Genomic DNA, 144,179 nt, shown 5'->3' with positions numbered 1-144,179 from the left:
CATTACATTCACTAGCAGGAGTGAGAAAAACATCACGGGGTGGTGCGCATTGTATGGGTGTGTGTTACATTACATTCACTAGCAGTAGTGAGAAAAACATCACGGGGTGGTGCGCATTGTATGGGTGTGTGTTACATTACATTCACTAGCAGGAGTGAGAAAAACATCACGGGGGGTGCGCATTGTATGGGTGTGTGTTACATTAGATTCACTAGCAGGAGTGAGAAAAACATCACGGGGTGGTGCACATTTTATGGGTGTGTGTTACATTACATTCACTAGTAGCAGTGAGAAAAACATCACGGTGTGGTGCGCATTGTATGGGTGTGTGTTACATTAGATCCACTAGTAGCAGTGAGAAAAACATCACGGGGTGGTGCGCATTGTATGGGTGTGTGTTACATTAGATCCACTAGTAGCAGTGAGAAAAACATCACGGGGTGGTGCGCATTGTATGGGTGTGTGTTACATTAGATCCACTAGTAGCAGTGAGAAAAACATCACGGGGTGGTGCGCATTGTATGGGTGTGTGTTACATTGCATTCACTAGTAGGAGTGAGAAAAACATCACGGGGGGGTGCGCATTGTATGGGTGTGTGTTACATTAGATTCACTAGTAGGAGTGAGAAAAACATCACGGGGTGGTGCGCATTGTATGGGTGTGTGTTACATTACATTCACTAGTAGGAGTGAGCAAAACATCACGGGGTGGTGCGCATTGTATGGGAGTGTGTTACATTACATTCACTGGTAGGAGTGAGAAAAACATCACGGGGTAGTGCGCATTGTATGGGTTTGTGTTACATTAGATTCACTAGTAGGAGTGAGAAAAACATCACGGGGTGGTGCGCATTGTATGGGTGTGTGTTACATTACATTCACTAGCAGGAGTGAGAAAAACATCACGGGGTGGTGCGCATTGTATGGGTGTGTGTTACATTACATTCACTAGTAGGAGTGAGAAAAACATCACGGGGTGGTGCGCATTGTATGGGTGTGTGTTACATTACATTCACTAGTAGGAGTGAGAAAAACATCACGGGGTGGTGCGCATTGTATGGGTGTGTGTTGCATTACATTCACTAGTAGGAGTGAGAAAAATATCACGGGGTGGTACGCATTGTATGGGTTTGTGTTACATTACATTCACTATCAGTAGTGAGAAAAACATCACGGGGTGGTGCGCATTGTATGGGTGTGTGTTACATTACATTCACTAGCAGGAGTGAGAAAAACATCACGGGGTGGTGCGCATTGTATGGGTGTGTGTTACATTACATTCACTAGTAGGAGTGAGCAAAACATCACGGGGTGGTGCGCATTGTATGGGAGTGTGTTACTTTACATTCACTGGTAGGAGTGAGAAAAACATCACGGGGTGGTGCGTATTGTATGGGTGTGTGTTACATTACATTCACTAGTAGGAGTGAGAAAAACATCACGGGGTGGTGCGCTTTGTATGGGTGTGTGTTACATTACATTCACTAGCAGGAGTGAGAAAAACATCACGGGCTGGTGCGCATTGTATGGGTGTGTGTTACATTACATTCACTATCAGGAGTGAGAAAAACATCACGGGGTGATGCGCATTGTATGGGTGTGTGTTACATTACATTCACTAGCAGGAGTGAGAAAAACATCACGGGGGGTGTGCATTGTATGGGTGTGTGTTACATTACATTCACTAGCAGGAGTGAGAAAAACATCACGGGGTGGTGCGCATTGTATGGGTGTGTGTTACATTACATTCACTAGCAGTAGTGAGAAAAACATCACGGGGTGGTGCGCATTGTATGGGTGTGTGTTACATTACATTCACTAGCAGGAGTGAGAAAAACATCACGGGGGGTGCGCATTGTATGGGTGTGTGTTACATTAGATTCACTAGCAGGAGTGAGAAAAACATCACGGGGTGGTGCGCATTTTATGGGTGTGTGTTACATTACATTCACTAGTAGCAGTGAGAAAAACATCACGGTGTGGTGCGCATTGTATGGGTGTGTGTTACATTAGATCCACTAGTAGCAGTGAGAAAAACATCACGGGGTGGTGCGCATTGTATGGGTGTGTGTTACATTAGATCCACTAGTAGCAGTGAGAAAAACATCACGGGGTGGTGCGCATTGTATGGGTGTGTGTTACATTAGATCCACTAGTAGCAGTGAGAAAAACATCACGGGGTGGTGCGCATTGTATGGGTGTGTGTTACATTGCATTCACTAGTAGGAGTGAGAAAAACATCACGGGGGGGTGCGCATTGTATGGGTGTGTGTTACATTAGATTCACTAGTAGGAGTGAGAAAAACATCACGGGGTGGTGCGCATTGTATGGGTGTGTGTTACATTACATTCACTAGTAGGAGTGAGCAAAACATCACGGGGTGGTGCGCATTGTATGGGAGTGTGTTACATTACATTCACTGGTAGGAGTGAGAAAAACATCACGGGGTAGTGCGCATTGTATGGGTTTGTGTTACATTAGATTCACTAGTAGGAGTGAGAAAAACATCACGGGGTGGTGCGCATTGTATGGGTGTGTGTTACATTACATTCACTAGCAGGAGTGAGAAAAACATCACGGGGTGGTGCGCATTGTATGGGTGTGTGTTACATTACATTCACTAGTAGGAGTGAGAAAAACATCACGGGGTGGTGCGCATTGTATGGGTGTGTGTTACATTACATTCACTAGTAGGAGTGAGAAAAACATCACGGGGTGGTGCGCATTGTATGGGTGTGTGTTGCATTACATTCACTAGTAGGAGTGAGAAAAATATCACGGGGTGGCACGCATTGTATGGGTTTGTGTGACATTACGTTCACTAGCAGGAGTGAGAAAAACATCACGGGGTGGTGCGCATTGTATGGGTGTGTGTTACATTAGATTCACTAGCAGGAGTGAGAAAAACATCACGGGGTGGTGCGCATTGTATGGGTGTGTGTTACATTACATTCACTAATAGGAGTGAGAAAAACATCACGGGGTGGTGCGCATTGTATGGGTGTGTGTTACATTACATTCACTAGTAGGAGTGAGAAAAACATCACGGGGTGGTGCGCATTGTATGGGTGTGTGTTACATTACATTCACTAGTACGAGTGAGAAAAACATCACAGGGTTGTGCGTATTGAATGGGTGTGTGTTACATTACATTCACTAGTAGGAGTGAGAAAAACATCACGGGGTGGTGCGCATTGTATGGGTGTGTGTTACATTACATTCACTAGTAGGAGTGAGAAAAACATCACGGGGTGGTGTGCATTGTATGGGTGTGTGTTACATTACATTCACTAGTAGGAGTGAGAAAAACATCACGGGGTGGTGCGCATTGTATGGGTGTGTGTTACCTTACATTCACTAGTAGGAGTGAGAAAAACATCACGGGGTGGTGCGCATTGTATGGGTGTGTGTTACATTACATTCACTAGTAGGAGTGAGAAAAACATCACGGGGTGGTGCGCATTGTATGGGTGTGTGTTACATTACATTCACTAGTTAGAGTGAGCAAAACATCACGGGGTGGTGCGCATTGTATGGGAGTGTGTTACATTACATTCACTGGTAGGAGTGAGAAAAACATCACGGGGTGGTGCGCATTGTATGGGTGTGTGTTACATTAGATTCACTAGTAGGAGTGAGAAAAACATCACGGGGTGGTGCGCATTGTATGGGTGTGTGTTACATTACATTCACTAGCAGGAGTGAGAAAAACATCACGGGGTGCTGCGCATTGTATGGGTGTGTGTTACACTACATTCACTAGCAGGAGTGAGAAAAACATCACGGGGTGGTACGCATTGTATGGGTGTGTGTTACATTACATTCACTAGCAGGAGTGAGAAAAACATCACGGGGTGGTGCGCATTGTATGGGTGTGTGTTACATTAGATTCACTAGCAGGAGTGAGAAAAACATCACGGGGTGGTGCGCATTGTATGCGTGTGTGTTACATTAGATTCACTAGCAGGAGTGAGAAAAACATCACCGTGTGGTGCGCATTGTATGCGTGTGTGTTACATTAGATTCACTAGCAGGAGTGAGAAAAACATCACGTGGTGGTGCGCATTGTATGGGTGTGTGTTACATTAGATTCACTAGCAGGAGTGAGAAAAACATCACGGGGTGGTGCGCATTGTATGGGTGTGTGTTACATTAGATTCACTAGCAGGAGTGAGAAAAACATCACGGGGTGGTGCGCATTGTATGGGTGTGTGTTACATTAGATTCAATAGCAGGAGTGAGAAAAACATCACGGGGTGGTGCGCATTGTATGGGTGTGTGTTACATTAGATTCACTACTAGGAGTGAGAAAAACATCACGGGGTGGTGCGCATTGTATGGGTGTGTGTTACATTAGATTCACTAGCTGGAGTGAGAAAAACATCACGGGGTGGTGCGCATTGTATGGGTGTGTGTTACATTAGATTCACTAGCAGGAGTGAGAAAAACATCACGGGGTGGTGCGCATTGTATGGGTGTGTGTTACATTAGATTCACTAGCAGGAGTGAGAAAAACATCACGGGGTGGTGCGCATTGTATGGGTGTGTGTTACATTACATTCACTACTAGGAGTGAGAAAAACATCACTGGGTGGTGCGCATTGTATGGGTGTGTGTTACATTAGATTCACTACTAGGAGTGAGAAAAACATCACGGGGTGGTGCGCATTGTATGGGTGTGTGTTACACTACATTCACTAGTAGGAGTGAGAAAAACATCACGGGGTGGTGCGCATTGTATGGGTGTGTGTTACATTACATTCACTAGTAGGAGTGAGAAAAACATCACGGGGTGGTGCGCATTGTATGGGTGTGTGTTACATTACATTCACTAGTAGCAGTGAGAAAAACATCACGGGGTGGTGCGCATTGTATGGGTGTGTGTTACATTACATTCACTAGTAGGAGTGAGAAAAACATCACGGGGTGGTGCGCATTATATGGGTGTCTGTTACATTACATTCACTAGTAGGAGTGAGAAAAACATCACGGGGTGGTGCGCATTATATGGGTGTGTGTTACATTACATTCACTAGTTGGAGTAAGAAAAACATCACGGGGTGGTGCGCACTGTATGGGTGTGTGTTACATTAGATTCACTAGTAGGAGTGGGAAAAACATCACGGGGTCGTGCGCACTGTATTGGTGTGTGTTACATTAGATTCACTAGTAGGAGTGGGAAAAACATCACGGGGTGGTGCGCACTGCATGGGTGTGTGTAACATTAGATTCACTAGTAGGAGTGAGAAAAACATCACGGGGTGGTGGGCACTGTATGGGTGTGTGTTACATTAGATTCACTAGTAGGAGTGAGAAAAACATCACGGGGTGGTGCGCACTGTATGGGTGTGTGTTACATTAGATTCACTAGTAGGAGTGAGAAAAACATCACGGGGTGGTGCGCATTGTATGGGTGTGTGTTACATTAGATTCACTAGTAGGAGTGAGAAAAACATCACGGGGTGGTGCGCATTGTATGGGTGTGTGTTACATTACATTCACTAGTAGCAGTGAGAAAAACATCACGGGGTGGTGCGCATTGTATGGGTGTGTGTTACATTACATTCCCTAGTAGCAGTGTGAAAAACATCACGGGGTGGTGCGCATTGTATGGGTGTGTGTTACATTACATTCCCTAGTAGCAGTGAGAAAAACATCACGGGGTGGTGCGCATTGTATGGGTGTGTGTTACATTAGATCCACTAGTAGCAGTGAGAAAAACATCACGGGGTGGTGCGCATTGTATGGGTGTGTGTTACATTAGATCCACAAGTAGCAGTGAGAAAAACATCACGGGGTGGTGCGCATTGTATGGGTGTGTGTTACATTAGATCCACTAGTAGCAGTGAGAAAAACATCACGGGGTGGTGCGCATTGTATGGGTGTGTGTTACATTAGATCCACTAGTAGGAGTGAGAAAAACATCACGGGGTGGTGCGCATTGTATGGGTGTGTGTTATATTAGATTCACTAGTAGGAGTGAGAAAAACATCACGGGATGGTGCGCATTGTATGGGTGTGTGTTACATTACATTCACTAGTAGGAGTGAGAAAAACATCACGGTGTGGTGCGCATTGTATGGGTGTGTGTTACATCGGATTCACTAGCAGGAGTGAGAAAAACATCACGAGGTGGTGCGCATTGTATGGGTGCGTGTTACATCAGATTCACTAGCAGGAGTGAGAAAAACATCACGGGGTGGTGCGCTTGTATGCGTGTGTGTTACATTACATTCACTAGCAGGAGTGAGAAAAATATCACGGGGTGGTGCGCATTGTATGTGTGTGTGTTACATTAGATTCACTAGCAGGAGTTAGAAAAACATCACGGGCTGGTGCGCATTGTATGGGTGTGTGTTACATTAGATTCACTAGCAGGAGTGAGAAAAACATCACGGGGTGGTGCGCATTGTATGGGTATGTGTTACATTAGATTCACTAGCAGGAGTGAGAAAAACATCACGGGGTGGTGCGCATTGTATGCGTGTGTGTTACATTAGATTCACTAGCAGGAGTGAGAAAAACATCACGGGGTGGTACGCACTGTATGCGTGTGTGTTACATTAGATTCACTACTAGGAGTGAGAAATACATCACGGGGTGGTGCGCATTGTATGGGTGTTTGTTACATTAGATTCACTAGCAGGAGTGAGTAAAACATCACGGGGTGGTGTGCATTGTATGGGTGTGTGTTACATTAGATTCACTAGCAGGAGTGAGAAAAACATCACGGGGTGGTGCGCATTGTATGGGTGTGTGTTACATTAGATTCACTAGCAGGAGTGAGAAAAACATCACGGGGTGGTGCGCATTGTATGGGTGTGTGTTACATTACATTCACTAGCAGGAGTGAGAAAAACATCACGGGGTGGTGCGCATTGTATGGGTGTGTGTTACATTACATTCACTAGTAGGAGTGAGAAAAACACCACGGGGTGGTCCGCATTGTATGGGTGTGTGTTACATTACATTCACTAGTAGGAGTGAGAAAAACATCACGGGGTGGTACGCATTGTATGGGTGTATGTTACATTAGATTCACTCGTAGGAGTTAGAAAAACATCACGGGGTAGTGCGCATTGTATGGGTGTGTGTTACATTAGATTCACTAGTAGGAGTGAGAAAAACATCACGGGGTGGTGCCCTTTGTATGGGTGTGTGTTACATTACATTCACTACTAGGAGTGAGAAAAACATCACGGGGTGGTGTGAATCGGAGGGTCTGAATTAGGATAGGCAGTGAGTGGCAATGTAGGATGGAGAAAAGCACCACGGGGTGGTCAGCATGGGGAGGTCAGGGAACATGCAGTGGCAATGTAGGATAGGTTTCTGAAAAACATCGCGGGGTGGTGCGCATTGCATGGGTGTGTGTTACATTAGATTCACTAGTAGGAGTGAGAAAAACATCACGGGGTGGTGCGCATTGTATGGGTGTGTGTTACATTACATTCACTAATAGGACTGAGAAAAACGTCACGGGGTGGTGCGCATTGTATGGGAGTGTGTTACATTAGATTCACTAGTAGGAGTGAGAAAAACATCACGGGGTGGTGCGCATTGTATGGGTGTGTGTTACATTAGATTCACTAGGAGGAGTGAGAAAAACATCACGGGGTGGTGCGCATTGTATGGGTGTGTGTTACATTACATTCACTAGTAGGAGTGAGAAAAACATCACGGGGTGGTTCGCATTGTATGGGTGTGTGTTACATTAGATTCACTAGTAGGAGTGAGAAAAGCATCACGGGGTGGTGCGCCTTGTATGGGTGTGTGTTACATTACATTCACTAGTAGGAGTGAGAAAAACATCTCGGGGTGGTGCGCATTGTATGGGTGTGTGTTACATTAGATTCACTAGTAGGAGTGAGAAAAACATCACCGGGTGGTGCGCATTGTATGGGTGTGTGTTACATTACATTCACTAGTAGGAGGGAGAAAAACATCACGGGGTGGTGCGCATTGTATGGGTGTGTGTTACATTACATTCACTAGTAGGAGTGAGAAAAACATCACGGGGTGGTGCGCATTGTATGGGTGTGTGTTACATTACATTCACTAGTAGGAGTGAGAAAAACATCACGGGGTGGTGCGCACTCTATTGGTGTGTGTTACATTACATTCACTAGTAGGAGTGAGAAAAACATCACGGGGTGGTGCGCATTGTATGGGTGTGTGTTACATTAGATTCACTAGTAGGAGTGAGAAAAACATCACGGGGTGGTGCGCATTGTATGGGTGTGTGTTACATTACATTCACTAGTAGGAGTGAGAAAAACATCACGGGGTGGTGCGCATTGTATGGGTGTGTGTTACATTACATTCACTAGTAGGAGTGAGAAAAACATCACGGGGTGGTGCGCATTGTATGGGTGTGTGTTACATTACATTCACTAGTAGGAGTGAGAAAAACATCACGGGGTGGTGCGCATTGTATGGGTGTGTGTTACATTAGATTCACTAGTAGGAGTGAGAAAAACATCACGGGGTGGTGCGCATTGTATGGGTGTGTGTTACATTACATTCACTAGTAGGAGTGAGAAAAACATCACGGGGTGGTGCGCATTGTATGGGTGTGTGTTACATTACATTCACTAGTAGGAGTGAGAAAAACATCACGGGGTGGTGCGCACTCTATTGGTGTGTGTTACATTACATTCACTAGTAGGAGTGAGAAAAACATCACGGGGTGGTGCGCATTATATGGGTGTGTGTTACATTACATTCACTAGTTGGAGTGAGAAAAACATCACGGGGTGGTGCGCACTGTATGGGTGTGTGTTACATTAGATTCACTACTAGGAGTGGGAAAAACATCACGGGGTGGTGCGCACTCTATTGGTGTGTGTTACATTAGATTCACTAGTAGGAGTGGGAAAAACATCACGGGGTGGTGCGCACTGCATGGGTGTGTGTTACATTAGATTCACTAGTAGGAGTGAGAAAAACATCACGGTGTGGTGCGCACTGCATGGGTGTGTGTTACATTAGATTCACTAGTATGAGTGAGAAAAACATCATGGGGTGGTGCGCACTCTATGGGTGTGTGTTACATTAGATTCACTAGTAGGAGTGAGAAAAACATCACGGGGTGGTCCGCACTGTATGGGTGTGTGTTACATTAGATTCACTAGTAGGAGTGAGAAAAACATCTCGGGGTGGTGCGCATTGTATGGGTGTGTGTTACATTAGATTCACTAGTAGGAGTGAGAAAAACATCACGGGGTGGTGCGCATTGTATGGGTGTGTGTTACATTACATTCACTAGTAGCAGTGAGAAAAACATCACGGGGTGGTGCGCATTGTATGGGTGTGTGTTACATTACATTCACTAGTAGCAGTGAGAAAAACATCAAGGGGTGGTGCGCATTGCATGGGTGTGTGTTACATTACATTCACTAGTAGCAGTGAGAAAAACATCACGGGGTGGTGCGCATTGTATGGGTGTGTGTTACATTACATTCCCTAGTAGCAGTGAGAAAAACATCACGGGGTGGTGCGCATTGTATGGGTGTGTGTTATATTACATTCCCTAGTAGCAGTGAGAAAAACATCACGGGGTGGTGCGCATTGTATGCGTGTGTGTTACATTAGATCCACTAGTAGGAGTGAGAAAAACATCACGGGGTGGTGCGCATTGTATGGGTGTGTGTTACATTAGATTCACTAGTAGGAGTGAGAAAAACATCACGTGGTGGTGCGCATTGTATGGGTGTGTGTTACATTACATTCACTAGTAGGAGTGAGAAAAACATCACGGGGTGGTGCGCATTGTATGGGTGTGTGTTACATTAGATTCACTAGTAGCAGTGAGAAAAACATCACGGGGTGGTGCGCATTGTATGGGTGTGTGTTACATTACATTCACTAGTTGGAGTGAGAAAAACATCACGGGGTGGTGCGCATTGTATGGGTGTGTGTTACATTACATTCACTAGTAGGAGTGAGAAAAACATCACGGGGTGGTGCGCATTGTATGGGTGTGTGTTACATTACTTTCACTGGTAGGAGTGAGAAAAACATCACGGGGTGGTGCGCATTGTATGGGTGTGTGTTACATTACATTCACTGGTAGGAGTGAGAAAAATATCACGGGGTGGTGCGCATTGTATGGGTGTGTGTTATATTACATTCACTAGTAGGAGTGAGAAAAACATCATGGGTGGTGCGCATTGTATGGGTGTGTGTTACATTACATTCACTAGTAGGAGTGAGGAAAACATCACGGGGTGGTGCGCATTGTATGGGAGTGTGTTACATTACATTCACTGGTAGGAGTGAGAAAAACATCACGGGTTGGTGCGCATTGTATGGGTGTGTGTTACATTGCATTCACTAGTAGGAGTGAGAAAAACATCTCGGGGTGGTGCGCATTGTATGGGTGTGTGTTACATTACATTCACTAGTAGGAGTGAGAAAAGCATTCCGGGGTGGTGCGCATTGTATGGGTGTGTGTTACATTACATTCACTAGTAGGAGTGAGAAAATCATCTCGGGGTGGTGCGCATTGTATGGGTGTGTGTTACATTAGATTCACTAGTAGGAGTGAGAAAAACATCACGGGGTGGTGCGCATTGTATGGGTGTGTGTTACATTACATTCACTAGTAGGAGTGAGAAAAACATCACGGGGTGGTGCGCACTGTATGGGTGTGTGTTACATTAGATTCACTAGTAGGAGTGAGAAAAACATCACGGGGTGGTGCGCATTGTATGGGTGTGTGTTACATTAAATTCCCTATTAGCAGTGTGAAAAGCATCACGGGGTGGTGCACATTGTATGGGTGTGTGTTACATTACATTCCCTAGTAGCAGTGAGAAAAACATCACGGGGTGGTGCGCATTGTATGGGTGTGTGTTACATTAAATTCCCTAGTAGCAGTGAGAAAAACATCACGGGGTGGTGTGCATTGTATGGGTGTGTGTTACATTAGATCCACTAGTAGCAGTGAGAAAAACATCACGGGGTGGTGCGCATTGTATGGGTGTGTGTTACATTAGATCCACTAGTAGCAGTGAGAAAAACATCACGGGGTGGTGCGCATTGTATGGGTGTGTGTTACATTAGATCCACTAGTAGCAGTGAGAAAAACATCACGGGGTGGTGCGCATTGTATGGGTGTGTGTTACATTACATTCACTAGTAGGAGTGAGAAAAGCATTCTGGGGTGGTGCGCATTGTATGGGTGTGTGTTACATTACATTCACTAGTAGGAGTGAGAAAAACATCACGGGGTGGTGCGCATTATATGGGTGTGTGTTACATTACATTCACTAGTTGGAGTGAGAAAAACATCACGGGGTGGTGCGCACTGTATCGGTGTGTGTTACATTAGATTCACTAGTAGCAGTGAGAAAAACATCACGGGGTGGTGCGCATTGTATGGGTGTGTGTTACATTACATTCACTAGTAGGAGTGAGAAAAACATCACGGGGTGGTGCGCATTGTATGGGTGTGTGTTACATTACATTCACTAGTAGGAGTGAGAAAAACATCACGGGGTGGTGCGCATTGTATGGGTGTGTGTTACATTACTTTCACTGGTAGGAGTGAGAAAAACATCACGGGGTGGTGCGCATTGTATGGGTGTGTGTTACATTACCTTCACTGGTAGGAGTGAGAAAAATATCACGGGGTGGTGCGCATTGTATGGGTGTGTGTTATATTACATTCACTAGTAGGAGTGAGAAAAACATCATGGGTGGTGCGCATTGTATGGGTGTGTGTTACATTACATTCACTAGTAGGAGTGAGGAAAACATCACGGGGTGGTGCGCATTGTATGGGAGTGTGTTACATTACATTCACTGGTAGGAGTGAGAAAAACATCACGGGTTGGTGCGCATTTTATGGGTGTGTGTTACATTGCATTCACTAGTAGGAGTGAGAAAAACATCACGGGGTGGTGCGCATTGTATGGGTGTGTGTTACATTACATTCACTAGTAGGAGTGAGAAAAACATCACGGGGTGGTGCGCATTGTATGGGTGTGTGTTACATTACATTCACTAGTAGGAGTGAGAAAAGCATTCCGGGGTGGTGCGCATTGTATGGGTGTGTGTTACATTACATTCACTAGTAGGAGTGGGAAAAACATCTCGGGGTGGTGCGCATTGTATGGGTGTGTGTTACATTAGATTCACTAGTAGGAGTGAGAAAAACATCACCGGGTGGTGCGCATTGTATGGGTGTGTGTTACATTATATTCACTAGTAGGAGTGAGAAAAACATCACGGGTTGGTGCGCACTGTATGGGTGTGTGTTACATTAGATTCACTAGTAGGAGTGAGAAAAACATCACGGCGTGGTGCGCATTGTATGGGTGTGTGTTACATTAGATTGACTAGTAGGAGCGAGAAAAACATCACGGGGTGGTGCGCATTGTATGGGTGTGTGTTACATTACATTCACTAGTAGCAGTGAGAAAAACATCACGGGGTGGTGCGCATTGTATGGGTGTGTTACATTACATTCACTAGTAGGAGTGAGAAAAACATCACGGGGTGGTGGGCATTATATGGGTGTCTGTTACATTACATTCACTAGTAGGAGTGAGAAAAACATCACGGGGTGGTGCGCATTATATGGGTGTGTGTTACATTACATTCACTAGTTGGAGTGAGAAAAACATCACGGGGTGGTGCGCACTGTATGGGTGTGTGTTACATTAGATTCACTAGTAGGAGTGGGAAAAACATCACGGGGTGGTGCGCACTGTATTGGTGTGTGTTACATTAGATTCACTAGTAGGAGTGGGAAAAACATCACGGGGTGGTGCGCACTGCATGGGTGTGTGTTACATTAGATTCACTAGTAGGAGTGAGAAAAACATCACGGGGTGGTGCGCACTGCATGGATGTGTGTTACATTGGATTCACTAGTATGAGTGAGAAAAACATCACGGGGTGGTGCGCACTGCATGGGTGTGTGTTACATTAGATTCACTAGTAGGAGTGAGAAAAACATCACGGGGTGGTGCGCACTGTATGGGTGTGTGTTACATTAGATTCACTAGTAGGAGTGAGAAAAACATCAAGGGGTGGTGCGCATTGTATGGGTGTGTGTTACATTAGATTCACTAGTAGGAGTGACAAAAACATCACGGGGTGGTGCGCATTGTATGGGTGTGTGTTACATTACATTCACTAGTAGCAGTGAGAAAAACATCATGGGGTGGTGCGCATTGTATGGGTGTGTGTTACATTACATTCACTAGTAGCAGTGAAAAAAACATCACGGGGTGGTGCGCATTGTATGGGTGTGTGTTACATTACATTCACTAGTAGCAGTGAGAAAAACATCACGGGGTGGTGCGCATTGTATGGGTGTGTGTTACATTAAATTCCCTAGTAGCAGTGTGAAAAGCATCACGGGGTGGTGCACATTGTATGGGTGTGTGTTACATTACATTCCCTAGTAGCAGTGAGAAAAACATCACGGGGTGGTGTGCATTGTATGGGTGTGTGTTACATTAGATCCACTAGTAGCAGTGAGAAAAACATCACGGGGTGGTGCGCATTGTATGGGTGTGTGTTACATTAGATCCACTAGTAGCAGTGAGAAAAACATCACGGGGTGGTGCGCATTGTATGGGTGTGTGTTACATTAGATCCACTAGTAGCAGTGAGAAAAACATCACGGGGTGGTGCGCATTGTATGGGTGTGTGTTACATTACATTCACTAGTAGGAGTGAGAAAAGCATTCCGGGGTGGTGCGCATTGTATGGGTGTGTGTTACATTACATTCACTAGTAGGAGTGAGAAAAACATCTCGGTGTGGTGCGCATTGTATGGGTGTGTGTTACATTAGATTCACTAGTAGGAGTGAGAAAAACATCACAGGGTGGTGCGCATTGTATGGGTGTGTGTTACATTACATTCACTAGTAGGAGTGAGAAAAACATCACGGGGTGGTGCGCACTGTATGGGTGTGTGTTACATTAGATTCACTAGTAGGAGTGAGAAAAACATCACGGGGTGGTGCGCATTGTATGGGTGTGTGTTACATTTGATTGACTAGTAGGAGTGAGAAAAACATCACGGGGTGGTGCGCATTGTATGGGTGTGTGTTACATTACATTCACTAGTAGGAGTGAGAAAAACATCACGGGGTGGTGCGCATTGTATGGGTGTGTGTTACATTACATTCACTAGTAGGAGTGAGAAAAACATCACGGGGTGGTGCGCATTATATGGGTGTCTGTTACATTACATTCACTAGTAGGAGTGAGAAAAACATCACGGGGTGGTGCGCATTATATGGCTGTGTGTTACATTACATTCACTAGTTGGAGTGAGAAAAACATCACGGGGTGGTGCGCACTGTATGGGTGTGTGTTACATTAGATTCACTAGTAGCAGTGAGAAAAACATCACGGGGTGGTGCGCATTGTATGGGTGTGTGTTACATTACATTCACTAGTAGGAGTGAGAAAAACATCACGGGGTGGTGCGCATTGTATGGGTGTGTGTTACATTACATTCACTAGTAGGAGTGAGAAAAACATCACGGGGTGGTGCGCATTGTATGGGTGAGTGTTACATTACTTTCACTGGTAGGAGTGAGAAAAACATCACGGGGTGGTGCGCATTGTATGGGTGTGTGTTACATTACATTCACTAGTAGGAGTGAGAAAAACATCACGGGGTGGTGCGCATTGTATGGGTGTGTGTTACATTACATTCACTAGTAGGAGTGAGAAAAACATCACGGGGTGGTGCGCATTGTATGGGTGTGTGTTACATTACTTTCACTGGTAGGAGTGAGAAAAACATCACGGGGTGGTGCGCATTGTATGGGTGTGTGTTACATTAGATTCACTAGTAGGAGTGAGAAAAACATCACGGGGTGGTGCGCATTGTATGGGTGTGTGTTACATTACATTCACTAGTAGGAGTGAGAAAAACATCACGGGGTGGTGTGCATTGTATGGGTGTGTGTTACATTAGATTCACTAGTAGCAGTGAGCAAAACATCACGGGGTGGTGTGCATTGTATGGGTTGTGTTACATTACATTCACTAGTAGGAGTGAGAAAAACATCACGGGGTGGTGCGCATTGTATGGGTGTGTGTTACATTACAATCAGTAGTAGGAGTGAGAAAAACATCACGGGGTGGTGCGCATTGTATGGGTGTGTGTTACATTACATTCACTGGTAGGAGTGAGAAAAACATCACGGGGTGGTGCGCATTGTATGGGTGTGTGTTACATTACATTCACTGGTAGGAGTGAGAAAAACATCACGGGGTGGTGCGCATTGTATGGGTGTGTGTTACATTACATTCACTGGTAGGAATGAGAAAAACATCACGGGGTGGTGCGCATTGTATGGGTGTGTGTCACATTACATTCACTAGTAGGAGTGAGCAAAACATCACGGGGTGGTGCGCATTGTATGGGAGTGTGTTACATTACATTCACTGGTAGGAGTGAGAAAAACATCACGGGGTGGTGCGCATTGTATGGGTGTGTGTTACATTAGATTCACTAGTAGGAGTGAGAAAAACATCACGGGGTGGTGCGCATTGTATGGGTGTGTGTAACATTACATTCACTAGCAGGAGTGAGAAAAACATCACGGGGTGGTGCGCATTGTATGGGTGTGTGTTACATTACATTCACTATCAGGAGTGAGAAAAACATCACGGGGTGGTGCGCATTGTATGGGTGTGTGTTACATTACATTCACTAGTAGGAGTGAGAAAAACATCATGGTGTGGTGCGCATTGTATGGGTGTGTGTTGCATTTCATTCACTAGTAGGAGTGAGAAAAACATCACGCTGTGGTACGCATTGTATGGGTGTGTGTTACATTACATTCACTAGCAGGAGTGAGAAATACATCACGGGGTGGTGCGCATTGTATGGGTGTGTGTTACATTAGATTCACTAGCAGGAGTGAGAAAAACATCACGGGGTGGTGCGAATTGTATGGGTGTGTGTTACATTACATTCACTAGTAGGAGTGAGAAAAACATCACGGGGTGGTGCGAATTGTATGGGTGTGTGTTACATTACATTCACTAGTACGAGTGAGAAAAACATCACGGGGTGGTGCGTATTGTATGGGTGTGTGTTACATTACATTCACTAGTAGGAGTGAGAAAAACATCCCGGGGTGGTGCGCATTGTATGGGTGTGTGTTACATTACATTCACTAGTAGGAGTGAGAAAAACATCACGGGGTGGTGCGCATTGTATGGGTGTGTGTTACATTACATTCACTAGTAGGAGTGAGAAAAACATCACGGGGTGGTGCGCATTGTATGGGTGTGTGTTACATTACATTCACTAGTAGGAGTGAGAAAACCATCACGGGGTGGTGCGCATTGTATGGGTGTGTGTTACATTACATTCACTAGTAGGAGTGAGAAAAACATCACGGGGTGGTGTGCCTTGTATGGGTGTGTGTTACATTACATTCACTAGTAGGAGTGAGCAAAACATCACGGGGTGGTGCGCATTGTATGGGAGTGTGTTACATTACATTCACTGGTAGGAGTGAGAAAAACATCACGGGGTGGTGCGCATTGTATGGGTGTGTGTTACATTAGATTCACTAGTAGGAGTGAGAAAAACATCACGGGGTGGTGCGCCTTGTATGGGTGTGTGTTACATTACATTCACTAGCAGGAGTGAGAAAAACATCACGGGGTGGTGCGCATTGTATGGGTGTGTGTTACATTACATTCACTATCAGTAGTGAGAAAAACTTCACGTGGTGGTGCGCATTGTATGGGTGTGTGTTACATTACATTCACTAGCAGGAGTGAGAAAAACAGCACGGGGTGGTGCGCATTGTATGGGTGTGTGTTACACTACATTCACTAGCAGGAGTGAGAAAAACATCACGGGGTGGTACGCATTGTATGGGTGTGTGTTACATTACATTCACTAGCAGGAGTGAGAAAAACATCACGGGGTGGTGCGCATTGTATGGGTGTGTGTTACATTAGATTCACTAGCAGGAGTGAGAAAAACATCACGGGGTGGTGAGCATTGTATGCGTGTGTGTTACATTAGATTCACTAGCAGGAGTGAGAAAAACATCACCGTGTGGTGCGCATTGTATGCGTGTGTGTTACATTAGATTCACTAGCAGGAGTGAGAAGAACATCACGTGGTGGTGCGCATTGTATGGGTGTGTGTTACATTAGATTCACTAGCAGGAGTGAGAAAAACATCACGGGGTGGTGCGCATTGTATGGGTGTGTGTTACATTACATTCACTAGCAGGAGTGAGAAAAACATCACGGGGTGGTGCGCATTGAATGGGTGTGTGTTACATTACATTCACTATCAGTAGTGAGAAAAACATCACGGGGTGGTGCGCATTGTATGGGTTTGTGTTACATTACATTCACTAGCAGGAGTGAGAAAAACATAACGGGGTGGTGCGCATTGTATGGGTGTGTGTTACACTACATTCACTAGCAGGAGTGAGAAAAACATCACGGGGTGGTACGCATTGTATGGGTGTGTGTTACATTACATTCACTAGCAGGAGTGAGAAAAACATCACGGGGTGGTGCGCATTGTATGGGTGTGTGTTACATTAGATTCACTAGCAGGAGTGAGAAAAACATCCCGGGGTGGTGCGCATTGTATGCGTGTGTGTTACATTAGATTCACTAGCAGGAGTGAGAAAAACATCACCGTGTGGTGCGCATTGTATGCGTGTGTGTTACATTAGATTCACTAGCAGGAGTGAGAAGAACATCACGTGGTGGTGCGCATTGTATGGGTGTGTGTTACATTAGATTCACTAGCAGGAGTGAGAAAAACATCACGGGGTGCTGCGCATTGTATGGGTGTGTGTTACATTAGATTCGCTAGCAGGAGTGAGAAAAACATCACGGGGTGGTGCGCATTGTATGGGTGTGTGTTACATTAGATTCACTAGCAGGAGTGAGAAAAACATCACGGGGTGGTGCGCATTGTATGGGTGTGTGTTACATTAGATTCACTACTAGGAGTGAGAAAAACATCACGGGGTGGTGCGCATTGTATGGGTGTGTGTTACATTACATTCACTGGTAGGAGTGAGAAAAACATCACGGGGTGGTGCGCATTGTATGGGTGTGTGTTACATTACATTCACTGGTAGGAGTGAGAAAAACATCACGGGGTGGTGCGCATTGTATGGGTGTGTGTTACATTACATTCACTAGTAGGAATGAGAAAAACATCACGGGGTGGTGCGCATTGTATGGGTGTGTGTCACATTACATTCACTAGTAGGAGTGAGCAAAACATCACGGGGTGGTGCGCATTGTATGGGAGTGTGTTACATTACATTCACTGGTAGGAGTGAGAAAAACATCACGGGGTGGTGCGCATTGTATGGGTGTGTGTTACATTAGATTCACTAGTAGGAGTGAGAAAAACATCACGGGGTGGTGCGCATTGTATGGGTGTGTGTAACATTACATTCACTAGCAGGAGTGAGAAAAACATCACGGGGTGGTGCGCATTGTATGGGTGTGTGTTACATTACATTCACTATCAGGAGTGAGAAAAACATCACGGGGTGGTGCGCATTGTATGGGTGTGTGTTACATTACATTCACTAGTAGGAGTGAGAAAAACATCATGGGGTGGTGCGCATTGTATGGGTGTGTGTTGCATTTCATTCACTAGTAGGAGTGAGAAAAACATCACGCTGTGGTACGCATTGTATGGGTGTGTGTTACATTACATTCACTAGCAGGAGTGAGAAAAACATCACGGGGTGGTGCGCATTGTATGGGTGTGTGTTACATTAGATTCACTAGCAGGAGTGAGAAAAACATCACGGGGTGGTGCGAATTGTATGGGTGTGTGTTACATTACATTCACTAGTAGGAGTGAGAAAAACATCACGGGGTGGTGCGAATTGTATGGGTGTGTGTTACATTACATTCACTAGTACGAGTGAGAAAAACATCACGGGGTGGTGCGTATTGTATGGGTGTGTGTTACATTACATTCACTAGTAGGAGTGAGAAAAACATCCCGGGGTGGTGCGCATTGTATGGGTGTGTGTTACATTACATTCACTAGTAGGAGTGAGAAAAACTTCACGGGGTGGTGCGCATTGTATGGGTGTGTGTTACATTACATTCACTAGTAGGAGTGAGAAAAACATCACGGGGTGGTGCGCATTGTATGGGTGTGTGTTACATTACATTCACTAGTAGGAGTGAGAAAACCATCACGGGGTGGTGCGCATTGTATGGGTGTGTGTTACATTACATTCACTAGTAGGAGTGAGAAAAACATCACGGGGTGGTGTGCCTTGTATGGGTGTGTGTTACATTACATTCACTAGTAGGAGTGAGCAAAACATCACGGGGTGGTGCGCATTGTATGGGAGTGTGTTACATTACATTCACTGGTAGGAGTGAGAAAAACATCACGGGGTGGTGCGCATTGTATGGGTGTGTGTTACATTAGATTCACTAGTAGGAGTGAGAAAAACATCACGGGGTGGTGCGCCTTGTATGGGTGTGTGTTACATTACATTCACTAGCAGGAGTGAGAAAAACATCACGGGGTGGTGCGCATTGTATGGGTGTGTGTTACATTACATTCACTATCAGTAGTGAGAAATACATCACGTGGTGGTGCGCATTGTATTGGTGTGTGTTACATTACATTCACTAGCAGGAGTGAGAAAAACAGCACGGGGTGGTGCGCATTGTATGGGTGTGTGTTACACTACATTCACTAGCAGGAGTGAGAAAAACATCACGGGGTGGTACGCATTGTATGGGTGTGTGTTACATTACATTCACTAGCAGGAGTGAGAAAAACATCACGGGGTGGTGCGCATTGTATGGGTGTGTGTTACATTAGATTCACTAGCAGGAGTGAGAAAAACATCACGGGGTGGTGCGCATTGTATGCGTGTGTGTTACATTAGATTCACTAGCAGGAGTGAGAAAAACATCACCGTGTGGTGCGCATTGTATGCGTGTGTGTTACATTAGATTCACTAGCAGGAGTGAGAAGAACATCACGTGGTGGTGCGCATTGTATGGGTGTGTGTTACATTAGATTCACTAGCAGGAGTGAGAAAAACATCACGGGGTGGTGCGCATTGTATGGGTGTGTGTTACATTACATTCACTAGCAGGAGTGAGAAAAACATCACGGGGTGGTGCGCATTGAATGGGTGTGTGTTACATTACATTCACTATCAGTAGTGAGAAAAACATCACGGGGTGGTGCGCATTGTATGGGTTTGTGTTACATTACATTCACTAGCAGGAGTGAGAAAAACATAACGGGGTGGTGCGCATTGTATGGGTGTGTGTTACACTACATTCACTAGCAGGAGTGAGAAAAACATCACGGGGTGGTACGCATTGTATGGGTGTGTGTTACATTACATTCACTAGCAGGAGTGAGAAAAACATCACGGGGTGGTGCGCATTGTATGGGTGTGTGTTACATTAGATTCACTAGCAGGAGTGAGAAAAACATCACGGGGTGGTGCGCATTGTATGCGTGTGTGTTACATTAGATTCACTAGCAGGAGTGAGAAAAACATCACCGTGTGGTGCGCATTGTATGCGTGTGTGTTACATTAGATTCACTAGCAGGAGTGAGAAGAACATCACGTGGTGGTGCGCATTGTATGGGTGTGTGTTACATTAGATTCACTAGCAGGAGTGAGAAAAACATCACGGGGTGCTGCGCATTGTATGGGTGTGTGTTACATTAGATTCGCTAGCAGGAGTGAGAAAAACATCACGGGGTGGTGCGCATTGTATGGGTGTGTGTTACATTAGATTCACTAGCAGGAGTGAGAAAAACATCACGGGGTGGTGCGCATTGTATGGGTGTGTGTTACATTAGATTCACTACTAGGAGTGAGAAAAACATCACGGGGTGGTGCGCATTGTATGGGTGTGTGTTACATTAGATTCACTAGCTGGAGTGAGAAAAACATCACGGGGTGGTGCGCATTGTATGGGTGTGTGTTACATTAGATTCACTAGTAGGAGTGAGAAAAACATCACGTGGTGGAGCGCAATGTATGGGTGTGTGTTACATTAGATTCACTAGCAGGAGTGAGAAAAACATCACGGGGTGGTGCGCATTGTATGGGTGTGTGTTACATTAGATTCACTAGCAGGAGTGAGAAAAACATCACGGGGTGGTGCGCATTGTATGGGTGTGTGTTACATTAGATTCACTACTAGGAGTGAGAAAAACATCACGGGGTGGTGCGCATTGTATAGGTGTGTGTTACATTAGATTCACTACTAGGAGTGAGAAAAACATCACGGGGTGGTGCGCATTGTATGGGTGTGTGTTACATTACATTCACTAGCAGGAGTGAGAAAAACATCACGGGGTGGTGCGCATTGTATGGGTGTGTGTTACATTACATTCACTAGCAGGAGTGAGAAAAACATCACGGGGTGGTGCGCATTGTATGGGTGTGTGTTACATTACATTCACTAGTAGGAGTGAGCAAAACATCACGGGGTGGTGCGCATTGTATGGGAGTGTGTTACATTACATTCACTGGTAGGAGTGAGAAAAACATCACGGGGTGGTGCGCATTGTATGGGTGTGTGTTACATTACATTCACTGGTAGGAGTGAGAAAAACATCACGGGGTGGTGCGCATTGTATGGGTGTGTGTTACATTACATTCACTGGTAGGAGTGAGAAAAACATCACGGGGTGGTGCGCATTGTATGGGTGTGTGTTACATTACATTCACTAGTAGGAATGAGAAAAACATCACGGGGTGGTGCGCATTGTATGGGTGTGTGTCACATTACATTCACTAGTAGGAGTGAGCAAAACATCACGGGGTGGTGCGCATTGTATGGGAGTGTGTTACATTACATTCACTGGTAGGAGTGAGAAAAACATCACGGGTTGGTGCGCATTGTATGGGTGTGTGTTACATTAGATTCACTAGTAGGAGTGAGAAAAACATCACGGGGTGGGGCGCATTGTATGGGTGTGTGTAACATTACATTCACTAGCAGGAGTGAGAAAAACATCACGGGGTGGTGCGCATTGTATGGGTGTGTGTTACATTACATTCACTATCAGGAGTGAGAAAAACATCACGGGGTGGTGCGCATTGTATGGGTGTGTGTTACATTACATTCACTAGTAGGAGTGAGAAAAACATCATGGGGTGGTGCGCATTGTATGGGTGTGTGTTGCATTTCATTCACTAGTAGGAGTGAGAAAAACATCACGCTGTGGTACGCATTGTATGGGTGTGTGTTACATTACATTCACTAGCAGGAGTGAGAAAAACATCACGGGGTGGTGCGCATTTTATGGGTGTGTGTTACATTAGATTCACTAGCAGGAGTGAGAAAATCATCACGGGGTGGTGCGCATTGTATGGGTGTGTGTTACATTACATTCACTACTAGGAGTGAGAAAAACATCACGGGTTGGTGCGCATTGTATGGGTGTGTGTTACATTACATTCACTAGTAGGAGTGAGAAAAACATCACGGGGTTGTGCGAATTGTATGGGTGTGTGTTACATTACATTCACTAGTACGAGTGAGAAAAACATCACGGGGTGGTGCGTATTGTATGGGTGTGTGTTACATTACATTCACTAGTAGGAGTGAGAAAAACATCCCGGGGTGGTGCGCATTGTATGGGTGTGTGTTACATTACATTCACTAGTAGGAGTGAGAAAAACATCACGGGGTGGTGCGCATTGTATGGGTGTGTGTTACATTACATTCACTAGTAGGAGTGAGAAAAACATCACGGGGTGGTGCGCATTGTATGGGTGTGTGTTACATTACATTCACTAGTAGGAGTGAGAAAACCATCACGGGGTGGTGCGCATTGTATGGGTGTGTGTTACATTACATTCACTAGTAGGAGTGAGAAAAACATCACGGGGTGGTGTGCCTTGTATGGGTGTGTGTTACATTACATTCACTAGTAGGAGTGAGTAAAACATCACGGGGTGGTGCGCATTGTATGGGAGTGTGTTACATTACATTCACTGGTAGGAGTGAGAAAAACATCACGGGGTGGTGCGCATTGTATGGGTGTGTGTTACATTAGATTCACTAGTAGGAGTGAGAAAAACATCACGGGGTGGTGCGCCTTGTATGGGTGTGTGTTACATTACATTCACTAGCAGGAGTGAGAAAAACATCACGGGGTGGTGCGCATTGTATGGGTGTGTGTTACATTACATTCACTATCAGTAGTGAGAAAAACATCACGTGGTGGTGCGCATTGTATGGGTGTGTGTTACATTACATTCACTAGCAGGAGTGAGAAAAACAGCACGGGGTGGTGCGCATTGTATGGGTGTGTGTTACACTACATTCACTAGCAGGAGTGAGAAAAACATCACGGGGTGGTACGCATTGTATGGGTGTGTGTTACAATACATTCACTAGCAGGAGTGAGAAAAACATCACGGGGTGGTGCGCATTGTATGGGTGTGTGTTACATTAGATTCACTAGCAGGAGTGAGAAAAACATCACGGGGTGGTGCGCATTGTATGCGTGTGTGTTACATTAGATTCACTAGCAGGAGTGAGAAAAACATCACCGTGTGGTGCGCATTGTATGCGTGTGTGTTACATTAGATTCACTAGCAGGAGTGAGAAGAACATCACGTGGTGGTGCGCATTGTATGGGTGTGTGTTACATTAGATTCACTAGCAGGAGTGAGAAAAACATCACGGGGTGGTGCGCATTGTATGGGTGTGTGTTACATTACATTCACTAGCAGGAGTGAGAAAAACATCACGGGGTGGTGCGCATTGAATGGGTGTGTGTTACATTACATTCACTATCAGTAGTGAGAAAAACATCACGGGGTGGTGCGCATTGTATGGGTGTGTGTTACATTACATTCACTAGCAGGAGTGAGAAAAACATAACGGGGTGGTGCGCATTGTATGGGTGTGTGTTACACTACATTCACTAGCAGGAGTGAGAAAAACATCACGGGGTGGTACGCATTGTATGGGTGTGTGTTACATTACATTCACTAGCAGGAGTGAGAAAAACATCACGGGGTGGTGCGCATTGTATGGGTGTGTGTTACATTAGATTCACTAGCAGGAGTGAGAAAAACATCACGGGGTGGTGCGCATTGTATGCGTGTGTGTTACATTAGATTCACTAGCAGGAGTGAGAAAAACATCACCGTGTGGTGCGCATTGTATGCGTGTGTGTTACATTAGATTCACTAGCAGGAGTGAGAAGAACATCACGTGGTGGTGCGCATTGTATGGGTGTGTGTTACATTAGATTCACTAGCAGGAGTGAGAAAAACATCACGGGGTGCTGCGCATTGTATGGGTGTGTGTTACATTAGATTCGCTAGCAGGAGTGAGAAAAACATCACGGGGTGGTGCGCATTGTATGGGTGTGTGTTACATTAGATTCACTAGCAGGAGTGAGAAAAACATCACGGGGTGGTGCGCATTGTATGGGTGTGTGTTACATTAGATTCACTACTAGGAGTGAGAAAAACATCACGGGGTGGTGCGCATTGTATGGGTGTGTGTTACATTAGATTAACTAGCTGGAGTGAGAAAAACATCACGGGGTGGTGCGCATTGTATGGGTGTGTGTTACATTAGATTCACTAGTAGGAGTGAGAAAAACATCACGTGGTGGTGCGCATTGTATGGGTGTGTGTTACATTAGATTCTCTAGCAGGAGTGAGAAAAACATCACGGGGTGGTGCGCATTGTATGGGTGTGTGTTACATTAGATTCACTAGCAGGAGTGAGAAAAACATCACGGGGTGGTGCGCATTGTATGGGTGTGTGTTACATTAGATTCACTACTAGGAGTGAGAAAAACATCACGGGGTGGTGCGCATTGTATGGGTGTGTGTTACATTAGATTCACTACTAGGAGTGAGAAAAACATCACGGGGTGGTGCGCATTGTATGGGTGTGTGTTACATTACATTCACTAGCAGGAGTGAGAAAAACATCACGGGGTGGTGCGCATTGTATGGGTGTGTGTTACATTACATTCACTAGCAGGAGTGAGAAAAACATCACGGGGTGGTGCGCATTGTATGGGTGTGTGTTACATTACATTCACTAGTAGGAGTGAGCAAAACATCACGGGGTGGTGCGCATTGTATGGGAGTGTGTTACATTACATTCACTGGTAGGAGTGAGAAAAACATCACGGGGTGGTGCGCATTGTATGGGTGTGTGTTACATTACATTCACTAGTAGGAGTGAGAAAAACATCACGGGGTGGTGCGCTTTGTATGGGTGTGTGTTACATTACATTCACTAGCAGGAGTGAGAAAAACATCACGCTGTGGTACGCATTGTATGGGTGTGTGTTACATTACATTCACTAGCAGGAGTGAGAAAAACATCACGGGGTGGTGCGCATTGTATGGGTGTGTGTTACATTAGATTAACTAGCAGGAGTGAGAAAATCATCACGGGGTGGTGCGCATTGTATGGGTGTGTGTTACATTACATTCACTAGCAGGAGTGAGAAAAACATCACGGGGTGGTGCGCATTGTATGGGTGTGTGTTACATTAGATTCACTAGCAGGAGTGAGAAAATCATCACGGGGTGGTGCGCATTGTATGGGTGTGTGTTACATTACATTCACTACTAGGAGTGAGAAAAACATCACGGGGTGGTGCGCATTGTATGGGTGTGTGTTACATTACATTCACTAGTAGGAGTGAGAAAAACATCACGGGGTGGTGCGCATTGTATGGGTGTGTGTTACATTACATTCACTAGTACGAGTGAGAAAAACATCACGGGGTGGTGCGTATTGTATGGGTGTGTGTTACATTTCATTCACTAGTAGGAGTGAGAAAAACATCACGGGGTGGTGCGCATTGTATGGGTGTGTGTTACATTACATTCACTAGTAGGAGTGAGAAAACATCACGGGGTGGTGCGCATTGTATGGGTGTGTGTTACATTACATTCACTAGTAGGAGTGAGAAAAACATCACGGGGTGGTGCGCATTGTATGGGTGTGTGTTACATTACATACACTAGTAGGAGTGAGAAAAACATCACGGGGTGGTGCGCATTGTATGGTTGTGTGTTACATTACATTCACTAGTAGGAGTGAGAAAAACATCACGGGGTGGTGCGCATTGTATGGGTGTGTGTTACATTACATTCACTAGTAGGAGTGAGCAAAACATCACGGGGTGGTGCACATTGTATGGGTGTGTGTTACATTACATTCACTAGTAGGAGTGAGCAAAACATCACGGGGTGGTGCGCATTGTATGGGAGTGTGTTACATTACATTCACTGGTAGGAGTGAGAAAAACATCACGGGGTGGTGCGCATTGTATGTGTGTGTGTTACATTAGATTCACTAGTAGGAGTGAGAAAAACATCACGGGGTGGTGCGCATTGTATGGGTGTGTGTTACATTACATTCACTAGCAGGAGTGAGAAAAACATCACGGCGTGGTGCGCATTGTATGGGTGTGTGTTACATTACATTCACTATCAGTAGTGAGAAAAACATCACGGGGTGGTGCGCATTGTATGGGTGTGTGTTACATTACATTCACTAGCAGGAGTGAGAAAAACATCACGGGGTGGTGCGCATTGTATGGGTGTGTGTTACACTACATTCACTAGCAGGAGTGATAAAAACATCACGGGGTGGTTCGCATTGTATGGGTGTGTGTTACATTACATTCACTAGCAGGAGTGAGAAAAACATCACGGGGTGGTGCGCATTGTATGGGTGTGTGTTACATTAGATTCACTAGCAGGAGTGAGAAAAACATCACCGTGTGGTGCGCATTGTATGCGTGTGTGTTACATTAGATTCACTAGCAGGAGTGAGAAGAACATCACCGTGTGGTGCGCATTGTATGCGTGTGTGTTACATTAGATTCACTAGCAGGAGTGAGAAGAACATCACGTGGTGGTGCGCATTGTATGGGTGTGTGTTACATTAGATTCACTAGCAGGAGTGAGAAAAACATCACGGGGTGGTGCGCATTGTATGGGTGTGTGTTACATTACATTCACTAGCAGGAGTGAGAAAAACATAACGGGGTGGTTTGCATTGTATGGGTGTGTGTTACATTACATTCACTATCAGTAGTGAGAAAAACATCACGGGGTGGTGCGCATTGTATGGGTGTGTGTTACATTACATTCACTAGCAGGAGTGAGAAAAACATCACGGGGTGGTGCGCATTGTATGGGTGTGTGTTACACTACATTCACTAGCAGGAGTGAGAAAAACATCACGGGGTGGTACGCATTGTATGGGTGTGTGTTACATTACATTCACTAGCAGGAGTGAGAAAAACATCACGGGGTGGTGCGCATTGTATGGGTGTGTGTTACATTAGATTCACTAGCAGGAGTGAGAAAAACATCACGGGGTGGTGCGCATTGTATGCGTGTGTGTTACATTAGATTCACTAGCAGGAGTGAGAAAAACATCACCGTGTGGTGCGCATTGTATGCATGTGTGTTACATTAGATTCACTAGCAGGAGTGAGAAGAACATCACGTGGTGGTGCGCATTGTATGGGTGTGTGTTACATTAGATTCACTAGCAGGAGTGAGAAAAACATCACGGGGTGGTGCGCATTGTATGGGTGTGTGTTACATTAGATTCACTAGTAGGAGTGAGAAAAACATCACGGGGTGGTGCGTATTGTATGGGTGTGTGTAACATTACATTCACTAGCAGGAGTGAGAAAAACATCACGGAATGGTGCGCATTGTATGGGTGTGTGTTACATTACATTCACTATCAGGAGTGAGAAAAACATCACGGGGTGGTGCGCATTGTATGGGTGTGTGTTACATTACATTCACTAGCAGGAGTGAGAAAAACATCATGGGGTGGTGCGCATTGTATGGGTGTGTGTTGCATTACATTCACTAGTAGGAGTGAGAAAAACATCACGCTGTGGTACGCATTGTATGGGTGTGTGTTACATTACATTCACTAGCAGGAGTGAGAAAAACATCACGGTGTGGTGCGCATTGTATGGGTGTGTGTTACATTAGATTCACTAGCAGGAGTGAGAAAATCATCACGGGGTGGTGCGCATTGTATGGGTGTGTGTTACATTACATTCACTACTAGGAGTGAGAAAAACATCACGGGGTGGTGCGCATTGTATGGGTGTGTGTTACATTACATTCACTAGTAGGAGTGAGAAAAACATCACGGGGTGGTGCGCATTGTATGGGTGTGTGTTACATTACATTCACTAGTACGAGTGAGAAAAATATCACGGGGTGGTGCGTATTGTATGGGTGTGTGTTACATTACATTCACTAGTAGGAGTGAGAAAAACATCCCGGGGTGGTGCGCATTGTATGGGTGTGTGTTACATTACATTCACTAGTAGGAGTGAGAAAAACATCACGGGGTGGTGCGCATTGTATGGGTGTGTGTTACATTACATTCACTAGTAGGAGTGAGAAAAACATCACGGGGTGGTGCGCATTGTATGGGTGTGTGTTACATTACATTCACTAGTAGGAGTGAGAAAAACATCACGGGGTGGTGCGCATTGTATGGGTGTGTGTTACATTACATTCACTAGTAGGAGTGAGAAAAACATCACGGGGTGGTGCGCATTGTATGGGTGTGTGTTACATTACATTCACTAGTAGGAGTGAGAAAAACATCACGGGGTGGTGCGCATTGTATGGGAGTGTGTTACATTACATTCACTGGTAGGAGTGAGAAAAACATCACGGGGTGGTGCGCATTGTATGGGTGTGTGTTACATTAGATTCACTAGTAGGAGTGAGAAAAACATCACGGGGTGGTGCGCCTTGTATGGGTGTGTGTTACATTACATTCACTAGCAGGAGTGAGAAAAACATCACGGGGTGGTGCGCATTGTATGGGTGTGTGTTACATTACATTCACTATCAGTAGTGAGAAAAACATCACGGGGTGGTGCGCATTGTATGGGTGTGTGTTACATTACATTCACTAGCAGGAGTGAGAAAAACATCACGGGGTGGTGCGCATTGTATGGGTGTGTGTTACACTACATTCACTAGCAGGAGTGAGAAAAACATCACGGGGTGGTACGCATTGTATGGGTGTGTGTTACATTACATTCACTAGCAGGAGTGAGAAAAACATCACGGGGTGGTGCGCATTGTATGGGTGTGTGTTACATTAGATTCACTAGCAGGAGTGAGAAAAACATCACGGGGTGGTGGGCATTGTATGCGTGTGTGTTACATTAGATTCACTAGCAGGAGTGAGAAAAACATCACCGTGTGGTGCGCATTGTATGCGTGTGTGTTACATTAGATTCACTAGCAGGAGTGAGAAGAACATCACGTGGTGGTGCGCATTGTATGGGTGTGTGTTACATTAGATTCACTAGCAGGAGTGAGAAAAACATCACGGGGTGGTGCGCATTGTATGGGTGTGTGTTACATTACATTCACTAGCAGGAGTGAGAAAAACATCACGGGGTGGTGCGCATTGAATGGGTGTGTGTTACATTACATTCACTATCAGTAGTGAGAAAAACATCACGGGGTGGTGCGCATTGTATGGGTGTGTGTTACATTACATTCACTAGCAGGAGTGAGAAAAACATCACGGGGTGGTGCGCATTGTATGGGTGTGTGTTACACTACATTCACTAGCAGGAGTGAGAAAAACATCACGGGGTGGTACGCATTGTATGGGTGTGTGTTACATTACATTCACTAGCAGGAGTGAGAAAAACATCACGGGGTGGTGCGCATTGTATGGGTGTGGGTTACATTACATTCACTATCAGTAGTGAGAAAAACATCACGGGGTGGTGCGCATTGTATGGGTGTGTGTTACATTACATTCACTAGCAGGAGTGAGAAAAACATCATGGGGTGGTGCGCATTGTATGGGTGTGTGTTGCATTACATTCACTAGTAGGAGTGAGAAAAACATCACGCTGTGGTACGCATTGTATGGGTGTGTGTTACATTACATTCACTAGCAGGAGTGAGAAAAACATCACGGTGTGGTGCGCATTGTATGGGTGTGTGTTACATTAGATTCACTAGCAGGAGTGAGAAAATCATCACGGGGTGGTGCGCATTGTATGGGTGTGTGTTACATTACATTCACTACTAGGAGTGAGAAAAACATCACGGGGTGGTGCGCATTGTATGGGTGTGTGTTACATTACATTCACTAGTAGGAGTGAGAAAAACATCACGGGGTGGTGCGCATTGTATGGGTGTGTGTTACATTACATTCACTAGTACGAGTGAGAAAAATATCACGGGGTGGTGCGTATTGTATGGGTGTGTGTTACATTACATTCACTAGTAGGAGTGAGAAAAACATCCCGGGGTGGTGCGCATTGTATGGGTGTGTGTTACATTACATTCACTAGTAGGAGTGAGAAAAACATCACGGGGTGGTGCGCATTGTATGGGTGTGTGTTACATTACATTCACTAGTAGGAGTGAGAAAAACATCACGGGGTGGTGCGCATTGTATGGGTGTGTGTTACATTACATTCACTAGTAGGAGTGAGAAAAACATCACGGGGTGGTGCGCATTGTATGGGTGTGTGTTACATTACATTCACTAGTAGGAGTGAGAAAAACATCACGGGGTGGTGCGCATTGTATGGGTGTGTGTTACATTACATTCACTAGTAGGAGTGAGCAAAACATCACGGGGTGGTGCGCATTGTATGGGAGTGTGTTACATTACATTCACTGGTAGGAGTGAGAAAAACATCACGGGGTGGTGCGCATTGTATGGGTGTGTGTTACATTAGATTCACTAGTAGGAGTGAGAAAAACATCACGGGGTGGTGCGCCTTGTATGGGTGTGTGTTACATTACATTCACTAGCAGGAGTGAGAAAAACATCACGGGGTGGTGCGCATTGTATGGGTGTGTGTTACATTACATTCACTATCAGTAGTGAGAAAAACATCACGGGGTGGTGCGCATTGTATGGGTGTGTGTTACATTACATTCACTAGCAGGAGTGAGAAAAACATCACGGGGTGGTGCGCATTGTATGGGTGTGTGTTACACTACATTCACTAGCAGGAGTGAGAAAAACATCACGGGGTGGTACGCATTGTATGGGTGTGTGTTACATTACATTCACTAGCAGGAGTGAGAAAAACATCACGGGGTGGTGCGCATTGTATGGGTGTGTGTTACATTAGATTCACTAGCAGGAGTGAGAAAAACATCACGGGGTGGTGCGCATTGTATGCGTGTGTGTTACATTAGATTCACTAGCAGGAGTGAGAAAAACATCACCGTGTGGTGCGCATTGTATGCGTGTGTGTTACATTAGATTCACTAGCAGGAGTGAGAAGAACATCACGTGGTGGTGCGCATTGTATGGGTGTGTGTTACATTAGATTCACTAGCAGGAGTGAGAAAAACATCACGGGGTGGTGCGCATTGTATGGGTGTGTGTTACATTACATTCACTAGCAGGAGTGAGAAAAACATCACGGGGTGGTGCGCATTGAATGGGTGTGTGTTACATTACATTCACTATCAGTAGTGAGAAAAACATCACGGGGTGGTGCGCATTGTATGGGTGTGTGTTACATTACATTCACTAGCAGGAGTGAGAAAAACATCACGGGGTGGTGCGCATTGTATGGGTGTGTGTTACACTACATTCACTAGCAGGAGTGAGAAAAACATCACGGGGTGGTACGCATTGTATGGGTGTGTGTTACATTACATTCACTAGCAGGAGTGAGAAAAACATCACGGGGTGGTGCGCATTGTATGGGTGTGGGTTACATTACATTCACTAGCAGGAGTGAGAAAAACATCACGGGGTGGTGCGCATTGTATGGGTGTGTGTTACACTACATTCACTAGTAGGAGTGAGAAAAACATCACGGGGTGGTGCGCATTGTATGGGTGTGTGTTACATTACATTCACTATCAGTAGTGAGAAAAACATCACGGCGTGGTGCGCATTGTATGGGTGTGTGTTACATTACATTCACTAGCAGGAGTGAGAAAAACATCACGGGGTGGTGCGCATTGTATGGGTGTGTGTTACACTACATTCACTAGCAGGAGTGAGAAAAACATCACGGGGTGGTACGCATTGTATGGGTGTGTGTTACATTACATTCACTAGCAGGAGTGAGAAAAACATCACGGGGTGGTGCGCATTGTATGGGTGTGTGTTACATTAGATTCACTAGCAGGAGTGAGAAAAACATCACGGGGTGGTGCGCATTGTATGCGTGTGTGTTACATTAGATTCACTAGCAGGAGTGAGAAAAACATCACCGTGTGGTGCGCATTGTATGCGTGTGTGTTACATTAGATTCACTAGCAGGAGTGAGAAGAACATCACGTGGTGGTGCGCATTGTATGGGTGTGTGTTACATTAGATTCACTAGAAGGAGTGAGAAAAACATCACGGGGTGGTGCGCATTGTATGGGTGTGTGTTACATTACATTCACTAGCAGGAGTGAGAAAAACATCACGGGGTGGTGCGCATTGAATGGGTGTGTGTTACATTACATTCACTATCAGTAGTGAGAAAAACATCACGGGGTGGTGCCCATTGTATGGGTGTATGTTACATTACATTCACTAGCAGGAGTGAGAAAAACATAACGGGGTGGTGCGCATTGTATGGGTGTGTGTTACACTACATTCACTAGCAGGAGTGAGAAAAACATCACGGGGTGGTACGCATTGTATGGGTGTGTGTTACATTACATTCACTAGCAGGAGTGAGAAAAACATCACGGGGTGGTGCGCATTGTATGGGTGTGTGTTACATTAGATTCACTAGCAGGAGTGAGAAAAACATCACGGGGTGGTGCGCATTGTATGCGTGTGTGTTACATTAGATTCACTAGCAGGAGTGAGAAAAACATCACCGTGTGGTGCGCATTGTATGCGTGTGTGTTACATTAGATTCACTAGCAGGAGTGAGAAGAACATCACGTGGTGGTGCGCATTGTATGGGTGTGTGTTACATTAGATTCACTAGCAGGAGTGAGAAAAACATCACGGGGTGCTGCGCATTGTATGGGTGTGTGTTACATTAGATTCGCTAGCAGGAGTGAGAAAAACATCACGGGGTGGTGCGCATTGTATGGGTGTGTGTTACATTAGATTCACTAGCAGGAGTGAGAAAAACATCACGGGGTGGTGCGCATTGTATGGGTGTGTGTTACATTAGATTCACTACTAGGAGTGAGAAAAACATCACGGGGTGGTGCGCATTGTATGGGTGTGTGTTACATTAGATTCACTAGCTGGAGTGAGAAAAACATCACGGGGTGGTGCGCATTGTATGGGTGTGTGTTACATTAGATTCACTAGTAGGAGTGAGAAAAACATCACGTGGTGGTGCGCATTGTATGGGTGTGTGTTACATTAGATTCACTAGCAGGAGTGAGAAAAACATCACGGGGTGGTGCGCATTGTATGGGTGTGTGTTACATTAGATTCACTAGCAGGAGTGAGAAAAACATCACGGGGTGGTGCGCATTGTATGGGTGTGTGTTACATTAGATTCACTACTAGGAGTGAGAAAAACATCACGGGGTGGTGCGCATTGTATGGGTGTGTGTTACATTAGATTCACTACTAAGAGTGAGAAAAACATCACGGGGTGGTGCGCATTGTATGGGTGTGTGTTACATTACATTCACTAGCAGGAGTGAGAAAAACATCACGGGGTGGTGCGCATTGTATGGGTGTGTGTTACATTACATTCACTATCAGTAGTGAGAAAAACATCACGGGGTGGTGCGCATTGTATGGGTGTGTGTTACATTACATTCACTAGTAGGAGTGAGAAAAACATCACGGGGTGGTGCGCATTGTATGGGTGTTTGTTACACTACATTCACTAGCAGGAGTGAGAAAAACATCACGGGGTGGTACGCATTGTATGGGTGTGTGTTACATTACATTCACTAGCAGGAGTGAGAAAAACATCACGTGGTGGTGCGCATTGTATGGGTGTGTGTTACATTAGATTCACTAGCAGGAGTGAGAAAACATCACGGGGTGGTGCGCATTGTATGCGTGTGTGTTACATTAGATTCAGTAGCAGGAGTGAGAAAAACATCACCGTGTTGTGCGCATTGTATGCGTGCGTGTTACATTAGATTCACTAGCAGGAGTGAGAAGAACATCACGTGGTGGTGCGCATTGTATGGGTGTGTGTTACATTAGATTCACTAGCAGGAGTGAGAAAAACATCACGGGGTGGTGCGCATTGTATGGGTGTGTGTTACATTACATTCACTAGCAGGAGTGAGAAAAACATCACGGGGTGGTGCGCATTGAATGGGTGTGTGTTACATTACATTCACTATCAGTAGTGAGAAAAACATCACGGGGTGGTGCGCATTGTATGGGTGTGTGTTACATTACATTCACTAGCAGGAGTGAGAAAAACATCACGGGGTGGTGCGCATTGTATGGGTGTGTGTTACACTACATTCACTAGCAGGAGTGAGAAAAACATCACGGGGTGGTACGCATTGTATGGGTGTGTGTTACATTACATTCACTAGCAGGAGTGAGAAAAACATCACGGGGTGGTGCGCATTGTATGGGTGTGTGTTACATTAGATTCACTAGCTGGAGTGAGAAAAACATCACGGGGTGGTGCGCATTGTATGGGTGTGTGTTACATTAGATTCACTAGTAGGAGTGAGAAAAACATCACGTGGTGGTGCGCATTGTATGGGTGTGTGTTACATTAGATTCACTAGCAGGAGTGAGAAAAACATCACGGGCTGGTGGGCATTGTATGGGTGTGTGTTACATTAGATTCACTAGCAGGAGTGAGAAAAACATCACGGGGTGGTGCGCATTGTATGGGTGTGTGTTACATTAGATTCACTACTAGGAGTGAGAAAAACATCACGGGGTGGTGCGCATTGTATGGGTGTGTGTTACATTAGATTCACTACTAGGAGTGAGAAAAACATCACGGGGTGGTGCGCATTGTATGGGTGTGTGTTACATTACATTCACTAGCAGGAGTGAGAAAAACATCACGGGGTGGTGCGCATTGTATGGGTGTGTGTTACATTACATTCACTATCAGTAGTGAGAAAAACATCACGGGGTGGTGCGCATTGTATGGGTGTGTGTTACATTACATTCACTAGCAGGAGTGAGAAAAACATCACGGGGTGGTGCGCATTGTATGGGTGTGTGTTACATTACATTCACTAGTAGGAGTGAGCAAAACATCACGGGGTGGTGCGCATTGTATGGGAGTGTGTTACATTACATTCACTGGTAGGAGTGAGAAAAACATTACGGGGTGGAGCGCATTATATGGGTGTGTGTTACATTACATTCACTAGTAGGAGTGAGAAAAACATCACGGGGTGGTGCGCTTTGTATGGGTGTGTGTTACATTACATTCACTAGCAGGAGTGAGAAAAACATCACGCTGTGGTACGCATTGTATGGGTGTGTGTTACATTACATTCACTAGCAGGAGTGAGAAAAACATCACGGGGTGGTGCGCATTGTATGGGTGTGTGTTACATTAGATTAACTAGCAGGAGTGAGAAAATCATCACGGGGTGGTGCGCATTGTATGGGTGTGTGTTACATTACATTCACTAGCAGGAGTGAGAAAAACATCACGGGGTGGTGCGCATTGTATGGGTGTGTGTTACATTAGATTCACTAGCAGGAGTGAGAAAATCATCACGGGGTGGTGCGCATTGTATGGGTGTGTGTTACATTACATTCACTACTAGGAGTGAGAAAAACATCACGGGGTGGTGCGCATTGTATGGGTGTGTGTTACATTACATTCACTAGTAGGAGTGAGAAAAACATCACGGGGTGGTGTGCATTGTATGGGTGTGTGTTACATTACATTCACTAGTACGAGTGAGAAAAACATCACGGGGTGGTGCGTATTGTATGGGTGTGTGTTACATTTCATTCACTAGTAGGAGTGAGAAAAACATCACGGGGTGGTGCGCATTGTATGGGTGTGTGTTACATTACATTCACTAGTAGGAGTGAGAAAAACATCACGGGGTGGTGCGCATTGTATGGGTGTGTGTTACATTACATTCACTAGTAGGAGTGAGAAAAACATCACGGGGTGGTGCGCATTGTATGGGTGTGTGTTACATTACATTCACTAGTAGGAGTGAGAAAAACATCACGGGGTGGTGCGCATTGTATGGGTGTGTGTTACATTACATTCACTAGTAGGAGTGAGAAAAACATCACGGGGTGGTGCGCATTGTATGGGTGTGTGTTACATTACATTCACTAGTAGGAGTGAGCAAAACATCACGGGGTGGTGCGCATTGTATGGGTGTGTGTTACATTACATTCACTAGTAGGAGTGAGAAAAACATCACGGGGTGGTGCGCATTGTATGGGTGTGTGTTACATTACATTCACTATCAGTAGTGAGAAAAACATCACGGGGTGGTGCGCATTGTATGGGTGTGTGTTACATTACATTCACGAGCAGGAGTGAGAAAAACATCACGGGGTGGTGCGCATTGTATGGGTGTGTGTTACACTACATTCACTAGCAGGAGTGAGAAAAACATCACGGGGTGGTTCGCATTGTATGGGTGTGTGTTACATTACATTCACTAGCAGGAGTGAGAAATACATCACGGGGTGGTGCGCATTGTATGGGTGTGTGTTACATTAGATTCACTAGCAGGAGTGAGAAAATCATCACGGGGTGGTGCGCATTGTATGCGTGTGTGTTACATTAGATTCACTAGCAGGAGTGAGAAAAACATCACCGTGTGGTGCGCATTGTATGCGTGTGTGTTACATTAGATTCACTAGCAGGAGTGAGAAGAACATCACGTGGTGGTGCGCATTGTATGGGTGTGTGTTACATTAGATTCACTAGCAGGAGTGAGAAAAACATCACGGGGTGGTGCGCATTGTATGGGTGTGTGTTACATTACATTCACTAGCAGGAGTGAGAAAAACATCACGGGGTGGTTTGCATTGTATGGGTGTGTGTTACATTACATTCACTATCAGTAGTGAGAAAAACATCACGGGGTGGTGCGCATTGTATGGGTGTGTGTTACATTACATTCACTAGCAGGAGTGAGAAAAACATCACGGGGTGGTGCGCATTGTATGGGTGTGTGTTACACTACATTCACTAGCAGGAGTGAGAAAAACATCACGGGGTGGTACGCATTGTATGGGTGTGTGTTACATTACATTCACTAGGAGGAGTGAGAAAAACATCACGGGGTGGTGCGCATTGTATGGGTGTGTGTTACATTAGATTCACTAGCAGGAGTGAGAAAAACATCACGGGGTGGTGCGCATTGTATGCGTGTGTGTTACATTAGATTCACTAGCAGGAGTGAGAAAAACATCACCGTGTGGTGCGCATTGTATGCGTGTGTGTTACATTAGATTCACTAGCAGGAGTGAGAAGAACATCACGTGGTGGTGCGCATTGTATGGGTGTGTGTTACATTAGATTCACTAGCAGAAGTGAGAAAAACATCACGGGGTGCTGCGCATTGTATGGGTGTGTGTTACATTAGATTCACTAGCAGGAGTGAGAAAAACATCACGGGGTGGTGCGCATTGTATGGGTGTGTGTTACATTACATTCACTAGCAGGAGTGAGAAAAACATCACGGGGTGGTGCGCATTGTATGGGTGTGTGTTACATTAGATTCACTACTAGGAGTGAGAAAAACATCACGGGGTGGTGCGCATTGTATGGGTGTGTGTTACATTAGATTCACTAGCTGGAGTGAGAAAAACATCACGGGGTGGTGCGCATTGTATGGGTGTGTGTTACATTAGATTCACTAGCAGGAGTGAGAAAAACATCACTGGGTGGTGCGCATTGTATGGGTGTGTGTTACATTAGATTCACTAGCAGGAGTGAGAAAAACATCACGGGGTGGTGCGCATTGTATGGGTGTGTGTTACATTAGATTCACTAGCAGGAGTGAGAAAAACATCACGGGGTGGTGCGCATTGTATGGGTGTGTGTTACATTAGATTCACTACTAGGAGTGAGAAAAACATCACGGGGTGGTGCGCATTGTATGGGTGTGTGTTACATTACATTCACTAGCAGGAGTGAGAAAAACATCACGGGGTGGTGCGCATTGTATGGGTGTGTGTTACATTACATTCACTAGCAGGAGTGAGAAAAACATCACGGGGTGGTGCGCATTGTATGGGTGTGTGTTACATTACATTCACTAGCAGGAGTGAGAAAAACATCACGGGGTGGTGCGCATTGTATGGGTGTGTGTTACATTACATTCACTAGCAGGAGTGAGCAAAACATCACGGGGTGGTGCGCATTGTATGGGAGTGTGTTACAATACATTCACTGGTAGGAGTGAGAAAAACATCACGGGGTGGTGCGCATTGTATGGGTGTGTGTTACATTACATTCACTAGTAGGAGTGAGAAAAACATAACGGGGTGCTGCGCTTTGTATGGGTGTGTGTTACTTTACATTCACTAGCAGGAGTGAGAAAAATATCACGGGCTGGTGCGCATTTTATGGGTGTGTGTTACATTACAATCACTAGAAGGAGTGAGAAAAACATCACGGGGGGTGCGCATTGTATGGGTGTGTGTTACATTACATTCACTATCAGGAGTGAGAAAAACATCACGGGGTGGTGCGCATTGTATGGGTGTGTGTTACATTACATTCACTAGTAGGAGTGAGAAAAACATCTCGGGGTGGTGCGCATTGTATGGGTGTGTGTTGCATTACATTCACTAGTAGGAGTGAGAAAAACATCACGGGGTGGTACGCATTGTATGGGTGTGTGTTACATTACATTCACTAGCAGGAGTGAGAAAAACATCACGGGGTGGTGCGCATTGTATGGGTGTGTGTTACATTAGATTCACTAGCAGGAGTGAGAAAAACATCACGGGGTGGTGCGCATTGTATGGGTGTGTGTTACATTACATTCACTACTAGGAGTGAGAAAAACATCACGGGGTGGTGCGCATTGTATGGGTGTGTGTTACATTACATTCACTAGTAGGAGTGAGAAAAACATCACGGGGTGGTGCGCATTGTATGGGTGTGTGTTACATTACATTCACTAGTAGGAGTGAGAAAAACATCACGGGGTGGTGCGTATTGTATGGGTGTGTGTTACATTACATTCACTAGTAGGAGTGAGAAAAACATCACGGGGTGGTGCACATTGTATGGGTGTGTGTTACATTACATTCACTAGTAGGAGTGAGAAAAACATCACGGGGTGGTGCGCATTGTATGGGTGTGTGTTACATTACATTCACTAGTAGGAGTGAGAAAAACATCACGGGGTGGTGCGCATTGTATGGGTGTGTGTTACATTACATTCACTAGTAGGAGTGAGAAAAACATCACGGTGTGGTGCCCATTGTATGGGTGTGTGTTACATTACATTCACTAGTAGGAGTGAGAAAAACATCACGGGGTGGTGCGCATTGTATGGGTGTGTGTTACATTACATTCACTAGTAGGAGTGAGCAAAACATCACGGGGTGGTGCGCATTGTATGGGAGTGTGTTACATTACATTCACTGGTAGGAGTGAGAAAACATCACGGGGTGGTGCGCATTGTATGGGTGTGTGTTACATTAGATTCACTAGTAGGAGTGAGAAAAACATCACGGGGTGGTGCGCATTGTATGGGTGTGTGTTACATTAGATTCGCTAGCAGGAGTGAGAAAAACATCACGGGGTGGTGCGCATTTTATGGGTGTGTGTTACATTAGATTCACTAGCAGGAGTGAGAAAAACATCACGGGGTGGTACGCATTGTATGGGTGTGTGTTACATTAGATTCACTACTAGGAGTGAGAAAAACATCACGGGGTGGTGCGCATTGTATGGGTGTGTGTTACATTAGATTCACTAGCAGGAGTGAGAAAAACATCACGGGGGGTGCGCATTGTATGGGTGTGTGTTACATTACATTCACTAGCAGAAGTGAGAAAAACATCACGGGGTGGTGCGCATTGTATGGGTGTGTGTTACATTACATTCACTAGCAGGAGTGAGAAAAACATCACGGGGGGTGCGCATGGTATGGGTGTGTGTTACATTACATTCACTAGCAGGAGTGAGAAAAACATCACGGGGTGGTGCGCATTGTATGGGTGTGTGTTACATTACATTCACTAGCAGGAGTGAGAAAAACATCACGGGGTGGTGCGCATTGTATGGGTGTGTGTTACATTAGATTCACTAGCAGGAGTGAGAAAAACATCACGGGGTGGTGCGCATTTTATGGGTGTGTGTTACATTACATTCACTAGTAGCAGTGAGAAAAACATCACGGGGTGGTGCGCATTGTATGGGTGTGTGTTACATTAGATCCACTAGTAGCAGTGAGAAAAACATCACGGGGTGGTGCGCATTGTATGGGTGTGTGTTACATTAGATCCACTAGTAGCAGTGAGAAAAACATCACGGGGTGGTGCGCATTGTATGGGTGTGTGTTATATTAGATCCACTAGTAGCAGTGAGAAAAACATCACGGGGTGGTGCGCATTGTATGGGTGTGTGTTACATTACATTCACTAGTAGGAGTGAGAAAAACATCACGGGGTGGTGCGCATTGTATGGGTGTGTGTTATATTAGATTCACTAGTAGGAGTGAGAAAAACATCACGGGGTGGTGCGCATTGTATTGGTGTGTGTTACATTACATTCACTAGTAGGAGTGAGAAAAACATCACGGGGTGGTGTGCATTGTATGGGTGTGTGTTATATTAGATTCACTAGTAGCAGTGAGAAAAACATCACGGGGTGGTGTGCATTGTATGGGTTGTGTTACATTACATTCACTAGTAGGAGTGGGAAAAACATCACGGGGTGGTGCGCATTGTATGGGTGTGTGTTACATTACAATCAGTAGTAGGAGTGAGAAAAACATCACGGGGTGGTGCGCATTGTATGGGTGTGTGTTACATTACATTCACTGGTAGGAGTGAGAAAAACATCACGGGGTGGTGCGCATTGTATGGGTGTGTGTTACATTACATTCACTGGTAGGAGTGAGAAAAACATCACGGGGTGGTGCGCATTGTATGGGTGTGTGTTACATTACATTCACTAGTAGGAGTGAGAAAAACATCACGGGGTGGTGCGCATTGTATGGGTGTGTGTTACATTACATTCACTAGTAGGAGTGAGCAAAACATCACGGGGTGGTGCGCATTGTATAGGAGTGTGTTACATTACATTCACTGGTAGGAGTGAGAAAAACATCACGGGGTGGTGCGCATTGTATGGGTGTGTGTTACATTAGATTCACTAGTAGGAGTGAGAAAAACATCACGGGGTGGTGCGCATTGTATGGGTGTGTGTTACATTACATTCACGAGCAGGAGTGAGAAAAACATCACGGGGTGGTGCGCATTGTATGGGTGTGTGTTACATTACATTCACTAGTAGGAGTGAGAAAAACATCACGGGTTGGTGCGCATTGTATGGCTGTGTGTTGCATTACATTCACTACTAGGAGTGAGAAAAACATCACGGGGTGGTACGCATTGTATGGGTGTGTGTTACATTACATTCACTAGCAGGAGTGAGAAAAACATCACGGGGTGGTGCGCATTGTATGGGTGTGTGTTACATTAGATTCACTAGCAGGAGTGAGAAAAACATCACGGGGTGGTGCGCATTGTATGGGTGTGTGTTACATTACATTCACTAGTAGGAGTGAGAAAAACATCACGGGGTGGTGCGCATTGTATGGGTGTGTGTTACATTACATTCACTAGTACGAGTGAGAAAAACATCACGGGGTGGTGCGCATTGTATGGGTGTGTGTTACATTACATTCACTAGTAGGAGTGAGAAAAACATCACGGGGTGGTGCGCATTGTATGGTTGTGTGTTACATTACATTCACTAGTAGGAGTGAGAAAAACATCACGGGGTGGTGCGCATTGTATGGGTGTGTGTTACATTACATTCACTAGTAGGAGTGAGAAAAACATCACGGGGTGGTGCGCATTGTATGGGTGTGTGTTACATTACATTCACTAGTAGGAGTGAGAAAAACATCACGGGGTGGTGCGCATTGTATGGGTGTGTGTTACATTACATTCACTAGTAGGAGTGAGCAAAACATCACGGGGTGGTGCGCATTGTATGGGAGTGTGTTACATGACATTCACTGGTAGGAGTGAGAAAAACATCACGGGGTGGTGCGCTTGTATGCGTGTGTGTTACATTAGAATAACTAGCAGGAGTGAGAAAAACATCACGGGGTGGTGCGCATTGTATGGGTGTGTGTTACATTAGATTCACTAGCAGGAGTGAGAAAAATATCACGGGGTGGTGCGCATTGTATGGGTGTGTGTTACATTAGATTCACTAGCAGGAGTGAGAAACACATCACGGGGTGGTGCGCATTGTATGGGTATGTGTTACATTAGATTCACTAGCAGGACTGAGAAAAACATCACGGGGTGGTGCGCATTGTATGCGTGTGTGTTACATTAGATTCACTAGCAGGAGTGAGAAAAACATCACGGGGTGGTACGCATTGTATGCGTGTGTGTTACATTAGATTCACTAGCAGGAGTGAGAAATACATCACGGGGTGGTGCGCATTGTATGGGTGTGTGTTACATTAGATTCACTAGCAGGAGTGAGAAATACATCACGGGGTGGTGCGCATTGTATGGGTGTGTGTTACATTAGATTCTCTAGCAGGAGTGAGAAAAACATCACGGGGTGGTGCGCATTGTATGGGTGTGTGTTATATTAGATTCACTAGCAGGAGTGAGAAAAACATCACGGGGTGGTGCGCATTGTATGGGTGTGTGTTACATTACATTCACTAGCAGGAGTGAGAAAAACATCACGGGGTGGTGCGCATTGTATGGGTGTGTGTTACATTATATTCACTAGCAGGAGTGAGAAAAACATCACGGGGTGGTGCGCATTGTATGGGTGTGTGTTACATTACATTCACTAGCAGGAGTGAGAAAAACATCACGGGGTGGTGCGCATTGTATGGGTGTGTGTTACATTAGATTCATTAGCAGGAGTGAGAAAAACATCACGGGGTGGTGCGCATTGTATGCCTGTGTGTTACATTAGATTCACTAGCAGAAGTGAGAAAAACATCACGGGGTGGTGCGCATTGTATGCGTGTGTGTTACATTAGATTCCCTAGGAGGAGTGAGAAAAACATCACGGGGTGGTGCACATTGTATTGGTGTGTGTTACATTAGATTCACTAGTAGGAGTGAGAAAAACATCACGGGGTGGTGCGCATTGTATGCGTGTGTGTTACATTAGATTCCCTAGGAGGAGTGAGAAAAACATCACGGGGTGGTGCACATTGTATTGGTGTGTGTTACATTAGATTCATTAGCAGGAGTGAGAAAAACATCACGGGGTGGTGCGCATTGTATGCCTGTGTGTTACATTAGATTCACTAGCAGGAGTGAGAAAAACATCACGGGGTGGTGCGCATTGTATGGGTGTGTGTTACATTAGATTCACTACTAGGAGTGAGAAAAACATCACGGGGTGGTGCGCATTGTATGGGTGTGTGTTACATTACATTCACTAGCAGGAGTGAGAAAAACATCACGGGGTGGTGCGCATTGTATGGGTGTGTGTTACATTACATTCACTAGCAGGAGTGAGAAAAACATCACGGGGTGGTGCGCATTGTATGGGTGTGTGTTACATTACATTCACTGGTAGGAGTGAGAAAAACATCACGGGGTGGTGCGCATTGTATGGGTGTGTGTTACATTACATTCACTAGCAGGAGTGAGCAAAACATCACGGGGTGGTGCGCATTGTATGGCAGTGTGTTACAATACATTCACTGGTAGGAGTGAGAAAAACATCACGGGGTGGTGCGCATTGTATGGGTGTGTGTTACATTACATTCACTAGTAGGAGTGAGAAAAACATAACGGGGTGGTGCGCTTTGTATGGGTGTGTGTTACATTACATTCACTAGCAGGAGTGAGAAAAATATCACGGGCTGGTGCGCATTTTATGGGTGTGTGTTACATTACAATCACTAGCAGGAGTGAGAAAAACATCACGGGGGGTGCGCATTGTATGGGTGTGTGTTACATTACATTCACTATCAGGAGTGAGAAAAACATCACGGGGTGGTGCGCATTGTATGGGTGTGTGTTACATTACATTCACTAGTAGGAGTGAGAAAAACATCTCGGGGTGGTGCGCATTGTATGGGTGTGTGTTGCATTACATTCACTAGTAGGAGTGAGAAAAACATCACGGGGTGGTACGCATTGTATGGGTGTGTGTTACATTACATTCACTAGCAGGAGTGAGAAAAACATCACGGGGTGGTGCGCATTGTATGGGTGTGTTTTACATTAGATTCACTAGCAGGAGTGAGAAAAACATCACGGGGTGGTGCGCATTGTATGGGTGTGTGTTACATTACATTCACTACTAGGAGTGAGAAAAACATCACGGGGTGGTGCGCATTGTATGGGTGTGTGTTACATTACATTCACTAGTAGGAGTGAGAAAAACATCACGGGGTGGTGCGCATTGTATGGGTGTGTGTTACATTACATTCACTAGTAGGAGTGAGAAAAACATCACGGGGTGGTGCACATTGTATGGGTGTGTGTTACATTACATTTACTAGTAGGAGTGAGAAAAACATCACGGGGTGGTGCACATTGTATGGGTGTGTGTTACATTACATTCACTAGTAGGAGTGAGAAAAACATCACGGGGTGGTGCGCATTGTATGGGTGTGTGTTACATTACATTCACTAGTAGGAGTGAGAAAAACATCACGGGGTGGTGCGCATTGTATGGGTGTGTGTTACATTACATTCACTAGTAGGAGTGAGAAAAACATCACGGGGTGGTGCCCATTGTATGGGTGTGTGTTACATTACATTCACTAGTAGGAGTGAGAAAAACATCACGGGGTGGTGCGCATTGTATGGGTGTGTGTTACATTACATTCACTAGTAGGAGTGAGCAAAACATCACGGGGTGGTGCGCATTGTATGGGAGTGTGTTACATTACATTCACTGGTAGGAGTGAGAAAACATCACGGGGTGGTGCGCATTGTATGGGTGTGTGTTACATTAGATTCACTAGTAGGAGTGAGAAAAACATCACGGGGTGGTGCGCATTGTATGGGTGTGTGTTACATTAGATTCACTAGTAGGAGTGAGAAAAACATCACGGGGTGGTGCGCATTGTATGGGTGTGTGTTACATTAGATTCGCTAGCAGGAGTGAGAAAAACATCACGGGGTGGTGCGCATTTTATGGGTGTGTGTTACATTAGATTCACTAGCAGGAGTGAGAAAAACATCACGGGGTGGTACGCATTGTATGGGTGTGTGTTACATTAGATTCACTACTAGGAGTGAGAAAAACATCACGGGGTGGTGCGCATTGTATGGGTGTGTGTTACATTAGATTCACTAGCAGGAGTGAGAAAAACATCACGGGGGGTGCGCATTGTATGGGTGTGTGTTACATTACATTCACTAGCAGGAGTGAGAAAAACATCACGGGGTGGTGCGCATTGTATGGGTGTGTGTTACATTACATTCACTAGCAGGAGTGAGAAAAACATCACGGGGGGTGCGCATGGTATGGGTGTGTGTTACATTACATTCACTAGCAGGAGTGAGAAAAACATCACGGGGTGGTGCGCATTGTATGGGTGTGTGTTACATTACATTCACTAGCAGGAGTGAGAAAAACATCACGGGGTGGTGCGCATTGTATGGGTGTGTGTTAAATTAGATTCACTAGCAGGAGTGAGAAAAACATCACGGGGTGGTGCGCACTTTATGGGTGTGTGTTACATTACATTCACTAGTAGCAGTGAGAAAAACATCACGGGGTGGTGCGCATTGTATGGGTGTGTGTTACATTAGATCCACTAGTAGCAGTGAGAAAAACATCACGGGGTGGTGCGCATTGTATGGGTGTGTGTTACATTAGATCCACTAGTAGCAGTGAGAAAAACATCACGGGGTGGTGCGCATTGTATGGGTGTGTGTTATATTAGATCCACTAGTAGCAGTGAGAAAAACATCACGGGGTGGTGCGCATTGTATGGGTGTGTGTTACATTACATTCACTAGTAGGAGTGAGAAAAACATCACGGGGTGGTGCGCATTGTATGGGTGTGTGTTATATTAGATTCACTAGTAGGAGTGAGAAAAACATCACGGGGTGGTGCGCATTGTATTGGTGTGTGTTACATTACATTCACTAGTAGGAGTGAGAAAAACATCACGGGGTGGTGTGCATTGTATGGGTGTGTGTTATATTAGATTCACTAGTAGCAGTGAGAAAAACATCACGGGGTGGTGTGCATTGTATGGGTTGTGTTACATTACATTCACTAGTAGGAGTGGGAAAAACATCACGGGGTGGTGCGCATTGTATGGGTGTGTGTTACATTACAATCAGTAGTAGGAGTGAGAAAAACATCACGGGGTGGTGCGCATTGTATGGGTGTGTGTTACATTACATTCACTGGTAGGAGTGAGAAAAACATCACGGGGTGGTGCGCATTGTATGGGTGTGTGTTACATTACATTCACTGGTAGGAGTGAGAAAAACATCACGGGGTGGTGCGCATTGTATGGTTGTGTGTTACATTACATTCACTAGTAGGAGTGAGAAAAACATCACGGGGTGGTGCGCATTGTATGGGTGTGTGTTACATTACATTCACTAGTAGGAGTGAGCAAAACATCACGGGGTGGTGCGCATTGTATAGGAGTGTGTTACATTACATTCACTGGTAGGAGTGAGAAAAACATCACGGGGTGGTGCGCATTGTATGGGTGTGTGTTACATTAGATTCACTAGTAGGAGTGAGAAAAACATCACGGGGTGGTGCGCATTGTATGGGTGTGTGTTACATTACATTCACGAGCAGGAGTGAGAAAAACATCACGGGGTGGTGCGCATTGTATGGGTGTGTGTTACATTACATTCACTAGTAGGAGTGAGAAAAACATCACGGGTTGGTGCGCATTGTATGGCTGTGTGTTGCATTACATTCACTACTAGGAGTGAGAAAAACATCACGGGGTGGTACGCATTGTATGGGTGTGTGTTACATTACATTCACTAGCAGGAGTGAGAAAAACATCACGGGGTGGTGCGCATTGTATGGGTGTGTGTTACATTAGATTCACTAGCAGGAGTGAGAAAAACATCACGGGGTGGTGCGCATTGTATGGGTGTGTGTTACATTACATTCACTAGTAGGAGTGAGAAAAACATCACGGGGTGGTACGCATTGTATGCGTGTGTGTTACATTAGATTCACTAGCAGGAGTGAGAAATACATCACGGGGTGGTGCGCATTGTATGGGTGTGTGTTACATTAGATTCACTAGCAGGAGTGAGAAATACATCACGGGGTGGTGCGCATTGTATGGGTGTGTGTTACATTAGATTCTCTAGGAGGAGTGAGAAAAACATCACGGGGTGGTGCGCATTGTATGGGTGTGTGTTATATTAGATTCACTAGCAGGAGTGAGAAAAACATCACGGGGTGGTGCGCATTGTATGGGTGTGTGTTACATTACATTCACTAGCAGGAGTGAGAAAAACATCACGGGGTGGTGCGCATTGTATGGGTGTGTGTTACATTATATTCACTAGCAGGAGTGAGAAAAACATCACGGGGTGGTGCGCATTGTATGGGTGTGTGTTACATTACATTCACTAGCAGGAGTGAGAAAAACATCACGGGGTGGTGCGCATTGTATGGGTGTGTGTTACATTAGATTCATTAGCAGGAGTGAGAAAAACATCACGGGGTGGTGCGCATTGTATGCCTGTGTGTTACATTAGATTCACTAGCAGAAGTGAGAAAAACATCACGGGGTGGTGCGCATTGTATGCGTGTGTGTTACATTAGATTCCCTAGGAGGAGTGAGAAAAACATCACGGGGTGGTGCACATTGTATTGGTGTGTGTTACATTAGATTCACTAGTAGGAGTGAGAAAAACATCACGGGGTGGTGCGCATTGTATGCGTGTGTGTTACATTAGATTCCCTAGGAGGAGTGAGAAAAACATCACGGGGTGGTGCACATTGTATTGGTGTGTGTTACATTAGATTCATTAGCAGGAGTGAGAAAAACATCACGGGGTGGTGCGCATTGTATGCCTGTGTGTTACATTAGATTCACTAGCAGGAGTGAGAAAAACATCACGGGGTGGTGCGCATTGTATGGGTGTGTGTTACATTAGATTCACTACTAGGAGTGAGAAAAACATCACGGGGTGGTGCGCATTGTATGGGTGTGTGTTACATTACATTCACTAGCAGGAGTGAGAAAAACATCACGGGGTGGTGCGCATTGTATGGGTGTGTGTTACATTACATTCACTAGCAGGAGTGAGAAAAACATCACGGGGTGGTGCGCATTGTATGGGTGTGTGTTACATTACATTCACTAGCAGGAGTGAGAAAAACATCACGGGGTGGTGCGCATTGTATGGGTGTGTGTTACATTACATTCACTAGCAGGAGTGAGCAAAACATCACGGGGTGGTGCGCATTGTATGGGAGTGTGTTACAATACATTCACTGGTAGGAGTGAGAAAAACATCACGGGGTGGTGCGCATTGTATGGGTGTGTGTTACATTACATTCACTAGTAGGAGTGAGAAAAACATAACGGGGTGGTGCGCTTTGTATGGGTGTGTGTTACATTACATTCACTAGCAGGAGTGAGAAAAATATCACGGGCTGGTGCGCATTTTATGGGTGTGTGTTACATTACAATCACTAGCAGGAGTGAGAAAAACATCACGGGGGGTGCGCATTGTATGGGTGTGTGTTACATTACATTCACTATCAGGAGTGAGAAAAACAACACGGGGTGGTGCGCATTGTATGGGTGTGTGTTACATTACATTCACTAGTAGGAGTGAGAAAAACATCTCGGGGTGGTGCGCATTGTATGGGTGTGTGTTGCATTACATTCACTAGTAGGAGTGAGAAAAACATCACGGGGTGGTACGCATTGTATGGGTGTGTGTTACATTACATTCACTAGCAGGAGTGAGAAAAACATCACGGGGTGGTGCGCATTGTATGGGTGTGTGTTACATTAGATTCACTAGCAGGAGTGAGAAAAACATCACGGGGTGGTGCGCATTGTATGGGTGTGTGTTACATTACATTCACTACTAGGAGTGAGAAAAACATCACGGGGTGGTGCGCATTGTATGGGTGTGTGTTACATTACATTCACTAGTAGGAGTGAGAAAAACATCACGGGGTGGTGCGCATTGTATGGGTGTGTGTTACATTACATTCACTAGTAGGAGTGAGAAAAACATCACGGGGTGGTGCACATTGTATGGGTGTGTGTTACATTACATTCACTAGTAGGAGTGAGAAAAACATCACGGGGTGGTGCGCATTGTATGGGTGTGTGTTACATTACATTCACTAGTAGGAGTGAGAAAAACATCACGGGGTGGTGCGCATTGTATGGGTGTGTGTTACATTACATTCACTAGTAGGAGTGAGAAAAACATCACGGGGTGGTGCGCATTGTATGGGTGTGTGTTACATTACATTCACTAGTAGGAGTGAGAAAAACATCACGGGGTGGTGCCCATTGTATGGGTGTGTGTTACATTACATTCACTAGTAGGAGTGAGAAAAACATCACGGGGTGGTGCGCATTGTATGGGTGTGTGTTACATTACATTCACTAGTAGGAGTGAGCAAAACATCACGGGGTGGTGCGCATTGTATGGGAGTGTGTTACATTACATTCACTGGTAGGAGTGAGAAAACATCACGGGGTGGTGCGCATTGTATGGGTGTGTGTTACATTAGATTCACTAGTAGGAGTGAGAAAAACATCACGGGGTGGTGCGCATTGTATGGGTGTGTGTTACATTAGATTCACTAGTAGGAGTGAGAAAAACATCACGGGGTGGTGCGCATTGTATGGGTGTGTGTTACATTAGATTCGCTAGCAGGAGTGAGAAAAACATCACGGGGTGGTGCGCATTTTATGGGTGTGTGTTACATTAGATTCACTAGCAGGAGTGAGAAAAACATCACGGGGTGGTACGCATTGTATGGGTGTGTGTTACATTAGATTCACTACTAGGAGTGAGAAAAACATCACGGGGTGGTGCGCATTGTATGGGTGTGTGTTACATTAGATTCACTAGCAGGAGTGAGAAAAACATCACGGGGGGTGCGCATTGTATGGGTGTGTGTTACATTACATTCACTAGCAGGAGTGAGAAAAACATCACGGGGTGGTGCGCATTGTATGGGTGTGTGTTACATTACATTCACTAGCAGGAGTGAGAAAAACATCACGGGGGGTGCGCATGGTATGGGTGTGTGTTACATTACATTCACTAGCAGGAGTGAGAAAAACATCACGGGGTGGTGCGCATTGTATGGGTGTGTGTTACATTACATTCACTAGCAGGAGTGAGAAAAACATCACGGGGTGGTGCGCATTGTATGGGTGTGTGTTACATTAGATTCACTAGCAGGAGTGAGAAAAACATCACGGGGTGGTGCGCATTTTATGGGTGTGTGTTACATTACATTCACTAGTAGCAGTGAGAAAAACATCACGGGGTGGTCCGCATTGTATGGGTGTGTGTTACATTAGATCCACTAGTAGCAGTGAGAAAAATATCACGGGGTGGTGCGCATTGTATGGGTGTGTGTTACATTAGATCCACTAGTAGCAGTGAGAAAAACATCACGGGGTGGTGCGCATTGTATGGGTGTGTGTTATATTAGATCCACTAGTAGCAGTGAGAAAAACATCACGGGGTGGTGCGCATTGTATGGGTGTGTGTTACATTACATTCACTAGTAGGAGTGAGAAAAACATCACGGGGTGGTGCGCATTGTATGGGTGTGTGTTATATTAGATTCACTAGTAGGAGTGAGAAAAACATCACGGGGTGGTGCGCATTGTATTGGTGTGTGTTACATTACATTCACTAGTAGGAGTGAGAAAAACATCACGGGGTGGTGTGCATTGTATGGGTGTGTGTTATATTAGATTCACTAGTAGCAGTGAAAAAAACATCACGGGGTGGTGTGCATTGTATGGGTTGTGTTACATTACATTCACTAGTAGGAGTGGGAAAAACATCACGGGGTGGTGCGCATTGTATGGGTGTGTGTTACATTACAATCAGTAGTAGGAGTGAGAAAAACATCACGGGGTGGTGCGCATTGTATGGGTGTGTGTTACATTACATTCACTGGTAGGAGTGAGAAAAACATCACGGGGTGGTGCGCATTGTATGGGTGTGTGTTACATTACATTCACTGGTAGGAATGAGAAAAACATCACGGGGTGGTGCGCATTGTATGGGTGTGTGTTACATTACATTCACTAGTAGGAGTGAGAAAAACATCACGGGGTGGTGCGCATTGTATGGGTGTGTGTTACATTACATTCACTAGTAGGAGTGAGCAAAACATCACGGGGTGGTGCGCATTGTATAGGAGTGTGTTACATTACATTCACTGGTAGGAGTGAGAAAAACATCACGGGGTGGTGCGCATTGTATGGGTGTGTGTTACATTAGATTCACTAGTAGGAGTGAGAAAAACATCACGGGGTGGTGCGCATTGTATGGGTGTGTGTTACATTACATTCACGAGCAGGAGTGAGAAAAACATCACGGGGTGGTGCGCATTGTATGGGTGTGTGTTACATTACATTCACTAGTAGGAGTGAGAAAAACATCACGGGTTGGTGCGCATTGTATGGCTGTGTGTTGCATTACATTCACTACTAGGAGTGAGAAAAACATCACGGGGTGGTACGCATTGTATGGGTGTGTGTTACATTACATTCACTAGCAGGAGTGAGAAAAACATCACGGGGTGGTGCGCATTGTATGGGTGTGTGTTACATTAGATTCACTAGCAGGAGTGAGAAAAACATCACGGGGTGGTGCGCATTGTATGGGTGTGTGTTACATTACATTCACTAGTAGGAGTGAGAAAAACATCACGGGGTGGTGCGCATTGTATGGTTGTGTGTTACATTACATTCACTAGTAGGAGTGAGAAAAACATCACGGGGTGGTGCGCATTGTATGGGTGTGTGTTACATTACATTCACTAGTACGAGTGAGAAAAACATCACGGGGTGGTGCGCATTGTATGGGTGTGTGTTACATTACATTCACTAGTAGGAGTGAGAAAAACATCAAGGGGTGGTGCGCATTGTATGGTTGTGTGTTACATTACATTCACTAGTAGGAGTGAGAAAAACATCACGGGGTGGTGCGCATTGTATGGGTGTGTGTTACATTACATTCACTAGTAGGAGTGAGAAAAACATCACGGGGTGGTGCGCATTGTATGGGTGTGTGTTACATTACATTCACTAGTAGGAGTGAGAAAAACATCACGGGGTGGTGCGCATTGTATGGGTGTGTGTTACATTACATTCACTAGTAGGAGTGAGCAAAACATCGCGGGGAGGTGCGCATTGTATGGGAGTGTGTTACATGACATTCACTGGTAGGAGTGAGAAAAACATCACGGGGTGGTGCGCTTGTATGCGTGTGTGTTACATTAGATTAACTAGCAGGAGTGAGAAAAACATCACGGGGTGGTGCGCATTGTATGGGTGTGTGTTATATTAGATTCACTAGCAGGAGTGAGAAAAATATCACGGGGTGGTCCGCATTGTATGGGTGTGTGTTACATTAGATTCACTAGCAGGAGTGAGAAACACAACACGGGGTGGTGCGCATTGTATGGGTATGTGTTACATTAGATTCACTAGCAGGACTGAGAAAAACATCACGGGGTGGTGCGCATTGTATGCGTGTGTGTTACATTAGATTCACTAGCAGGAGTGAGAAAAACATCACGGGGTGGTACGCATTGTATGCGTGTGTGTTACATTAGATTCACTAGCAGGAGTGAGAAATACATCACGGGGTGGTGCGCATTGTATGGGTGTGTGTTACATTAGATTCACTAGCAGGAGTGAGAAATACATCACGGGGTGGTGCGCATTGTATGGGTGTGTGTTACATTAGATTCTCTAGCAGGAGTGAGAAAAACATCACGGGGTGGTGCGCATTGTATGGGTGTGTGTTATATTAGATTCACTAGCAGGAGTGAGAAAAACATCACGGGGTGGTGCGCATTGTATGGGTGTGTGTTACATTACATTCACTAGCAGGAGTGAGAAAAACATCACGGGGTGGTGCGCATTGTATGGGTGTGTGTTACATTATATTCACTAGCAGGAGTGAGAAAAACATCACGGGGTGGTGCGCATTGTATGGGTGTGTGTTACATTACATTCACTAGCAGGAGTGAGAAAAACATCACGGGGTGGTGCGCATTGTATGGGTGTGTGTTACATTAGATTCATTAGCAGGAGTGAGAAAAACATCACGGGGTGGTGCGCATTGTATGCCTGTGTGTTACATTAGATTCACTAGCAGGAGTGAGAAAAACATCACGGGGTGGTGCGCATTGTATGCGTGTGTGTTACATTAGATTCCCTAGGAGGAGTGAGAAAAACATCACGGGGTGGTGCACATTGTAATGGTGTGTGTTACATTAGATTCACTAGTAGGAGTGAGAAAAACATCACGGGGTGGTGCGCATTGTATGGGTGTGTGTTACATTAGCTTCACTAGCAGGAGTGAGAAAAACATCACGGGGTGGTGCGCATTGTATGGGTGTGTGTTACATTAGATTCACTACTAGGAGTGAGAAAAACATCACGGGGTGGTGCGCATTGTATGGGTGTGTGTTACATTAGATTCAATACTAGGAGTGAGAAAAACATCACGGGGTGGTGCGCATTGTATGGGTGTGTGTTACATTAGATTCACTAGCAGGAGTGAGAAAAACATCACGGGATGATGCGCATTGTATGGGTGTGTGTTACATTACATTCACTAGTAGGAGTGAGAAAAACATCTCGGGGAGGTGCGCATTGTATGGGTGTGTGTTACATTAGATTCACTAGTAGGAGTGAGAAAAACATCACGGGGTGGTGCGCATTGTATGGGTGTGTGTTACATTACATTCACTATTAGGAGTGAGAAAAACATCACAGGCTGGTGCGCATTGTATGGGTGTGTGTTGCATTAGATTCACTAGTAGGAGTGAGAAAAACATCACGGGGTGGTTCGCATTGTATGGGTGTGTGTTACATTAGATTCACTAGCAGGAGTGAGAAAAACATCACGGGGTGGTGCGCATTGTATGGGTGTGTGTAACATTACATTCACTAGTAGGAGTGAGAAAAACATCACGGGGTGGTGCGCATTGTATGGGTGTGTGTTACATTAGATTCTCTCGTAGGAGTGAGAAAAACATCACGGGGTGGTGCGCATTGTATGGGTGTGTGTTACATTACATGCACTAGTAGGAGTGAGAAAAACATCACGGGGTGGTGCGCATTGTACGGGTGTGTGTTACATTAGATTCACTAGCAGGAGTGAGAAAAACATCACGTTGTGGTGCGCATTGTATGGGTATGTGTTACATTAGATTCACTAGCAGGAGTGAGAAAAACATCACGGGGTGGTGCGCATTGTATGCGTGTGTGTTACATTAGATTCACTAGCAGGAGTGAGAAAAACATCACGGCGTAGTGCGCATTGTATGGGTGTGTGTTACATTAGATTCACTAGTAGGAGTGAGAAAAACATCACGGGGTGGTGCGCATTGTATGGGTGTGTGTTACATTACATTCACTAGTAGGAGTGAGAAAAACATCATGTGGTGGTGGGCATTGTATGGGTGTGTGTTACATTACATTCACTAGCAGGAGTGAGAAAAACATCACGCGGTGGGGCGCATTGTATGGGTGTGTGTTACATTACATTCACTAGCAGGTGTGAGAAAAACATCACGGGGTTGTGCGCATTGTATGGGTGTGTGTTACATTACATTCACTAGCAGGAGTGAGAAAAACATCACGGGGTGGTGCGCTTGTATGCGTGTGTGTTACATTAGATTCACTAGCAGGAGTGAGAAAAACATCACGGGGTGGTGCGCATTGTATGGTTGTGTGTTACATTAGATTCACTAGCAGGCGTGAGAAAAACATCACGGGGTGGTGCGCATTTTATGGGTGTGTGTTACATTAGATTCACTAGCAGGAGTGAGAAAAACATCACAGGGTGGTGCGCATTGTATGTGTATGTGTTACATTAGATTCACTAGCAGGAGTGAGAAAAACATCACGGGGTGGTGCGCATTGTATGCGTGTGTGTTACATTAGATTCACTAGCAGGAGTGAGAAAAACATCACAGGGTGGTGCGCATTGTATGTGTGTGTGTTACATTAGATTCACTAGTAGGAGTGAGAAAAACATCACGGGGTGGTGCGCATTGTATGGGTGTGTGTTACATTAGATTCACTAGCAGGAGTGAGAAAAACATCTCGGGGTGGTGCGCATTGTATGGGTGTGTGTTACATTAGATTCACTAGCAGGAGTGAGAAAAACATCACGGGGTGGTGCGCATTGTATGGGTGTGTGTTACATTAGATTCACTAGCAGGAGTGAGAAAAACATCACGGGGTGGTGCGCATTGTATGGGTGTGTGTTACATTACATTCACTAGCAGGAGTGAGAAAAACATCACGGGGTGGTGCGCATTGTATGGGTGTGTGTTACATTAGATTCACTAGCAGGAGTGAGAAAAACATCACGGGGTGGTGCGCATTGTTTGGGTGTGTGTTACATTAGATTCACTAGCAAGAGTGAGAAAAACATCACGGGGTGGTGCGCATTGTATGGGTGTGTGTTACATTAGATTCTCTAGCAGGAGTGAGAAAAACATCACGGGGTGGTGCGCATTGTATGGGTGTGTGTTACATTAGATTCACTAGCAGGAGTGAGAAAAACATCACGGGGTGGTGCGCATTGTATGGGTGTGTGTTACATTAGATTCACTACTAGGAGTGAGAAAAACATCATGGGGTGGTGCGCATTGTATGGGTGTGTGTTACATTAGATTCACTAGCAGGAGTGAGAAAAACATCACGGGGTGGTGCACATTGTATGGGTGTGTGTTACATTACATTCACTCGTAGGAGTGAGAAAAACATCCTGGGATGGTGCGCATTGTATGGGTGTGTGTTACATTACATTCACTAGTAGGAGTGAGAAAAACATCACGCGGTGGTGTGCATTGTATGGGTTTGTGTTACATTACATTCACTAGTAGGAGTGAGAAAAACATCACGGGGTAGTGCGAATTGTATGGGTGTGTGTTACATTACATTCACTAGTAGGAGTGAGAAAAACATCACGGGGTGGTGCGCATTGTATGGGTGTGTGTTACATTACATTCACTAGTAGGAGTGAGCAAAACATCACGGGGTGGTGCGCATTGTATGTGTGTGTGTTACATTACATTCACTAGTAGGAGTGAGAAAAACATCACGGGGTGGTGCGCATTGTATGGGTGTGTGTTACATTACATTCACTAGCAGGAGTGAGAAAAACATAACGGGGTGGTGCGCATTGTATGCGTGTGTGTTACATCAGATTCACTAGCAGGAGTGAGAAAAACATCATGGGGTGGTGCGCTTGTATGAGTGTGTGTTACATTAGATTCACTAGCAGGAGTGAGAAAAACATCACGGGGTGGTGCGCATTGTATGGGTGTGTGTTACATTAGATTCACTAGCTGGAGTGAGAAAAACATCACGGGGTGCTGCGCATTTTATGGGTATGTGTTACATTAGATTCACAAGCAGGAGTGAGAAAAACATCACGAGGTGGTGCACATTGTATGCGTGTGTGTTACATTAGATTCACTAGCAGGAGTGAGAAAAACATCACGGGGTGGTACGCATTGTATGCGTGTGTATTACATTAGATTCACTAGCAGGAGTGAGAAAAACATCACCGGGTGGTGCGCATTGTATGGGTGTGTGTTACATTTGATTCCCTCGCAGGAGTGAGAAAAACATCACGCGGTGGTGCGCATTGTATGGGTGTGTGTTACAGTAGATTCACTAGCAGGAGTGAGAAAAACATCACGGGGTGGTGCGCACTGTATGGGTGTGTGTTACATTACATTCACTAGCAGGAGTGAGAAAAACATCACGGGGTGGTGCGCATTGTATGGGTGTGTGTTACATTAGATTCACTAGCAGGAGTGAGAAAAACATCACGGGGTGGTGTGCATTGTATGGGTATGTGTTAAATTAGATTCACTAGTAGGAGTGAGAAAAACATCACGGGGTGGTGCGCATTGTACGGGTGTGTGTTACATTAGATTCACTAGCAGGAGTGAGAAAAACATCACGTTGTGGTGCGCATTGTATGGGTATGTGTTACATTAGATTCACTAGCAGGAGTGAGAAAAACATCACGGGGTGGTGCGCATTGTATGCGTGTGTGTTACATTAGATTCACTAGCAGGAGTGAGAAAAACATCACGGGGTAGTGCGCATTGTATGGGTGTGTGTTACATTAGATTCACTAGTAGGAGTGAGAAAAACATCACGGGGTGGTGCGCATTGTATGGGTGTGTGTTACATTACATTCACTAGTAGGAGTGAGAAAAACATCATGTGGTGGTGGGCATTGTATGGGTGTGTGTTACATTACATTCACTAGCAGGAGTGAGAAAAACATCACGCGGTGGGGCGCATTGTATGGGTGTGTGTTACATTACATTCACTAGCAGGTGTGAGAAAAACATCACGGGGTGGTGCGCATTGTATGGGTGTGTGTTACATTACATTCACTAGCAGGAGTGAGAAAAACATCACGGGGTGGTGCGCTTGTATGCGTGTGTGTTACATTAGATTCACTAGCAGGAGTGAGAAAAACATCACGGGGTGGTGCGCATTGTATGGTTGTGTGTTACATTAGATTCACTAGCAGGCGTGAGAAAAACATCACGGGGTGGTGCGCATTTTATGGGTGTGTGTTACATTAGATTCACTAGCAGGAGTGAGAAAAACATCACGGGGTGGTGCGCATTGTATGTGTATGTGTTACATTAGATTCACTAGCAGGAGTGAGAAAAACATCACGGGGTGGTGCGCATTGTATGCGTGTGTGTTACATTAGATTCACTAGTAGGAGTGAGAAAAACATCACGCGGTGGTGTGCATTGTATGGGTTTGTGTTACATTACATTCACTAGTAGGAGTGAGAAAAACATCACGGGGTGGTGCGAATTGTATGGGTGTGTGTTACATTAGATTCACTAGCAGGAGTGAGAAAAACATCTCGGGGTGGTGCGCATTGTATGGGTGTGTGTTACATTAGATTCACTAGCAGGAGTGAGAAAAACATCACGGGGTGGTGCGCATTGTATGTGTGTGTGTTACATTACATTCACTAGCAGGAGTGAGAAAAACATAACGGGGTGGTGCGCATTGTATGCGTGTGTGTTACATCAGATTCACTAGCAGGAGTGAGAAAAACATCATGGGGTGGTGCGCTTGTATGAGTGTGTGTTACATTAGATTCACTAGCAGGAGTGAGAAAAACATCACGGGGTGGTGCGCATTGTATGGGTGTGTGTTACATTAGATTCACTAGCTGGAGTGAGAAAAACATCACGGGGTGCTGCGCATTTTATGGGTATGTGTTACATTAGATTCACAAGCAGGAGTGAGAAAAACATCACGAGGTGGTGCACATTGTATGCGTGTGTGTTACATTAGATTCACTAGCAGGAGTGAGAAAAACATCACGGGGTGGTACGCATTGTATGCGTGTGTATTACATTAGATACACTAGCAGGAGTGAGAAAAACATCACCGGGTGGTGCGCATTGTATGGGTGTGTGTTACATTTGATTCCCTCGCAGGAGTGAGAAAAACATCACGCGGTGGTGCGCATTGTATGGGTGTGTGTTACAGTAGATTCACTAGCAGGAGTGAGAAAAACATCACGGGGTGGTGCGCACTGTATGGGTGTGTGTTACATTACATTCACTAGCAGGAGTGAGAAAAACATCACGGGGTGGTGCGCATTGTATGGGTGTGTGTTACATTAGATTCACTAGCAGGAGTGAGAAAAACATCACGGGGTGGTGTGCATTGTATGGGTATGTGTTAAATTAGATTCACTAGTAGGAGTGAGAAAAACATCACGGGGTGGTGCGCATTGTACGGGTGTGTGTTACATTAGATTCACTAGCAGGAGTGAGAAAAACATCACGTTGTGGTGCGCATTGTATGGGTATGTGTTACATTAGATTCACTAGCAGGAGTGAGAAAAACATCACGGGGTGGTGCGCATTGTATGCGTGTGTGTTACATTAGATTCACTAGCAGGAGTTAGAAAAACATCACGGGGTAGTGCGCATTGTATGGGTGTGTGTTACATTAGATTCACTAGTAGGAGTGAGAAAAACATCACGGGGTGGTGCGCATTGTATGGGTGTGTGTTACATTACATTCACTAGTAGGAGTGAGAAAAACATCATGTGGTGGTGGGCATTGTATGGGTGTGTGTTACATTACATTCACTAGCAGGAGTGAGAAAAACATCACGCGGTGGGGCGCATTGTATGGGTGTGTGTTACATTACATTCACTAGCAGGAGTGAGAAAAACATCACGGGGTGGTGCGCTTGTATGCGTGTGTGTTACATTAGATTCACTAGCAGGAGTGAGAAAAACATCACGGGGTGGTGCGCATTGTATGGTTGTGTGTTACATTAGATTCACTAGCAGGTGTGAGAAAAACATCACGGGGTGGTGCGCATTTTATGGGTGTGTGTTACATTAGATTCACTAGCAGGAGTGAGAAAAACATCACGGGGTGGTGCGCATTGTATGTGTATGTGTTACATTAGATTCACTAGCAGGAGTGAGAAAAACATCACGGGGTGGTGCGCATTGTATGCGTGTGTGTTACATTAGATTCACTAGTAGGAGTGAGAAAAACATCACGCGGTGGTGTGCATTGTATGGGTTTGTGTTACATTACATTCACTAGTAGGAGTGAGAAAAACATCACGGGGTGGTGCGAATTGTATGGGTGTGTGTTACATTAGATTCACTAGCAGGAGTGAGAAAAACATCTCGGGGTGGTGCGCATTGTATGGGTGTGTGTTACATTAGATTCACTAGCAGGAGTGAGAAAAACATCACGGGGTGGTGCGCATTGTATGTGTGTGTGTTACATTACATTCACTAGTAGGAGTGAGAAAAACATCACGGGGTGGTGCGCATTGTATGGGTGTGTGTTACATTACATTCACTAGCAGGAGTGAGAAAAACATCACGGGGTGGTGCGCATTGTATGCGTGTGTGTTACATCAGATTCACTAGCAGGAGTGAGAAAAACATCATGGGGTGGTGCGCTTGTATGAGTGTGTGTTACATTAGATTCACTAGCAGGAGTGAGAAAAACATCACGGGGTGGTGCGCATTGTATGGGTGTGTGTTACATTAGATTCACTAGCAGGAGTGAGAAAAACATCACGGGGTGGGGCGCATTGTATGGGTGTGTGTTACATTAGATTCACTAGCTGGAGTGAGAAAAACATCACGGGGTGCTGCGCATTTTATGGGTATGTGTTACATTAGATTCACAAGCAGGAGTGAGAAAAACATCACGAGGTGGTGCACATTGTATGCGTGTGTGTTACATTAGATTCACTAGCAGGAGTGAGAAAAACATCACGGGGTGGTACGCATTGTATGCGTGTGTATTACATTAGATTCACTAGCAGGAGTGAGAAAAACATCACCGGGTGGTGCGCATTGTATTGGTGTGTGTTACATTTGATTCCCTCGCAGGAGTGAGAAAAACATCACGCGGTGGTGCGCATTGTATGGGTGTGTGTTACAGTAGATTCACTAGCAGGAGTGAGAAAAACATCACGGGGTGGTGCGCACTGTATGGGTGTGTGTTACATTACATTCACTAGCAGGAGTGAGAAAAACATCACGGGGTGGTGCGCATTGTATGGGTGTGTGTTACATTAGATTCACTAGCAGGAGTGAGAAAAACATCACGGGGTGGTGTGCATTGTATGGGTATGTGTTAAATTAGATTCACTAGTAGGAGTGAGAAAAACATCACGGGGTGGTGCGCATTGTACGGGTGTGTGTTACATTAGATTCACTAGCAGGAGTGAGAAAAACATCACGTTGTGGTGCGCATTGTATGGGTATGTGTTACATTAGATTCACTAGCAGGAGTGAGAAAAACATCACGGGGTGGTGTGCATTGTATGCGTGTGTGTTACATTAGATTCAATAGCAGGAGTGAGAAAAACATCACGGGGTAGTGCGCATTGTATGGGTGTGTGTTACATTAGATTCACTAGTAGGAGTGAGAAAAACATCACGGGGTGGTGCGCATTGTATGGGTGTGTGTTACATTACATTCACTAGTAGGAGTGAGAAAAACATCACGGGGTGGTGCGCATTGTATGGGTGTGTGTTACATTACATTCACTAGCAGGAGTGAGAAAAACATCACGCGGTGGGGCGCATTGTATGGGTGTGTGTCACATTACATTCACTAGCAGGTGTGAGAAAAACATCACGGGGTAGTGCGCATTGTATGGGTGTGTGTTACATTAGATTCACTAGTAGGAGTGAGAAAAACATCACGGGGTGGTGCGCATTGTATGGGTGTGTGTTACATTAGATTCAATAGCAGGAGTGAGAAAAACATCACGGGGTAGTGCGCATTGTATGGGTGTGTGTTACATTAGATTCACTAGTAGGAGTGAGAAAAACATCACGGGGTGGTGCGCATTGTATGGTTGTGTGTTACATTAGATTCACTAGCAGGCGTGAGAAAAACATCACGGGGTGGTGCGCATTTTATGGGTGTGTGTTACATTAGATTCACTAGCAGGAGTGAGAAAAACATCACGGGGTGGTGCGCATTGTATGTGTATGTGTTACATTAGATTCACTAGCAGGAGTGAGAAAAACATCACGGGGTGGTGCGCATTGTATGCGTGTGTGTTACATTAGATTCACTAGTAGGAGTGAGAAAAACATCACGCGGTGGTGTGCATTGTATCGGTTTGTGTTACATTACATTCACTAGTAGGAGTGAGAAAAACATCACGGGGTGGTGCGAATTGTATGGGTGTGTGTTACATTAGATTCACTAGCAGGAGTGAGAAAAACATCTCGGGGTGGTGCGCATTGTATGGGTGTGTGTTACATTAGATTCACTAGCAGGAGTGAGAAAAACATCACGGGGTGGTGCGCATTGTATGTGTGTGTGTTACATTACATTCACTAGCAGGAGTGAGAAAAACATAACGGGGTGGTGCGCATTGTATGCGTGTGTGTTACATCAGATTCACTAGCAGGAGTGAGAAAAACATCATGGGGTGGTGCGCTTGTATGAGTGTGTGTTACATTAGATTCACTAGCAGGAGTGAGAAAAACATCACGGGGTGGTGCGCATTGTATGGGTGTGTGTTACATTAGATTCACTAGCTGGAGTGAGAAAAACATCACGGGGTGCTGCGCATTTTATGGGTATGTGTTACATTAGATTCACAAGCAGGAGTGAGAAAAACATCACGAGGTGGTGCACATTGTATGCGTGTGTGTTACATTAGATTCACTAGCAGGAGTGAGAAAAACATCACGGGGTGGTACGCATTGTATGCGTGTGTATTACATTAGATACACTAGCAGGAGTGAGAAAAACATCACCGGGTGGTGCGCATTGTATGGGTGTGTGTTACATTTGATTCCCTCGCAGGAGTGAGAAAAACATCACGCGGTGGTGCGCATTGTATGGGTGTGTGTTACAGTAGATTCACTAGCAGGAGTGAGAAAAACATCACGGGGTGGTGCGCACTGTATGGGTGTGTGTTACATTACATTCACTAGCAGGAGTGAGAAAAACATCACGGGGTGGTGCGCATTGTATGGGTGTGTGTTACATTAGATTCACTAGCAGGAGTGAGAAAAACATCACGGGGTGGTGTGCATTGTATGGGTATGTGTTAAATTAGATTCACTAGTAGGAGTGAGAAAAACATCACGGGGTGGTGCGCATTGTACGGGTGTGTGTTACATTAGATTCACTAGCAGGAGTGAGAAAAACATCACGTTGTGGTGCGCATTGTATGGGTATGTGTTACATTAGATTCACTAGCAGGAGTGAGAAAAACATCACGGGGTGGTGCGCATTGTATGCGTGTGTGTTACATTAGATTCACTAGCAGGAGTTAGAAAAACATCACGGGGTAGTGCGCATTGTATGGGTGTGTGTTACATTAGATTCACTAGTAGGAGTGAGAAAAACATCACGGGGTGGTGCGCATTGTATGGGTGTGTGTTACATTACATTCACTAGTAGGAGTGAGAAAAACATCATGTGGTGGTGGGCATTGTATGGGTGTGTGTTACATTACATTCACTAGCAGGAGTGAGAAAAACATCACGCGGTGGGGCGCATTGTATGGGTGTGTGTTACATTACATTCACTAGCAGGAGTGAGAAAAACATCACGGGGTGGTGCGCTTGTATGCGTGTGTGTTACATTAGATTCACTAGCAGGAGTGAGAAAAACATCACGGGGTGGTGCGCATTGTATGGTTGTGTGTTACATTAGATTCACTAGCAGTTGTGAGAAAAACATCACGGGGTGGTGCGCATTTTATGGGTGTGTGTTACATTAGATTCACTAGCAGGAGTGAGAAAAACATCACGGGGTGGTGCGCATTGTATGTGTATGTGTTACATTAGATTCACTAGCAGGAGTGAGAAAAACATCACGGGGTGGTGCGCATTGTATGCGTGTGTGTTACATTAGATTCACTAGTAGGAGTGAGAAAAACATCACGCGGTGGTGTGCATTGTATGGGTTTGTGTTACATTACATTCACTAGTAGGAGTGAGAAAAACATCACGGGGTGGTGCGAATTGTATGGGTGTGTGTTACATTAGATTCACTAGCAGGAGTGAGAAAAACATCTCGGGGTGGTGCGCATTGTATGGGTGTGTGTTACATTAGATTCACTAGCAGGAGTGAGAAAAACATCACGGGGTGGTGCGCATTGTATGTGTGTGTGTTACATTACATTCACTAGTAGGAGTGAGAAAAACATCACGGGGTGGTGCGCATTGTATGGGTGTGTGTTACATTACATTCACTAGCAGGAGTGAGAAAAACATCACGGGGTGGTGCGCATTGTATGCGTGTGTGTTACATCAGATTCACTAGCAGGAGTGAGAAAAACATCATGGGGTGGTGCGCTTGTATGAGTGTGTGTTACATTAGATTCACTAGCAGGAGTGAGAAAAACATCACGGGGTGGTGCGCATTGTATGGGTGTGTGTTACATTAGATTCACTAGCAGGAGTGAGAAAAACATCACGGGGTGGGGCGCATTGTATGGGTGTGTGTTACATTAGATTCACTAGCTGGAGTGAGAAAAACATCACGGGGTGCTGCGCATTTTATGGGTATGTGTTACATTAGATTCACAAGCAGGAGTGAGAAAAACATCACGAGGTGGTGCACATTGTATGCGTGTGTGTTACATTAGATTCACTAGCAGGAGTGAGAAAAACATCACGGGGTGGTACGCATTGTATGCGTGTGTATTACATTAGATTCACTAGCAGGAGTGAGAAAAACATCACCGGGTGGTGCGCATTGTATTGGTGTGTGTTACATTTGATTCCCTCGCAGGAGTGAGAAAAACATCACGCGGTGGTGCGCATTGTATGGGTGTGTGTTACAGTAGATTCACTAGCAGGAGTGAGAAAAACATCACGGGGTGGTGCGCACTGTATGGGTGTGTGTTACATTACATTCACTAGCAGGAGTGAGAAAAACATCACGGGGTGGTGCGCATTGTATGGGTGTGTGTTACATTAGATTCACTAGCAGGAGTGAGAAAAACATCACGGGGTGGTGTGCATTGTATGGGTATGTGTTAAATTAGATTCACTAGTAGGAGTGAGAAAAACATCACGGGGTGGTGCGCATTGTACGGGTGTGTGTTACATTAGATTCACTAGCAGGAGTGAGAAAAACATCACGTTGTGGTGCGCATTGTATGGGTATGTGTTACATTAGATTCACTAGCAGGAGTGAGAAAAACATCACGGGGTGGTGTGCATTGTATGCGTGTGTGTTACATTAGATTCAATAGCAGGAGTGAGAAAAACATCACGGGGTAGTGCGCATTGTATGGGTGTGTGTTACATTAGATTCACTAGTAGGAGTGAGAAAAACATCACGGGGTGGTGCGCATTGTATGGGTGTGTGTTACATTACATTCACTAGTAGGAGTGAGAAAAACATCATGTGGTGGTGGGCATTGTATGGGTGTGTGTTACATTACATTCACTAGCAGGAGTGAGAAAAACATCACCGGGTGGTGCGCATTGTATGGGTGTGTGTCACATTACATTCACTAGCAGGTGTGAGAAAAACATCACGGGGTGGTGCGCATTGTATGGGTGTGTGTTACATTACATTCACTAGCAGGAGTGAGAAAAACATCACGGGGTGGTGCGCTTGTATGCGTGTGTGTTACATTAGATTCACTAGCAGGAGTGAGAAAAACATCACGGGGTGGTGCGCATTGTATGGTTGTGTGTTACATTAGATTCACTAGCAGGCGTGAGAAAAACATCACGGGGTGGTGCGCATTTTATGGGTGTGTGTTACATTAGATTCACTAGCAGGAGTGAGAAAAACATCACGGGGTGGTGCGCATTGTATGTGTATGTGTTACATTAGATTCACTAGCAGGAGTGAGAAAAACATCACGGGGTGGTGCGCATTGTATGCGTGTGTGTTACATTAGATTCACTAGCAGGAGTGAGAAAAACATCACAGGGTGGTGCGCATTGTATGTGTGTGTGTTACATTAGATTCACTAGTAGGAGTGAGAAAAACATCACGGGGTGGTGCGCATTGTATGGGTGTGTGTTACATTAGATTCACTAGCAGGAGTGAGAAAAACATCTCGGGGTGGTGCGCATTGTATGGGTGTGTGTTACATTAGATTCACTAGCAGGAGTGAGAAAAACATCACGGGGTGGTGCGCATTGTATGGGTGTGTGTTACATTAGATTCACTAGCAGGAGTGAGAAAAACATCACGGGGTGGTGCGCATTGTATGGGTGTGTGTTACATTACATTCACTAGCAGGAGTGAGAAAAACATCACGGGGTGGTGCGCATTGTATGGGTGTGTGTTACATTAGATTCACTAGCAGGAGTGAGAAAAACATCACGGGGTGGTGCGCATTGTTTGGGTGTGTGTTACATTAGATTCACTAGCAAGAGTGAGAAAAACATCACGGGGTGGTGCGCATTGTATGGGTGTGTGTTACATTAGATTCTCTAGCAGGAGTGAGAAAAACATCACGGGGTGGTGCGCATTGTATGGGTGTGTGTTACATTAGATTCACTAGCAGGAGTGAGAAAAACATCACGGGGTGGTGCGCATTGTATGGGTGTGTGTTACATCAGATTCACTACTAGGAGTGAGAAAAACATCATGGGGTGGTGCGCATTGTATGGGTGTGTGTTACATTAGATTCACTAGCAGGAGTGAGAAAAACATCACGGGGTGGTGCGCATTGTATGGGTGTGTGTTACATTACATTCACTCGTAGGAGTGAGAAAAACATCCTGGGATGGTGCCCATTGTATGGGTGTGTGTTACATTACATTCACTAGTAGGAGTGAGAAAAACATCACGCGGTGGTGTGCATTGTATGGGTCTGTGTTACATTACATTCACTAGTAGGAGTGAGAAAAACATCACGGGGTGGTGCGAATTGTATGGGTGTGTGTTACATTACATTCACTAGTAGGAGTGAGAAAAACATCACGGGGTGGTGCGAATTGTATGGGTGTGTGTTACATTACATTCACTAGCAGGAGTGAGCAAAACATCACGGGGTGGTGCGCATTGTATGTGTGTGTGTTACATTACATTCACTAGTAGGAGTGAGAAAAACATCACGGGGTGGTGCGCATTGTATGGGTGTGTGTTACATTACATTCACTAGCAGGAGTGAGAAAAACATCACGGGGTGGTGCGCATTGTATGCGTGTGTGTTACATCAGATTCACTAGCAGGAGTGAGAAAAACATCATGGGGTGGTGCGCTTGTATGAGTGTGTGTTACATTAGATTCACTAGCAGGAGTGAGAAAAACATCACGGGGTGGTGCGCATTGTATGGGTGTGTGTTACATTAGATTCACTAGCAGGAGTGAGAAAAACATCACGGGGTGGTGCGCATTGTATGGGTGTGTGTTACATTAGATTCACTAGCTGGAGTGAGAAAAACATCACGGGGTGCTGCGCATTTTATGGGTATGTGTTACATTAGATTCACAAGCAGGAGTGAGAAAAACATCACGAGGTGGTGCACATTGTATGCGTGTGTGTTACATTAGATTCACTAGCAGGAGTGAGAAAAACATCACGGGGTGGTACGCATTGTATGCGTGTGTATTACATTAGATTCACTAGCACGAGTGAGAAAAACATCACCGGGTGGTGCGCATTGTATGGGTGTGTGTTACATTTGATTCCCTCGCAGGAGTGAGAAAAACATCACGCGGTGGTGCGCATTGTATGGGTGTGTGTTACAGTAGATTCACTAGCAGGAGTGAGAAAAACATCACGGGGTGGTGCGCACTGTATGGGTGTCTGTTACATTACATTCACTAGCAGGAGTGAGAAAAACATCACGGGGTGGTGCGCATTGTATGGGTGTGTGTTACATTAGATTCACTAGCAGGAGTGAGAAAAACATCACGGGGTGGTGCGCATTGTATGGGTATGTGTTAAATTAGATTCACTAGCAGGAGTGAGAAAAACATCACGGGGTGGTACGCATTGTATGCGTGTGTGTTACATTAGATTCACTAGCAGGAGTGAGAAAAACATCACGGGTGGTGCGCATTGTATGAGTGTGTGTTACATTAGATTCCCTAGCAGGAGTGAGAAAAACATCACGGGGTGGTGCGCATTGTATGGGTGTGTGTTACATTAGATTCACTAGCAGGAGTGAGAAAAACATCACGGGGTGGTACGCATTGTATGCGTGTGTGTTACATTAGATTCACTAGCAGGAGTGAGAAAAACATCACGGGTGGTGCGCATTGTATGAGTGTGTGTTACATTAGATTCCCTAGCAGGAGTGAGAAAAACATCACGGGGTGGTGCGCATTGTATGGGTGTGTGTTACATTAGATTCACTAGCAGGAGTGAGAAAAACATCTCGGGGTGGTGCGCATTGTATGGGTGTGTGTTACATTAGATTCACTAGCAGGAGTGAGAAAAACATCACGGGGTGGTGCGCATTGTATGGGTGTGTGTTACATTAGATTCACTAGCAGGAGTGAGAAAAACATCACGGGGTGGTGCGCATTGTATGGGTGTGTGTTACATTAGATTCACTACCAGGAGTGAGAAAAACATCACGGGGTGGTGCGCATTGTATGTGTGTGTGTTACATTAGATTCACTAGCAGGAGTGAAAAAAACATCACGGGGTGGTGCGCATTGTATGGGTGTGTGTTACATTAGATTCACTAGCAGGAGTGAGAAAAACATCACGGGGTGGTGCGCATTGTATGGGTGTGTGTTACATTAGATTCACTAGCAGGAGTGAGAAAAACATCACGGGGGGGTGCGCATTGTATGGGTGTGTGTTACATTACATTCACTCGTAGGAGTGAGAAAAACATCCTGGGATGGTGCGCATTTTATGGGTGTGTGTTACATTACATTCACTAGTAGGAGTGAGAAAAACATCTCGGGGTGGTGCGCATTGTATGGGTGTGTGTTCCATTAGATTCACTAGTAGGAGTGAGAAAAACATCACGGGGTGGTGCGCATTGTATGGGTGTGTGTTACATTACATTCACTAGTAGGAGTGAGAAAAACATCACGGGGTGGTGCGCATTATATGGGTGTGTGTTACATTACATTCACTACTAGGAGTGAGAAAAACATCACGGGGTGGTGCGCATTGTATGGGTGTGTGTTACTTTACATTCACTAGTAGGAGTGAGAAAAACATCACGCGGTGGTGCGCATTGTATGGGTGTGTGTTACATTACATTCACTAGTAGGAGTGAGAAAAACATCACGGGGTGGTGCGCATTGTATGGGTGTGTGTTACATTACATTCACTAGTAGGAGTGAGAAAAACATCACGGGGTGATGCGCATTGTATGGGTGTGTGTTACATTACATTCACTAGTGGGAGTGAGAAAAACATCACGCGGTGGTGTGCATTGTATGGGTTTGTGTTACATTACATTCACTAGTAGGAGTGAGAAAAACATCACGGGGTGGTGCGCATTGTATGGGTGTGTGTTACATTACATTCACTAGTAGGAGTGAGAAAAACATCACGGGGTGGTGCGCATTGTATGGGTGTGTGTTACATTACATTCACTAGTAGGAGTGAGCAAAACATCACGGGGTGGTGCGCATTGTATGTGTGTGTGTTACATTACATTCACTAGTAGGAGTGAGCAAAACATCACGGGGTGGTGCGCATTGTATGGGTTTGTGTTACATTAGATTCACTAGCAGGAGTGAGAAAAACATCACGGGGTGGTGCGCATTGAATGGGTGTGTGTTACATTAGATTCACTAGCAGGAGTGACAAAAACATCACGGGGTGGTGCGCATTGTATGGGTGTGTGTTACATTACATTCACTAGCAGGAGTGAGAAAAACATCACGGGGTGGTGCGCATTGTATGGGTGTGTGTTACATTACATTCACTAGCAGGAGTGAGAAAAACATCACGGGGTGGTGCGCATTGTATGGGTGTGTGTTACATTACATTCACTAGCAGGAGTGAGAAAAACATCACGTTGTGGTGCGCATTGTATGCGTGTGTGTTACATCAGATTCACTAGCAGGAGTGAGAAAAACATCATGGGGTGGTGCGCTTGTATGAGTGTGTGTTACATTAGATTCACTAGCAGGAGTGAGAAAAACATCACGGTGTGGTGCGCATTGTATGGGTGTGTGTTACATTAGATTCACTAGCAGGAGTGAGAAAAACATCACGGGGTGGTGCGCATTGTATGGGTGTGTGTTACATTAGATTCACTAGCTGGAGTGAGAAAAACATCACGGGGTGGTGCGCATTTTATGGGTATGTGTTACATTAGATTCACAAGCAGGAGTGAGAAAAACATCACGGGGTGGTGCACATTGTATGCGTGTGTGTTACATTAGATTCACTAGCAGGAGTGAGAAAAACATCACAGGGTGGTGCACATTGTATGCGTGTGGGTTACATTAGATTCACTAGCAGGAGTGAGAAAAACATCACAGGGTGGTACGCATTGTATGCGTGTGTATTACATTAGATTCACTAGCAGGAGTGAGAAAAACATCACCGGGTGGTGCGCATTGTATGGGTGTGTGTTACATTAGATTCCCTCGCAGGTGTGAGAAAAACATCACGCGGTGGTGCGCATTGTATGGGTGTGTGTTACAGTAGATTCACTAGCAGGAGTGAGAAAAACATCACGGGGTGGTGCGCACTGTATGGGTGTGTGTTACATTAGATTCACTAGCAGGAGTGAGAAAAACATCACGGGGTGGTGCGCATTGTATGGGTGTGTGTTACATTAGATTCACTAGCAGGAGTGAGAAAAACATCACGGGGTGGTGCGCATTGTATGGGTATGTGTTAAATTAGATACACTAGCAGGAGTGAGAAAAACATCACGGGGTGGTGCGCATTGTATGCGTGTGTGTTACATTAGATTCACTAGCAGGAGTGAGAAAAACATCACGGGGTGGTGCGCATTGTATGAGTGTGTGTTACATTAGATTCCCTAGCAGGAGTGAGAAAAACTTCACGGGGTGGTGCGCATTGTATGGGTGTGTGTTACATTAGATTCACTAGCAGGAGTGAGAAAAACATCTCGGGGTGGTGCGCATTGTATGGGTGTGTGTTACATTAGATTCACTAGCAGGAGTGAGAAAAACATCACGGGGTGGTGCGCATTGTATGGGTGTGTGTTACATTAGATTCACTAGCAGGAGTGAGAAAAACATCACGGGGTGGTGCGCATTGTATGGGTGTGTGTTACATTAGATTCGCTAGCAGGAGTGAGAAAAACATCACGGGGTGGTGCGCATTGTATGTGTGTGTGTTACATTAGATTCACTAGCAGGAGTGAGAAAAACATCACGGGGTGGTGCGCATTGTATGGGTGTGTGTTACATTAGATTCACTAGCAGGAGTGAGAAAAACATCACGGGGTGGTGCGCATTGTATGGGTGTGTGTTACATTAGATTCACTAGCAGGAGTGAGAAAAACATCACGGGGGGGTGCGCATTGTATGGGTGTGTGTTACATTACATTCACTCGTAGGAGTGAGAAAAACATCCTGGGATGGTGCGCATTTTATGGGTGTGTGTTACATTACATTCACTAGTAGGAGTGAGAAAAACATCACGGAGTGGTGCGCATTGTATGGGTGTGTGTTACATTACATTCACTACTAGGAGTGAGAAAAACATCACGGGGTGGTGCGCATTGTATGGGTGTGTGTTACATTACATTCACTAGTAGGAGTGAGAAAAACATCAGCGGTGGTGCGCATTGTATGGGTGTGTGTTACATTACATTCACTAGTAGGAGTGAGAAAAACATCACGGGGTGGTGCGCATTGTATGGGTGTGTGTTACATTACATTCACTAGTAGGAGTGAGAAAAACATCACGGGGTGATGCGCATTGTATGGGTGTGTGTTACATTACATTCACTAGTAGGAGTGAGCAAAACATCACGGGGTGGTGCGCATTGTATGTGTGTGTGTTACATTACATTCACTAGTAGGAGTGAGCAAAACATCATGGGGTGGTGCACATTGTATGGGTGTGTGTTACATTAGATTCACTAGCAGGAGTGAGAAAAACATCACGGGGTGGTGCGCACTGAATGGGTGTGTGTTACATTAGATTCACTAGCAGGAGTGAGAAAAACATCACGGGGTGGTGCGCATTGTATGGGTGTGTGTTACATTACATTCACTAGCAGGAGTGAGAAAAACATCACGGGGTGGTGCGCATTGTATGGGTGTGTGTTACATTAGATTCCCTAGCAGGAGTGAGAAAAACATCACGGGGTGGTGCGCATTGTATGGGTGTGTGTTACATTACATTCACTAGCAGGAGTGAGAAAAACATCACGGGGTGGTGCGCATTGTATGCCTGTGTGTTACATTAGATTCACTAGCAGGAGTGAGAAAAACATCACGGGGTGGTGCGCATTGTATGCGTGTGTGTTACATTAGATTCACTAGCAGGAGTGAGAAAAACATCACGGGGTGGTGCGCATTGTATGAGTGTGTGTTACTTTAGATTCATTAGCAGGAGTGAGAAAAACATCACGGGGTGGTGCGCATTGTATGGGTGTGTGTTACATTAGATACACTAGCAGGAGTGAGAAAAACATCTCGGGGTGGTGCGCATTGTATCGGTGTGTGTTACATTAGATTCACTAGCAGGAATGAGAAAAACATCACGGGGTGGTGCGCATTGTATGTGTGTGTTACATTAGATTCACTACTAGGAGTGAGAAAAACATCACGGGGTGGTGCGCATTGTATGGGTGTGTGTTACATTAGATTCACTCGTAGGAGTGAGAAAAACATCATGGGATGGTGCGCATTGTATGGGTGTGTGTTACATTACATTCACTAGTAGGAGTGAGAAAAACATCTCGGGGAGGTGCGCATTGTATGGGTGTGTGTTACATTAGATTCAGTAGTAGGAGTGAGAAAAAAATCACGGGGTGGTGCGCTTTGTATGGGTGTGTGTTACATTACATTCACTAGTAGGAGTGAGAAAAACATCACGGGGTGGTGCGCATTGTATGGGTGTGTGTTACATTAGATTCACTAGTAGGAGTGAGAAAAACATCACGGGGTGGTGCGCAATGTATGGGTGTGTGTTACATTAGATTCACTAGTAGGAGTGAGAAAAACATCACGGGGTGGTGCGCATTGTATGGGTGTGTGTAACATTACATTCACTAGTAGGAGTGAGAAAAACATCACGGGGTGGTGCGCATTGTATGGGTGTGTGTTACATTACATTCACTCGTAGGAGTGAGAAAAACATCACGGGGTGGTGCGCATTGTATGGGTGTGTGTTACATTACATTCACTACTAGGAGTGAGAAAAACATCACGGGGTGGTGCGCATTGTATGGGTGTGTGTTACATTACATTCACTAGTAGGAGTGAGAAAAACATCATGCGGTGGTGCGCATTGTATGGGTGTGTGTTACATTACATTCACTAGTAGGAGTGAGAAAAACATCACGGTGTGGTGCGCATTATATGGGTGTGTGTTACATTACATTCACTAGTAGGAGTGAGAAAAACATCACGGGGTGATGCGCATTGTATGGGTGTGTGTTACATTACATTCACTAGTAGGAGTGAGCAAAACATCACGGGGTGGTGCGCATTGTATGTGTGTGTGTTACATTACATTCACAAGTAGGAGTGAGCAAAACATCAGGGGTGGTGCGCATTGTATGGGTGTGTGTTACATTAGATTCACTAGCAGGAGTGAGAAAAACATCACGGGGTGGTGCGCATTGAATGGGTGTGTGTTACATTAGATTCACTACCAGGAGTGAGAAAAACATCACGGGGTGGTGCGCATTGTATGGGTGTGTGTTACATTACATTCACTAGCAGGAGTGAGAAAAACATCACGGGGTGGTGCGCATTGTATGGGTGTGTGTTACATTACATTCACTAGCAGGAGTGAGAAAAACATCACGGGGTGGTGCGCATTGTATGCGTGTGTGTTACATCAGATTCACTAGCAGGAGTGAGAAAAACATCACGCGGTGGTGCGCTTGTATGCGTGTGTGTTACATTAGATTCACTAGCAGGAGTGAGAAAAAGATCACGGGGTAGTGCGCATTGTATGGGTGTGTGTTACATTAGATTCACTAGCAGGAGTGAGAAAAACATCACGGGGTGGTGCGCATTGTATGGGTGTGTGTTACATTAGATTCACTAGCAGGAGTGAGAAAAACATCACGGGGGGGTGCGCATTGTATGGGTGTGTGTTACATTACATTCACTCGTAGGAGTGAGAAAAACATCCTGGGATGGTGCGCATTTTATGGGTGTGTGTTACATTACATTCACTAGTAGGAGTGAGAAAAACATCTCGGGGTGGTGCGCATTGTATGGGTGTGTGTTCCATTAGATTCACTAGTAGGAGTGAGAAAAACATCACGGGGTGGTTCGCATTGTATGGGTGAGTGTTACATTACATTCACTAGTAGGAGTGAGAAAAACATCACGGGGTGGTGCGCATTGTATGGGTGTGTGTTACATTACATTCACTACTAGGAGTGAGAAAAACATCACGGGGTGGTGCGCATTGTATGGGTGTGTGTTACATTACATTCACTAGTAGGAGTGAGAAAAACATCACGCGGTGGTGCGCATTGTATGGGTGTGTGTTACATTACATTCACTAGTAGGAATGAGAAAAACATCACGGGGTGGTGCGCATTGTATGGGTGTGTGTTACATTACATTCACTAGTAGGAGTGAGAAAAACATCACGGGGTGGTGCGCATTGTATGGGTGTGTGTTACATTACATTCACTAGTAGGAGTGAGCAAAACATCACGGGGTGGTGCGCATTGTATGTGTGTGTGTTACATTACATTCACTAGTAGGAATGAGCAAAACATCACGGGGTGGTGCGCATTGTATGGGTGTGTGTTACATTAGATTCACTAGCAGGAGTGAGAAAAACATCCCGGGGTGGTGCGCATTGAATGGGTGTGTGTTACATTAGATTCACTAGCAGGAGTGAGAAAAACATCACGGGGTGGTGCGCATTGTATGGGTGTGTGTTACATTACATTCACTAGCAGGAGTGAGAAAAACATCACGGGGTGGTGCGCATTGTATGTGTGTGTGTTACATTAGATTCCCTAGCAGGAGTGAGAAAAACATCACGGGGTGGTGCGCATTGTATGGGTGTGTGTTACATTACATTCACTAGCAGGAGTGAGAAAAACATCACGGGGTGGTGCGCATTGTATGCCTGTGTGTTACATTAGATTCACTAGCAGGAGTGAGAAAAACATCACGGGGTGGTGCGCATTGTATGCGTGTGTGTTACATTAGATTCACTAGCACGAGTGAGAAAAACATCACGGGGTGGTGCGCATTGTATGAGTGTGTGTTACATTAGATTCATTAGCAGGAGTGAGAAAAACATCACGGGGTGGTGCGCATTGTATGGGTGTGTGTTACATTAGATACAATAGCAGGAGTGAGAAAAACATCTCGGGGTGGTGCGCATTGTATCGGTGTGTGTTACATTAGATTCACTAGCAGGAGTGAGAAAAACATCACGGGGTGGTGCGCATTGTATGTGTGTGTTACATTAGATTCACTACTAGGAGTGAGAAAAACATCACGGGGTGGTGCGCATTGTATGGGTGTGTGTTACATTAGATTCACTCGTAGGAGTGAGAAAAACATCACGGGATGGTGCGCATTGTATTGGTGTGTGTTACATTACATGCACTAGTAGGAGTGAGAAAAACATCTCGGGGAGGTGCGCATTTTATGGGTGTGTGTTACATTAGATTCACTAGTAGGAGTGAGAAAAACATCACGGAGTGGTGCGCTTTGTATGGGTGTGTGTTACATTACATTCACTAGTAGGAGTGAGAAAAACATCATGGGGTGGTGCGCATTGTATGGGTGTGTGTTACATTAGATTCACTAGTAGGAGTGAGAAAAACATCACGGGGTGGTGCGCAATGTATGGGTGTGTGTTACATTAGATTCACTAGTAGGAGTGAGAAAAACATCACGGGGTGGTGGCATTGTATGGGTGTGTGTAACATTACATTCACTAGTAGGAGTGAGAAAAACATCACGGGGTGGTGCGCATTGTATGGGTGTGTGTTACATTACATTCACTCGTAGGAGTGAGAAAAACATCACGGGGTGGTGCGCATTGTATGGGTGTGTGTTACATTACATTCACTACTAGGAGTGAGAAAAACATCACGGGGTGGTGCGCATTGTATGGGTGTGTGTTACATTACATTCACTAGTAGGAGTGAGAAAAACATCACGCGGTGGTGCGCATTGTATGGGTGTGTGTTACATTACATTCACTAGTAGGAGTGAGAAAAACATCACGGTGTGGTGCGCATTATATGGGTGTGTGTTACATTACATTCACTAGTAGGAGTGAGAAAAACATCACGGGGTGATGCGCATTGTATGGGTGTGTGTTACATTACATTCACTAGTAGGAGTGAGCAAAACATCACGGGGTGGTGCGCATTGTATGTGTGTGTGTTACATTACATTCACTAGTAGGAGTGAGCAAAACATCACGGGGTGTTGCGCATTGTATGGGTGTGTGTTACATTACATTCACTAGCAGGAGTGAGAAAAACATCACGGGGTGGTGCGCATTGAATGGGTGTGTGTTACATTAGATTCACTAGCAGGAGTGAGAAAAACATCACGGTGTGGTGCGCATTGTATGGGTGTGTGTTACATTACATTCACTAGCAGGATGAGAAAAACATCACGGGGTGGTGCGCATTGTATGGGTGTGTGTTACATTACATTCACTAGCAGGAGTGAGAAAAACATCACGGGGTGGTGCGCATTGTATGGGTGTGTGTTACATTACATTCACTAGCAGGAGTGAGAAAAACATCACGGGGTGGTGCGCATTGTATGCGTGTGTGTTACATCAGATTCACTAGCAGGAGTGAGAAAAACATCACGCGGTGGTGCGCTTGTATGCGTGTGTGTTACATTAGATTCACTAGCAGGAGTGAGAAAAACATCACGGGGTAGTGCGCATTGTATGGGTGTGTGTTACATTAGATTCACTAGCAGGAGTGAGAAAAACATCACGGGGTGGTGCGCATTGTATGGGTGTGTGTTACATTACATTCACTAGCAGGAGTGAGAAAAACATCACGGGGTGGTGCGCATTGTATGCGTGTGTGTTACATCAGATTCACTAGCAGGAGTGAGAAAAACATCACGCGGTGGTGCGCTTGTATGCGTGTGTGTTACATTAGATTCACTAGCAGGAGTGAGAAAAACATCACGGGGTAGTGCGCATTGTATGGGTGTGTGTTACATTAGATTCACTAGCAGGAGTGAGAAAAACATCACGGGGTGGTGCGCATTGTATGGGTGTGTGTTACATTAGATTCACTAGCAGGAGTGAGAAAAACATCACGGGTGGGTGCGCATTGTATGGGTGTGTGTTACATTACATTCACTCGTAGGAGTGAGAAAAACATCCTGGGATGGTGCGCATTTTATGGGTGTGTGTTACATTACATTCACTAGTAGGAGTGAGAAAAACATCTCGGGGTGGTGCGCATTGTATGGGTGTGTGTTCCATTAGATTCACTAGTAGGAGTGAGAAAAACATCACGGGGTGGTGCGCATTGTATGGGTGTGTGTTACATTACATTCACTAGTAGGAGTGAGAAAAACATCACGGGGTGGTGCGCATTGTATGGGTGTGTGTTACATTACATTCACTACTAGGAGTGAGAAAAACATCACGGGGTGGTGCGCATTGTATGGGTGTGTGTTACATTACATTCACTAGTAGGAGTGAGAAAAACATCACGCGGTGGTGCGCATTGTATGGGTGTGTGTTACATTACATTCACTAGTAGGAGTGAGAAAAACATCACGGGGTGGTGCGCATTGTATGGGTGTGTGTTACATTACATTCACTAGTAGGAGTGAGAAAAACATCACGGGGTGGTGCGCATTGTATGGGTGTGTGTTACATTACATTCACTAGTAGGAGTGAGCAAAACATCACGGGGTGGTGCGCATTGTATGTGTGTGTGTTACAGTACATTCACTAGTAGGAATGAGCAAAACATCACGGGGTGGTGCGCATTGTATGGGTGTGTGTTACATTAGATTCACTAGCAGGAGTGAGAAAAACATCCCGGGGTGGTGCGCATTGAATGGGTGTGTGTTACATTAGATTCACTAGCAGGAGTGAGAAAAACATCACGGGGTGGTGCGCATTGTATGGGTGTGTGTTACATTACATTCACTAGCAGGAGTGAGAAAAACATCACGGGGTGGTGCGCATTGTATGTGTGTGTGTTACATTAGATTCCCTAGCAGGAGTGAGAAAAACATCACGGGGTGGTGCGCATTGTATGGGTGTGTGTTACATTACATTCACTAGCAGGAGTGAGAAAAACATCACGGGGTGGTGCGCATTGTATGCCTGTGTGTTACATTAGATTCACTAGCAGGAGTGAGAAAAACATCACGGGGTGGTGCGCATTGTATGCGTGTGTGTTACATTAGATTCACTAGGACGAGTGAGAAAAACATCACGGGGTGGTGCGCATTGTATGAGTGTGTGTTACATTAGATTCATTAGCAGGCGTGAGAAAAACATCACGGGGTGGTGCGCATTGTATGGGTGTGTGTTACATTAGATACACTAGCAGGAGTGAGAAAAACATCTCGGTGTGGTGCGCATTGTATCGGTGTGTGTTACATTAGATTCACTAGCAGGAGTGAGAAAAACATCACGGGGTGGTGCGCATTGTATGGGTGTGTGTTACATTACATTCACTAGTAGGACTGAGAAAAACATCTCGGGGTGGTGCGCATTGTATGAGTGTGTGTTACATTAGATTCATTAGCAGGCGTGAGAAAAACATCACGGGGTGGTGCGCATTGTATGGGTGTGTGTTACATTAGATACACTAGCAGGAGTGAGAAAAACATCTCGGGGTGGTGCGCATTGTATCGGTGTGTGTTACATTAGATTCACTAGCAGGAGTGAGAAAAACATCACGGGGTGGTGCGCATTGTATGGGTGTGTGTTACATTAGATTCACTAGCAGGAGTGAGAAAAACATCACGGGGGGGTGCGCATTGTATGGGTGTGTGTTACATTACATTCACTCGTAGGAGTGAGAAAAACATCCTGGGATGGTGCGCATTGTATGGGTGTGTGTTACATTACATGCACTAGTAGGAGTGAGAAAAACATCACGGGGTGGTGCGCTTTGTATGGGTGTGTGTTACATTACATTCACTAGTAGGAGTGAGAAAAACATCATGGGGTGGTGCGCATTGTATGGGTGTGTGTTACATTAGATTCACTAGTAGGAGTGAGAAAAACATCACGGGGTGGTGCGCAATGTATGGGTGTGTGTTACATTAGATTCACTAGTAGGAGTGAGAAAAACATCACGGGGTGGTGCGCATTGTATGGGTGTGTGTAACATTACATTCACTAGTAGGAGTGAGAAAAACATCACGGGGTGGTGTGCATTGTATGGGTGTGTGTTACATTACATTCACTCGTAGGAGTGAGAAAAACATCACGGGGTGGTGCGCATTGTATGGGTGTGTGTTACATTACATTCACTACTAGGAGTGAGAAAAACATCACGGGGTGGTGCGCATTGTATGGGTGTGTGTTACATTACATTCACTAGTAGGAGTGAGAAAAACATCACGCGGTGGTGCGCATTGTATGGGTGTGTGTTACATTACATTCACTAGTAGGAGTGAGAAAAATATCACGGTGTGGTGCGCATTATATGGGTGTGTGTTACATTACATTCACTAGTAGGAGTGAGAAAAACATCACGGGGTGATGCGCATTGTATGGGTGTGTGTTACATTACATTCACTAGTAGGAGTGAGCAAAACATCACGGGGTGGTGCGCATTGTATGTGTGTGTGTTACATTACATTCACTAGTAGGAGTGAGCAAAACATCACGGGGTGGTGCGCATTGTATGGGTGTGTGTTACATTAGATTCACTAGCAGGAGTGAGAAAAACGTTACGGGGTGGTGCGCATTGAATGGGTGTGTGTTACATTAGATTCACTAGCAGGAGTGAGAAAAACATCACGGTGTGGTGCGCATTGTATGGGTGTGTGTTACATTACATTCACTAGCAGGATGAGAAAAACATCACGGGGTGGTGCGCATTGTATGGGTGTGTGTTACATTACATTCACTAGCAGGAGTGAGAAAAACATCACGGGGTGGTGCGCATTGTATGGGTGTGTGTTACATTACATTCACTAGCAGGAGTGAGAAAAACATCACGGGGTGGTGCGCATTGTATGGGTGTGTGTTACATCAGATTCACTAGCAGGAGTGAGAAAAACATCACGCAGTGGTGCGCTTGTATGCGTTTGTGTTACATTAGATTCACTAGCAGGAGTGAGAAAATCATCACGGTGTGGTGCGCATTGTATGGGTGTGTGTTACATCAGATTCACTAGCAGGAGTGAGAAAAACATCACGCAGTGGTGCGCTTGTATGCGTGTGTGTTACATTAGATTCACTAGCAGGAGTGAGAAAATCATCACGGTGTGGTGCGCATTGTATGGGTGTGTGTTACATTAGATTCACTAGCAGGAGTGAGAAAAACATCACGGGGTGGTGCGCATTGTATGGGTATGTGTTACATTAGATTCACAAGCAGGAGTGAGAAAATCATCACGGTGTGGTGCGCATTGTATGGGTGTGTGTTACATTAGATTCACTAGCAGGAGTGAGAAAAACATCACGGGGTGGTGCGCATTGTATGGGTATGTGTTACATTAGATTCACAAGCAGGAGTGAGAAAAACATCACGGGGTGGTGCACATTGTATGCGTGTGTGTTACATTAGATTCACTAGCAGGAGTGAGAAAAACATCACGGGGTGGTACGCATTGTATGCGTGTGTATTACATTAGATTCACTAGCAGGAGTGAGAAAAACATCACGGGGTGTTGCGCATTGTATGGGTGTGTGTTATATTAGATTCACTAACAGGAGTGAGAAAAACATCACGGGGTGGTGCGCATTGTATGGGTGTGTGTTACATTAGATTCACTAGCAGGAGTGAGAAAAACATCACGGGGTGGTGCGCATTGTATGGGTGTGTGTTACATTACATTCACTAGTAGGAGTGAGAAAAACATCACGCGGTGGTGCGCATTGTATGGGTGTGTGTTACATTACATTCACTAGTAGGAGTGAGAAAAACATCACGGGGTGGTGCGCATTGTATGGGTGTGTGTTACATTACATTCACTAGTAGGAGTGAGAAAAACATCACGGGGTGATGCGCATTGTATGGGTGTGTGTTACATTACATTCACTAATAGGAGTGAGCAAAACATCACGGGGTGGTGCGCATTGTATGTGTGTGTGTTACATTACATTCACTAGTAGGAGTGAGCAAAACATCACGGGGTGGTGCGCATTGTATGGGTGTGTGTTACATTAGATTCACTAGCAGGAGTGAGAAAAACATCACGGGGTGGTGCGCATTGAATGGGTGTGTGTTACATTAGATTCACTAGCAGGAGTGAGAAAAACATCACGGGGTGGTGCGCATTGTATGGGTGTGTGTTACATTACATTCACTAGCAGGAGTGAGAAAAACATCACGGGGTGGTGCGCATTGTATGGGTGTGTGTTACATTACATTCACTAGTAGGAGTGAGAAAAACATCACGCGGTGGTGCGCATTGTATGGGTGTGTGTTACATCAGATTCACTAGCAGGAGTGAGAAAAACATCACGCAGTGGTGCGCTTGTATGCGTGTGTGTTACATTAGATTCACTAGCAGGAGTGAGAAAATCATCACGGTGTGGTGCGCATTGTATGGGTGTGTGTTACATTAGATTCACTAGCAGGAGTGAGAAAAACATCACGGGGTGGTGCGCATTGTATGGGTATGTGTTACATTAGATTCACAAGCAGGAGTGAGAAAATCATCACGGTGTGGTGCGCATTGTATGGGTGTGTGTTACATTAGATTCACTAGCAGGAGTGAGAAAAACATCACGGGGTGGTGCGCATTGTATGGGTATGTGTTACATTAGATTCACAAGCAGGAGTGAGAAAAACATCACGGGGTGGTGCACATTGTATGCATGTGTGTTACATTAGATTCACTAGCAGGAGTGAGAAAAACATCACGGGGTGGTACGCATTGTATGCGTGTGTATTACATTAGATTCACTAGCAGGAGTGACAAAAACATCACGGGGTGTTGCGCATTGTATGGGTGTGTGTTATATTAGATTCACTAACAGGAGTGAGAAAAACATCACGGGGTGGTGCGCATTGTATGGGTGTGTGTTACATTAGATTCACTAGCAGGAGTGAGAAAAACATCACGGGGTGGTGCGCATTGTATGGGTGTGTGTTACATTACATTCACTAGTAGGAGTGAGAAAAACATCACGCGGTGGTGCGCATTGTATGGGTGTGTGTTACATTACATTCACTAGTAGGAGTGAGAAAAACATCACGGGGTGGTGCGCATTGTATGGGTGTGTGTTACATTACATTCACTAGTAGGAGTGAGAAAAACATCACGGGGTGATGCGCATTGTATGGGTGTGTGTTACATTACATTCACTAATAGGAGTGAGCAAAACATCACGGGGTGGTGCGCATTGTATGTGTGTGTGTTACATTACATTCACTAGTAGGAGTGAGCAAAACATCACGGGGTGGTGCGCATTGTATGGGTGTGTGTTACATTAGATTCACTAGCAGGAGTGAGAAAAACATCACGGGGTGGTGCGCATTGAATGGGTGTGTGTTACATTAGATTCACTAGCAGGAGTGAGAAAAACATCACGGGGTGGTGCGCATTGTATGGGTGTGTGTTACATTACATTCACTAGCAGGAGTGAGAAAAACATCACGGGGTGGTGCGCATTGTATGGGTGTGTGTTACATTAGATTCCCTAGCAGGAGTGAGAAAAACATCACGGGGTGGTGCGCATTGTATGGGTGTGTGTTACATTACATTCACTAGCAGGAGTGAGAAAAACATCACGGGGTGGTGCGCATTGTATGCCTGTGTGTTACATTAGATTCACTAGCAGGAGTGAGAAAAACATCACGGGGTGGTGCGCATTGTATGCGTGTGTGTTACATTAGATTCACTAGCAGGAGTGAGAAAAACATCACGGGGTGGTGCGCATTGTATGAGTGTGTGTTACATTAGATTCATTAGCAGGAGTGAGAAAAACATCACGGGGTGGTGCGCATTGTATGGGTGTGTGTTACATTAGATACACTAGCAGGAGTGAGAAAAACATCTCGGGGTGGTGCGCATTGTATCGGTGTGTGTTACATTAGATTCACTAGCAGGAGTGAGAAAAACATCACGGGGTGGTGCGCATTGTATGTGTGTGTTACATTAGATTCACTACTAGGAGTGAGAAAAACATCACGGGGTGGTGCGCATTGTATGAGTGTGTGTTACATTAGATTCACTCGTAGGAGTGAGAAAAACATCACGGGATGGTGCGCATTGTATGGGTGTGTGTTACATTACATTCAATAGTAGGAGTGAGAAAAACATCTCGGGGAGGTGCGCATTGTATGGGTGTGTGTTACATTAGATTCACTAGTAGGAGTGAGAAAAACATCACGGGGTGGTGCGCTTTGTATGGGTGTGTGTTACATTACATTCACTAGTAGGAGTGAGAAAAACATCACGGGGTGGTGCGCATTGTATGGGTGTGTGTTACATTAGATTCACTAGTAGGAGTGATAAAAACATCACGGGGTGGTGCGCAATGTATGGGTGTGTGTTACATTAGATTCACTAGTAGGAGTGAGAAAAACATCACGGGGTGGTGCGCATTGTATGGGTGTGTGTAACATTACATTCACTAGTAGGAGTGAGAAAAACATCATGGGGTGGTGCGCATTGTATGGGTGTGTGTTACATTACATTCACTCGTAGGAGTGAGAAAAACATCACGGGGTGGTGCGCATTGTATGGGTGTGTGTTACATTACATTCACTACTAGGAGTGAGAAAAACATCACGGGGTGGTGCGCATTGTATGGGTGTGTGTTACATTACATTCACTAGTAGGAGTGAGAAAAACATCACGCGGTGGTGCGCATTGTATGGGTGTGTGTTACATTACATTCACTAGTAGGAGTGAGAAAAACATCACGGTGTGGTGCGCATTATATGGGTGTGTGTTACATTACATTCACAAGTAGGAGTGAGAAAAACATCACGGGGTGATGCGCATTGTATGGGTGTGTGTTACATTACATTCACTAGTAGGAGTGAGCAAAACATCACGGGGTGGTGCGCATTGTATGTGTGTGTGTTACATTACATTCACTAGTAGGAGTGAGCAAAACATCACGGGGTGGTGCGCATTGTATGGGTGTGTGTTATATTAGATTCACTAGCAGGAGTGAGAAAAACATCACGGGGTGGTGCGCATTGAATGGGTGTGTGTTACATTAGATTCACTAGCAGGAGTGAGAAAAACATAACGGGGTGGTGCGCATTGTATGGGTGTGTGTTACATTACATTCACTAGCAGGATGAGAAAAACATCACGGGGTGGTGCGCATTGTATGGGTGTGTGTTACATTACATTCACTAGCAGGAGTGAGAAAAACATCACGGGGTGGTGCGCATTGTATGGGTGTGTGTTACATTAGATTCACTAGCAGGAGTGAGAAAAACATCACGGGGTGGTGTGCATTGTATGGGTGTGTGTTACATTAGATTCACTAGCAGGAGTGAGAAAAACATCACGGGGTGGTGCGCATTGTATGGGTGTGTGTTACATTAGATTCACTAGGAGGAGTGAGAAAAACATCACGGGGTGGTGCGCATTGTATGGGTGTGTGTTACATTAGATTCACTAGCAGGAGTGAGAAAAACATCCTGGGATGGTGCGCATTGTATGGGTGTGTGTTACATTACATTCACTAGTAGGAGTGAGAAAAACATCTCGGGGTGGTGCGCATTGTATGGGTGTGTGTTACATTACATTCACTAGTAGGAGTGAGAAAAACTTCACGGGGTGGTGCGCATTGTATGGGTGTGTGTTACATTACATTCACTAGTAGGAGTGAGAAAAACATCACGGGGTGGTGCGTATTGTATGGGTGTGTGTTACATTAGATTAACTAGTAGGAGTGAGAAAAACATCACGGGGTGGTGCGCATTGTATGGGTGTGTGTTACATTACATTCACTAGTAGGAGTGAGAAAAACATCATGGGGTGGTGCGCATTGTATGGGTGTGTGTTACATTACATTCACTAGCAGGAGTGAGAAAAACATCACGCGGTGGGGCGCATTGTATGGGTGTGTGTTACATTACATTCACTAGAGGAGTGAGAAAAACATCACGGGGTGGTGCGCATTGTATGGGCGTGTGTTACATTACATTCACTAGCAGGAGTGAGAAAAACATCACGGGGTGGTGCGCTTGTATGCGTGTGTGTTACATTAGATTCACTAGCAGGAGTGAGAAAAACATCACGGGGTGGTGCGCATTGTATGGGTATGTGTTACATTAGATTCACAAGCAGGAGTGAGAAAATCATCACGGTGTGGTGCGCATTGTATGGGTGTGTGTTACATTAGATTCACTAGCAGGAGTGAGAAAAACATCACGGGGTGGTGCGCATTGTATGGGTATGTGTTACATTAGATTCACAAGCAGGAGTGAGAAAAACATCACGGGGTGGTGCACATTGTATGCGTGTGTGTTACATTAGATTCACTAGCAGGAGTGAGAAAAACATCACGGGGTGGTACGCATTGTATGCGTGTGTATTACATTAGATTCACTAGCAGGAGTGAGAAAAACATCACGGGGTGGTGCGCATTGTATGCGTGTGGGTTACATTAGATTCACTAGCAGGAGTGAGAAAAACATCACGGGGTGGTGCGCATTGTATGGGTATGTGTTACATTAGATTCACAAGCAGGAGTGAGAAAAACATCACGGGGTGGTGCACATTGTATGCGTGTGTGTTACATTAGATTCACTAGCAGGAGTGAGAAAAACATCACGGGGTGGTACGCATTGTATGCGTGTGTGTTACATTAGATTCACTAGCAGGAGTGAGAAAAACATCACGGGGTGGTGCGCATTGTATGGGTATGTGTTACATTAGATTCACAAGCAGGAGTGAGAAAATCATCACGGTGTGGTGCGCATTGTATGGGTGTGTGTTATATTAGATTCACTAACAGGAGTGAGAAAAACATCCCGGGGTTGTGCGCATTGTATGGGTGTGTGTTACATTAGATTCACTAGCAGGAGTGAGAAAAACATCACGGGGTGGTGCGCATTGTATGGGTGTGTGTTACATTACATTCACTAGCAGGAGGGAGAAAAACATCACGGGGTGGTGCGCATTGTATGGGTGTGTGTTACATTAGATTCACTAGCAGGAGTGAGAAAAACATCACGGGGTGGTGCGCATTGTATGGGTGTGTGTTACATTAGATTCACTAGAAGGAGTGAGAAAAACATCACGGGGTGGTGCGCATTGTATGGGTGTGTGTTACATTACATTCACTAGCAGGAGTGAGAAAAACATCACGGAGTGGTGCGCATTGTATGGGTGTGTGTTACATTAGATTCACTAGCAGGAGTGAGAAAAACATCACGGGGTGGTGCTCATTGTATGGGTGTGTGTTACATTACATTCACTACTAGGAGTGAGAAAAACATCACGGGGTGGTGCGCATTGTATGGGTGTGTGTTACATTACATTCACTAGTAGGAGTGAGAAAAACATCACGGGGTGGTGCGCATTGTATGGGTGTGTGTTACATTACATTCACTAGTACGAGTGAGAAAAACATCACGGGGTGGTGCGTATTGTATGGGTGTGTGTTACATTACATTCACTAGTAGGAGTGAGAAAAACATCACGGGGTGGTGCGCATTGTATGGGTGTGTGTTACATTACATTCACTAGTAGGAGTGAGAAAAACATCACGGGGTGGTGCGCATTGTATGCGTGTGTGTTACATTAGATTCACTAGCAGGAGTGAGAAAAACATCACCGTGTGGTGCGCATTGTATGCGTGTGTGTTACATTAGATTCACTAGCAGGAGTGAGAAAAACATCACGTGGTGGTGCGCATTGTATGGGTGTGTGTTACATTAGATTCACTAGCAGGAGTGAGAAAAACATCACGGGGTGGTGCGCATTGTATGGGTGTGTGTTACATTAGATTCGCTAGCAGGAGTGAGAAAAACATCACGGGTTGGTGCGCATTGTATGGGTGTGTGTTACATTAGATTCAATAGCAGGAGTGAGAAAAACATCACGGGTTGGTGCGCATTGTATGGCTGTGTGTTACATTAGATTCACTACTAGGAGTGAGAAAAACATCACGGGGTGGTGCGCATTGTATGGGTGTGTGTTACATTAGATCCACTAGTAGCAGTGAAAAAAACATCACGGGGTGGTGCGCATTGTATGGGTGTGTGTTACATTACATTCACTATCAGGAGTGAGAAAAACATCACGGGGTGGTGCGCATTGTATGGGTGTGTGTTACATTAGATTCACTAGCTGGAGTGAGAAAAACATCACGGCGTGGTGCGCATGGTATGGGTGTGTGTTACATTACATTCACTAGCAGGAGTGAGAAAAACATCACGGGGTGGTGCGTATTGTATGGGTGTGTGTTACATTACATTCACTAGCAGGAGTGAGAAAAACATCACGGGGTGGTGCGCATTGTAATGGTGTGTGTTACTTTAGATTCACTAGCAGGAGTGAGAAAAACATCATGGGGTGGTGCGCATTTTATGGGTGTGTGTTACATTACATTCACTAGTAGCAGTGAGAAAAACATCACGGGGTGGTGCGCATTGTATGGGTGTGTGTTATATTAGATCCACTAGTAGCAGTGAGAAAAACATCACGGGGTGGTGCGCATTGTATGGGTGTGTGTTACATTACATTCACTAGTAGGAGTGAGAAAAACATCACGGGGTGGTGCGCATTGTATGGGTGTGTGTTACATTAGATTCACTAGTAGGAGTGAGAAAAACATCACGGGGTGGTGCGCATTGTATGGGTGTGTGTTACATTACATTCACTAGTAGGAGTGAGAAAAACATCACGGGGTGGTGTGCATTGTATGGGTGTGTGTTACATTAGATTCACTAGTAGCAGTGAGCAAAACATCACGGGGTGGTGCGCATTGTATGGGAGTGTGTTACATTACATTCACTGGTAGGAGTGAGAAAAACATCACGGGGTGGTGCGCATTGTATGGGTGTGTGTTACATTAGATTCACTAGTAGGAGTGAGAAAAACATCACGGGCTGGTGCGCATTGTATGGGTGTGTGTTACATTACATTCACTAGCAGGAGTGAGAAAAACATCATGGGGTGGTGCGCATTGTATGGGTTTGTGTTACATTACATTCACTATCAGGAGTGAGAAAAATATCACGGGGTGGTGCGCATTGTATGGGTGTGTGTTACATTACATTCACTACTAGGAGTGAGAAAAACATCACGGGGTGGTGCGCATTGTATGGGTGTGTGTTGCATTACATTCACTAGTAGGAGTGAGAAAAACATCAAGGGGTGGTACGCATTGTATGGGTGTGTGTTACATTACATTCACTAGCAGGAGTGAGAAAAACATCACGGGGTGGTGCGCATTGTATGGGTGTGTGTTACATTACATTCACTAGTAGGAGTGAGCAAAACATCACGGGGTGGTGCGCATTGTATGGGAGTGTGTTACATTACATTCATTGGTAGGAGTGAGAAAAACATCACGGGGTGGTGCGCATTGTATGGGTGTGTTTTACATTACATTCACTAGTAGGAGTGAGAAAAACATCACGGGGTGGTGCGCATTGTATGGGTGTGTGTTACATTACATTCACTAGTACGAGTGAGAAAAACATCACGGGGTGGTGCGTATTGTATGGGTGTGTGTTACATTACATTCACTATTAGGAGTGAGAAAAACATCACGGGGTGGTGCGCATTGTATGGGTGTGTGTTACATTACATTCACTAGTAGGAGTGAGAAAAACCTCACGGGGTGGTGCGCATTGTATGGGTGTGTGTTACATTACATTCACTAGTAGGAGTGAGAAAAACATCACGGGGTGGTGCGCATTGTATGGGGGTGTGTTACATTACATTCACTAGTAGGAGTGAGAAAAACATCACGGGGTGGTGCGCAATGTATGGGTGTGTGTTACATTACATTCACTAGCAGGAGTGAGAAAAACATCACGGGGTGGTGCGCATTGTATGGGTGTGTGTTACATTACATTCACTAGCAGGAGTGAGCAAAACTTCACGGGGTGGTGCGCATTGTATGGGAGTGTGTTACATTACATTCACTGGTAGGAGTGAGAAAAACATCACGGGGTGGTGCGCATTGTATGGGTGTGTGTTACATTAGATTCACTAGTTGGAGTGAGAAAAACATCACGGGGTGGTGCGCACTGTATGGGTGTGTGTTACATTAGATTCACTAGTAGCAGTGAGAAAAACATCACGGGGTGGTGCGCATTGTATGGGTGTGTGTTACATTACATTCACTAGTAGGAGTGAGAAAAACATCACGGGGTGGTGCGCATTGTATGGGTGTGTGTTACATTACATTCACTAGTAGGAGTGAGAAAAACATCACGGGGTGGTGCGCATTGTATGGGTGTGTGTTACATTACTTTCACTGGTAGGAGTGAGAAAAACATCACGGGGTGGTGCGCATTGTATGGGTGTGTGTTACATTACCTTCACTGGTAGGAGTGAGAAAAACATCATGGGGTGTTGCGCATTGTATGGGTGTGTGTTACATTACATTCACTAGTAGCAGTGAGAAAAACATCACGGGGTGGTGCGCATTGTATGGGTGTGTGTTACATTACATTCACTAGTAGGAGTGAGAAAAACATCACGGGGTGGTACGCAATGTATGGGTGTGTGTTACATTACATTCACTAGCAGGAGTGAGAAAAACATCACGGGGTGGTGCGCATTGTATGGGTGTGTGTTACATTAGATTCACTAGCAGGAGTGAGAAAAACATCACGGGGTGGTGCGCATTGTATGCGTGTGTGTTACATTAGATTCACTAGCAGGAGTGAGAAAAACATCACGTGGTGGTGCGCATTGTATGGGTGTGTGTTACATTAGATTCACTAGCAGGAGTGAGAAAAACATCACGGGGTGGTGCGCATTGTATGGGTGTGTGTTACATTAGATTCGCTAGCAGGACTGAGAAAAACATCACGGGGTGGTGCGCATTGTATGGGTGTGTGTTACATTAGATTCACTAGTAGGAGTGAGAAAAACATCACGGGTTGGTGCGCATTGTATGGGTGTGTGTTACATTGCATTCACTAGTAGGAGTGAGAAAAACATCACGGGGTGGTGTGCATTGTATGGGTGTGTGTTACATTACATTCACTAGTAGGAGTGAGAAAAACATCACGGGGTGGTGCGCATTGTATGGGTGTGTGTTACATTACATTCACTAGTAGGAGTGAGAAAAGCATTCCGGGGTGGTGCGCATTGTATGGGTTTGTGTTACATTACATTCACTAGTAGGAGTGAGAAAAACATCTCGGGGTGGTGCGCATTGTATGGGTGTGTGTTACATTAGATTCACTAGTAGGAGTGAGAAAAACATCACGGGGTGGTGCGCATTGTATGGGTGTGTGTTACATTACATTCACTAGTAGGAGTGAGAAAAACATCACGGGGTGGTGCGCACTGTATGGGTGTGTGTTACATTAGATTCACTAATAGGAGTGAGAAAAACATCACGGGGTGGTGCGCATTGTATGGGTGTGTGTTACATTACATTCACTAGTAGGAGTGAGAAAAACATCACGGGGTGGTGCGCATTATATGGGTGTCTGTTACATTACATTCACTAGTAGGAGTGAGAAAAACATCACGGGGTGGTGCGCATTATATGGGTGTGTGTTACATTACATTCACTAGTTGGAGTGAGAAAAACATCACGGGGTGGTGCGCACTGTATGGGTGTGTGTTACATTAGATTCACTAGTAGCAGTGAGAAAAACATCACGGGGTGGTGCGCATTGTATGGGTGTGTGTTACATTACATTCACTAGTAGGAGTGAGAAAAACATCACGGGGTGGTGCGCATTGTATGGGTGTGTGTTACATTACATTCACTAGTAGGAGTGAGAAAAACATCACGGGGTGGTGCGCATTGTATGGGTGTGTGTTACATTACTTTCACTGGTAGGAGTGAGAAAAACATCACGGGGTGGTGCGCATTGTATGGGTGTGTGTTACATTACCTTCACTGGTAGGAGTGAGAAAAACATCATGGGGTGTTGCGCATTGTATGGGTGTGTGTTACATTACATTCACTAGTAGCAGTGAGAAAAACATCACGGGGTGGTGCGCATTGTATGGGTGTGTGTTACATTACATTCACTAGTAGCAGTGAGAAAAACATCACGGGGTGGTGCGCATTGTATGGGTGTGTGTTACATTACATTCCCTAGTAGCAGTGTGAAAAGCATCACGGGGTGGTGCACATTGTATGGGTGTGTGTTACATTACATTCCCTAGTAGCAGTGAGAAAAACATCACGGGGTGGTGCGCATTGTATGGGTGTGTGTTACATTAGATTCACTAGCAGGAGTGAGAAAAACATCACGGGGTGGTGCGCATTGTATGGGTGTGTGTTACATTAGATCCACTAGTAGCAGTGAGAAAAACATCACGGGGTGGTGCGCATTGTATGGGTGTGTGTTACATTAGATCCACTAGTAGCAGTGAGAAAAACATCACGGGGTGGTGCGCATTGTATGGGTGTGTGTTACATTAGATCCACTAGTAGCAGTGAGAAAAACATCACGGGGTGGTGCGCATTGTATGGGTGTGTGTTACATTAGATCCACTAGTAGGAGTGAGAAAAACATCACGGGGTGGTGCGCATTGTATGGGTGTGTGTTACATTAGATTCACTAGTAGGAGTGAGAAAAACATCACGGGATGGTGCGCATTGTATGGGTGTGTGTTACATTACATTCACTAGTAGGAGTGAGAAAAACATCACGGGGTGGTGCGCATTGTATGGGTGAGTGTTACATTAGATTCACTAGTAGCAGTGAGAAAAACATCACGGGGTGGTGCGCATTGTATGGGTGTGTGTTACATTACATTCACTAGTAGGAGTGAGCAAAACATCACGGGGTGGTGCGCATTGTATGGGAGTGTGTTACATTACATTCACTGGTAGGAGTGAGAAAAACATCACGGGGTGGTGCGCATTGTATGGGTGTGTGTTACATTACCTTCACTGGTAGGAGTGAGAAAAACATCACGGGGTGGTGCGCATTCTATGGGTGTGTGTTACATTACATTCACTAGTAGGAGTGAGAAAAACATCACGGGGTGGTGCGCATTGTATGGGTGTGTGTCACATTACATTCACTAGTAGGAGTGAGCAAAACATCACGGGGTGGTGCGCATTGTATGGGAGTGTGTTACATTACATTCACTGGTAGGAGTGAGAAAAACATCACGGGGTGGTGCGCATTGTATGGGTGTGTGTTACATTACATTCACTAGTAGGAGTGAGAAAAACATCACGGGGTGGTGCGCTTTGTATGGGTGTGTGTTACATTAAATTCACTAGCAGGAGTGAGAAAAACATCATGGGCTGGTGCGCATTGTATGGGTGTGTGTTACATTACATTCACTATCAGGAGTGAGAAAAACATCACGGGGTGGTGCGCATTGTATGGGTGTGTGTTACATTACATTCACTAGCAGGAGTGAGAAAAACATCACGGGGTGGTGCGCATTGTATGGGTGTGTGTTACATTACATTCACTAGCAGGAGTGAGAAAAACATCACGGGGTGGTGCGCATTGTATGGGTGTGTGTTACATTAGATTCACTAGCAGGAGTGAGAAAAACATCACGGGGTGGTGCGCATTTTATGGGTGTTTGTTACATTATATTCACTAGTAGCAGTGAGAAAAACATCACGGGGTGGTGCGCATTGTATGGGTGTGTGTTACATTAGATCCTCTAGTAGCAGTGAGAAAAACATCACGGGGTGGTGCGCATTGTATGGGTGTGTGTTACATTAGATTCACTAGCAGGAGTGAGAAAAACATCACGGGGTGGTGCGCATTTTATGGGTGTTTGTTACATTATATTCACTAGTAGCAGTGAGAAAAACATCACGGGGTGGTGCGCATTGTATGGGTGTGTGTTACATTAGATCCTCTAGTAGCAGTGAGAAAAACATCACGGGGTGGTGCGCATTGTATGGGTGTGTGTTACATTAGATCCACTAGTAGCAGTGAGAAAATCATCACGGGGTGGTGCGCATTGCATGGGTGTGTGTTACATTAGATCCACTAGTAGCAGTGAGAAAAACATCACGGGGTGGTGCGCATTGTATGGGTGTGTGTTACATTAGATTCACTAGTAGGAGTGAGAAAAACATCACGGGGTGGTGCGCATTGTATGGGTGTGTGTTACATTACATTCACTATAGGAGTGAGAAAAACATCACGGGGTGGTGCGCATTTTATGGGTGTTTGTTACATTATATTCACTAGTAGCAGTGAGAAAAACATCACGGGGTGGTGCGCATTGTATGGGTGTGTGTTACATTAGATCCTCTAGTAGCAGTGAGAAAAACATCACGGGGTGGTGCGCATTGTATGGGTGTGTGTTACATTAGATCCACTAGTAGCAGTGAGAAAATCATCACGGGGTGGTGCGCATTGCATGGGTGTGTGTTACATTAGATCCACTAGTAGCAGTGAGAAAAACATCACGGGGTGGTGCGCATTGTATGGGTGTGTGTTACATTACATTCACTAGTAGGAGTGAGAAAAACATCACGGGGTGGTGCGCATTGTATGGGTGTGTGTTACATTACATTCACTATAGGAGTGAGAAAAACATCACGGGGTGGTGTGCATTGTATGGGTGTGTGTTACATTAGATTCACTAGTAGCAGTGAGCAAAACATCACGGGGTGGTGTGCATTGTATGGGTTGTGTTACATTACATTCACTAGTAGGAGTGAGAAAAACATCACGGGGTGGTGCGCATTGTATGGGTGTGTGTTACATTACAATCAGTAGTAGGAGTGAGAAAAACATCACGGGGTGGTGCGCATTGTATGGGTGTGTGTTACATTACATTCACTGGTAGGAGTGAGAAAAACATCACGGGGTGGTGCGCATTGTATGGGTGTGTGTTACATTACATTCACTGGTAGGAGTGAGAAAAACATCACGGGGTGGTGCGCATTGTATGGGTGTGTGTTACATTACATTCACTAGTAGGAATGAGAAAAACATCACGGGGTGGTGCGCATTGTATGGGTGTGTGTCACATTACATTCACTAGTAGGAGTGAGCAAAACATCACGGGGTGGTGCGCATTGTATGGGAGTGTGTTACATTACATTCACTGGTAGGAGTGAGAAAAACATCATGGGGTGGTGCGCATTGTATGGGTGTGTGTTACATTAGATTCACTAGTAGGAGTGAGAAAAACATCACGGGGTGGTGCGCATTGTATGGGTGTGTGTTACATTACTTTCACTGGTAGGAGTGAGAAAAACATCACGGGGTGGTGCGCATTGTATGGGTGTGTGTTACATTACCTTCACTGGTAGGAGTGAGAAAAACATCATGGGGTGTTGCGCATTGTATGGGTGTGTGTTACATTACATTCACTAGTAGCAGTGAGAAAAACATCACGGGGTGGTGCGCATTGTATGGGTGTGTGTTACATTACATTCACTAGTAGCAGTGAGAAAAACATCACGGGGTGGTGCGCATTGTATGGGTGTGTGTTACATTACATTCCCTAGTAGCAGTGTGAAAAGCATCACGGGGTGGTGCACATTGTATGGGTGTGTGTTACATTACATTCCCTAGTAGCAGTGAGAAAAACATCACGGGGTGGTGCGCATTGTATGGCTGTGTGTTACATTAGATCCACTAGTAGCAGTGAGAAAAACATCACGGGGTGGTGCGCATTGTATGGGTGTGTGTTACATTAGATCCACTAGTAGCAGTGAGAAAAACATCACGGGGTGGTGCGCATTGTATGGGTGTGTGTTACATTAGATCCACTAGTAGGAGTGAGAAAAACATCACGGGCATGGTGCGCATTGTATGGGTGTGTGTTACATTAGATTCACTAGTAGGAGTGAGAAAAACATCACGGGATGGTGCGCATTGTATGGGTGTGTGTTACATTACATTCACTAGTAGGAGTGAGAAAAACATCACGGGGTGGTGCGCATTGTATGGGTGAGTGTTACATTAGATTCACTAGTAGCAGTGAGAAAAACATCACGGGGTGGTGCGCATTGTATGGGTGTGTGTTACATTACATTCACTAGTAGGAGTGAGCAAAACATCACGGGGTGGTGCGCATTGTATGGGAGTGTGTTACATTACATTCACTGGTAGGAGTGAGAAAAACATCACGGGGTGGTGCGCATTGTATGGGTGTGTGTTACATTACCTTCACTGGTAGGAGTGAGAAAAACATCACGGGGTGGTGCGCATTCTATGGGTGTGTGTTACATTACATTCACTAGTAGGAGTGAGAAAAACATCACGGGGTGGTGCGCATTGTATGGGTGTGTGTCACATTACATTCACTAGTAGGAGTGAGCAAAACATCACGGGGTGGTGCGCATTGTATGGGAGTGTGTTACATTACATTCACTGGTAGGAGTGAGAAAAACATCACGGGGTGGTGCGCATTGTATGGGTGTGTGTTACATTACATTCACTAGTAGGAGTGAGAAAAACATCACGGGGTGGTGCGCTTTGTATGGGTGTGTGTTACATTAAATTCACTAGCAGGAGTGAGAAAAACATCATGGGCTGGTGCGCATTGTATGGGTGTGTGTTACATTACATTCACTATCAGGAGTGAGAAAAACATCACGGGGTGGTGCGCATTGTATGGGTGTGTGTTACATTACATTCACTAGCAGGAGTGAGAAAAACATCACGGGGTGGTGCGCATTGTATGGGTGTGTGTTACATTACATTCACTAGCAGGAGTGAGAAAAACATCACGGGGTGGTGCGCATTGTATGGGTGTGTGTTACATTAGATTCACTAGCAGGAGTGAGAAAAACATCACGGGGTGGTGCGCATTTTATGGGTGTTTGTTACATTATATTCACTAGTAGCAGTGAGAAAAACATCACGGGGTGGTGCGCATTGTATGGGTGTGTGTTACATTAGATCCTCTAGTAGCAGTGAGAAAAACATCACGGGGTGGTGCGCATTGTATGGGTGTGTGTTACATTAGATCCACTTGTAGCAGTGAGAAAAACATCACGGGGTGGTGCGCATTGCATGGGTGTGTGTTACATTAGATCCACTAGTAGCAGTGAGAAAAACATCACGGGGTGGTGCGCATTGTATGGGTGTGTGTTACATTACATTCACTAGTAGGAGTGAGAAAAACATCACGGGGTGGTGCGCATTGTATGGGTGTGTGTTACATTAGATTCACTAGTAGGAGTGAGAAAAACATCACGGGGTGGTGCGCATTGTATGGGTGTGTGTTACATTACATTCACTATAGGAGTGAGAAAAACATCACGGGGTGGTGTGCATTGTCTGGGTGTGTGTTACATTAGATTCACTAGTAGCAGTGAGCAAAACATCACGGGGTGGTGTGCATTGTATGGGTTGTGTTACATTACATTCACTAGTAGGAGTGAGAAAAACATCACGGGGTGGTGCGCATTGTATGGGTGTGTGTTACATTACAATCAGTAGTAGGAGTGAGAAAAACATCACGGGGTGGTGCGCATTGTATGGGTGTGTGTTACATTACATTCACTGGTAGGAGTGAGAAAAACATCACGGGGTGGTGCGCATTGTATGGGTGTGTGTTACATTACATTCACTGGTAGGAGTGAGAAAAACATCACGGGGTGGTGCGCATTGTATGGGTGTGTGTTACATTACATTCACTAGTAGGAATGAGAAAAACATCACGGGGTGGTGCGCATTGTATGGGTGTGTGTCACATTACATTCACTAGTAGGAGTGAGCAAAACATCACGGGGTGGTGCGCATTGTATGGGAGTGTGTTACATTACATTCACTGGTAGGAGTGAGAAAAACATCATGGGGTGGTGCGCATTGTATGGGTGTGTGTTACATTAGATTCACTAGTAGGAGTGAGAAAAACATCACGGGGTGGTGCGCATTGTATGGGTGTGTGTAACATTACATTCACTAGCAGGAGTGAGAAAAACATCACGGGGTGGTGCGCATTGTATGGGTGTGTGTTACATTACATTCACTATCAGGAGTGAGAAAAACATCACGGGGTGGTGCGCAATATGGGTGTGTGTTACATTACATTCACTAGTAGGAGTGAGAAAAACATCATGGGGTGGTGCGCATTGTATGGGTGTGTGTTGCATTACATTCACTAGTAGGAGTGAGAAAAACATCACGCTGTGGTACGCATTGTATGGGTGTGTGTTACATTACATTCACTAGCAGGAGTGAGAAAAACATCACGGGGTGGTGCGCATTGTATGGGTGTGTGTTACATTAGATTCACTAGCAGGAGTGAGAAAATCATCACGGGGTGGTGCGCATTGTACGGGTGTGTGTTACATTACATTCACTACTAGGAGTGAGAAAAACATCACAGGGTGGTGCGCATTGTATGGGTGTGTGTTACATTACATTCACTAGTAGGAGTGAGAAAAACATCACGGGGTGGTGCGCATTGTATGGGTGTGTGTTACATTACATTCACTAGTACGAGTGAGAAAAACATCACGGGGTGGTGCGCATTGTATGGGTGAGTGTTACATTAGATTCACTAGTAGCAGTGAGAAAAACATCACGGGGTGGTGCGCATTGTATGGGTGTGTGTTACATTACATTCACTAGTAGGAGTGAGCAAAACATCACGGGGTGGTGCGCATTGTATGGGAGTGTGTTACATTACATTCACTGGTAGGAGTGAGAAAAACATCACGGGGTGGTGCGCATTGTATGGGTGTGTGTTACATTACCTTCACTGGTAGGAGTGAGAAAAACATCACGGGGTGGTGCGCATTCTATGGGTGTGTGTTACATTACATTCACTAGTAGGAGTGAGAAAAACATCACGGGGTGGTGCGCATTGTATGGGTGTGTGTCACATTACATTCACTAGTAGGAGTGAGCAAAACATCACGGGGTGGTGCGCATTGTATGGGAGTGTGTTACATTACATTCACTGGTAGGAGTGAGAAAAACATCACGGGGTGGTGCGCATTGTATGGGTGTGTGTTACATTACATTCACTAGTAGGAGTGAGAAAAACATCACGGGGTGGTGCGCTTTGTATGGGTGTGTGTTACATTAAATTCACTAGCAGGAGTGAGAAAAACATCATGGGCTGGTGCGCATTGTATGGGTGTGTGTTACATTACATTCACTATCAGGAGTGAGAAAAACATCACGGGGTGGTGCGCATTGTATGGGTGTGTGTTACATTACATTCACTAGCAGGAGTGAGAAAAACATCACGGGGTGGTGCGCATTGTATGGGTGTGTGTTACATTACATTCACTAGCAGGAGTGAGAAAAACATCACGGGGTGGTGCGCATTGTATGGGTGTGTGTTACATTAGATTCACTAGCAGGAGTGAGAAAAACATCACGGGGTGATGCGCATTTTATGGGTGTTTGTTACATTATATTCACTAGTAGCAGTGAGAAAAACATCACGGGGTGGTGCGCATTGTATGGGTGTGTGTTACATTAGATCCTCTAGTAGCAGTGAGAAAAACATCACGGGGTGGTGCGCATTGTATGGGTGTGTGTTACATTAGATCCACTAGTAGCAGTGAGAAAAACATCACGGGGTGGTGCGCATTGCATGGGTGTGTGTTACATTAGATCCACTAGTAGCAGTGAGAAAAACATCACGGGGTGGTGCGCATTGTATGGGTGTGTGTTACATTACATTCACTAGTAGGAGTGAGAAAAACATCACGGGGTGGTGCGCCTTGTATGGGTGTGTGTTACATTAGATTCACTAGTAGGAGTGAGAAAAACATCACGGGGTGGTGCGCATTGTATGGGTGTGTGTTACATTACATTCACTATAGGAGTGAGAAAAACATCACGGGGTGGTGTGCATTGTATGGGTGTGTGTTACATTAGATTCACTAGTAGCAGTGAGCAAAACATCACGGGGTGGTGTGCATTGTATGGGTTGTGTTACATTACATTCACTAGTAGGAGTGAGAAAAACATCACGGGGTGGTGCGCATTGTATGGGTGTGTGTTACATTACAATCAGTAGTAGGAGTGAGAAAAACATCACGGGGTGGTGCGCATTGTATGGGTGTGTGTTACATTACATTCACTGGTAGGAGTGAGAAAAACATCACGGGGTGGTGCGCATTGTATGGGTGTGTGTTACATTACATTCACTGGTAGGAGTGAGAAAAACATCACGGGGTGGTGCGCATTGTATGGGTGTGTGTTACATTACATTCACTAGTAGGAATGAGAAAAACATCACGGGGTGGTGCGCATTGTATGGGTGTGTGTCACATTACATTCACTAGTAGGAGTGAGCAAAACATCACGGGGTGGTGCGCATTGTATGGGAGTGTGTTACATTACATTCACTGGTAGGAGTGAGAAAAACATCATGGGGTGGTGCGCATTGTATGGGTGTGTGTTACATTAGATTCACTAGTAGGAGTGAGAAAAACATCACGGGGTGGTGCGCATTGTATGGGTGTGTGTAACATTACATTTACTAGCAGGAGTGAGAAAAACATCACGGGGTGGTGCGCATTGTATGGGTGTGTGTTACATTACATTCACTATCAGGAGTGAGAAAAACATCACGGGGTGGTGCGCAATATGGGTGTGTGTTACATTACATTCACTAGTAGGAGTGAGAAAAACATCATGGGGTGGTGCGCATTGTATGGGTGTGTGTTGCATTACATTCACTAGTAGGAGTGAGAAAAACATCACGCTGTGGTACGCATTGTATGGGTGTGTGTTACATTACATTCACTAGCAGGAGTGAGAAAAACATCACGGGGTGGTGCGCATTGTATGGGTGTGTGTTACATTAGATTCACTAGCAGGAGTGAGAAAATCATCACGGGGTGGTGCGCATTGTACGGGTGTGTGTTACATTACATTCACTACTAGGAGTGAGAAAAACATCACAGGGTGGTGCGCATTGTATGGGTGTGTGTTACATTACATTCACTAGTAGGAGTGAGAAAAACATCACGGGGTGGTGCGCATTGTATGGGTGTGTGTTACATTACATTCACTAGTACGAGTGAGAAAAACATCACGGGGTGGTGCGTATTGTATGGGTGTGTGTTACATTACATTCACTAGTAGGAGTGAGAAAAACATCACGGGGTGGTGCGCATTGTATGGGTGTGTGTTACATTACATTCACTAGTACGAGTGAGAAAAACATCCCGGGGTGGTGCGCATTGTATGGGTGTGTGTTACATTACATTTACTAGTAGGAGTGAGAAAAACATCACGGGGTGGTGCGCATTGTATGGGTGTGTGTTACATTACATTCACTAGTAGGAGTGAGAAAAACATCACGGGGTGGTGCGCATTGTATGGGTGTGTGTTACATTACATTCACTAGTAGGAGTGAGAAAAACATCACGGGGTGGTGCGCATTGTATGGGTGTGTGTTACATTACATTCACTAGTAGGAGTGAGAAAAACATCACGGGGTGGTGCGCCTTGTATGGGTGTGTGTTACATTACATTCACTAGTAGGAGTGAGCAAAACATCACGGGGTGGTGCGCATTGTATGGGAGTGTCTTACATTACATTCACTGGTAGGAGTGAGAAAAACATCACGGGGTGGTGCGCATTGTATGGGTGTGTGTTACATTAGATTCACTAGTAGGAGTGAGAAAAACATCACGGGGTGGTGCGCCTTGTATGGGTGTGTGTTACATTACATTCACTAGCAGGAGTGAGAAAAACATCACCGTGTGGTGCGCATTGTATGCGTGTGTGTTACATTAGATTCACTAGCAGGAGTGAGAAGAACATCACGTGGTGGTGCGCATTGTATGGGTGTGTGTTACATTAGATTCACTAGCAGGAGTGAGAAAAACATCACGGGGTGGTGCGCATTGTATGGGTGTGTGTTTCATTACATTCACTATCAGTAGTGAGAAAAACATCACGGGGTGGTGCGCATTGTATGGGTGTGTGTTACATTACATTCACTAGCAGGAGTGAGAAAAACATCACGGGGTGGTGCGCATTGTATGGGTGTGTGTTACACTACATTCACAAGCAGGAGTGAGAAAATCATCACGGGGTGGTACGCATTGTATGGGTGTGTGTTACATTACATTCACTAGCAGGAGTGAGAAAAACATCACGGGGTGGTGCGCATTGTATGGGTGTGGGTTACATTACATTCACTAGCAGGAGTGAGAAAAACATCACGGGGTGGTGCGCATTGTATGGGTGTCTGTTACACTACATTCACTAGTAGGAGTGAGAAAAACATCACGGGGTGGTGCGCATTGTATGGGTGTGTGTTACATTACATTCACTAGTAGGAATGAGAAAAACATCACGGGGTGGTGCGCATTGTATGGGTGTGTGTCACATTACATTCACTAGTAGGAGTGAGCAAAACATCACGGGGTGGTGCGCATTGTATGGGAGTGTGTTACATTACATTCACTGGTAGGAGTGAGAAAAACATCATGGGGTGGTGCGCATTGTATGGGTGTGTGTTACATTAGATTCACTAGTAGGAGTGAGAAAAACATCACGGGGTGGTGCGCATTGTATGGGTGTGTGTAACATTACATTCACTAGCAGGAGTGAGAAAAACATCACGGGGTGGTGCGCATTGTATGGGTGTGTGTTACATTACATTCACTATCAGGAGTGAGAAAAACATCACAGGGTGGTGCGCATTGTATGGGTGTGTGTTACATTACATTCACTACTAGGAGTGAGAAAAACATCACAGGGTGGTGCGCATTGTATGGGTGTGTGTTACATTACATTCACTAGTAGGAGTGAGAAAAACATCACGGGGTGGTGCGCATTGTATGGGTGTGTGTTACATTACATTCACTAGTACGAGTGAGAAAAACATCACGGGGTGGTGCGTATTGTATGGGTGTGTGTTACATTACATTCACTAGTAGGAGTGAGAAAAACATCACGGGGTGGTGCGCATTGTATGGGTGTGTGTTACATTACATTCACTAGTACGAGTGAGAAAAACATCCCGGGGTGGTGCGCATTGTATGGGTGTGTGTTACATTACATTTACTAGTAGGAGTGAGAAAAACATCACGGGGTGGTGCGCATTGTATGGGTGTGTGTTACATTACATTCACTAGTAGGAGTGAGAAAAACATCACGGGGTGGTGCGCATTGTATGGGTGTGTGTTACATTACATTCACTAGTAGGAGTGAGAAAAACATCACGGGGTGGTGCGCATTGTATGGGTGTGTGTTACATTACATTCACTAGTAGGAGTGAGAAAAACATCACGGGGTGGTGCGCCTTGTATGGGTGTGTGTTACATTACATTCACTAGTAGGAGTGAGCAAAACATCACGGGGTGGTGCGCATTGTATGGGAGTGTCTTACATTACATTCACTGGTAGGAGTGAGAAAAACATCACGGGGTGGTGCGCATTGTATGGGTGTGTGTTACATTAGATTCACTAGTAGGAGTGAGAAAAACATCACGGGGTGGTGCGCCTTGTATGGGTGTGTGTTACATTACATTCACTAGCAGGAGTGAGAAAAACATCACGGGGTGGTGCGCATTGTATGGGTGTGTGTTACATTACATTCACTATCAGTAGTGAGAAAAACATCACGGGGTGGTGCGCATTGTATGGGTGTGTGTTACATTACATTCACTAGCAGGAGTGAGAAAAACATCACGGGGTGGTGCGCATTGTATGGGTGTGTGTTACACTACATTCACTAGCAGGAGTGAGAAAAACATCACGGGGTGGTACGCATTGTATGGGTGTGTGTTACATTACATTCACTAGCAGGAGTGAGAAAAACATCACGGGGTGGTGCGCATTGTATGGGTGTGTGTTACATTAGATTCACTAGCAGGAGTGAGAAAAACATCACGGGGTGGTGCGCATTGTATGCGTGTGTGTTACATTAGATTCACTAGCAGGAGTGAGAAAAACATCACCGTGTGGTGCGCATTGTATGCGTGTGTGTTACATTAGATTCACTAGCAGGAGTGAGAAGAACATCACGTGGTGGTGCGCATTGTATGGGTGTGTGTTACATTAGATTCACATGCAGGAGTGAGAAAAACATCACGGGGTGGTGCGCATTGTATGGGTGTGTGTTACATTACATTCACTATCAGTAGTGAGAAAAACATCACGGGGTGGTGCGCATTGTATGGGTGTGTGTTACATTACATTCACTAGCAGGAGTGAGAAAAACATCACGGGGTGGTGCGCATTGTATGGGTGTGTGTTACACTACATTCACTAGCAGGAGTGAGAAAATCATCACGGGGTGGTACGCATTGTATGGGTGTGTGTTACATTAGATTCACTAGCAGGAGTGAGAAAAACATCACGGGGTGGTGCGCATTGTATGCGTGTGTGTTACATTAGATTCACTAGCAGGAGTGAGAAAAACATCACCGTGTGGTGCGCATTGTATGCGTGTGTGTTACATTAGATTCACTAGCAGGAGTGAGAAGAACATCACGTGGTGGTGCGCATTGTATGGGTGTGTGTTACATTAGATTCACTAGCAGGAGTGAGAAAAACATCACGGGGTGGTGCGCATTGTATGGGTGTGTGTTACATTACATTCACTAGCAGGAGTGAGAAAAACATCACGGGGTGGTGCGCATTGAATGGGTGTGTGTTACATTACATTCACTATCAGTAGTGAGAAAAACATCACGGGGTGGTGCGCATTGTATGGGTGTGTGTTACATTACATTCACTAGCAGGAGTGAGAAAAACATAACGGGGTGGTGCGCATTGTATGGGTGTGTGTTACACTACATTCACTAGCAGGAGTGAGAAAAACATCACGGGGTGGTACGCATTGTATGGGTGTGTGTTACATTACATTCACTAGCAGGAGTGAGAAAAACATCACGGGGTGGTGCGCATTGTATGGGTGTGTGTTACATTAGATTCACTAGCAGGAGTGAGAAAAACATCACGGGGTGGTGCGCATTGTATGCGTGTGTGTTACATTAGATTCACTAGCAGGAGTGAGAAAAATATCACCGTGTGGTGCGCATTGTATGGGTGTGTGTTACATTAGATTCACTAGCAGGAGTGAGAAGAACATCACGTGGTGGTGCGCATTGTATGGGTGTGTGTTACATTAGATTCACAAGCAGGAGTGAGAAAAACATCACGGGGTGCTGCGCATTGTATGGGTGTGTGTTACATTAGATTCGCTAGCAGGAGTGAGAAAAACATCACGGGGTGGTGCGCATTGTATGCGTGTGTGTTACATTAGATTCACTAGCAGGAGTGAGAAAAACATCACGGGGTGGTGCGCTTTGTATGGGTGTGTGTTACATTACATTCACTAGCAGGAGTGAGAAAAACATCACGCTGTGGTACGCATTGTATGGGTGTGTGTTACATTACATTCACTATCAGGAGTGAGAAAAACATCACGGGGTGGTGCGCATTGTATGGGTGTGTGTTACATTAGATTCACTAGTAGGAGTGAGAAAAACATCACGTGGTGGTGCGCAATGTATGGGTGTGTGTTACATTAGATTCACTAGCAGGAGTGAGAAAAACATCACGGGGTGGTGCGCATTGTATGGGTGTGTGTTACATTAGATTCACTAGCAGGAGTGAGAAAAACATCACGGGGTGGTGCGCATTGTATGGGTGTGTGTTACATTAGATTCACTACTAGGAGTGAGAAAAACATCACGGGGTGGTGCGCATTGTATGGGTGTGTGTTACATTAGATTCACTAGCAGGAGTGAGAAAAACATCACGGGGTGGTGCGCATTGTATGCGTGTGTGTTACATTAGATTCACTAGCAGGAGTGAGAAAAACATCACCGTGTGGTGCGCATTGTATGCGTGTGTGTTACATTAGATTCACTAGCAGGAGTGAGAAGAACATCACGTGGTGGTGCGCATTGTATGGGTGTGTGTTACATTAGATTCACTAGCAGGAGTGAGAAAAACATCACGGGGTGGTGCGCATTGTATGGGTGTGTGTTACATTACATTCACTATCAGTAGTGAGAAAAACATCACGGGGTGGTGCGCATTGTATGGGTGTGTGTTACATTACATTCACTAGCAGGAGTGAGAAAAACATCACGGGGTGGTGCGCATTGTATGGGTGTGTGTTACACTACATTCACTAGCAGGAGTGAGAAAATCATCACGGGGTGGTACGCATTGTATGGGTGTGTGTTACATTACATTCACTAGGAGGAGTGAGAAAAACATCACGGGGTGGTGCGCATTGTATGGGTGTGGGTTACATTACATTCACTAGCAGGAGTGAGAAAAACATCACGGGGTGGTGCGCATTGTATGGGTGTCTGTTACACTACATTCACTAGTAGGAGTGAGAAAAACATCACGGGGTGGTGCGCATTGTATGGGTGTGTGTTACATTACATTCACTATCAGTAGTGAGAAAAACATCACGGGGTGGTGCGCATTGTATGGGTGTGTGTTACATTACATTCACTAGCAGGAGTGAGAAAAACATCACGGGGTGGTGGGCATTGTATGGGTGTGTGTTACACTACATTCACTAGCAGGAGTGAGAAAAACATCACGGGGTGGTACGCATTGTATGGGTGTGTGTTACATTACATTCACTAGCAGGAGTGAGAAAAACATCACGGGGTGGTGCGCATTGTATGGGTGTGTGTTACATTAGATTCACTAGCAGGAGTGAGAAAAACATCACGGGGTGGTGCGCATTGTATGCGTGTGTGTTACATTAGATTCACTAGCAGGAGTGAGAAAAACATCACCGTGTGGTGCGCATTGTATGCGTGTGTGTTACATTAGATTCACTAGCAGGAGTGAGAAGAACATCACGTGGTGGTGCGCATTGTATGGGTGTGTGTTACATTAGATTCACTAGCAGGAGTGAGAAAAACATCACGGGGTGGTGCGCATTTTATGGGTGTGTGTTACATTACATTCACTAGTAGGAGTGAGAAAAACATCACGGGGTGGTGCGCATTGAATGGGTGTGTGTTACATTACATTCACTATCAGTAGTGAGAAAAACATCACGGGGTGGTGCGCATTGTATGGGTGTGTGTTACATTACATTCACTAGCAGGAGTGAGAAAAACATAACGGGGTGGTGCGCATTGTATGGGTGTGTGTTACACTACATTCACTAGCAGGAGTGAGAAAAACATCACGGGGTGGTACGCATTGTATGGGTGTGTGTTACATTACATTCACTAGCAGGAGTGAGAAAAACATCACGGGGTGGTGCGCATTGTATGGGTGTGTGTTACATTAGATCCACTAGCAGGAGTGAGAAAAACATCACGGGGTGGTGCGCATTGTATGCGTGTGTGTTACATTAGATTCACTAGCAGGAGTGAGAAAAACATCACCGTGTGGTGCGCATTGTATGGGTGTGTGTTACATTAGATTCACTAGCAGGAGTGAGAAGAACATCACGTGGTGGTGCGCATTGTATGGGTGTGTGTTACATTAGATTCACTAGCAGGAGTGAGAAAAACATCACGCTGTGGTACGCATTGTATGGGTGTGTGTTACATTACATTCACTATCAGGAGTGAGAAAAACATCACGGGGTGGTGCGCATTGTATGGGTGTGTGTTACATTAGATTCACTACTAGGAGTGAGAAAAACATCACGGGGTGGTGCGCATTGTATGGGTGTGTGTTACATTACATTCACTAGCAGGAGTGAGAAAAACATCACGGGGTGGTGCGCATTGTATGGGTGTGTGTTACATTACATTCACTATCAGTAGTGAGAAAAACATCACGGGGTGGTGCGCATTGTATGGGTGTGTGTTACATTACATTCACTAGCAGGAGTGAGAAAAACATCACGGGGTGGTGCGCATTGTATGGGTGTGTGTTACATTACATTCACTAGTAGGAGTGAGCAAAACATCACGGGGTGGTGCGCATTGTATGGGAGTGTGTTACATTACATTCACTGGTAGGAGTGAGAAAAACATCACGGGGTGGTGCGCATTGTATGGGTGTGTGTTACATTACATTCACTAGTAGGAGTGAGAAAAACATCACGGGGTGGTGCGCTTTGTATGGGTGTGTGTTACATTACATTCACTAGCAGGAGTGAGAAAAACATCACGCTGTGGTACGCATTGTATGGGTGTGTGTTACATTACATTCACTATCAGGAGTGAGAAAAACATCACGGGGTGGTGCGCATTGTATGGGTGTGTGTTACATTACATTCACTAGTAGGAGTGAGAAAAACATCATGGGGTGGTGCGCATTGTATGGGTGTGTGTTGCATTACATTCACTAGTAGGAGTGAGAAAAACATCACGCTGTGGTACGCATTGTATGGGTGTGTGTTACATTACATTCACTAGCAGGAGTGAGAAAAACATCACGGGGTGGTGCGCATTGTATGGGTGTGTGTTACATTAGATTCACTAGCAGGAGTGAGAAAATCATCACGGGGTGGTGCGCATTGTATGGGTGTGTGTTACATTACATTCACTACTAGGAGTGAGAAAAACATCACAGGGTGGTGCGCATTGTATGGGTGTGTGTTACATTACATTTACTAGTAGGAGTGAGAAAAACATCACGGGGTGGTGCGCATTGTATGGGTGTGTGTTACATTACATTCACTAGTACGAGTGAGAAAAACATCACGGGGTGGTGCGTATTGTATGGGTGTGTGTTACATTACATTCACTAGTAGGAGTGAGAAAAACATCACGGGGTGGTGCGCATTGTATGGGTGTGTGTTACATTACATTCACTAGTACGAGTGAGAAAAACATCCCGGGGTGGTGCGCATTGTATGGGTGTGTGTTACATTACATTTACTAGTAGGAGTGAGAAAAACATCACGGGGTGGTGCGCATTGTATGGGTGTGTGTTACATTACATTCACTAGTAGGAGTGAGAAAAACATCACGGGGTGGTGCGCATTGTATGGGTGTGTGTTACATTACATTCACTAGTAGGAGTGAGAAAAACATCACGGGGTGGTGCGCATTGTATGGGTGTGTGTTACATTACATTCACTAGTAGGAGTGAGAAAAACATCACGGGGTGGTGCGCCTTGTATGGGTGTGTGTTACATTACATTCACTAGTAGGAGTGAGCAAAACATCACGGGGTGGTGCGCATTGTATGGGAGTGTCTTACATTACATTCACTGGTAGGAGTGAGAAAAACATCACGGGGTGGTGCGCATTGTATGGGTGTGTGTTACATTAGATTCACTAGTAGGAGTGAGAAAAACATCACGGGGTGGTGCGCCTTGTATGGGTGTGTGTTACATTACATTCACTAGCAGGAGTGAGAAAAACATCACGGGGTGGTGCGCATTGTATGGGTGTGTGTTACATTACATTCACTATCAGTAGTGAGAAAAACATCACGGGGTGGTGCGCATTGTATGGGTGTGTGTTACATTACATTCACTAGCAGGAGTGAGAAAAACATCACGGGGTGGTGCGCATTGTATGGGTGTGTGTTACACTACATTCACTAGCAGGAGTGAGAAAAACATCACGGGGTGGTACGCATTGTATGGGTGTGTGTTACATTACATTCACTAGCAGGAGTGAGAAAAACATCACGGGGTGGTGCGCATTGTATGGGTGTGTGTTACATTAGATTCACTAGCAGGAGTGAGAAAAACATCACGGGGTGGTGCGCATTGTATGCGTGTGTGTTACATTAGATTCACTAGCAGGAGTGAGAAAAACATCACCGTGTGGTGCGCATTGTATGCGTGTGTGTTACATTAGATTCACTAGCAGGAGTGAGAAGAACATCACGTGGTGGTGCGCATTGTATGGGTGTGTGTTACATTAGATTCACTAGCAGGAGTGAGAAAAACATCACGGGGTGGTGCGCATTGTATGGGTGTGTGTTTCATTACATTCACTATCAGTAGTGAGAAAAACATCACGGGGTGGTGCGCATTGTATGGGTGTGTGTTACATTAGATTCACTAGCAGGAGTGAGAAAAACATCACGGGGTGGTGCGCATTGTATGGGTGTGTGTTACACTACATTCACAAGCAGGCGTGAGAAAATCATCACGGGGTGGTACGCATTGTATGGGTGTGTGTTACATTACATTCACTAGCAGGAGTGAGAAAAACATCACGGGGTGGTGCGCATTGTATGGGTGTGGGTTACATTACATTCACTAGCAGGAGTGAGAAAAACATCACGGGGTGGTGCGCATTGTATGGGTGTCTGTTACACTACATTCACTAGTAGGAGTGAGAAAAACATCACGGGGTGGTGCGCATTGTATGGGTGTGTGTTACATTACATTCACTATCAGTAGTGAGAAAAACATCACGGGGTGGTGCGCATTGTATGGGTGTGTGTTACATTACATTCACTAGCAGGAGTGAGAAAAACATCACGGGGTGGTGCGCATTGTATGGGTGTGTGTTACACTACATTCACTAGCAGGAGTGAGAAAAACATCACGGGGTGGTACGCATTGTATGGGTGTGTGTTACATTACATTCACTAGCAGGAGTGAGAAAAACATCACGGGGTGGTGCGCATTGTATGGGTGTGTGTTACATTAGATTCACTAGCAGGAGTGAGAAAAACATCACGGGGTGGTGCGCATTGTATGCGTGTGTGTTACATTAGATTCACTAGCAGGAGTGAGAAAAACATCACCGTGTGGTGCGCATTGTATGCGTGTGTGTTACATTAGATTCACTAGCAGGAGTGAGAAAAACATCACGGGGTGGTGCGCATTGTATGGGTGTGTGTTACATTACATTCACTAGTAGGAGTGAGCAAAACATCACGGGGTGGTGCGCATTGTATGGGAGTGTGTTACATTACATTCACTGGTAGGAGTGAGAAAAACATCACGGGGTGGTGCGCATTGTATGGGTGTGTGTTACATTACATTCACTAGTAGGAGTGAGAAAAACATCACGGGGTGGTGCGCTTTGTATGGGTGTGTGTTACATTACATTCACTAGCAGGTGTGAGAAAAACATCACGCTGTGGTACGCATTGTATGGGTGTGTGTTACACTACATTCACTATCAGGAGTGAGAAAAACATCACGGGGTGGTGCGCATTGTATGGGTGTGTGTTACATTACATTCACTAGTAGGAGTGAGAAAAACATCATGGGGTGGTGCGCATTGTATGGGTGTGTGTTGCATTACATTCACTAGTAGGAGTGAGAAAAACATCACGCTGTGGTACGCATTGTATGGGTGTGTGTTACATTACATTCACTAGCAGGAGTGAGAAAAACATCACGGGGTGGTGCGCATTGTATGGGTGTGTGTTACATTAGATTCACTAGCAGGAGTGAGAAAATCATCACGGGGTGGTGCGCATTGTATGGGTGTGTGTTACATTACATTCACTACTAGGAGTGAGAAAAACATCACTGGGTGGTGCGCATTGTATGGGTGTGTGTTACATTACATTCACTAGTAGGAGTGAGAAAAACATCACGGGGTGGTGCGCATTGTATGGGTGTGTGTTACATTACATTCACTAGTACGAGTGAGAAAAACATCACGGGGTGGTGCGTATTGTATGGGTGAGTGTTACATTACATTCACTAGTAGGAGTGAGAAAAACATCACGGGGTGGTGCGCATTGTATGGGTGTGTGTTACATTACATTCACTAGTACGAGTGAGAAAAACATCCCGGGGTGGTGCACATTGTATGGGTGTGTGTTACATTACATTTACTAGTAGGAGTGAGAAAAACATCACGGGGTGGTGCGCATTGTATGGGTGTGTGTTACATTACATTCACTAGTAGGAGTGAGAAAAACATCACGGGGTGGTGCGCATTGTATGGGTGTGTGTTACATTACATTCACTAGTAGGAGTGAGAAAAACATCACGGGGTGGTGCGCATTGTATGGGTGTGTGTTACATTACATTCACTAGTAGGAGTGAGAAAAACATCACGGGGTGGTGCGCCTTGTATGGGTGTGTGTTACATTACATTCACTAGTAGGAGTGAGCAAAACATCACGGGGTGGTGCGCATTGTATGGGAGTGTCTTACATTACATTCACTGGTAGGAGTGAGAAAAACATCACGGGGTGGTGCGCATTGTATGGGTGTGTGTTACATTAGATTCACTAGTAGGAGTGAGAAAAACATCACGGGGTGGTGCGCCTTGTATGGGTGTGTGTTACATTACATTCACTAGCAGGAGTGAGAAAAACATCACGGGGTGGTGCGCATTGTATGGGTGTGTGTTACATTACATTCACTATCAGTAGTGAGAAAAACATCACGGGGTGGTGCGCATTGTATGGGTGTGTGTTCCATTACATTCACTAGCAGGAGTGAGAAAAACATCACGGGGTGGTGCGCATTGTATGGGTGTGTGTTACACTACATTCACTAGCAGGAGTGAGAAAAACATCACGGGGTGGTACGCATTGTATGGGTGTGTGTTACATTACATTCACTAGCAGGAGTGAGAAAAACATCACGGGGTGGTGCGCATTGTATGGGTGTGTGTTACATTAGATTCACTAGCAGGAGTGAGAAAAACATCACGGGGTGGTGCGCATTGTATGCGTGTGTGTTACATTAGATTCACTAGCAGGAGTGAGAAAAACATCACCGTGTGGTGCGCATTGTATGCGTGTGTGTTACATTAGATTCACTAGCAGGAGTGAGAAGAACATCACGTGGTGGTGCGCATTGTATGGGGGTGTGTTACATTAGATTCACTAGCAGGAGTGAGAAAAACATCACGGGGTGGTGCGCATTGTATGGGTGTGTGTTACATTACATTCACTATCAGTAGTGAGAAAAACATCACGGGGTGGTGCGCATTGTATGGGTGTGTGTTACATTACATTCACTAGCAGGAGTGAGAAAAACATCACGGGGTGGTGCGCATTGTATGGGTGTGTGTTACACTACATTCACTAGAAGGAGTGAGAAAATCATCACGGGGTGGTACGCATTGTATGGGTGTGTGTTACATTACATTCACTAGCAGGAGTGAGAAAAACATCACGGGGTGGTGCGCATTGTATGGGTGTGGGTTACATTACATTCACTAGCAGGAGTGAGAAAAACATCACGGGGTGGTGCGCATTGTATGGGTGTCTGTTACACTACATTCACTAGTAGGAGTGAGAAAAACATCACGGGGTGGTGCGCATTGTATGGGTGTGTGTTACATTACATTCACTATCAGTAGTGAGAAAAACATCACGGGGTGGTGCGCATTGTATGGGTGTGTGTTACATTACATTCACTAGCAGGAGTGAGAAAAACATCACGGGGTGGTGCGCATTTTATGGGTGTGTGTTACACTACATTCACTAGCAGGAGTGAGAAAAACATCACGGGGTGGTACGCATTGTATGGGTGTGTGTTACATTACATTCACTAGCAGGAGTGAGAAAAACATCACGGGGTGGTGCGCATTGTATGGGTGTGTGTTACATTAGATTCACTAGCAGGAGTGAGAAAAACATCACGGGGTGGTGCGCATTGTATGCGTGTGTGTTACATTAGATTCACTAGCAGGAGTGAGAAAAACATCACCGTGTGGTGCGCATTGTATGCGTGTGTGTTACATTAGATTCACTAGCAGGAGTGAGAAGAACATCAAGTGGTGGTGCGCATTGTATGGGTGTGTGTTACATTAGATTCACTAGCAGGAGTGAGAAAAACATCACGGGGTGGTGCGCATTGTATGGGTTGTGTTACATTACATTCACTAGCAGGAGTGAGAAAAACATCACGGGGTGGTGCGCATTGAATGGGTGTGTGTTACATTACATTCACTATCAGTAGTGAGAAAAACATCACGGGGTGGTGCGCATTGTATGGGTGTGTGTTACATTACATTCACTAGCAGGAGTGAGAAAAACATAACGGGGTGGTGCGCATTGTATGGGTGTGTGTTACACTACATTCACTAGCAGGAGTGAGAAAAACATCACGGGGTGGTACGCATTGTATGGGTGTGTGTTACATTACATTCACTAGCAGGAGTGAGAAAAACATCACGGGGTGGTGCGCATTGTATGGGTGTGTGTTACATTAGATTCACTAGCAGGAGTGAGAAAAACATCACGGGGTGGTGCGCATTGTATGCGTGTGTGTTACATTAGATTCACTAGCAGGAGTGAGAAAAACATCACCGTGTGGTGCGCATTGTATGCGTGTGTGTTACATTAGATTCACTAGCAGGAGTGAGAAGAACATCACGTGGTGGTGCGCATTGTATGGGTGTGTGTTACATTAGATTCACTAGCAGGAGTGAGAAAAACATCACGCGGTGCTGCGCATTGTATGGGTGTGTGTTACATTAGATTCGCTAGCAGGAGTGAGAAAAACATCACGGGGTGGTGCGCATTGTATGGGTGTGTGTTACATTAGATTCACTAGCAGGAGTGAGAAAAACATCACGGGGTGGTGCGCATTGTATGGGTGTGTGTTACATTAGATTCACTACTAGGAGTGAGAAAAACATCACGGGGTGGTGCGCATTGTATGGGTGTGTGTTACATTAGATTCACTAGCTGGAGTGAGAAAAACATCACGGGGTGGTGCGCATTGTATGGGTGTGTGTTACATTAGATTCACTAGTAGGAGTGAGAAAAACATCACGTGGTGGTGCGCATTGTATGGGTGTGTGTTACATTAGATTCACTAGCAGGAGTGAGAAAAACATCACGGGGTGGTGCGCATTGTATGGGTGTGTGTTACATTAGATTCACTAGCAGGAGTGAGAAAAACATCACGGGGTGGTGCGCATTGTATGGGTGTGTGTTACATTAGATTCACTACTAGGAGTGAGAAAAACATCACGGGGTGGTGCGCATTGTATGGGTGTGTGTTACATTAGATTCACTACTAGGAGTGAGAAAAACATCACGGGGTGGTGCGCATTGTATGGGTGTGTGTTACATTACATTCACTAGCAGGAGTGAGAAAAACATCACGGGGTGGTGCGCATTGTATGGGTGTGTGTTACATTACATTCACTATCAGTAGTGAGAAAAACATCACGGGGTGGTGCGCATTGTATGGGTGTGTGTTACATTACATTCACTAGCAGGAGTGAGAAAAACATCACGGGGTGGTGCGCATTGTATGGGTGTGTGTTACATTACATTCACTAGTAGGAGTGAGCAAAACATCACTGGGTGGTGCGCATTGTATGGGAGTGTGTTACATTACATTCACTGGTAGGAGTGAGAAAAACATCACGGGGTGGTGCGCATTGTATGGGTGTGTGTTACATTACATTCACTAGTAGGAGTGAGAAAAACATCACGGGGTGGTGCGCTTTGTATGGGTGTGTGTTACATTACATTCACTAGCAGGAGTGAGAAAAACATCACGCTGTGGTACGCATTGTATGGGTGTGTGTTACATTACATTCACTAGCAGGAGTGAGAAAAACATCACGGGGTGGTGCGCATTGTATGGGTGTGTGTTACATTTGATTAACTAGCAGGAGTGAGAAAATCATCACGGGGTGGTGCGCATTGTATGGGTGTGTGTTACATTACATTCACTAGCAGGAGTGAGAAAAACATCACGGGGTGGTGCGCATTGTATGGGTGTGTGTTACACTAGATTCACTAGCAGGAGTGAGAAAATCATCACGGGGTGGTGCGCATTGTATGGGTGTGTGTTACATTACATTCACTACTAGGAGTGAGAAAAACATCACGGGGTGGTGCGCATTGTATGGGTGTGTGTTACATTACATTCACTAGTAGGAGTGAGAAAAACATCACGGGGTGGTGCGCATTGTATGGGTGTGTGTTACATTACATTCACTAGTACGAGTGAGAAAAACATCACGGGGTGGTGCGTATTGTATGGGTGTGTGTTACATTTCATTCACTAGTAGGAGTGAGAAAAACATCACGGGGTGGTGCGCATTGTATGGGTGTGTGTTACATTACATTCACTAGTAGGAGTGAGAAAAACATCACGGGGTGGTGCGCATTGTATGGGTGTGTGTTACATTACATTCACTAGTAGGAGTGAGAAAAACATCACGGGGTGGTGCGCATTGTATGGGTGTGTGTTACATTACATTCACTAGTAGGAGTGAGAAAAACATCACGGGGTGGTGCGCATTGTATGGGTGTGTGTTACATTACATTCACTAGTAGGAGTGAGAAAAACATCACGGGGTGGTGCGCATTGTATGGGTGTGTGTTACATTACATTCACTAGTAGGAGTGAGAAAAACATCACGGGGTGGTGCGCATTGTATGGGTGTGTGTTACATTACATTCACTAGTAGGAGTGAGCAAAACATCACGGGGTGGTGCGCATTGTATGGGAGTGTGTTACATTACATTCACTGGTAGGAGTGAGAAAAACATCATGGGGTGGTGCGCATTGTATGGGTGTGTGTTACATTACATTCACTGGTAGGAGTGAGAAAAACATCACGGGGTGGTGCGCATTGTATGGGTGTGTGTTACATTACATTCACTAGCAGGAGTGAGAAAAACATCACGGGGTGGTGCGCATTGTATGGGTGTGTGTTACATTACATTCACTATCAGTAGTGAGAAAAACATCACGGGGTGGTGCGCATTGTATGGGTGTGTGTTACATTACATTCACTAGCAGGAGTGAGAAAAACATCACGGGGTGGTGCGCATTGTATGGGTGTGTGTTACACTACATTCACTAACAGGAGTGAGAAAAACATCACGGGGTGGTTCGCATTGTATGGGTGTGTGTTACATTACATTCACTAGCAGGAGTGAGAAAAACATCACGGGGTGGTGCGCATTGTATGGGTGTGTGTTACATTAGATTCACTAGCAGGAGTGAGAAAAACATCACGGGGTGGTGCGCATTGTATGGGTGTGTGTTACATTAGATTCACTAGCAGGAGTGAGAAAAACATCACCGTGTGGTGCGCATTGTATGCGTGTGTGTTACATTAGATTCACTAGCAGGAGTGAGAATAACATCACGTGGTGGTGCGCATTGTATGGGTGTGTGTTACATTAGATTCACTAGCAGGAGTGAGAAAAACATCACGGGGTGGTGCGCATTGTATGGGTGTGTGTTACATTAGATTCACTAGTAGGAGTGAGAAAAACATCACGGGGTGGTGCGCATTGTATGGGTGTGTGTTGCATTACATTCACTAGTAGGAGTGAGAAAAACATCACGCTGTGGTACGCATTGTATGGGTGTGTTTTACATTAGATTCACTAGCAGGAGTGAGAAAAACATCACGGGGTGGTGCGCATTGTATGGGTGTGTGTTACATTTGATTCACTAGCATGAGTGAGAAAATCATCACGGGGTGGTGCGCATTGTATGGGTGTGTGTTACATTACATTCACTACTAGGAGTGAGAAAAACATCACGGGGTGGTGCGCATTGTATGGGTGTGTGTTACATTACATTCACTAGTAGGAGTGAGAAAAACATCACCGGGTGGTGCGCATTGTATGGGTGTGTGTTACATTACATTCACTAGCAGGAGTGAGAAAAACATCACGGGGTGGTGCGCATTGTATGGGTGTGTGTTACATTAGATTCACTAGCAGGAGTGAGAAAAACATCACGGGGTGGTGCGCATTGTATGGGTGTGTGTTACATTAGATTCACTAGCAGGAGTGAGAAAAACATCACCGTGTGGTGCGCATTGTATGCGTGTGTGTTACATTAGATTCACTAGCAGGAGTGAGAAGAACATCACGTGGTGGTGCGCATTGTATGGGTGTGTGTTACATTAGATTCACTAGCAGGAGTGAGAAAAACATCACGGGGTGGTGCGCATTGTATGGGTGTGTGTTACATTAGATTCACTAGTAGGAATGAGAAAAACATCACGGGGTGGTGCGCATTGTATGGGTGTGTGTAACATTACATTCACTAGCAGGAGTGAGAAAAACATCACGGGGTGGTGCGCATTGTATGGGTGTGTGTTACATTACATTCACTATCAGGAGTGAGAAAAACATCACGGGGTGGTGCGCATTGTATGGGTGTGTGTTACATTACATTCACTAGTAGGAGTGAGAAAAACATCATGGGGTGGTGTGCATTGTATGGGTGTGTGTTGCATTACATTCACTAGTAGGAGTGAGAAAAACATCACGCTGTGGTACGCATTGTATGGGTGTGTGTTACATTACATTCACTAGCAGGAGTGAGAAAAACATCACGGGGTGGTGCGCATTGTATGGGTGTGTGTTACATTAGATTCACTAGCAGGAGTGAGAAAATCATCACGGGGTGGTGCGCATTGTATGGGTGTGTGTTACATTGCATTCACTACTAGGAGTGAGAAAAACATCACGGGGTGGTGCGCATTGTATGGGTGTGTGTTACATTACATTCACTAGTAGGAGTGAGAAAAACATCACGGGGTGGTGCGCATTGTATGGGTGTGTTTTACATTACATTCACTAGTACGAGTGAGAAAAACATCACGGGGTGGTGCGTATTGTATGGGTGTGTGTTACATTACATTCACTAGTAGGAGTGAGAAAAACATCCCGGGGTGGTGCGCATTGTATGGGTGTGTGTTACATTACATTCACTAGTAGGAGTGAGAAAAACATCACGGGGTGGTGCGCATTGTATGGGTGTGTGTTACATTACATTCACTAGTAGGAGTGAGAAAAACATCACGGGGTGGTGCGCATTGTATGGGTGTGTGTTACATTACATTCACTAGTAGGAGTGAGAAAAACATCACGGGGTGGTGCGCATTGTATGGGTGTGTGTTACATTACATTCACTAGTAGGAGTGAGAAAAACATCACGGGGTGGTGCGCATTGTATGGGTGTGTGTTACATTACATTCACTAGTAGGAGTGAGCAAAACATCACGGGGTGGTGCGCATTGTATGGGAGTGTGTTACATTACATTCACTGGTAGGAGTGAGAAAAACATCACGGGGTGGTGCGCATTGTATGGGTGTGTGTTACATTAGATTCACTAGTAGGAGTGAGAAAAACATCACGGGGTGGTGCGCCTTGTATGGGTGTGTGTTACATTACATTCACTAGCAGGAGTGAGAAAAACATCACGGGGTGGTGCGCATTGTATGGGTGTGTGTTACATTACATTCACTATCAGTAGTGAGAAAAACATCACGGGGTGGTGCGCATTGTATGGGTGTGTGTTACATTACATTCACTAGTAGGAGTGAGAAAAACATCATGGGGTGGTGTGCATTGTATGGGTGTGTGTTGCATTACATTCACTAGTAGGAGTGAGAAAAACATCACGCTGTGGTACGCATTGTATGGGTGTGTGTTACATTACATTCACTAGCAGGAGTGAGAAAAACATCACGGGGTGGTGCGCATTGTATGGGTGTGTGTTACATTAGATTCACTAGCAGGAGTGAGAAAATCATCACGGGGTGGTGCGCATTGTATGGGTGTGTGTTACATTGCATTCACTACTAGGAGTGAGAAAAACATCACGGGGTGGTGCGCATTGTATGGGTGTGTGTTACATTACATTCACTAGTAGGAGTGAGAAAAACATCACGGGGTGGTGCGCATTGTATGGGTGTGTTTTACATTACATTCACTAGTACGAGTGAGAAAAACATCACGGGGTGGTGCGTATTGTATGGGTGTGTGTTACATTACATTCACTAGTAGGAGTGAGAAAAACATCCCGGGGTGGTGCGCATTGTATGGGTGTGTGTTACATTACATTCACTAGTAGGAGTGAGAAAAACATCACGGGGTGGTGCGCATTGTATGGGTGTGTGTTACATTACATTCACTAGTAGGAGTGAGAAAAACATCACGGGGTGGTGCGCATTGTATGGGTGTGTGTTACATTACATTCACTAGTAGGAGTGAGAAAAACATCACGGGGTGGTGCGCATTGTATGGGTGTGTGTTACATTACATTCACTAGTAGGAGTGAGAAAAACATCACGGGGTGGTGCGCATTGTATGGGTGTGTGTTACATTACATTCACTAGTAGGAGTGAGCAAAACATCACGGGGTGGTGCGCATTGTATGGGAGTGTGTTACATTACATTCACTGGTAGGAGTGAGAAAAACATCACGGGGTGGTGCGCATTGTATGGGTGTGTGTTACATTAGATTCACTAGTAGGAGTGAGAAAAACATCACGGGGTGGTGCGCCTTGTATGGGTGTGTGTTACATTACATTCACTAGCAGGAGTGAGAAAAACATCACGGGGTGGTGCGCATTGTATGGGTGTGTGTTACATTACATTCACTATCAGTAGTGAGAAAAACATCAGGGGTGGTGCGCATTGTATGGGTGTGTGTTACATTACATTCACTAGTAGGAGTGAGAAAAACATCACGGGGTGGTGCGCATTGTATGGGTGTGTGTTACACTACATTCACTAGCAGGAGTGAGAAAAACATCACGGGGTGGTACGCATTGTATGGGTGTGTGTTACATTACATTCACTAGCAGGAGTGAGAAAAACATCACGGGGTGGTGCGCATTGTATGGGTGTGTGTTACATTAGATTCACTAGCAGGAGTGAGAAAAACATCACGGGGTGGTGCGCATTGTTTGCGTGTGTGTTACATTAGATTCACTAGCAGGAGTGAGAAAAACATCACCGTGTGGTGCGCATTGTATGCGTGTGTGTTACATTAGATTCACTAGCAGGAGTGAGAAGAACATCACGTGGTGGTGCGCATTGTATGGGTGTGTGTTACATTAGATTCACTAGCAGGAGTGAGAAAAACATCACGGGGTGGTGCGCATTGTATGGGTGTGTGTTACATTACATTCACTATCAGGAGTGAGAAAAACATCACGGGGTGGTGCGCATTGAATGGGTGTGTGTTACATTACATTCACTATCAGTAGTGAGAAAAACATCACGGGGTGGTGCGCATTGTATGGGTGTGTGTTACATTACATTCACTAGCAGGAGTGAGAAAAATATCACGGGGTGGTGCGCATTGTATGGGTGTGTGTTACACTACATTCACTAGCAGGAGTGAGAAAAACATCACGGGGTGGTACGCATTGTATGGGTGTGTGTTACATTACATTCACTAGCAGGAGTGAGAAAAACATCACGGGGTGGTGCGCATTGTATGGGTGTGGGTTACATTACATTCACTAGCAGGAGTGAGAAAAACATCACGGGGTGGTGCGCATTGTATGGGTGTGTGTTACACTACATTCACTAGTAGGAGTGAGAAAAACATCACGGGGTGGTGCGCATTGTATGGGTGTGTGTTACATTACATTCACTATCAGTAGTGAGAAAAACATCACGGGGTGGTGCGCATTGTATGGGTGTGTGTTACATTACATTCACTAGCAGGAGTGAGAAAAACATCACGGGGTGGTGCGCATTGTATGGGTGTGTGTTACACTACATTCACTAGCAGGAGTGAGAAAAACATCACGGGGTGGTACGCATTGTATGGGTGTGTGTTACATTACATTCACTAGCAGGAGTGAGAAAAACATCACGGGGTGGTGCTCATTGTATGGGTGTGTGTTACATTAGATTCACTAGCAGGAGTGAGAAAAACATCACGGGGTGGTGCGCATTGTATGCGTGTGTGTTACATTAGATTCACTAGCAGGAGTGAGAAAAACATCACCGTGTGGTGAGCATTGTATGCGTGTGTGTTACATTAGATTCACTAGCAGGAGTGAGAAGAACATCACGTGGTGGTGCGCATTGTATGGGTGTGTGTTACATTAGATTCACTAGCAGGAGTGAGAAAAACATCACGTGGTGGTGCGCATTGTATGGGTGTGTGTTACATTACATTCACTAGCAGGAGTGAGAAAAACATCACGGGGTGGTGCGCATTGAATGGGTGTGTGTTACATTACTTTCACTATCAGTAGTGAGAAAAACATCACGGGGTGGTGCGCATTGTATGGGTGTATGTTACATTACATTCACTAGCAGGAGTGAGAAAAACATAACGGGGTGGTGCGCATTGTATGGGTGTGTGTTACACTACATTCACTAGCAGGAGTGAGAAAAACATCAAGGGGTGGTACGCATTGTATGGGTGTGTGTTACATTACATTCACTAGCAGGAGTGAGAAAAACATCACGGGGTGGTGCGCATTGTATGGGTGTGTGTTACATTAGATTCACTAGCAGGAGTGAGAAAAACATCACGGGGTGGTGCGCATTGTATGGGTGTGTGTTACATTAGATTCACTAGCAGGAGTGAGAAAAACATCACCGTGTGGTGCGCATTGTATGCGTGTGTGTTACATTAGATTCACTAGCAGGAGTGAGAAGAACATCACGTGGTGGTGCGCATTGTATGGGTGTGTGTTACATTAGATTCACTAGCAGGAGTGAGAAAAACATCACGGGGTGCTGCGCATTGTATGGGTGTGTGTTACATTAGATTCGCTAGCAGGAGTGAGAAAAACATCACGGGGTGGTGCGCATTGTATGGGTGTGTGTTACATTAGATTCACTAGCAGGAGTGAGAAAAACATCACGGGGTGGTACGCATTGTATGGGTGTGTGTTACATTAGATTCACTACTAGGAGTGAGAAAAACATTACGGGGTGGTGCGCATTGTATGCGTGTGTGTTACATTAGATTCACTAGCTGGAGTGAGAAAAACATCACGGGGTGGTGCGCATTGTATGGGTGTGTGTTACATTAGATTCACTAGCAGGAGTGAGAAAAACATCACGGGGTGGTGCGCATTGTATGGGTGTGTGTTACATTAGATTCACTAGCAGGAGTGAGAAAAACATCACGGGGTGGTGCGCATTGTATGGGTGTGTGTTACATTAGATTCACTACTAGGAGTGAGAAAAACATCACGGGGTGGTGCGCATTGTATGGGTGTGTGTTACATTAGATTCACTACTAGGAGTGAGAAAAACATCACGGGGTGGTGCGCATTGTATGGGTGTGTGTTACATTACATTCACTAGCAGGAGTGAGAAAAACATCACGGGGTGGTGCGCATTGTATGGGTGTGTGTTACATTACATTCACTATCAGTAGTGAGAAAAACATCACGGGGTGGTGCGCATTGTATGGGTGTGTGTTACATTACATTCACTAGCAGGAGTGAGAAAAACATCACGGGGTGGTGCGCATTGTATGGGTGTGTGTTACATTACATTCACTAGTAGGAGTGAGCAAAACATCACGGGGTGGTGCGCATTGTATGGGAGTGTGTTACATTACATTCACTGGTAGGAGTGAGAAAAACATCACGGGGTGGTGCGCATTGTATGGGTGTGTGTTACATTACATTCACTAGTAGGAGTGAGAAAAACATCACGGGGTGGTGCGCTTTGTATGGGTGTGTGTTACATTACATTCACTAGCAGGAGTGAGAAAAACATCACGCTGTGGTACGCATTGTATGGGTGTGTGTTACATTACATTCACTAGCAGGAGTGAGAAAAACATCACGGGGTGGTGCGCATTGTATGGGTGTGTGTTACATTAGATTAACTAGCAGGAGTGAGAAAATCATCACGGGGTGGTGCGCATTGTATGGGTGTGTGTTACATTACATTCACTAGCAGGAGTGAGAAAAACATCACGGGGTGGTGCGCATTGTATGGGTGTGTGTTACATTAGATTCACTAGCAGGAGTGAGAAAATCATCACGGGGTGGTGCGCATTGTATGGGTGTGTGTTACATTACATTCACTACTAGGAGTGAGAAAAACATCACGGGGTGGTGCGCATTGTATGGGTGTGTGTTACATTACATTCACTAGTAGGAGTGAGAAAAACATCACGGGGTGGTGCGCATTGTATGGGTGTGTGTTACATTACATTCACTAGTACGAGTGAGAAAAACATCACGGGGTGGTGCGTATTGTATGGGTGTGTGTTACATTTCATTCACTAGTAGGAGTGAGAAAAACATCACGGGGTGGTGCGCATTGTATGGGTGTGTGTTACATTACATTCACTAGTAGGAGTGAGAAAAACATCACGGGGTGGTGCGCATTGTATGGGTGTGTGTTACATTACATTCACTAGTAGGAATGAGAAAAACATCACGGGGTGGTGCGCATTGTATGGGTGTGTGTTACATTACATTCACTAGTAGGAGTGAGAAAAACATCACGGGGTGGTGCGCATTGTATGGGTGTGTGTTACATTACATTCACTAGTAGGAGTGAGAAAAACATCACGGGGTGGTGCGCATTGTATGGGTGTGTGTTACATTACATTCACTAGTAGGAGTGAGCAAAACATCACGGGGTGGTGCGCATTGTATGGGTGTGTGTTACATTACATTCACTCGTAGGAGTGAGCAAAACATCACGGGGTGGTGCGCATTGTATGGGAGTGTGTTACATTACATTCACTGGTAGGAGTGAGAAAAACATCACGGGGTGGTGCGCATTGTATGGGTGTGTGTTACATTAGATTCACTACTAGGAGTGAGAAAAACATCACGGGGTGGTGCGCATTGTATGGGTGTGTGTTACATTACATTCACTAGCAGGAGTGAGAAAAACATCACGGGGTGGTGCGCATTGTATGGGTGTGTGTTACATTACATTCACTATCAGTAGTGAGAAAAACATCACGGGGTGGTGCGCATTGTATGGGTGTGTGTTACATTACATTCACTAGCAGGAGTGAGAAAAACATCACGGGGTGGTGCGCATTGTATGGGTGTGTGTTACACTACATTCACTAGCAGGAGTGAGAAAAACATCACGGGGTGGTTCGCATTGTATGGGTGTGTGTTACATTACATTCACTAGCAGGAGTGAGAAAAACATCACGGGGTGGTGCGCATTGTATGGGTGTGTGTTACATTAGATTCACTAGCAGGAGTGAGAAAAACATCACGGGTTGGTGCGCATTGTATGCGTGTGTGTTACATTAGATTCACTAGCAGGAGTGAGAAAAACATCACCGTGTGGTGCGCATTGTATGCGTGTGTGTTACATTAGATTCACTAGCAGGAGTGAGAAGAACATCACGTGGTGGTGCGCATTGTATGGGTGTGTGTTACATTAGATTCACTAGCAGGAGTGAGAAAAACATCACGGGGTGGTGCGCATTGTATGGGTGTGTGTTACATTACATTCACTAGTAGGAGTGAGAAAAACATCACGGGGTGGTGCGCATTGTATGGGTGTGTGTTACATTACATTCACTAGTACGAGTGAGAAAAACATCACGGGGTGGTGCGTATTGTATGGGTGTGTGTTACATTTCATTCACTAGTAGGAGTGAGAAAAACATCACGGGGTGGTGCGCATTGTATGGGTGTGTGTTACATTACATTCACTAGTAGGAGTGAGAAAAACATCACGGGGTGGTGCGCATTGTATGGGTGTGTGTTACATTACATTCACTAGTAGGAATGAGAAAAACATCACGGGGTGGTGCGCATTGTATGGGTGTGTGTTACATTACATTCACTAGTAGGAGTGAGAAAAACATCACGGGGTGGTGCGCATTGTATGGGTGTGTGTTACATTACATTCACTAGTAGGAGTGAGAAAAACATCACGGGGTGGTGCGCATTGTATGGGTGTGTGTTACATTACATTCACTAGTAGGAGTGAGCAAAACATCACGGGGTGGTGCGCATTGTATGGGTGTGTGTTACATTACATTCACTCGTAGGAGTGAGCAAAACATCACGGGGTGGTGCGCATTGTATGGGAGTGTGTTACATTACATTCACTGGTAGGAGTGAGAAAAACATCACGGGGTGGTGCGCATTGTATGGGTGTGTGTTACATTAGATTCACTACTAGGAGTGAGAAAAACATCACGGGGTGGTGCGCATTGTATGGGTGTGTGTTACATTACATTCACTAGCAGGAGTGAGAAAAACATCACGGGGTGGTGCGCATTGTATGGGTGTGTGTTACATTACATTCACTATCAGTAGTGAGAAAAACATCACGGGGTGGTGCGCATTGTATGGGTGTGTGTTACATTACATTCACTAGCAGGAGTGAGAAAAACATCACGGGGTGGTGCGCATTGTATGGGTGTGTGTTACACTACATTCACTAGCAGGAGTGAGAAAAACATCACGGGGTGGTTCGCATTGTATGGGTGTGTGTTACATTACATTCACTAGCAGGAGTGAGAAAAACATCACGGGGTGGTGCGCATTGTATGGGTGTGTGTTACATTAGATTCACTAGCAGGAGTGAGAAAAACATCACGGGTTGGTGCGCATTGTATGCGTGTGTGTTACATTAGATTCACTAGCAGGAGTGAGAAAAACATCACCGTGTGGTGCGCATTGTATGCGTGTGTGTTACATTAGATTCACTAGCAGGAGTGAGAAGAACATCACGTGGTGGTGCGCATTGTATGGGTGTGTGTTACATTAGATTCACTAGCAGGAGTGAGAAAAACATCACGGGGTGGTGCGCATTGTATGGGTGTGTGTTACATTACATTCACTAGTAGGAGTGAGAAAAACATCACGGGGTGGTGCGCATTGTATGGGTGTGTGTTACATTACATTCACTAGTAGGAGTGAGAAAAACATCACGGGGTGGTGCGCATTGTATGGGTGTGTGTTACATTACATTCACTAGTAGGAGTGAGAAAAACATCACGGGGTGGTGCGCATTGTATGGGTGTGTGTTACATTACATTCACTAGTAGGAGTGAGAAAAACATCACGGGGTGGTGCGCATTGTATGGGTGTGTGTTACATTACATTCACTAGTAGGAGTGAGAAAAACATCACGGGGTGGTGCGCATTGTATGGGTGTGTGTTACATTACATTCACTAGTAGGAGTGAGAAAAACATCACGGGGTGGTGCGCATTGTATGGGTGTGTGTTACATTACATTCACTAGTAGGAGTGAGCAAAACATCACGGGGTGGTGCGCATTGTATGGGTGTGTGTTACATTACATTCACTCGTAGGAGTGAGCAAAACATCACGGGGTGGTGCGCATTGTATGGGAGTGTGTTACATTACATTCACTGGTAGGAGTGAGAAAAACATCACGGGGTGGTGCGCATTGTATGGGTGTGTGTTACATTAGATTCACTACTAGGAGTGAGAAAAACATCACGGGGTGGTGCGCATTGTATGGGTGTGTGTTACATTACATTCACTAGCAGGAGTGAGAAAAACATCACGGGGTGGTGCGCATTGTATGGGTGTGTGTTACATTACATTCACTATCAGTAGTGAGAAAAACATCACGGGGTGGTGCGCATTGTATGGGTGTGTGTTACATTACATTCACTAGCAGGAGTGAGAAAAACATCACGGGGTGGTGCGCATCGTATGGGTGTGTGTTACACTACATTCACTAGCAGGAGTGAGAAAAACATCACGGGGTGGTTCGCATTGTATGGGTGTGTGTTACATTACATTCACTAGCAGGAGTGAGAAAAACATCACGGGGTGGTGCGCATTGTATGGGTGTGTGTTACATTAGATTCACTAGCAGGAGTGAGAAAAACATCACGGGGTGGTGCGCATTGTATGCGTGTGTGTTACATTAGATTCACTAGCAGGAGTGAGAAAAACATCACCGTGTGGTGCGCATTGTATGCGTGTGTGTTACATTAGATTCACTAGCAGGAGTGAGAAGAACATCACGTGGTGGTGCGCATTGTATGGGTGTGTGTTACATTAGATTCACTAGCAGGAGTGAGAAAAACATCACGGGGTGGTGCGCATTGTATGGGTGTGTGTTACACTACATTCACTAGCAGGAGTGAGAAAAACATCACGGGGTGGTACGCATTGTATGGGTGTGTGTTACATTACATTCACTAGCAGGAGTGAGAAAAACATCACGGGGTGGTGCGCATTGTATGGGTGTGTGTTACATTAGATTCACTAGCAGGAGTGAGAAAAACATCACGGGGTGGTGCGCATTGTATGGGTGTGTGTTACATTAGATTCACTAGCAGGAGTGAGAAAAACATCACGGGGTGGTGCGCATTGTATGGGTGTGTGTTACATTAGATTCACTACTAGGAGTGAGAAAAACATCACGGGGTGGTGCGCATTGTATGGGTGTGTGTTACATTAGATTCACTACTAGGAGTGAGAAAAACATCACGGGGTGGTGCGCATTGTATGGGTGTGTGTTACATTACATTCACTAGCAGGAGTGAGAAAAACATCACGGGGTGGTGCGCATTGTATGGGTGTGTGTTACAATACATTCACTATCAGTAGTGAGAAAAACATCACGGGGTGGTGCGCATTGTATGGGTGTGTGTTACATTACATTCACTTGCAGGAGTGAGAAAAACATCACGGGGTGGTGCGCATTGTATGGGTGTGTGTTACATTACATTCACTAGTAGGAGTGAGCAAAACATCACGGGGTGGTGCGCATTGTATGGGAGTGTGTTACAATACATTCACTAGCAGGAGTGAGAAAAATATCACGGGCTGGTGCGCATTTTATGGGTGTGTGTTACATTACAATCACTAGCAGGAGTGAGAAAAACATCACGGGGGGTGCGCATTGTATGGGTGTGTGTTACATTACATTCACTATCAGGAGTGAGAAAAACATCACGGGGTGGTGCGCATTGTATGGGTGTGTGTTACATTACATTCACTAGTAGGAGTGAGAAAAACATCTCGGGGTGGTGCGCATTGTATGGGTTTGTGTTGCATTACATTCACTAGTAGGAGTGAGAAAAACATCACGGGGTGGTACGCATTGTATGGGTGTGTGTTACATTACATTCACTAGCAGGAGTGAGAAAAACATCACGGGGTGGTGCGCATTGTATGGGTGTGTGTTACATTAGATTCACTAGCAGGAGTGAGAAAAACATCACGGGGTGGTGCGCATTGTATGGGTGTGTGTTACATTACATTCACTACTAGGAGTGAGAAAAACATCACGGGGTGGTGCGCATTGTATGGGTGTGTGTTACATTACATTCACTAGTAGGAGTGAGAAAAACATCACGGGGTGGTGCGCATTGTATGGGTGTGTGTTACATTACATTCACTAGTAGGAGTGAGAAAAACATCACGGGGTGGTGCGTATTGTATGGGAGTGTGTTACATTACATTCACTTATAGGAGTGAGAAAAACATTACGGGGTGGTGCGCATTGTATGGGTGTGTGTTACATTACATTCACTAGTAGGAGTGAGAAAAACATCACGGGGTGGTGCGCATTGTATGGGTGTGTGTTACATTACATTCACTAGTAGGAGTGAGAAAAACATCACGGGGTGGTGCGCATTGTATGGGTGTGTGTTACATTACATTCACTAGTAGGAGTGAGAAAAACATCACGGGGTGGTGCGCATTGTATGGGTGTGTGTTACATTACATTCACTAGTAGGAGTGAGCAAAACATCACGGGGTGGTGCGCATTGTATGGGAGTGTGTTACATTACATTCACTGGTAGGAGTGAGAAAAACATCACGGGGTGGTGCGCATTGTATGGGTGTGTGTTACATTAGATTCACTAGTAGGAGTGAGAAAAACATCACGGGGTGGTGCGCATTGTATGGGTGTGTGTTACATTAGATTCACTAGCAGGAGTGAGAAAAACATCACGGGGTGGTGCGCATTGTATGGGTGTGTGTTACATTACATTCACTATCAGTAGTGAGAAAAACATCACCGGGTGGTGCGCATTGTATGGGTGTGTGTTACAATACATTCACTAGCAGGAGTGAGAAAAACATCACGGGGTGGTGCGCAGTGTATGGGTGTGTGTTACACTACATTCACTAGCAGGAGTGAGAAAAACATCACGGGGTGGTACGCATTGTATGGGTGTGTGTTACATTACATTCACTAGCAGGAGTGAGAAAAACATCACGGGGTGGTGCGCATTGTATGGGTGTGTGTTACATTAGATTCACTAGCAGGAGTGAGAAAAACATCACGGGGTGGTGCGCATTGTTTGCATGTGTGTTACATTAGATTCACTAGCAGGAGTGAGAAAAACATCACCATGTGGTGCGCATTGTATGCGTGTGTGTTACATTAGATTCACTAGCAGGAGTGAGAAAAACATCACGTGGTGGTGCGCTTTGTATGGGTGTGTGTTACATTAGATTCACTAGCAGGAGTGAGAAAAACATCACGGGGTGGTGCGCATTGTATGGGTGTGTGTTACATTAGATTCGCTAGCAGGAGTGAGAAAAACATCACGGGGTGGTGCGCATTTTATGGGTGTGTGTTACATTAGATTCACTAGCAGGAGTGAGAAAAACATCACGGGGTGGTACGCATCGTATGGGTGTGTGTTACATTAGATTCACTACTAGGAGTGAGAAAAACATCACGGGGTGGTGCGCATTGTATGGGTGTGTGTTACATTACATTCACTAGCAGGAGTGAGAAAAACATCACGGGGGGTGCGCATTGTATGGGTGTGTGTTACATTACATTCACTAGCAGGAGTGAGAAAAACATCACGGGGTGGTGCGCATTGTATGGGTGTGTGTTACATTACATTCACTAGCAGGAGTGAGAAAAACATCACGGGGGGTGCGCATTGTATGGGTGTGTGTTACATTACATTCACTAGCAGGAGTGAGAAAAACATCACGGGGTGGTGCGCATTGTATGGGTGTGTGTTACATTACATTCACTAGCAGGAGTGAGAAAAACATCACGGGGTGGTGCGCATTGTATGGGTGTGTGTTACATTAGATTCACTAGCAGGAGTGAGAAAAACATCACGGGGTGGTGCGCATTTTATGGGTGTGTGTTACATTACATTCACTAGTAGCAGTGAGAAAAACATCACGGGGTGGTGCGCATTGTATGGGTGTGTGTTACATTAGATCCACTAGTAGCAGTGAGAAAAACATCACTCGGTGGTGCGCATTGTATGGGTGTGTGTTACATTAGATCCACTAGTAGCAGTGAGAAAAACATCACGGGGTGGTGCGCATTGTATGGGTGTGTGTTATATTAGATCCACTAGTAGCAGTGAGAAAAACATCACGGGGTGGTTCGCATTGTATGGGTGTGTGTTACATTACATTCACTAGTAGGAGTGAGAAAAACATCACGGGGTGGTGCGCATTGTATGGGTGTGTGTTATATTAGATTCACTAGTAGGAGTGAGAAAAACATCACGGGGTGGTGCGCATTGTATTGGTGTGTGTTACATTACATTCACTAGTAGGAGTGAGAAAAACATCACGGGGTGGTGTGCATTGTATGGGTGTGTGTTACATTAGATTCACTAGTAGCAGTGAGAAAAACATCACGGGGTGGTGTGCATTGTATGGGTTGTGTTACATTACATTCACTACTAGGAGTGAGAAAAACATCACGGGGTGGTGCGCATTGTATGGGTGTGTGTTACATTACATTCACTAGTAGGAGTGAGAAAAACATCACGGGGTGGTGCGCATTGTATGGGTGTGTGTTACATTACATTCACTAGTAGGAGTGAGAAAAACATCACGGGGTGGTGCGTATTGTATGGGAGTGTGTTACATTACATTCACTAGTAGGAGTGAGAAAAACATCACGGGGTGGTGCGCATTGTATGGGTGTGTGTTACATTACATTCACTAGTAGGAGTGAGAAAAACATCACGGGGTGGTGCGCATTGTATGGGTGTGTGTTACATTACATTCACTAGTAGGAGTGAGAAAAACATCACGGGGTGGTGCGCATTGTATGGGTGTGTGTTACATTACATTCACTAGTAGGAGTGAGAAAAACATCACGGGGTGGTGCGCATTGTATGGGTGTGTGTTACATTACATTCACTAGTAGGAGTGAGCAAAACATCACGGGGTGGTGCGCATTGTATGGGAGTGTGTTACATTACATTCACTGGTAGGAGTGAGAAAAACATCACGGGGTGGTGCGCATTGTATGGGTGTGTGTTACATTAGATTCACTAGTAGGAGTGAGAAAAACATCACGGGGTGGTGCGCATTGTATGGGTGTGTGTTACATTAGATTCACTAGCAGGAGTGAGAAAAACATCACGGGGTGGTGCGCATTGTATGGGTGTGTGTTACATTACATTCACTATCAGTACTGAGAAAAACATCACCGGGTGGTGCGCATTGTATGGGTGTGTGTTACAATACATTCACTAGCAGGAGTGAGAAAAACATCACGGGGTGGTGCGCATTGTATGGGTGTGTGTTACAATACATTCACTAGCAGGAGTGAGAAAAACATCACGGGGTGGTACGCATTGTATGGGTGTGTGTTACATTACATTCACTAGCAGGAGTGAGAAAAACATCACGGGGTGTTGCGCATTGTATGGGTGTGTGTTACATTAGATTCACTAGCAGGAGTGAGAAAAACATCACGGGGTGGTGCGCATTGTTTGCATGTGTGTTACATTAGATTCACTAGCAGGAGTGAGAAAAACATCACCATGTGGTGCGCATTGTATGCGTGTGTGTTACATTAGATTCACTAGCAGGAGTGAGAAAAACATCACGTGGTGGTGCGCTTTGTATGGGTGTGTGTTACATTAGATTCACTAGCAGGAGTGAGAAAAACATCACGGGGTGGTGCGCATTGTAAGGGTGTGTGTTACATTAGATTCGCTAGCAGGAGTGAGAAAAACATCACGGGGTGGTGCGCATTTTATGGGTGTGTGTTACATTAGATTCACTAGCAGGAGTGAGAAAAACATCACGGGGTGGTACGCATCGTATGGGTGTGTGTTACATTAGATTCACTACTAGGAGTGAGAAAAACATCACGGGGTGGTGCGCATTGTATGGGTGTGTGTTACATTACATTCACTAGCAGGAGTGAGAAAAACATCACGGGGGGTGCGCATTGTATGGGTGTGTGTTACATTACATTCACTAGCAGGAGTGAGAAAAACATCACGGGGTGGTGCGCATTGTATGGGTGTGTGTTACATTACATTCACTAGCAGGAGTGAGAAAAACATCACGGGGGGTGCGCATTGTATGGGTGTGTGTTACATTACATTCACTAGCAGGAGTGAGAAAAACATCACGGGGTGGTGCGCATTGTATGGGTGTGTGTTACATTACATTCACTAGCAGGAGTGAGAAAAACATCACGGGGTGGTGCGCATTGTATGGGTGTGTGTTACATTAGATTCACTAGCAGGAGTGAGAAAAACATCACGGGGTGGTGCGCATTTTATGGGTGTGTGTTACATTACATTCACTAGTAGCAGTGAGAAAAACATCACGGGGTGGTGCGCATTGTATGGGTGTGTGTTACATTAGATCCACTAGTAGCAGTGAGAAAAACATCACTCGGTGGTGCGCATTGTAAGGGTGTGTGTTACATTAGATCCACTAGTAGCAGTGAGAAAAACATCACGGGGTGGTGCGCATTGTATGGGTGTGTGTTATATTTGATCCACTAGTAGCAGTGAGAAAAACATCACGGGGTGGTTCGCATTGTATGGGTGTGTGTTACATTACATTCACTAGTAGGAGTGAGAAAAACATCACGGGGTGGTGCGCATTGTATGGGTGTGTGTTATATTAGATTCACTAGTAGGAGTGAGAAAAACATCACGGGGTGGTGCGCATTGTATTGGTGTGTGTTACATTACATTCACTAGTAGGAGTGAGAAAAACATCACGGGGTGGTGTGCATTGTATGGGTGTGTGTTACATTAGATTCACTAGTAGCAGTGAGAAAAACATCACGGGGTGGTGTGCATTGTATGGGTTGTGTTACATTACATTCACTAGTAGGAGTGGGAAAAACATCACGGGGTGGTGCGCATTGTATGGGTGTGTGTTACATTACAATCAGTAGTAGGAGTGAGAAAAACATCACGGGGTGGTGCGCATTGTATGGGTGTGTGTTACATTACATTCACTGGTAGGAGTGAGAAAAACATCACGGGGTGGTGCGCATTGTATGGGTGTGTGTTACATTACATTCACTGGTAGGAGTGAGAAAAACATCACGGGGTGGTGCGCATTGTATGGGTGTGTGTTACATTACATTCACTAGTAGGAGTGAGAAAAACATCACGGGGTGGTGCGCATTGTATGGGTGTGTGTTACATTACATTCACTAGTAGGAGTGAGCAAAACATCACGGGGTGGTGCGCATTGTATGGGTGTGTGTTACATTACATTCACTAGTAGGAGTGAGCAAAACATCACGGGGTGGTGCGCATTGTATGGGAGTGTGTTACATTACATTCACTGGTAGGAGTGAGAAAAATATCACGGGGTGGTGCGCATTGTATGGGTGTGTGTTACATTAGATTCACTAGTAGCAGTGAGAAAAACATCACGGGGTGGTACGCATTGTATGCGTGTGTGTTACATTAGATTCACTAGCAGGAGTGAGAAATACATCACGGGGTGGTGCGCATTGTATGGGTGTGTGTTACATTAGATTCTCTAGCAGGAGTGAGAAAAACATCACGGGGTGGTGTGCATTGTATGGGTGTGTGTTACATTAGATTCACTAGCAGGAGTGAGAAAAACATCACGGGGTGGTGCGCATTGTATGGGTGTGTGTTACATTACATTCACTAGCAGGAGTGAGAAAAACATCTCGGGGTGGTGCGCATTGTATGGGTGTGTGTTACATTATATTCACTAGCAGGAGTGAGAAAAACATCACGGGGTGGTGCGCATTGTATGGGTGTGTGTTACATTAGATTCATTAGCAGGAGTGAGAAAAACATCACGGGTTGGTGCGCATTGTATGCCTGTGTGTTACATTAGATTCACTAGCAGGAGTGAGAAAAACATCACGGGGTGGTGCGCATTGTATGCGTGTGTGTTACATTAGATTCCCTAGGAGGAGTGAGAAAAACATCACGGGGTGGTGCGCATTGTATTGGTGTGTGTTACATTAGATTCACTAGTAGGAGTGAGAAAAACATCACGGGGTGGTGCGCATTGTATGGGTGTGTGTTACATTAGATTCACTAGCAGGAGTGAGAAAAACATCACGGGGTGGTGCGCATTGTATGGGTGTGTGTTACATTAGATTCACTACTAGGAGTGAGAAAAACATCACGGGGTGGTGCGCATTGTATGGGTGTGTGTTACATTAGATTCAATACTAGGAGTGAGAAAAACATCACGGGGTGGTGCGCATTGTATGGGTGTGTGTTACATTAGATTCACTAGCAGGAGTGAGAAAAACATCACGGGATGATGCGCATTGTATGGGTGTGTGTTACATTACATTCACTAGTAGGAGTGAGAAAAACATCTCGGGGAGGTGCGCATTGTATGGGTGTGTGTTACATTAGATTCACTAGTAGGAGTGAGAAAAACATCACGGGGTGGTGCGCATTGTATGGGTGTGTGTTACATTACATTCACTATTAGGAGTGAGAAAAACATCACAGGCTGGTGCGCATTGTATGGGTGTGTGTTGCATTAGATTCACTAGTAGGAGTGAGAAAAACATCACGGGGTGGTTCGCATTGTATGGGTGTGTGTTACATTAGATTCACTAGCAGGAGTGAGAAAAACATCACGGGGTGGTGCGCATTGTATGGGTGTGTGTAACATTACATTCACTAGTAGGAGTGCGAAAAACATCACGGGGTGGTGCGCATTGTATGGGTGTGTGTTACATTAGATTCTCTCGTAGGAGTGAGAAAAACATCACGGGGTGGTGCGCATTGTATGGGTGTGTGTTACATTACATGCACTAGTAGGAGTGAGAAAAACATCACGGGGTGGTGCGCATTGTACGGGTGTGTGTTACATTAGATTCACTAGCAGGAGTGAGAAAAACATCACGTTGTGGTGCGCATTGTATGGGTATGTGTTACATTAGATTCACTAGCAGGAGTGAGAAAAACATCACGGGGTGGTGCGCATTGTATGCGTGTGTGTTACATTAGATTCACTAGCAGGAGTGAGAAAAACATCACGGGGTAGTGCGCATTGTATGGGTGTGTGTTACATTAGATTCACTAGTAGGAGTGAGAAAAACATCACGGGGTGGTGCCCATTGTATGGGTGTGTGTTACATTACATTCACTAGTAGGAGTGAGAAAAACATCATGGGGTGGTGGGCATTGTATGGGTGTGTGTTACATTACATTCACTAGCAGGAGTGAGAAAAACATCACGCGGTGGGGCGCATTGTATGGGTGTGTGTTACATTACATTCACTAGCAGGTGTGAGAAAAACATCACGGGGTGGTGCGCATTGTATGGGTGTGTGTTGCATTACATTCACTAGCAGGAGTGAGAAAAACATCACGGGGTGGTGCGCTTGTATGCGTGTGTGTTACATTAGATTCACTAGCAGGAGTGAGAAAAACATCACGGGGTGGTGCGCATTGTATGGTTGTGTGTTACATTAGATTGACTAGCAGGCGTGAGAAAAACATCACGGGGTGGTGCGCATTTTATGGGTGTGTGTTACATTAGATTCACTAGCAGGAGTGAGAAAAACATCACGGGGTGGTGCGCATTGTATGTGTATGTGTTACATCAGATTCACTAGCAGGAGTGAGAAAAACATCACGGGGTGGTGCGCATTGTATGCGTGTGTGTTACATTAGATTCACTAGCAGGAGTGAGAAAAACATCACAGGGTGGTGCGCATTGTATGTGTGTGTGTTACATTAGATTCACTAGTAGGAGTGAGAAAAACATCGCGGGGTGGTGCGCATTGTATGGGTGTGTGTTACATTAGATTCACTAGCAGGAGTGAGAAAAACATCTCGGGGTGGTGCGCATTGTATGGGTGTGTGTTACATTAGATTCACTAGCAGGAGTGAGAAAAACATCACGGGGTGGTGCGCATTGTATGGGTGTGTGTTACATTAGATTCACTAGCAGGAGTGAGAAAAACATCACGGGGTGGTGCGCATTGTATGGGTGTGTGTTACATTACATTCACTAGCAGGAGTGAGAAAAACATCACGGGGTGGTGCGCATTGTATGGGTGTGTGTTACATTAGATTCACTAGCAGGAGTGAGAAAAACATCACGGGGTGGTGCGCATTGTTTGGGTGTGTGTTACATTAGATTCACTAGCAAGAGTGAGAAAAACATCACGGGGTGGTGCGCATTGTATGGGTGTGTGTTACATTAGATTCTCTAGCAGGAGTGAGAAAAACATCACGGGGTGGTGCGCATTGTATGGGTGTGTGTTACATTAGATTCACTTGCAGGAGTGAGAAAAACATCACGGGGTGGTGCGCATTGTATGGGTGTGTGTTACATTAGATTCACTACTAGGAGTGAGAAAAACATCATGGGGTGGTGCGCATTGTATGGGTGTGTGTTACATTAGATTCACTAGCAGGAGTGAGAAAAACATCACGGGGTGGTGCGCATTGTATGGGTGTGTGTTACATTACATTCACTCGTAGGAGTGAGAAAAACATCCTGGGATGGTGCGCATTGTATGGGTGTGTGTTACATTACATTCACTAGTAGGAGTGAGAAAAACATCACGCGGTGGTGTGCATTGTATGGGTTTGTGTTACATTATATTCACTAGTAGGAGTGAGAAAAACATCACGGGGTGGTGCGAATTGTATGGGTGTGTGTTACATTACATTCACTAGTAGGAGTGAGAAAAACATCACGGGGTGGTGCGCATTGTATGGGTGTGTGTTACATTACATTCACTAGTAGGAGTGAGCAAAACATCACGGGGTGGTGCGCATTGTATGTGTGTGTGTTACATTACATTCACTAGTAGGAGTGAGAAAAACATCACGGGGTGGTGCGCATTGTATGGGTGTGTGTTACATTACATTCACTAGCAGGAGTGAGAAAAACATCACGGGGTGGTGCGCATTGTATGCGTGTGTGTTACATCAGATTCACTAGCAGGAGTGAGAAAAACATCATGGGGTCGTGCGCTTGTATGAGTGTGTGTTACATTAGATTCACTAGCAGGAGTGAGAAAAACATCACGGGGTGGTGCGCATTGTATGGGTGTGTGTTACATTAGATTCACTAGCAGGAGTGAGAAAAACATCACGGGGTGGTGCGCATTGTATGGGTGTGTGTTACATTAGATTCACTAGCTGGAGTGAGAAAAACATCACGGGGTGGTGCGCATTTTATGGGTATGTGTTACATTAGATTCACAAGCAGGAGTGAGAAAAACATCACGGGGTGGTGCACATTGTATGCGTGTGTGTTACATTAGATTCACTAGCAGGAGTGAGAAAAACATCACGGGGTGGTACGCATTGTATGCGTGTGTATTACATTAGATTCACTAGCAGGAGTGAGAAAAACATCACCGGGTGGTGCGCATTGTATGGGTGTGTGTTACATTTGATTCCCTCGCAGGAGTGAGAAAAACATCACGCGGTGGTGCGCATTGTATGGGTGTGTGTTACAGTAGATTCACTAGCAGGAGTGAGAAAAACATCACGGGGTGGTGCGCACTGTATGGGTGTGTGTTACATTGCATTCACTAGCAGGAGTGAGAAAAACATCACGGGGTGGTGCGCATTGTATGGGTGTGTGTTACATTAGATTCACTAGCAGGAGTGAGAAAAACATCACGGGGTGGTGCGCATTGTATGGGTATGTGTTAAATTAGATTCACTAGCAGGAGTGAGAAAAACATCACGGGGTGGTGCGCATTGTATGCGTGTGTGTTACATTAGATTCACTAGCAGGAGTGAGAAAAACATCACGGGGTGGTGCGCATTGTATGAGTGTGTGTTACATTAGATTCCCTAGCAGGAGTGAGAAAAACATCACGGGGTGGTGCGCATTGTATGGGTGTGTGTTACATTAGATTCACTAGCAGGAGTGAGAAAAACATCTCGGGGTGGTGCGCATTGTATGGGTGTGTGTTACATTAGATTCACTAGCAGGAGTGAGAAAAACATCACGGGGTGGTGCGCTTTGTATGGGTGTGTGTTACATTAGATTCACTAGCAGGAGTGAGAAAAACATCACGGGGTGGTGCGCATTGTATGGGTGTGTGTTACATTAGATTCACTAGCAGGAGTGAGAAAAACATCACGGGGTGGTGCGCATTGTATGTGTGTGTGTTACATTAGATTCACTAGCAGGAGTGAGAAAAACATCACGGGGTAGTGCGCATTGTATGGGTGTGTGTTACATTAGATTCACTAGCAGGAGTGAGAAAAACATCACGGGGTGGTGCGCATTGTATGGGTGTGTGTTACATTAGATTCACTAGCAGGAGTGAGAAAAACATCACGGGGTGGTGGGCATTGTATGGGTGTGTGTTACATTAGATTCACTAGCTGGAGTGAGAAAAACATCACGGGGTGGTGCGCATTTTATGGGTATGTGTTACATTAGATTCACAAGCAGGAGTGAGAAAAACATCACGGGGTGGTGCACATTGTATGCGTGTGTGTTACATTAGATTCACTAGCAGGAGTGAGAAAAACATCACGGGGTGGTACGCATTGTATGCGTGTGTATTACATTAGATTCACTAGCAGGAGTGAGAAAAACATCACGGGGTGGTGCGCATTGTATGGGTGTGTGTTACATTTGATTCCCTCGCAGGAGTGAGAAAAACATCACGCGGTGGTGCGCATTGTATGGGTGTGTGTTACAGTAGATTCACTAGCAGGAGTGAGAAAAACATCACGGGGTGGTGCGCACTGTATGGGTGTGTGTTACATTACATTCACTAGCAGGAGTGAGAAAAACATCACGGGATGGTGCGCATTGTATGGGTGTGTGTTACATTAGATTCACTAGCAGGAGTGAGAAAAACATCACGGGGTGGTGCGCATTGTATGGGTATGTGTTAAATTAGATTCACTAGCAGGAGTGAGAAAAACATCACGGGGTGGTGCGCATTGTATGCGTGTGTGTTACATTAGATTCACTAGCAGGAGTGAGAAAAACATCATGGGGTGGTGCGCATTGTATGAGTGTGTGTTACATTAGATTCCCTAGCAGGAGTGAGAAAAACATCACGGGGTGGTGCGCATTGTATGGGTGTGTGTTACATTAGATTCACTAGCAGGAGTGAGAAAAACATCTCGGGGTGGTGCGCATTGTATGGGTGTGTGTTACATTAGATTCACTAGCAGGAGTGAGAAAAACATCACGGGGTGGTGCGCTTTGTATGGGTGTGTGTTACATTAGATTCACTAGCAGGAGTGAGAAAAACATCACGGGGTGGTGCGCATTGTATGGGTGTGTGTTACATTAGATTCACTAGCAGGAGTGAGAAAAACATCACGGGGTGGTGCGCATTGTATGTGTGTGTGTTACATTAGATTCACTAGCAGGAGTGAGAAAAACATCACGGGGTAGTGCGCATTGTATGGGTGTGTGTTACATTAGATTCACTAGCAGGAGTGAGAAAAACATCACGGGGTGGTGCGCATTGTATGGGTGTGTGTTACATTAGATTCACTAGCAGGAGTGAGAAAAACATCACGGGGTGGTGCGCATTGTATGGGTGTGTGTTACATTACATTCACTACTAGGAGTGAGAAAAACATCACGGGGTGGTGCGCATTGTATGGGTGTGTGTTACATTACATTCACTAGTAGGAGTGAGAAAAACATCACGCGGTGGTGCGCATTGTATGGGTGTGTGTTACATTACATTCACTAGTAGGAGTGAGAAAAACATCACGGGGTGGTGCGCATTGTATGGGTGTGTGTTACATTACATTCACTAGTAGGAGTGAGAAAAACATCACGGGGTGATGCGCATTGTATGGGTGTGTGTTACATTACATTCACTAGTAGGAGTGAGAAAAACATCACGCGGTGGTGTGCATTGTATGGGTTTGTGTTACATTACATTCACTAGTAGGAGTGAGAAAAACATCTCGGGGTGGTGCGCATTGTATGGGTGTGTGTTACATTACATTCACTAGTAGGAGTGAGAAAAACATCACGGGGTGGTGCGCATTGTATGGGTGTGTGTTACATTACATTCACTAGTAGGAGTGAGCAAAACATCACGGGGTGGTGCGCATTGTATGGGTTTGTGTTACATTAGATTCACTAGCAGGAGTGAGAAAAACATCACGGGGTGGTGCGCATTGAATGGGTGTGTGTTACATTAGATTCACTAGCAGGAGTGAGAAAAACATCACGGGGTGGTGCGCATTGTATGGGTGTGTGTTACATTACATTCACTAGCAGGAGTGAGCAAAACATCACGGGGTGGTGCGCATTGTATGGGTGTGTGTTACATTACATTCACTAGCAGGAGTGAGAAAAACATCACGGGGTGGTGCGCATTGTATGGGTGTGTGTTACATTACATTCACTAGCAGGAGTGAGAAAAACATCACGGGGTGGTGCGCATTGTATGCGTGTGTGTTACATCAGATTCACTAGCAGGAGTGAGAAAAACATCATGGGGTGGTGCGCTTGTATGAGTGTGTGTTACATTAGATTCACTAGCAGGAGTGAGAAAAACATCACGGGGTGGTGCGCATTGTATGGGTGTGTGTTACATTAGATTCACTAGCAGGAGTGAGAAAAACATCACGGGGTGGTGCGCATTGTATGGGTGTGTGTTACATTAGATTCACTAGCAGGAGTGAGAAAAACATCACGGGGTGGTGCGCATTGTATGGGTATGTGTTAAATTAGATTCACTAGCAGGAGTGAGAAAAACATCACGGGGTGGTGCGCATTGTATGCGTGTGTGTTACATTAGATTCACTAGCAGGAGTGAGAAAAACATCACGGGGTGGTGCGCATTGTATGAGTGTGTGTTACATTAGATTCCCTAGCAGGAGTGAGAAAAACATCACGGGGTGGTGCGCATTGTATGGGTGTGTGTTACATTAGATTCACTAGCAGGAGTGAGAAAAACATCTCGGGGTGGTGCGCATTGTATGGGTGTGTGTTACATTAGATTCACTAGCAGGAGTGAGAAAAACATCACGGGGTGGTGCGCTTTGTATGGGTGTGTGTTACATTAGATTCACTAGCAGGAGTGAGAAAAACATCACGGGGTGGTGCGCATTGTATGGGTGTGTGTTACATTAGATTCACTAGCAGGAGTGAGAAAAACATCACGGGGTAGTGCGCATTGTATGGGTGTGTGTTACATTAGATTCACTAGCAGGAGTGAGAAAAACATCACGGGGTGGTGCGCATTGTATGGGTGTGTGTTACATTAGATTCACTAGCAGGAGTGAGAAAAACATCACGGGGTGGTGGGCATTGTATGGGTGTGTGTTACATTAGATTCACTAGCTGGAGTGAGAAAAACATCACGGGGTGGTGCGCATTTTATGGGTATGTGTTACATTAGATTCACAAGCAGGAGTGAGAAAAACATCACGGGGTGGTGCACATTGTATGCGTGTGTGTTACATTAGATTCACTAGCAGGAGTGAGAAAAACATCACGGGGTGGTACGCATTGTATGCGTGTGTATTACATTAGATTCACTAGCAGGAGTGAGAAAAACATCACGGGGTGGTGCGCATTGTATGGGTGTGTGTTACATTTGATTCCCTCGCAGGAGTGAGAAAAACATCACGCGGTGGTGCGCATTGTATGGGTGTGTGTTACAGTAGATTCACTAGCAGGAGTGAGAAAAACATCACGGGGTGGTGCGCACTGTATGGGTGTGTGTTACATTACATTCACTAGCAGGAGTGAGAAAAACATCACGGGATGGTGCGCATTGTATGGGTGTGTGTTACATTAGATTCACTAGCAGGAGTGAGAAAAACATCACGGGGTGGTGCGCATTGTATGGGTATGTGTTAAATTAGATTCACTAGCAGGAGTGAGAAAAACATCACGGGGTGGTGCGCATTGTATGCGTGTGTGTTACATTAGATTCACTAGCAGGAGTGAGAAAAACATCATGGGGTGGTGCGCATTGTATGAGTGTGTGTTACATTAGATTCCCTAGCAGGAGTGAGAAAAACATCACGGGGTGGTGCGCATTGTATGGGTGTGTGTTACATTAGATTCACTAGCAGGAGTGAGAAAAACATCTCGGGGTGGTGCGCATTGTATGGGTGTGTGTTACATTAGATTCACTAGCAGGAGTGAGAAAAACATCACGGGGTGGTGCGCTTTGTATGGGTGTGTGTTACATTAGATTCACTAGCAGGAGTGAGAAAAACATCACGGGCTGGTGCGCATTGTATGGGTGTGTGTTACATTAGATTCACTAGCAGGAGTGAGAAAAACATCACGGGGTGGTGCGCATTGTATGTGTGTGTGTTACATTAGATTCACTAGCAGGAGTGAGAAAAACATCACGGGGTAGTGCGCATTGTATGGGTGTGTGTTACATTAGATTCACTAGCAGGAGTGAGAAAAACATCACGGGGTGGTGCGCATTGTATGGGTGTGTGTTACATTAGATTCACTAGCAGGAGTGAGAAAAACATCACGGGGTGGTGCGCATTGTATGGGTGTGTGTTACATTACATTCACTACTAGGAGTGAGAAAAACATCACGGGGTGGTGCGCATTGTATGGGTGTGTGTTACATTACATTCACTAGTAGGAGTGAGAAAAACATCACGCGGTGGTGCGCATTGTATGGGTGTGTGTTACATTACATTCACTAGTAGGAGTGAGAAAAACATCACGGGGTGGTGCGCATTGTATGGGTGTGTGTTACATTACATTCACTAGTAGGAGTGAGAAAAACATCACGGGGTGATGCGCATTGTATGGGTGTGTGTTACATTACATTCACTAGTAGGAGTGAGAAAAACATCACGCGGTGGTGTGCATTGTATGGGTTTGTGTTACATTACATTCACTAGTAGGAGTGAGAAAAACATCACGGGGTGGTGCGCATTGTATGGGTGTGTGTTACATTACATTCACTAGTAGGAGTGAGAAAAACATCACGGGGTGGTGCGCATTGTATGGGTGTGTGTTACATTACATTCACTAGTAGGAGTGAGCAAAACATCACGGGGTGGTGCGCATTGTATGGGTTTGTGTTACATTAGATTCACTAGCAGGAGTGAGCAAAACATCACGGGGTGGTGCGCATTGAATGGGTGTGTGTTACATTAGATTCACTAGCAGGAGTGAGAAAAACATCACGGGGTGGTGCGCATTGTATGGGTGTGTGTTACATTACATTCACTAGCAGGAGTGAGCAAAACATCACGGGGTGGTGCGCATTGTATGGGTGTGTGTTACATTACATTCACTAGCAGGAGTGAGAAAAACATCACGGGGTGGTGCGCATTGTATGGGTGTGTGTTACATTACATTCACTAGCAGGAGTGAGAAAAACATCACGGGGTGGTGCGCATTGTATGCGTGTGTGTTACATCAGATTCACTAGCAGGAGTGAGAAAAACATCATGGGGTGGTGCGCTTGTATGAGTGTGTGTTACATTAGATTCACTAGCAGGAGTGAGAAAAACATCACGGGGTGGTGCGCATTGTATGGGTGTGTGTTACATTAGATTCACTAGCAGGAGTGAGAAAAACATCACGGGGTGGTGCGCATTGTATGGGTGTGTGTTACATTAGATTCACTAGCTGGAGTGAGAAAAACATCACGGGGTGGTGCGCATTTTACGGGTATGTGTTACATTAGATTCACAAGCAGGAGTGAGAAAAACATCACGGGGTGGTGCACATTGTATGCGTGTGTGTTACATTAGATTCACTAGCAGGAGTGAGAAAAACATCACAGGGTGGTACGCATTGTATGCGTGTGTATTACATTAGATTCACTAGCAGGAGTGAGAAAAACATCACCGGGTGGTGCGCATTGTATGGGTGTGTGTTACATTAGATTCCCTCGCAGGAGTGAGAAAAACATCACGCGGTGGTGCGCATTGTATGGGTGTGTGTTACAGTAGATTCACTAGCAGGAGTGAGAAAAACATCACGGGGTGGTGCGCACTGTATGGGTGTGTGTTACATTACATTCACTAGCAGGAGTGAGAAAAACATCACGGGGTGGTGCGCATTGTATGGGTGTGTGTTACATTAGATTCACTAGCAGGAGTGAGAAAAACATCACGGGGTGGTGCGCATTGTATGGGTATGTGTTAAATTAGATACACTAGCAGGAGTGAGAAAAACATCACGGGGTGGTGCGCTTTGTATGCGTGTGTGTTACATTAGATTCACTAGCAGGAGTGAGAAAAACATCACGGGGTGGTGCGCATTGTATGAGTGTGTGTTACATTAGATTCCCTAGCAGGAGTGAGAAAAACATCACGGGGTGGTGCGCATTGTATGCGTGTGTGTTACATT

The sequence above is a fragment of the Cavia porcellus genome, unplaced genomic scaffold (assembly GCF_034190915.1).
Source record: "Cavia porcellus strain 051 isolate PalLab524CR breed Dunkin Hartley unplaced genomic scaffold, mCavPor4.1 scaffold_7, whole genome shotgun sequence".
NCBI classification, from domain to species: Eukaryota; Metazoa; Chordata; class Mammalia; order Rodentia; family Caviidae; genus Cavia; species Cavia porcellus.
The sequence above is the reverse complement of the archived record's forward strand: the minus strand, read 5'-3'. Positions refer to the sequence as shown.